The sequence below is a fragment of the Hypanus sabinus genome, chromosome 9 (assembly GCF_030144855.1).
Source record: "Hypanus sabinus isolate sHypSab1 chromosome 9, sHypSab1.hap1, whole genome shotgun sequence".
In the NCBI taxonomy this organism is placed as follows: Eukaryota; Metazoa; Chordata; class Chondrichthyes; order Myliobatiformes; family Dasyatidae; genus Hypanus; species Hypanus sabinus.
This window is the reverse complement of record NC_082714.1, coordinates 76,127,004-76,232,319: the sequence shown is the minus strand read 5'-3', so window position 1 is coordinate 76,232,319 and position 105,316 is coordinate 76,127,004. Positions and strand designations below refer to the sequence as shown.

General features: G+C 49.9%; 2 protein-coding genes and 1 long non-coding RNA gene across 4 annotated transcripts; 1 reads left to right on the top strand and 2 right to left on the bottom strand.

The window, feature by feature from the left end:
* Window positions 1-5,245: 5,245 nt before the first annotated feature.
* Window positions 5,246-23,838, bottom strand: lamtor2 (late endosomal/lysosomal adaptor, MAPK and MTOR activator 2). 2 transcript variants are annotated; one of them, XM_059979920.1, is made up of 5 exons: window positions 23,486-23,838; window positions 18,912-19,116; window positions 12,450-12,612; window positions 8,715-8,804; window positions 5,246-5,481 (listed from the first exon to the last, which is right to left on the bottom strand). In XM_059979920.1, the coding sequence occupies exons 2-5, from the start codon at window positions 19,097-19,099 to the stop codon at window positions 5,425-5,427; spliced, it is 498 nt and encodes a 165-aa protein (XP_059835903.1). In that variant the 5' UTR covers window positions 19,100-19,116; window positions 23,486-23,838; the 3' UTR covers window positions 5,246-5,424. The 2 variants fall into 2 exon arrangements, with proteins under 2 accessions (XP_059835903.1, XP_059835905.1); XM_059979922.1 differs by lacking the exons at window positions 18,912-19,116; window positions 23,486-23,838 and adding an exon at window positions 18,624-18,751.
* Window positions 23,839-28,473: 4,635 nt separating this feature from the next.
* On the top strand, window positions 28,474-90,617 carry LOC132399493 (RNA-binding protein MEX3B-like). Its single transcript, XM_059979919.1, has 2 exons — window positions 28,474-29,661; window positions 82,080-90,617. The coding sequence occupies exons 1-2, from the start codon at window positions 29,256-29,258 to the stop codon at window positions 83,237-83,239; spliced, it is 1,566 nt and encodes a 521-aa protein (XP_059835902.1). The 5' UTR covers window positions 28,474-29,255; the 3' UTR covers window positions 83,240-90,617.
* LOC132399494 (uncharacterized) lies at window positions 69,971-75,937 on the bottom strand. Its single transcript, XR_009514007.1, has 3 exons — window positions 74,128-75,937; window positions 70,137-74,014; window positions 69,971-70,022 (listed from the first exon to the last, which is right to left on the bottom strand). It is a non-coding gene; the product is annotated as an uncharacterized LOC132399494 (long non-coding RNA).
* Window positions 90,618-105,316: the final 14,699 nt, after the last annotated feature.

Sequence of the window (105,316 nt, the reverse complement as noted above, 5' to 3'; positions counted from 1 at the left end):
TTTCCCAGTACCAGATTAAGTATAGCCTCTCCTCCGGTTGGCTTATCTACATATTGCATCAGGAAACCTTCCTGAACACACCTAACAAACTCCACCCCACCTTAACCCTTGCTCCTAGGAGATGCCAGTCAATACTAGGGAAGTTAAAATCATCCCTCACAACAGCCCTATTATTATTGCACCATTGAAGAATTTGCCTCCCTATCTGCTCCTCAATGTCTCTGTTACTTTGGGGGGGGGGTATATAAAGAACACTCAGTCAAGTTATTGCCCCCTTCTTGTTTCTGACTTCCACCCACAATGACTCAGTAGACAATCCCTCCATGACTTCCTCCTCTTCTGAAGCCGTGATACTACCCCTGAATAGCAGTGCCACTCCCCCACCCCCTTTGCCTCCCTCTCTGTCCTTTTTGAAACATCTAAAGCCTGGCACACTCAGCAGCCATTCCTGCCCGAGTCATCCAAGTCTTTGTAATGACCACAACATCATAGTTCCATGCTCTAAGTTCATCCGTCTTGCTGATGATACTGCTTGCGTTAAATATATCTCAAACCACCAGGCTGAGGGCATCTTTGCTCTATCATCTGCCTGTCCTTCCTCACAAACTCCCTACAAGCTGTCACTACTTGTACGCCAACCACGCCATCCTCTGCCTCTTCACTTGGGTTCTCACCGCCTGCCCGCCCTCCCCCCACAAATCAAATTTAAATCCTCCCCAATAGCAATAGCAAACCTCCCTCCCAGGATATTGGTTTCCCTCCAGTTCAGGTGCAACCCATCCCACTTGTACAAGTCACCTCTTCCCCAGAAAAGGTTCCAATGATAATGGCAAATTATAGGGAAGGGAGAGAGTGGGAATGATGTTAGAAGATGGAATAGGTGGAAGAGGCAAAGGGTTGAAGAAGATGGAATCTGATTCGAGAGGTCAGTGGACTGTGGAGTAAAGGAGGTTGGGAAAGAGAGAGGAAGATAATGGGTGATGGGGCCAGAGAGAAAAGAAAAGAAACAAAAGGGAATGGGGGAGAGACAGGATGGAGTGGTTACCAGAAATCAATGTTGATTGTCAGATTGGAGACTACTAGGGGAGAATGTGAGATTTGCCAATCTGCATCTGGCCTTGATGTGGCTGTGAACAGACATGGGAATGCGAGGCGGAATTCCGATGTATGATCCCTGAGATCCCCAGCCCCAGCATGCACTCTCCCCACACCACCCTACTGCCCACTCAGCTCCTTCTGGTTACACCTCCCCCACACAGATAAATTGTAGTTACCTCCTCTATGAGGTGGAACCAGTGGCATGAGTCAGAGAGCAGCCTTGTTCCCCGCCCATGATCCTTTTCTCACTTTCCCATGCCTGGTGAAAAGTCGTCAACCTGGGAAGTTTCTCACGCCGTTGCTCTGATTGTCACCAGCACATCCTCATTGTTTCAGATCAGTCATGCTCACCTCTCAGGTATGTGACACAACTTGACCCGGCTATATATCACTCACCTGTACACCATTCTCCATTGTTCCTACCTACACACAGCTCAGTGAAACCACTCCCACCTTGCAAAAACGGTTCCCATTCAGGACAAAGCTTGGAGAAACCCTGCTCCAGCTTTCCACTAGGACACTGCTCTCAACATCTATTGGGTCTACCCTCCACTTCTGCTGCTCTTGGGAAAACAACCCAATTTTGTCCAGCCTCTTGTTACAGCTCATGCCTTCTGATCCAGGCAGGATCCTGGTGAACCTCTTTTGCACTCTCTCTACAGTCTTCCTGATGGGCAAACAGAAATGCACATAACAGCCAGAGGATGGTGAATCTGTGCAATTCTTTGCTACAGACTGCTGTGGAGGCCAAATCACTGGGTATATTTAAAGAGCAATGGGTTAGATTTTTTATATAATAAAATTATTATTTTTCAATGTTACAAACTAATTGACTTGTACGAATATAGGGTGAGGAGTCTTTATATGTGATTTAGTTTAATGCTTTGATGTATATATTTTTTTTCCTGCACTCTGTATTTTTTATATATATTAATTAAAATATTGGAAAGAAAAGAGCAGGTTGAGAGGCTCTTAATTAGTAGGGGTGTCATAGGTTAGGGTGATGGGGTGGCTTAGCAACCACTGACACCAGGCAGTCAATCTCTGAAGACTGGGGTCACCCATCTTGTAAAAACACTGCAGAAAAAAAGGGAGTGGCAAACCACTTCTGTAGAAAAGTTTGTCAAGACCATGATCATACAACATGGCACATAGTGATGATGATGATCAAGGGTTAGGGGAGAATGAGTTTGAGGGGGATAATGTCAGCCATGGTGGAGAGGGCTTGGTGGATCGATTCTGCTCCTATGTCTTATGGTCTAATACCCCAAGTTGTCTGACTTGGGTTTCATACTCATGCAGCACGACTTCCTGACGCTTGTACTGAACACACTGACCAATAAAGGCAAATGTTTTCTTTACCACCTTACCCACTTACTTTCAGAGAACTGATGGTTTGGAGCCCTGATGCTCCAGTGACTCACAGCCCAGCTGTTTGTACAAACCCCATGCTTCAGCAGAACCATGAGAGTGGAATACTTTGGATACAGGGAAACTGTTCCAAAATATTCTGAGACATTGGCAGAAATGAGACTGCTGCCAGACCATCAATGAAACGTGGCTGAAGGATGGTTGTAGTTGGGAGCTGAATGTCCAAGGTTACATATTATAGGGATAGGAAGGTAGGCAGAGGGGCTGGTGTAACTCTACTGGTAAGGAATGACATCAAATCAGTAGAAACATGTGACATAACATTGGAGGTGGACCACAGGGTTACAATGGGAAATAGTAAAGGCGAGTCAAAAGGGCAATGTTGTGGTAGTCATGGGAGGCCTTAACATGCAGGTCAACTGTGAAAATCAGGTTGGTAATGGATCTCAAGAGAGTGAATTTATTGAAAGCCTAAGAGATGGCTTTTCAGAGCAGTTTGTCATTGAGCCTACTAGGGGATCAGCTATACTGGATTGGGTGTTATGTAATGAACCAGAGGTAATTAGGCAGCTTAAGGTAAAAGAACCCTCGGGAACCAGTGATCACAATATAATTGTGTTCAACTTGAAATATGACAGGGAGAAAGTCTAATGTAGCAGCATTACAGTGAAGTAAGGGAAATTACAATGGTATGAGAGAGGAGTTGGCTAAAGTAAATTGAAAGGAGATGCTGGCAGAGATGACAGCAGAGCAGCAACGGTATATGTTTTTGGGGGAAATGAGGAAGGTGCAGGACACGTGTACTCCAAAAATGAAGAAATACTCAAATGGTGGCTGACGAGAGAAGTCAAAGCTATTGTAAAAGCAAAAGAAAGGGCATACAACAAAGCAAAAATTAGTGGGAAGACAGAGGATTGGGAAGTTTTTAAAACATTTTAAATGTAACTAAAAAAAAATCATGAGAAGGGAAAAGATGAAATATGAAAGCAAGCTAGCAATTAATATCAAAGTGGATAGTAAAAGCTTTTCAAGTATGCTAAAAATAGGAGAAATTAAAGTGGATATAGGACTGCTAGAAAATGAGGCAGGAGAAATAATAACGGGGGACAAGGAGATGTCAGATTAACTAACTGTGTATTTTCAAGGAAGAGAAGTGGGTGTAATTAATATTACAAGAGAGAAGGTACTTAAAAAGCTGAAAGACTTAAAGGTACATAAATCAACCAGACTAGATGAACTGCATCATAGGGTTCTTAAACAGGTACCATTAGAGATTGTGGTGGCATTAGAAATGATCTTTCAAAAATCACTGAACTCTGGCATTTTGTAAATTTGAAAATTGCAAATGTCACTCCACTCTTTAAGAAAGGAGGAAGGCAGCAGAAAGGACCAGTTAGCCTGACTTCAGTGGTTGCGAGAATGTTGGAGTCAATTGTTAAGGATGAGGTGATGGAGTACTTGATAACACAGGACAAGATAGTACAAAGTCAGCATGGTTTCCTTAAGGGAAAATCCTGACAAACCTGTTGGAATTCTTTGAGATTACAAGTAGGGTAGATAAAGGGGATGCAGTGGATGTTGTATATTTTGACTTTCAGAAGGCCTTTTACAAAGTTCCACACATGAAGCTGCTTACTGAGTTAAGAGCCCAAGGTATTACAGGACTGAGACAGATTAGGAGAATGGGCAAGAAAGTGGCAAATGAAATACAATGTTGGAAAATGCATGGTCATGCACTTTGGTGGTAGAAATAAATGTGTGGACTATTTTCCAAAGGGGGAGAAATTCCAAAAATCTGACATGCAAAGGGAGCTGGGAATCCTTGTGCAGAACACCATAAAGGTTAACTTGCAGGTTGAGTCAGTGTTGAGGAAGGCAAATGCCTTGTTAGCATTCATTTCAAGAGGACTAGAACACAAGAGCAAGGACTTGATGCTGAGGCTTTGCAAGGCACTGGTGTGGCCTCACCTTGAATACTGTGATCAGTTTTGGGCTTCTCATCTTAGAAAAGATGTGCTGGCATTAGAGATGATCCAGAGGAGATTCACAAGGATGATTTCAGGAATGAAAGAGTTATCATACGAGGAATGTTTGATGGCTCTGGGTCTGTACTCACTGGAATTCAGAAGGATGAGGAGGGATCTCATTGAAACCTTTTTAACATTGAAAGGCCTAGACAGAGTAGATGTGGAAAGGATGTTTCCCATGGTGAGAGAGTCTGGGACAAGAGGGCACAGCCTCAGGACAGAGAGGAACACTTTCAAAGCAGAGATGCAGAGAAAGTTCTTTAGGCAAAGGGTGGTGAATTTGTGGAATGTGTTACCACATGCAGTTGTGGCCAGGTCATTAGTGTATTTAAGGCAGAGGTTCTTGATTGGACACAGCATCAAAGGTTATGGAGAAAAGGCCGGGAACTGGGGTTGAGGAGGAGAAAAAGAGGATCAGCCATGACTGAATGGTGAAGCAGACCCAATGGGGCTGATGGCCCAATTCCCCTCCTATGTCTTATGGTCTTAATGTCCTGCAGCTCAGCTGAGACCGAGAGGAGGGAGAATGAGAAGCCCACCTTGGCTGAGAACTCAAAATGCTTCTCCAATCCCATACAGAACACTCTTAGCCTAGCACAGTGCGGGTCACACCAACCAAGAGGTGCAATCAAGATGATACTTTTGATCTGTTCTGCTCCGTCTCATCAGCAGGCCCTGTTCACCTTCACTCTCAACACAAAGCTGCAGCCACTCTGCCCAGCTTCCCACAGAAAAGCCTAATCCCTGTCCCGCTTTCTCCACATATTTATTGTTCTACAAACAGCAAGCTCGAACAAATTTCCAGCAGTTTTCACAAAGTGCAGTGGGTCTTGTCTCAAACCCTTCTCAAAGGCATTTTTTAAATTAAATCCCCCACCCCAAGGCCTTGATTCCCTCCCTCCCTGGAGTGTCACTTCAAAGCTTTCTCCTATGATGCTGCCACCTGGGTCAGAGGCTCCTCCAGGTACTGGACAAGGGCTTCGGCCTGCACAGAGACAGAGAGAGGGAAAAATATCAGGTGCACCATACACAAAACGAAAGGCTATTCAGCCCATGAAATCCCAGCAGACTCTTGAGTAGAGAAACCCCAGTCAGTCTTTCTCCCTGGACCCTACACGTTCCTTGCTCTCATGACCTGTCCAGTTCCTGGCTGCTCCAGCTGGTCCAGTGTCCAGCGACAGAGTGTCCAATTGTTAATATTCCAAACCACGTGGGATTCTCCTCATCTCTTGCTTGTAGCCTCTGCTGAAACCGTCTCTCCCCTTTCGTAAGACACAGGAACGGGTTTAACCCATTTGGCCCTTTGGGTCTGCGACTTCATTTGATTTATTTTCCTGCCTTCTCCCTGTAATCTTTGACACCCTTCTGCTTTAAATGAGTTGGTGTCCACAACTGGAGCCTCTAGTTCTAGTCTTTCTGCAGCTCAGTGGAAAAACCCTGCTTGTATTTACCCTATGTCAAATCTCCCCTCATTCTCCTACACTCCAAGGAATAAAGTCCTAACCTATTCAACCTTCCCTATAAACTTAGTATCCAGTAATATTTGTAAACTTTCTCTGCACTCTTTTCAATATTATTGCTAACCTTTCTATATTTCTTTAGGGTGGAATGGTAGTGTTGACACAAGGTTTTACAGTACAGACGTCCCAGGTTCAAGTCCCACCACTGTCTGTAAGGAGTTCCTACGTTCTCCCCGTGACTGCATGGGTTTCCTCTGGGTGCTCCAGTTTCCTCCCACAGTCCAAAGACCTATCGATTGGTAGGTTAATTGTCATTATAAATTGTCTTGTGATTAGGCGAGTATTAAATAGGGGGATTGCTATTGGTTCGAAAGGCCAGAAGGGCCTGTTCAGTCCTGTATCTCAATGAACAAAAATAATAAATGTAGCTGACAAGAACTGCACACAATACCCGAAATTTGAGAGTGATGCTGAAAGGCTGAGATCTGGGCAGGACAAGTGATAGTCAGATGGATCAATTTTATTTGCCAAATACAGTTGCATTTATTAGGAAATTACTGTGACGTGTTGGTGCAACATGCAAGAATGACAAGATTCAACAAATATAGAATTATATAAAAATAAAATTAGAAGTGCAGATAAAGTGTGCATAAATACCATAATGTATTTACTATGTAACAGCATTATAAAAAGTGGTTTAAAGTGACACACACAATAAATGCTGGAGCAACACTGCAGGTCAAGCAGCATCAAAGAAAATGAATAAACAGTTAACACTTCAGGCCAAGACACTTTGTCAGGATTGGAAAGTAATGGGGAAAACACCACAATAAAAAGGTCGGGGGGGGGGAGGAGGACAAACTAGGTGACAGGTGAAACTAGGTAGGTGGGGAAGGTAAAGAGCTAAAGAAGGAATCTCAGAGAAGAGAGTGGACCACAGGAGAAAGGGAAGAAGCAGCACCAGGATGAGGTGATAGGAGGTGAAGAGAAGGGGTGAGAGGCCAGATTGGGGAATAGAAGAGGCAAGGGAAGGGGGAAAACAAAAGGAAGAAAAAAATTACTGGAAGGAGAAATCGATGTTCATGCCATCAGGTTGGAGGTTACCTAGACAGAATATGAGATGTTGCTCTTCCAACCTGGGAGTGTCAAGGAGACCGTGGACAGGCATGTCGGAACACAAATGGATAGGGATAAATGGTTGGCCATCAGAATTCTGCTTTTGGTGGATGGAGAGGAGGTGCTTGACAAAGCAGTCCTCCAATTTATATCGGGTCACACCAATGTAGAGGAAGCCGCTTTGGGAGCACCGGATACGATAAAGGCCCCAGCAGATTGACAGGTGAAGTGTTGCCTCACCTGGAAGGCCTGTTTGGGGCCTTGAATGGAGGTGAGGGAAGACATACGTGGCCAGGTGTAACATTCCTCTCACTTGCAGGAACATGTGCATGAAGATTAGTGGGGAGGGCAAATGGACATGGAAATCACAAAGGAGCAATCCCTGTGAAAAGCAGAGAGAGGTGGGGGAGGAGTTTGGTGGTAGGATCCCTTTGAAGATGGTGGAATTTGGAGAGATTGAGGTGTTGAATGTAGAGGCTCATGGGGTGGTAGGTGAGGACAAAAGGAACTCAATCCTCAATCACTTAAGGAATGGGAAGATGGGGTGAGTGTAGATGTCCAGGAAATGGAGGAGATGTGGGCAAGGTCAGCACCAATAGTGGTTTAGTGTTTATAATGCAGTAACTAAGGAAATAGACAGAGGGGAGTGGGAGTTAACTAGAATGGTTGATCAGATTAACTGCCTGAGGAAAGAAACACAAACCAGTGAGGTTGTACTCAATGGAAGAACAGTGTACGTTTTGGGTATTTTATTTCCATAACAAGGGACTGGAAAGTGTTTTACGTTTAAAGGGAACTGGGAGTTATTGTGGAGGTTTGGTCAATAGTTGGGAAGGAAGGGTCACACTGGCCTGAATAGTGAGCAGACTGGAGATGTCTTGCTGCAAATGTGTTGGGCTTTGATAGAACCACACCTGAATAGTGTACACAGGTCTGGTCTTCCCACCACCAAAGGAGATACCTGTGGCAGAGGGAGTGTAGTAAATATTATGCAGAGGGAAGCCTGGGACGCGGGTCAGGGCAGGCAGCGTCTGCAGAGGAACTGCAAAGGCTATAACGTTTCACATTGAGGCCCTTTCGATTTCAGAGTTCTGACAGCTGCATGAGTTTGCTTTCTTACATTATGCTGCTGTACAGTCTGTATTGTCTGCCAGTTTCAGGAACGGCCATGGAAAAGGGAAAGCTGTCCTGGATTCCTCATGGCCTTGGGAGTGTCAGCAAGCAGAGCCCATCACAATTCCTCCCCACCCCTCCTCCCATCCTAGCCTCGCCATCCTCCCATCTGTCACCAATCACTATACCTCTCATCCTATCACTTAACCCTTCCCCATCAGGAACCAGCACCCCTCCTCCCATTCTAGCCCTCATGCCACCCGTCACCAACCACCACCCTTCCCCTACCACCTCTCCTCCTCCCACTCATCACCAACCACTGCCCCTCCCATTACTGGTCTCTAGCCTGAACCCCTCCCTATCACCAACACCCTCAAGCCCCTCTCCCACCTGTCACCGACCACTACCCCCTCCTGACACTGACGACCTCTCCTTCAGCTGCCACAAACCAACACCCCCCCCCCCCCCCCCAGACACCACACCCCTCCCTTCCCTGACGTCCGCTCTGTCGTCGTGGCTGACGTGTTACCTTGGCCTGGAGCATGCCAAAGCCCACCGTCTCCTTGGCGTACATACACAGCAGAAGGTTGGCCACCCGGGTTATGGCCACCCTGCCTTCCTGCAAGAGAGGAGATGCCATCAACACATGGTCTGTACCACACTTGCACAGTCCCCCAGCACGGCCCATCCCAGAGACCATAGAATGGAAAATTCCAGGCTCTGTGCTCCCAGACTCGGATCGTCCTTCCCTGCCCTACCATTCCCCCCCCCACCTCCTGTCCTCGGATCATCCTTCCCTGCCCTACCATTCCCCCCCCACCTAATGTCCTCGGATCATCCTTCCCTGCCCTACCATTCCCCCCCCACCTCCTGTCCTCGGATCATCCTTCCCTGCCCTACCATTCCCCCCCCACCTCCTGTCCTCGGATCATCCTTCCCTGCCCTACCATTCCCCCCCCACCTCCTGTCCTCGGATCATCCTTCCCTGCCCTACCATTCCCCCCCCACCTCCTGTCCTCGGATCGTCCTTCCCTGCCCTACCATTCCCCCCACCTCCTGTCCTCGGATCATCCTTCCCTGCCCTACCATTCCCCCCCCCACCTCCTGTCCTCGGATCATCCTTCCCTACCCTACCATATGCCCCCCCCCCACCTCCTGTCCTCGGATCGTCCTTCTCTACCCTACCATATGCCCCCCCCCCACCTCCTGTCCTCGGATCGTACTTCCCTGCCCTACCATATGCCCACCCCCAGCTCCTGTCCTCGGATCGTCCTTCCCTACCCTACCATTCCCCCCCCCCCACCTCCTGTCCTCGGATCGTACTTCCCTGCCCTACCATTTCCTCCCCCCCACCTCCTGTCCTCGGATCGTCCTTCCCTGCCCTACCATTCCCCCCCCACCTCCTGTCCTCGGATCGTCCTTCCCTGCCCTACCATATGCCCACCCCCAGCTCCTGTCCTCGGATCGTCCTTCCCTGCCCTACCATTTCCCCCCCCCCCACCTCCTGTCCTCGGATCGTCCTTCCCTGCCCTACCATTCCCCCCAGCTCCTGTCCTCGGATCGTCCTTCCCTGCCCTACCATATGCCCACCCCCAGCTCCTGTCCTCGGATCGTCCTTCCCTGCCCTACCATTTCCCCCCCCCCACCTCCTGTCCTCGGATCGTCCTTCCCTGCCCTACCATTCCCCCCACCTCCTGTCCTCGGATCGTCCTTCCCTGCCCTACCATTCCCCCCAGCTCCTGTCCTCGGATCGTCCTTCCCTGCCCTACCATTTCCTCCCCCCCACCTCCTGTCCTCGGATCGTCCTTCCCTGCCCTACCTTTCCCCCCCCACCTCCTGTCCTCGGATCGTCCTTCCCTGCCCTACCATATGCCCACCCCCAGCTCCTGTCCTCGGATTGTCCTTCCCTGCCCTACCATTTCCCCCCCCCCCACCTCCTGTCCTCGGATCGTCCTTCCCTGCCCTACCATTCCCCCCAGCTCCTGTCCTCGGATCGTCCTTCCCTGCCCTACCATTCCCCCCACCTCCTGTCCTCGGATCGTACTTCCCTGCCCTACCATTTCCTCCCACCCACCTCCTGTCCTCGGATCGTCCTTCCCTGCCCTACCATTCCCCCCAGCTCCTGTCCTCGGATCGTCCTTCCCTGCCCTACCATTCCCCCCACCTCCTGTCCTCGGATCGTCCTTCCCTGCCCTACCATTCCCCCCAGCTCCTGTCCTCGGATTGTCATCCTCCCCACACACCCTACAAACTAGCGCTCAGCACATGGGCTCCTTCCACAGCCTCTGCCAAAAAGCAAGGCAGGGCTCACTATTCAACTGCTGGAGGAATCGCATCCGTGGCCTGTCATAGGGACTTGCTGTAATAGAGAACATTGCTAACTACCCACACCCCCCCCCCCCCCCACTACCGCAGCACACTGTGACCCCAACCCATTCGCAGGGCAGAGAGTGTACGAGGGGGAATGCTCTTGAGGGTGACATTACGTCCCAGCCCGTGTCGCCCCAAGGGCCCCTCAACCCGCCCTGACATTCAACACGATGGCCTCAAATCCTCTGAACCAGGTCCCGGAACTCTAATTTCACAATCTTTCAAAAAGGCAAATGCAATGTTAGCATTCCTTTCCAGAGGACTAGAATACAAAAGCAAGGATGTAATGCTGAGGCGTTACAGGAACTTGTTCAACTGCATTTGGAATATTGAGAGCACTTTTGGGCCCCTTATCTAAGAAAGGATGTGCTGGTATTGGAGAGGGTCCAGAGGAGACTTACAGGAATGGTCATGGGAATGCAAGGGTTAATGTGAGGAGAGTTTGATGGGTCTGAGCCAGTACTCGCTGGGGTTTGTAAGAATCGGGGGAAGGGAAATCTCGCGAAACATACCAAACACTGAAAAGCCTAGACAGAGTGGACGTGGAGAAGACTTTTCCAACAGTCAGGGAATCCAAAGACCAGATGGGACAGCCTCTGAATAGAGATGGAGGAATTTCATAAGCCAGATGATGGAGGCCAAGTCATAAGCTCCTGGCATCATCATCTCTGAGGATCTACCCTGGGCCCATCGTATTGAGGCAATCACATTGAAGGCACGCCAGCGGCTCTACGTCTGACGTACTGGAGAGTAACAGGACTGGTCGCACCATCATCCAGTATGGAGGCAACAACGCACAAGGTTGTCAACTCCATCGTGGCCTTAACCCTCCCCACTACCCAGGACATTTTCAAATGGCGATGGCATCTATTATTAAGGACCCGCTTCTTATTACAACCATCGGGGAGGAGATATAGAAATCGGAAGACCCACACTCAAAACTTCTTCCCTTCTATTGCCAGTTTTCCGAACAGTCCATGAGCAGATAAAAGCTCCCTCACTCTTCCTCTTTTTAATTTTTTAATTATTGTTTTCAATTAATCATAATTTTACGGTGATTGGAGGGAGGTATGGGGGGAGGGATGTCGGAGATAGGTTCCTTCTCCCCCCACAGTGAGTGTAGGTGCGTGGAATGTACTGCTGGGGGGGGGGGTGAAAGATACAGATGCATTAGGGGCATTTAAGAAGATAGGCAGATAGATGAAAGAGAAATGGAGGGCTGTGCGGGTGGGAAGTGTTCGATTAATCTCGGAATACGGTGGCACAACTTCGACCCAGCAAGGTCTGTTCTGTGCTGGAGCATTGTATGTTCTGTTGTGTCTTACGGTAACTTGTTACGTCTGCACTGTACTGCTTCTGCAAAACAACAAATTTCACAACTTACGTCAGTGACAGTAAAAACAACACACACAAAATGCTGGTGGAACACAGCAGGCCAGGCAGCATCTATAGAGAGAAGCACTATCGATTTTTCAGGCCGAGACCCTTCGTCAGGACTAACGTCGACAGTGCTTCTCCTTATAGATGCTGCCTGGCCTGCTGCGTTCCACCAGCATTTTGTGTGCGTTGTTTCAATTTCCAGCATCTGCAGATTTCCTCGAGGTTGCTCAGTGACAGTAAGTTTGGTTCTGATTCGAAGTGCTGCTAAGCTGCTGATTTCCTCCAGCTTTTTGTACGTGTTCCCCTTAGGATCTTGTGTCTTTGATTGCAGCCAGGGATACAGACCTAAACTTTCCAACCTTCGCTTATAGGACAGCCCCGTGGAAATCTCCTCTAGCACACTGTGCTTTCTTGGGGAACAGAGTCAGGGATGTGCATGTGTTCTCTGGGAGCAGGAGCCTCATCACTCCCCTGTAAACGAAAACAGAACATGTCCACCCCCCACAGCCCTCACCATGCAGTCCATCAGGATGAACTTCAGCTTGTCCTCATTGAAAGCCTGGTGTCCGTTCTTAGCGTATGCCGCCCAGATGTTGCTGGCGATGGCAGCGGTGACCCGTGCATCTGTGTCCCCGTAACCGGAGTAGGCGAGGAGGGAGCCCTCATTGTTTAGCAGCCTGAGGCAGGAGGGGGAAGATGGTCAGAGGTTACACTGGGCAGGTACAAGCTGACAGAGGGACCAGATTCACAACACACACCCCACCCCCCCTCGAGCTGAACATTCTCAAATCCATGTCAGCCCAGCTGGACAACTGTGGCCAAAAGGAGTAAATTGTCCAGGATGGAAACAGGCCCTTCAAGCTATCGAGTCTGTGCTGACCATTAATCATCCACCTATGCTGATCCCATTCTATTCTGCCCACATACTCCCCTCAGATTCTACGCAACACACCAGGGAATGCAATTTACAGCAGCCGATTAACCCACGTTGTTGATGAACTTGAGGGGATCTGACATGGTCACAGGGATAACCTGGAAACTACACACACAGTGCTGGAAATCATGGTCTCTGGAACCAGGAGATAACAGCTCACCCTCACCCCACCGTGCCAAGGGGTCACCCTAATGCTGAAGTGCAAACTTCTCTGAGTAGGACTGCTGCCTTGGGGAGGCTTCTCCGAATGGGATCAGGAATGAACTCTGACCAGACATGTTCACAGACTCTTTGCCCACAGCTAAGGTCTAATCAACTGAGTTTTAAAAAAAATTTCTGTTTTTATCCCAGACATTATTCCTCAGAGTAACTGAAATTATTCTCCCTGGAGAAGACAAGATTAGGGCTGTCAAATGAGTGGTTTTGACAAGAAGGATGGGTGCGAGTGGTGGGAGGGGCAGTGGCTTGCAGATGTGGGTGGCAGGTTTCCAAAAAATAACAGCAGGACACGTGGTAGAAAGTTGCCTAACAGGACAACTTTGGTACAGTGATATAAACTTTCAAAAAGGAATTGGAAACAAGTGAAGGAGAATGTCTAAGTCCAATCAGAGAGCTAGTTCACAAAACTAGTACCGACAGTGGGTGGAATGGCCTGCTGTGATTTCCAATTCTAGAGTCTGAGTTAGCAGCAGCCCAATCAAGATTCCACTTCTAGTCCTATTTACCCATATTTGGCCCAAACCTTCCCTGTCCACATCCCTTTCAACCTCCACACCGTCCTTACGCATCTGGAGAAGAGGGATGCGTACGTGAGAATGCTGTTCTTGGACTACAGTTCAGCATTCAACACCGTAACTCCCTCCAAGCTCAACAAGAAGCTCAGAGACCCTGGCCTTCACCCTGCCTTGTGCAGCTGGATCCTGGACTCCCTGTCAGATCGCCAGCATGAGGCAACAGTGGGGTCCCTCACCTCTGCCTCTCTGACCCTCCACACAGGTGCCTCTCAGGGCTGTGAACTAAACCCCCTCCTTTACTCTCTGTATACCCATGACTGTGTTGCCACCCACAGCTCTAATCTACTAATTAAATTTGCTGATGACACTACACTGATTGGCCTAATCTCAGATAATAACGAGGCAGCCTACAGAGAGGAAGTCACCACCCTGACACAGTGGTGACAAGAGAACAACCTCTCCCTCAACATCGCAAAAACAAAGGAGCTGGTTGTGGATTACAGGAGGAATGGATAACTCCTATTGACATCAATGCATCTGGTAGAGGGTAAACAGATCTTGAGAGGGTACACAGCTTCCTCGGCATCCACATCACCGAAGACCTCACGTGGTCTGTACACACCAGCTGTGTGGTGAAAATGGCACACAGCACCTCTTTCACCTCAGACGGTTGAAGAAGTTTGGTATGGGCCCCCAAATCCTAAAAACTTTCTACAGGGGCACAATTGAGAGCATCCTGACCGGCTGCATCACTGCCTGGTATGGGAATTGTACCTCCCTCAATCGCAGGACTCTGCAGAGAGTGGTCGCACAGCCCAGCGCATCTGGAGATGTGAACTTCTCATGATTCAGGACATTTACAAGGACAGGTGTGTAAAAAGGGCCTGTAGGATCATTGGTAACCCGAGAAAGTAAAGAGGCATGGCATCCATTGTTCTGTGGATCCAGAACTGGCTTGCCCACTGAAGGCAAAGAGTGGTTGTAGACGGGTCATATTCTGTATGGAAGGTGGCCAGTGGTGTGCCTCAGGGACCTGTTCTAGGACCCCTATTTGTGACTTTTATTAATGACCTGGTTGAGGAAGTGGAGGGATAGGTTAATAAATTTGCTGATGGCACAAAGGTTGGAGATGTTGTGTATCATGTGGAAGGCTGGGAGAGGTTACAGTGGGACATTGTTAGGATGCAAGACTGGGCTGAGAAGTGGCAGATGGAGTTCAACCCAGATAAGTATGACATGGTTCACTTTGGTAGGTCAAATACGATGGCAGAATACAGTATTAATGGTAAGACTCTTGGATCAGAGGGATCTTGGGGTCCCAGTCCATAGGACGGTGCACTGGCCTTCATCAATCATGGGATTGAGTTTAGGAGCCAAGAGGTAATGTTGCAGCTATATAGGGCTCTGATCAGACCCCTCTTGGAGTACTGTGCTCAGTTCTGGTCACCTCACTCCAGGTAAGATGTGGAAACTATAGAAATGGTGCAGAGGAGATTTACAAGGATGTTGCCTGGATTGGGGTGCATGCCTTATGAGAATAGGTTGAGTGAACTTGGCCTTGGTATTGATCGTGTGGATAGTCAGAGGCTTTTTCCCAGGGCTGAAATTGCTAGCATGAGAGGGCACAGTCTTAAGGTGCTTAGAAGTAGGTACAGAGGGGATGTCAGGGGTAAGTTTTTTTTATGTAGAGAGAGTGGTGAGTGCATGGAATGGGCTACCGGCGACGATGGTAGAGGGAGATACAATAGGGTCTTTTAAGAGACTCCTGCATAGGTACGTGGAGCTTAGAAAAATAGAGAGCTATAGGTAACCCTAGGTAATTTCTAAAGTAAGGACATGTTTGGCAAAGCTTTGTCGGCCAAAGGACCTGTACCGGGAAACGGTGCTGCAGCATAAGAGCCAGGACCAATGGGCTCCAGGACAGCTTCTTCCACCAGGCCATCAGACTGATTAATTCATGCAGATACAATTGTAGTTCTATATTATATTGTCTGTCCTGTTGTACATACTATTTATTACAAATTACTATCAATTGCACATTTAGACAGAGACGTAACTTAAAGATTCTTACTATTCACGTATAGGAAGGATGTAAGAAATAACATCAATTCAATACCTGTCCATATCCCTCTAAACCTTTCCTATCCATGTATCTGTCCATATCCCTCTAAACCTTTCCTATCCATGTATCTGTCCATATCCCTCTAAACCTTTCCTATCCATGTATCTGTCCATATCCCTCTAAACCTTTCCTATCCGTGTATCTGTCCATATCCCTCTAAACCTTTCCTATCCGTGTACCTGTCCATATCCCTCTAAACCTTTCCTATCTATGTACCTGTCCATATCCCTCTAAACCTTTCCTATCCATGTACCTGTCCATATCCCTCTAAACCTTTCCTATCCATGTATCTGTCCATATCCCTCTAAACCTTTCCTATCCATGTATCTGTCCATATCCCTCTAAACCTTTCCTATCCATGTATCTGTCCATATCCCTCTAAACCTTTCCTATCCGTGTACCTGTCCATATCCCTCTAAACCTTTCCTATCCGTGTACCTGTTCATATCCCTCTAAACCTTTCCCATCTGTGTACCTGTCCGAATCCCTCTAAACCTTTCCTATCCGTGTACCTGTCCGTATCCCTCTAAACCTTTCCTATCCGTGTACCTGTCCGTATCCCTCTAAACCTTTCCTATCTGTGTACCTGTCCGTATCCCTCCAAACCTTTCCTATTCGTGTCCCTGTCCGTATCCCTCTAAACATTTCCTATCCATGTACCTGTCCATGTGCTTTTTAAATGTTTTTTAATGTTCCTGCCTGAACTACACCCACTGGCAGCTCATTTCAGTTATGGAACTGTGGTCCATATATGGTTGTCGCTGAAGTTCCCTTAAAACCTCACCCCACTTATCCTAAAACCAGTACCTTTAAAACAAAGACAGTACAGTACACCACAGGCTTTTTGGCTCAAAATGTTACTCTGGAATTTTAATCACTCCCTCCCAGACAGCTCTTATTTTTCTTTCATACACGTCTCGTAAGTGCTCCCAATGTATCAGCCTCTGCTACTGGTGTGTTCCAGGCACACACTGCTGTGTAAAACCTCTACCTCTGAGATACGGACCTAGTTTCTGATTTCCTTGCCATGGGGGGGGGGGGGGGGGGGGATCTTCTCTCCTGCCCCTCCCTTCGCCTCACTCCACCCCCTCCCCTCTCACAGGGTACTCTCTCCCCTCCCTGTATTACCCCTCACTCACAGGGTACTCAGCCCCCTCCCTGTATTACCCCTCACTTACAGGGTAATCTACCCCCCCATATTACCCCTCACTCACAGGGTACTCTGCCCCCTCCCTGTATTACCCCTCACTTACAGGGTAATCTACCCCCCCATATTACCCCTCACTCACAGGGTACTCTGCCCCCTCCCTGTATTACCCCTCACTTACAGGGTAATCTACCCCCCCATATTACCCCTCATTCACAGGGTACTCTGCCCCCTCCCTGTATTGCCCCTCACTTACAGGGTAATCTACCCCCCTGTATTACCCCTCTCTTACAGGGTAATCTACCCCCCCGTATTACCCCTCACTCACAGGGTAATCTACCCCCCCCGTATTACCCCTCACTCACAGGGTAATCTACCCCCCCGTATTACCCTTCACTCACAGGGTAATCTACCCCCCCGTATTACCCCTCACAGGGTAATCTACCCCCCCCCGTATTACCCCTCACTCACAGGGTAATGTACCCCCCTGTATTACCCCTCACTCACAGGGTAATCTACCCCCCCGTATTACCCCTCACTCACAGGGTAATCTACCCCCCCCCCCGTATTACCCCTCACTCACAGGGTAATCTACCCCCCCCCGTGTTACCCCTCACTCACAGGGTAATGTACCCCCCTGTATTACCCCTCACTTACAGGGTAATGTACCCCCCTGTATTACCCCTCACTTACAGGGTAATGTATCCCCCTGTATTACCCCTCACTTACAGGGTAATGTACCCCCCTGTATTACCCCTCACTCACAGGGTAATCTACCCTCCCTGTATTACCCCTCACTCACAGGGTAATCTACCCCCTCGTATTACCCCTCACTCACAGGGTAATCTACCCCCCCGTGTTACCCCTCACTCACAGGGTAATCTACCCCCCCGTGTTACCCCTCACTCACAGGGTAATCTACCCCACCCCGTATTACCCCTCACTCACAGGGTAATCTACCCCCCCCGTATTACCCCTCACTCACAGGGTAATTTACCCCCCCGTGTTACCCCTCACTCACAGGGTAATCTACCCCCCCCCCGTGTTACCCCTCACTCACAGGGTAATCTACCCCCCCGTGTTACCCCTCACTCACAGGGTAATCTACCCCCCCCGTGTTACCCCTCACTCACAGGGTAATCTACCCCCCCCCCGTATTACCCCTCACTCACAGGGTAATCTACCCCCCCGTGTTACCCCTCACTCACAGGGTAATCTACCCCCCCGTATTACCCCTCACTCACAGGGTAATCTACCCTCCCCCGTATTACCCCTCACTCACAGGGTAATCTACCCCCCGTATTACCCCTCACTCACAGGGTAATCTACCCCCCCGTATTACCCCTCACTCACAGGGTAATCTACCCCCCGTGTTACCCCTCACTCACAGGGTAATCTACCCCCCCGTTTTACCCCTCACTCACAGGGTAATCTACCCCCCCGTGTTACCCCTCACTCACAGGGTAATCTACCCCCCCGTGTTACCCCTCACTCACAGGGTAATCTACCCCCCCCGTGTTACCCCTCACTCACAGGGTAATCTACCCCCCCGTGTTACCCCTCACTCACAGGGTAATGTACCCCCCTGTATTACCCCTCACTCACAGGGTAATCTACCCCCCCCCGTGTTACCCCTCACTCACAGGGTAATCTACCCCCCCGTGTTACCCCTCACTCACAGGGTAATCTACCCCCCCGTGTTACCCCTCACTCACAGGGTAATCTACCCCCCCGTGTTACCCCTCACTCACAGGGTACTCTGCACACCAGCCGTGTTGGCCTGACTCAGAACCTGGGTCAGAGCTTTCGGCCTCAGCATCCTGCAAGCGTCACCCGGAAGTGTGACCGGAAGCGCCACCCACTGAACTCTGGGAGATGTAGTCCTAGATATATTCCTTCCGTTCAACTGATTCGGGCTATACCCCAATAAAATGACCGTTGCTTGTGGTTTGCATTCTCCGTAGCTCTGTGTACGTTTAATTCATCCCAAAACAATTTACATAATTTTACACAGCCCACCACAGTGAGAAAAGGTTGACCTTTGCCTGCCGCAGGTTGTCCGCCATCTTGTTAAGGATAGAGTGGTTTGACCCTCCGTCATGTTGGTAAGGGAGGTTCCTTCACCCAATGCAGTCCGGCTGGAGGGAAAGGGAGCGGTCTGTTTATTATTCTCACATGTATCAAGCCGCAGTGAAAACTTTGTTCTGCACACAGATCGCTCCATCATATCCGTGCATTGAGGTACTGAAAGGGAGAACAGTGATAGAGCAGGTCAGACAGCAGCGATGTGTCGGGCGGATGGGAACTTTGATAATGCTGGCTGTTTTACTAGGGTAGCGAGAAGTGTAGAGGCCGTGGACGGGAGGCTGTTTTTTTCTAATATGCTGAGCTGTGTCTGCTAAGTTCAATTACAGCTGTTTTTCTGTTGGCCTCGTCGTGAAACGCTCCTTATTCGTAACCCTTTCATTGCAGGATCATTCTCATAAACTTCCGGATCTTCTCCAACACCAACACATCCTTTCTTAGTTGTGAGGCCCAAAACTGCTCACAATACTCCAAATGCGGCTTGACTGATACCTGAGAAAGCCTCAGCCTCATACTAACATTACACTTACTTTTCTTGCCACTGACACAACTTGCAAGCTAACTATTAAGGTATCCAGCACCTCCAATTCTTGAATTCACTCTCTCTTTTAGAACATAGCCAATGTCTCTGCTCCTTCTACCAAAGTGCATACCATAGCCTTCCCTACCACTTCTTTGCCCATTCTCCTAACCTATCCAAGTACTTCAGTAGAGGCTCTGCTTCCTCAACATTACCTGCCCTGCACCTATCTTTGTATCATCCACAAACTTGGTTCATGCTAACTTAAATTAGAGTTAAGATTGGCTAGGCTATAGATGACAGGAAGAAACTGGTGGAGTGGTGTTATTCTGACCAGAGGTTTGCGACCAGTGGTATTTCACTGGAACCTCCAGAATTTGTGAATATATTTAGATGAAGATGCAGGTCAGCTGCTGAGGAAGTTTGCAGAAGACAGCAAAATTAGCAGAGCCGAGGATAGTGAAGATTTTTCAAAGGATATAGACCAACTGGAAATGTGGGCAGAGAAATGACAAGTGGGGGTTCATCTGAATGTGTGACGTGTGGCACTGTGAGAGAAAGTAAGAAGAAAGTATACAGAGAATAGCAAGATGCCGAGGAGCATGATGTACAGAAGGACATTGGGGTGAAAGTGGCTCACAGGTAGATCGTGTTGTACAGGGTGTATGGCATGCTTGCCTACATTAATTGGGGCATCGTGTGTAAAGTCAGGGATGTGAGTAACTTCTGGAATATTTAGTGCAGTTCTGGTCACCCCACTACAGGAACGATTTTAAGGCTTTGGAGAGGGTGCACAAGAGATTCACCGGGACTCTGCCAGGATTAGAAGGCTTGAGCTGTAAGGAGAGGTTGGACAAACGTCGGTGGTTTTCTCTGTAGCGGTGGAGACCAAGGGGAGACCTCAAAGATCAAAGATAAATTTATTATAAAAGTATGTCACCATATACAACCCTGACATTCATTTTCTTGCAGACAGTTACAAGAAAAGAAAAGAAATAATAGAATTATATATTTAAAAAAACAAAGACTGACAAACACCAATCTGCAAAAGAAGACAAAGTTGGCAAATAAAAATAATACTGAGAACATAAGTTGTAAAGAGTCTTTAAAAGTGAGTCTGTAGATTGTAGAATCGGTTCAGAGTAGTGGTGAATAAAGACATGTGCAGAGTTCAGGAGTCTGATGCTGAAGGGTAATGACTCTTCCTGAACCCGGTGGTGTGGGACCTGAGGCTCTGTACCTCCTGCAAGAAGCAGTAGCAAGAAGAGGGCATGGTCTGGAAGGTGGGCATCTTTGATGATGGTTGCTACTTCCTCTGGCTGCTCTCCATGTAAATGTGCTCAGTGATGGTGTGGGGGGGGGGGGCTTTTCCTGTGATGGACTGGGCTGTGTCCACCACTTTCTGTAGCCTTTTCTATTCCTGGACTTTGGTGCTTCCGTATCAGTCTGGGATGCAACCAGTCAGGATACTCTTCACAGTATACCTTCAGAAGTTTGTCGAAGTCTTTGGTGACATGCTGGATCTATGCAAACTACTAAAAAGCAGAGATGCTGTTACGCCTTCTCTGTGTCGACACCTAAGCACTGGACAGATCCCCTGATGTGTTGCACCAAGGAATTTAAAGTTACTGTCGATCTTCACCTCGAGGACTGGCCCATGAACCTCCTGTAGTCGATAATCAGTTCTTTGGTGTTGCTGATGTTGAGAAGTTGTTGCTGTGGCTCCACACTTTCCCTTCTATATCTCATTCATCACCAATTTTGATTTGGCCAATAGTGGCATCATCTGCAAGCTTAAATATGGCTTAAATATGACCTGATAGAAGTTCATAAAAATATGAGAAGCATAGATATGGTGGGCAGTCAGAATCTCGCACCCACAGTAAAGATGTCTGATACTAAAGGGCACTTTAAGTTGAGAAGGGCGGAGGTTTAAAAGAGATGTGGAGGAACAGGTTATTTTACACAGACAGTGGTGGTGCCCGGAATGCACTGTCGGTGCTGGTGGAAGCAGATGCAACAATGAGTGTAAAAGACATTTAGATGGGTACATGAACATACCGGGAATGGAGGGATATGGATCAGGAGCAGACAGAACACCACAGCACAGAAACAGGTCTTTCGGCCCGTCTAGTCCATACCATTAATCTGCCTCGTCACCTCCACCTGCACCCAGAACTTAGCCCTCTGGATCCTTCTCATCCCTGTACCTGTCCAAATTTCTCTTAAATGCTGACATTGAACCCGCATCCACCACGCAATGGCACTCGTTCCACATTCTCTTATGTTCAGATAAACATTTCACCTTTCACCCCTAATCTGTGACCTCTAGTAGTCTCACCAACAGAGGAAAAAGCCTGCTGGCATTTACCCTTTCTATACCCTTCATAATTTTGTTTACCTCTATCAAATCTCCCCTCAATCTTCTATATGTTGGGAATAAAGTCCTAACCCATTCAGCCTTCCCCTCCAACTCAGGCCCTCTAGTCCCGGCAACATCCTTGTAAATTTATAATGTTTAATGTTCAATCTGTAAGTCATTGGCTTTTGTGATTGTTCCTTTCGAGTGTGAGAATCAAAGGCATCGTCAGCATGAGGAGTGAAGTGGCAGTGAACCACCTCCCATTGGTCCCTCAATAAGGACGGAGTGAGGGGGAGAGGGAGAGGAGAGTGGAGAGGGTGGATGAGAGGGGGAGAGGGAGCAGGAAGGTGTGGGGGCAAAGGACGAATTGCCCAGAGTGACCTGCCACAGGAGAGGTTGCTGTCTCATGCTGGGCATCTGTCGATGAGGGCTGCCTCTGTAGAACCTTGCTCCGCTCCCAGCTTGTGCCTACTTGTCCCTGAGGAAACCATGGGGTTGTAGGGGAGTTAATCCCACTGAGGGACCAGAGGAGACCCCCTCCCCAAACCACACACCTAGGACCAGTGCATATGACAGGACAGCCAGTGGATTTCCAGCTCTTTACAGCAGGAGATCAGGCCATTCAGCCCGACGATTCTCCCTGCCGTTCCGTCGTGGCTGACTTTTTTATCCCTCTGAACTCCAATTATCCCCGTAACCTTTGACTTTACAAATCAAGAACCTATTAACCTCCACTTTAAATGTACCCAATGACTTGTCCTCTATAGCCATCTGTGGCACTGAATTCCACAGATTCACCAGCCTCTGGCTAAAGACATCCCTCCTCACCTCTGTTTTTCAATTCTGAGGCCATGCCCTCTGGTCCTAGACTCCCCCACCATGGGAAACATTCCCTTCGCCCCACACTGGAATCAGGTTGGCACAGACCATTGGGAATGAACGGAATTGGTTTTACCATATAACAATCACAGCACGGAAACAGGCCATCTCGGCCCTTCTAGTCCATGCTGAACGCTTACTCTCACCTAGTCCCACCGACCTTCACTTCAGCCCATAACCCTCCATTCCTTTCCTGACCATGTACCTATTCAATTTTACTTTAAATGACAATACCGAACCTGCCTCTACCACTTCTACTGGAAGCTCGTTCCACACAGCTACCAATCTCTGAGTAAAGAAATTCCCCCTCGTGTTACCCTTAAACTTTTGCCCCCTAACTCTCAACTCGTCCTCTTGTTTGAATCAACCCCACTCTCAATGGAGAAAGCCTATCCACGTCAACTCTATCTATCCCCCTCATAATTTTAACTACCTCCATCAAGTCCTCCCTCAACCTTCTGCGCGCCAAAGAATAAAGACCTAACTTGTTCAATCTTTCCCTGTAACTTAGGTGCTGAAACCCAGGTAACATTCTAGTAAATCTCCTCTGTACTCTCTCTATTTTGTTGACATCTTTCCTATAATTCGGTGACCAGAACTGTCTCTTGTCACACAGTGAGAAGCGACTCCTGCACCCTGTTCATACAGTCGTTCCGGACCCGAGGGATTGCACACACCGGCAGCAAACGCGATGCAACCCTCCCTCTCTCCCACAGTCAGACACGCAGCCGATGTACAACAGTGTCCCGCGACCCTGTCCCACCTACCCCGAGAGTTGATTGCCTTCTTCCCCTCCTCCAGGAGAGTACGGACGTTTCAGATAGTGGGGGGGGGGCACAATTTCAGGCTCAGTAGACGTTTGTACCCCCACTTTGGGACGGGACAGTGACCATCTCGCTCAATCTTCTCCCGGTTCTGCTTGGCCCGGAGGGCGGGCAGTTGGAAGTTTGGTGCACGCCAGCTGATCGGACCGGGCCGGGGAAACCTCGGGGTAGAGGGTGAACTTCCTGCTGCGGGAGTACAGACTCCCGTAACCTGCTCGCCAGGGAGAGAGCCGGGCCGTGAAGGCCGGACGGAGCTCGGCTTGGAAGGTCACCCCACGGCTGCTGACTGCCTTTACCGCCGAGAAGCCGGTGAGTCCCCTCGGGACGATGACCCGCGGTGACTCTCCGCTGCGGGACGTGGGCACCGGAGATGTCTTGTCCCCAGGGAGCCTGTGAACTGTTTATTAGAACCCAGGACCGGTATCAGAATTAGGGTGAGGTGTAGTATCACTGAAGTAGGTGGTGGTGTGCTGTTTTCAGGCCGCAGTAGAGGGAGAGCCATAAAAATACTGTTGAGAGACCTTAGTGATGGTGCTGCCTTCTTGAGTTTAGGAGATTTGGTAAATCACCCGACACTTGCAACTTTCTGCACGTTGGTTAATCTTTCATTGGTCCTGTTATAGTTACTTTTCTACAGATTTACCGAGTACTCTGGCAGGAAATGAATTTCATGTTGTCTGTGGTAACATGCTGTGTGGACTTTGACAGTAACATCCACTTTGAACAAAGATGTACCATGGACAGCATTCTGACTGGCTGACTCCCTCTATACCGTCCCATCACACACTACCGGGGTCAGACACAGAGTGAAACTCCCTCCACACCGTCCCATCACACACTCCCAGGGTCAGACACAGAGTGAAACTCCCTCTACACTGTCCCATCACAGACTCCTGGGGTCAGACACAGAGTGAAACTCCCTCCACATCGTCCCATCACACACTCCCGGGGTCAGACACAGAGTGAAACTCCCTCCACACCATCCCGGGGTCAGACACAGAGTGAAACTCCCTCCACACTGTCCCATCACACACTCCCAGGGTCAGACACAGAGTGAAACTCCCTCCACACCGTCCCAGGGTCAGACACAGAGTGAAACTCCCTCTACACTGTCCCATCACACACTCCCAGGGTCAGACACAGAGTGAAACTCCCTCCACACTGTCCCATCACACACTCCCGGGACCAGACACAGAGTGAAACTCCCTCCACACCGTCCTGGGGTCAGAAACAGTGAGACTCCCTCCACACCGTCCCATCACACACTCCCGGGGTCAGACACAGAGTGAAACTCCCTCCACACTGTCCCATCACACACTCCCAGGGTCAGACACAGAGTGAAACTCTCTCCACACCGTCCCATCACACACTCCCGGGGTCAGACACAGAGTGAAACTCCCTCCACACCGTCCCATCACACACTCCCGGGGTCAGACACAGAGTGAAACTCCCTCCACACCGTCCCATCACACACTCCCGGGGTCAGACACAGAGTGAAACTCCCTCCACACTGTCCCATCACACACTCCCGGGGTCAGACACAGAGTGAAACTCCCTCCACACCGTCCCATCACACACTCCCGGGGTCAGACACAGAGTGAAACTCCCTCCACACCGTCCCATCACACACTCCCGGGGTCAGACACAGAGTGAAACTCCCTCCACACTGTCCCATCACACACTCCCGGGGTCAGACACAGAGTGAAACTCCCTCCACACCGTCCCATCACACACTCCCGGGGTCAGACACAGAGTGAAACTCCCTCCACACCGTCCCATCACACACTCCTGGGGTCAGACACAGAGTGAAACTTACACTACACCTTCCCATCAAACACTTCCAGGGTCAAACACAGGATGAGGCTCTCTCTAAAAGTCTTGTCACATGCATCCGAAAGCAGCTGGTTTGGAGAGGGCAACAAAGCAAAAGGAGGCTGACCCCCTCAATGAGAACTGATGAGTGATCACCGCTTATGGAGTCTGCATTCAGTCCTTTGACCTTGACATCTCTGAGTGCGAATCCAATTCACCAGTCTAGCTCCGCATGATGCCTCATCACCATCGGAGATTCTGCCAAATGTTTGGCACCTTTGGTCTTTGAGAAGGAACTTAACCATCCTGGACCATAAGGCCATGAGACATAGCAGTACAATCAGGCCATTGAGCCCATTGAGTCTCATGGCTGATTTCTTTTCCCTCTCATTGTCCTGCCTTCTCTCCGTAGCATAAGAACGTAAGAAATAGGAGCAGGAGTCGGCCATCTGGCCCGTCGAGCCTGCTCTGCCATTCAGTAAGATCATGGCTGATCTGGCCATGGACTCATCTCCACCTACTTGCCTTTTCCCCACAACCCTTAATTCCCCTACAATGCAACCTTGTCTTAAATATATTTACTGAGGTACCCTTCACTGCCTTGGATCCTTAGCAGTCAAGAACCAATCAATTTCTACTTTAAATATACTGAAGATTTGGCTTCCCCAGCTGTCTGTGATAATGAATTCCACAGATTCACCACCCTCTGGCTAAAGAAATTCCTCTTTATCTCTGTTTTAAAGAGATGTTTTGGTGATTTAGGAACAGCTTCTTCTTCTCTGAACAGGCCTCGTTAACCCTCCTTTGCACAATTTTTATCATAAGTATCATTTATGTACTGCACGGTACTGCTTGCCACAAAACACCAAGGTTCAAATGTCGGTGTGATTGACACAATTTGATTCTTGCTCTCAACTCCTGCTTGATGAACCTTTAAGAAAGCTTTGAAGAGGTAATCGAAAAGTTTCACATGAGGGTATGGAGTGGATATTGTCTGTCCGAACTTTTGCAAGGCCTTCAACAAGGTCTGGAAGTTTAGTTCCCGCAGGATACAAAGAGAGCGGTTGGTTCAGAGGTACTGTTGGTTCAGAGGTAGGAAGCAGAGGGGCAACTGAAGGGTGTTTCTTGGAATGGAGGCTGGGATTGATGTTGGGTCTCTTGTTCCTTTTTATTTCTATAAATGACTTGGAAGCCCCTCTCTGACCAACAGCAGAAGACTTGAAGATAACTCTGCGACTTTTGCATTCACTTGAGGCCATGTCAATGTCTGGAGTGTTCTAATCAGAAAGTGTGCCTGTTACTGAAATAAAAGTTTTTCCCCTCAGCCATCGGATTTACAACGGTCCATGAACACAACCTCACTCTTTGTCTTCGTACTGTTAATTTATTTCTGTAACTTTTAAACTCTTATGCACAGCGCTGTACCACTACCAAAGAAAAACAGATTTCACAATGTACATTCGTGATAATAAACCTGGTTCTGATTCTCCCCAGTGTTTGGGAACTTCATCAGTGGCTGACAATGAAAAGGATATCTCAGCAAGGTCCTCTGCCATTCCTCCTCAAACCTCACACAAATGTAGAAGGTCAGGTGGAGGGAGTGTCAGTGGGGGAGCATTTTGGAGACTGATTATTACTCTGTATTTCAGCATCATTCTGGGAAAGGTTAATTTGATTACAATAAAGATGGGGCTTGTCTGGGTGCATGTGGGATCTACGTCAGCATGGTGGAAAGAGACAGACTGAGTGTTCATTGCTGGTGTTTTCCTGGTTGGAAGCCTGGGGTAACAAGTGCAGGGAACTCGGGTGGCCGAGGGATATCAAGGGTTGGAATAGAGGGAAGCATGTTCGGAGAATGACTGATGGGGGAGGCCTGTCAGATGGACAAGTGGAGTGAGGTGGTTAAAAAGGAAATAATCAAACCAACGGGGACATTACAGAGGGGAAGAGTTGGGCCCATTAGGGACATCGAGAGCAACCTGTGTACGTGACTACCTTCCATTGGTATTAGCAAAAGAACCGGACATTGTAGCTACAGCATTCAGCAAAGAGGAAGATGCAGGTCTCCATAAATAAAGAGGAGGAACTTGTTGGCCCTTCGGACGTAAAGGTGGGTAAATCCCACAGTCAGGTGAGATCCATCCCAGGCTGTTCTGGGAGACAAGAGAAGAGATCATTTATTTCAAGAGCAGATTTTATTCACGAAAAAATAAAGTATACACGGCAAAAATGGTGTAATGAAACCTTTATATCTTTGGTGGGTATGTTTAGTAGTGTAAACTTCGAAGAAAAACCATAAATACATCAGCATGACCCATTGGATTTTTCCATAAAAAACTCTGGGCAATGCACAAGGTTTGACAGGTGAGGCGGATGAACTCTGGGAATGGATAGCTCTGTGGGACTGGGATACTATATAGCCTTCAGGAAGAAAAAGGGTTCAGGAGAGAAGGGCTGGTGAGGAGCAAAAGAGTGAATAAAAGGTGAGAGATGTAGGGGTGGACACAAAATGAAGAAGGCATTAAGGAGAGAAAGGGTGAAGAAAGGTGAAAGAGAAAGGGTGAAGCGAAAAGGGGTAGAGAGGGAGAAGTGAAGGAGGTGAATGAGGTTGAAAGAGAAAGAAAGGCTGAAAGAAAACAGTGAACAGGAAGTGGTGAAGAAAAGGAGTGAAGGAGAAAGGAGAGAAGGGGAAAGAATGGGAGGAGGGATTGGATAAATACAGAATTAACGATAAAAGAATAAAGGAAAAGGAGGGGGTCTGGAGGAAGAAAAGAGAGGAGATGTGAGGTGAAATGAGGAAACAGAGTGAACCCCAGGGGAGGGAAGAGAAGAAAGTGGGAAAGAAGAAAGACCTCATTGCTAGCCAAGAGGAACAAAGGAGTGCTGCGGCGCGGGGCTCGCCGGGACGTGTAGTCCTTATACCACCCTCCGCCTCAGCCTGCGCCTACAACTCCCGCCATGCCCCGCTGCCGGCTTCCGGCCGGGCAGGACGGCCGGCTAGCACGCCCGTCCCCCTCCCGTGCGCGGGGCAGGGCGGGACGTATTGTAGTCCCGTGTGGCGTGAGCAACTGGGCGCTTGCGCAACTCTGAACTACAAGTCCCGGCGGGCAGTGCGCGGCCGCCCACCGTCAGCTGTGCGGCAGGCGAGGAGAGGGGGTTTAAAACAAAAGAGTTGCCGAGCTCTCCAGGTGTGGCTGCTCGCCGCTTTCTGCCGTGGGGTCGGCGAGCCGTGAACCAGTGCAGCCCCGTCCCGCCCGAGCCCCAGACACCCGGGCTGCCCTCCTCTAGCTTGCCGCCGCTGCTACTCTTCATTTAATCCTTGATCTTCTCCGCTCTTCCTTTGTCTGCGGCTGCCTAGGCTGTTGGGTCTCTCCCCTCCCTCCACCCCTCTCCCTCCTCCCTCGGCTGGACTCGTCCCTCTCCCTCTTCCTTCCTCCCGCTTCCTCTTTCCCGTCTCACCTCATCCTTGCATTTTCTATTCCCCTTTCTCATCTCCTTCCCCCTACTCCTTTCTCCTCTCTTTCCTCCTCTTTCTTCTCTTCTCACCCTTGCTTCTTTCTCTCCTCCCCTTTCTCTTCTCCCCTTCTCTTTTCTTATCTTTTCCCTAATCCCTTTCATCCCCTCTCTTCTCCCCACCATCTCTTCCCCCTTTCTCTAACTCTCTATTTTCCCTGCTTGTGGGACTTTGGAGCAAGGGAAAGGGGGTGTTTCCTCCGCACCCCTCCTTTCTACATCCTCCTCCTCCATCTCCTTCTGGGGGGAGGAGGAGGAGGTGGGGGTGGAAGCCTGGAGAGAGAGAAGGGTGGAGGGGACAACTCTTTTGCCCCCTCCCCTTCCCCCCACCCGAACAACAGCCCACCAGCCGGGGACGGGGACGCGGGTGGGGTTGGGGGTCTGAGCCATGCCTAGCTCCGAGCTACTGATGGAGAGGAACGGGAACGGGAGTGTAGAACTGGGCAGGAGTGCCCCACTGGAGCTGGACGTGGAGATGGAGATGGAGATGGGGCTGGGCATGGGCCGGATGCTGGAGGAGGAGCAGAGGGCGCTGCAGATCGCCCTTGACCAGCTCTCCATGCTGGGGCTGGGAGAGGAGCAGGAGGGGCCCGAGCTGCTGGAGGAGGAGGACGATGACGAGGAGAACCTCAACAACAACAACAACAATGGGGGCGCTGGCCCGCAGCACCACCGGGACACCTACCTGGCTGCCCTGTATGAGGGCAGCGAAGGCAAGAAGAAGAGCAGCAACACCACGGAGTGCGTGCCCGTGCCCAGCTCCGAGCACGTGGCCGAGATTGTGGGCCGGCAAGGTGAGCAGCACTCCTGGCCACCAGCTTTTCCTGCGTGGCGCAGCCCATCGCGGTCCCTCCAGCTGTGGGGGTGGCGGCTGGGTCCCTGGTTGTGGGCACAAACTTGTGTGGTGGAGTTGGAGATGGGTGACCACCCCCCCCCCCCCATGACGCGATGGGATGGGGGTGGGCATACTTCTCAAGTGGTCATTACAAATGTGGTAGGAGGGTGTTTTCTCCCCACGTGCTTTTAACTGAGTGAAATGTTCCCAGGTGATCTATGACAACAATGTTGGGAAATGGACTGCCGTCCAACAGCAAAAAGTTCTGGCAGGAGTCCTGGGGCTTTGATGCTTTTAAACTGTGTCCTGAGCGTTACAAGTTCTCGGAGGGTGGCTCCAGAATAGGGCTCCCTTGCCTTGCTTGTGGAGAGCTTCTTTGGATGTTGGACTCTTCCCCAGGGTGGGGGAACCAAGAAACAGAGGGCATAGATTTGAGAGGATATATATTAAGTTGCCTGAGGGGCAACTCACACAGTGTATGGAACAAGCTGCAAGAGGAAGTGATTGAGTCAGAAAAAATTTAAAGGCACTTCGACAGGTAAATGGATGGGAAAGGTTTACAGGGATGAGCCAAATGTGGAAATGAGTACTGTCTTGGGTGGATCAGCATGGACGGGAGCTGTTGTGTGCCTGGTCTGAAGACTGAGATGAAACTTTGAAAGATCAGTTGGCAGCCTATGTATCAGCAAGCTCTGGAGGTGGCCGTTCGGATGGGCTCCAGTTAGGGCTGCAAAGTTTCAGAAGAGGGGGTGATGTTGGCTGCACAGCGAGCTAAGGCTGAGGGTTTCTACTGGTCTGAGGATGGGTTTTGGGGGGGCTGAAGAGGGATATTACATGCTGAGTCCCCCGCACCCTCCCTGATTCGGTTTTGGATGGTGGCTTTGTAGAGGAACAGAGCGTAGGATGCAGGATCAAACATGATCACTTGCTTCTGTTTCACTGTTTAAATAAAGGGGTTTTCCTTTAAGTCTGTGGCTGTGCATTTAGAGAGTGGTGAGCCGGGGGTGGGTGTGATTGGTCAATCAGTTGCTGGTGTCTTTCAGTCCCAATGAGAAGATTAGTTTTCCATTCCTCACCTCTGTTGTAACGCTTGCAAAGTGTAAAGGCATTAATTCAATTCATGAAGGAATAAGACATTTTTCTAAGCTTTGGGCATGGGGCAGCACGTACTCGTGGCATGCGCCTGGAGTCCGACTGAGGGTCAAATCTCACAAAGGCGCCATGGAGCACGATACAGTTCAAAAACAGACCCTTCAGCCCATCTAGTCTGTGCTGAACTGTTATTTTGCCAAATGCCATCAACCAGCCCCGTAGCTCTCCATACCCCTCCCGTCCTTACTTCTCTTAAGTGTTGCAATCAAACCCTCATCCGCCACTTCCATTAGAAGCTCATTACACACTCACGTGAGCTATAATTGTACAATTCTTCAAGGAAGACACCAAATCTGGGGTCAAAGGGAAGGGAGGACCTTTTGAAGAAAAAAGTCCATCCAAGCCATTGGGACAAAAGCACCTTGCATTTTGGTCTGCTTGCTACTGTAGCAATAGTTGGGACATCGTATTGTACAGAATTTTAGTTAGATCGTGTTTGGAGTATGGTGTCACCACACTACAAGAAGAATTGAGAGAGTGGAAGGAAAGGAGTGTTTATAAGGAGAGGTTTGGCCTCACTGGGGTGCAGAAGGCTGAGAGGTGACCTTGTTGAGGTTTATAAAATTGTGGAGCATAGACAAGTCTCTTTTCCCCAGGGCAGGGGAGTCCAGAACCAGAGTGCATGAGTTTACAATGTTGGGGGGGTGGGGGGGAGTTATTTATTAACGTATTAAGTGTAATGTCATGGTAACAGGCCCTTCTTGCCTATGCTGCCCAATTAAACTCAAATGACCAATCTAGCACTTGTGTGTTTGGACTGTGGGAGGAAACCAGAGCACCCAGAGGAAACCCACGTGGTCCTTGCAGAGGTAGAATTAAACCAGGGTCCCTGGGGCTAAAATAGCATTACGCTAACCTCTATGCTAATAAGCTAGCCTATTTAGGAGTTCTTAAAGGGTGGATTTTTCACATAGGTAGATACTACATTGATCCCAAAGGAGGTTACGGTCTCAGTAGCTTTACAAGTGCACAGATATAAGTATTAGAAGTAGACAGAATAAAAAGTTTCCACAAACCTACAGGATGGTTGTTATCTTGAATGAGTTGCAAGAGGAAGTGGAGAATTGCAATTGTTTAAAAGTCAGATACTTGGATTGGAAAAATGTAGATGGAGATGGACCCAATGTGAGTACATGGAACTAGAGTCGACAGGCATCAAGGTGGGCTGTAGTGCCTGTTTCTGTGTTGTACCGAACGGGCTGACGGATCTCGCAGACCCAATGGCCTGTTTCCCGGAGAGTTGATAGAAGTGTGGATGGGTGATATTCCAAACTGCTCCAAGTTCTGGCAAGGCCCTTGATTAGAGAAAGCTCTGAATGTAATTCCTCTGGGAGGGAGAGAATCAGGGAGCCGAACATTGAGAAATGCCAGAATCTATCACAGCAAGCACTCAGAGTATATCAGATGCAGTTGACAGGGATTTATAAAAGAGAAATAAATGTTTGCCAGGTTAATCTGAGCTCTGAGGAAGTGGTGAGCGGCCTGGATGAAGTGGAACCAATAGATGTAGTGTATCTAGGTTTCTGGAAGGTGCCATGTGAAAGGGAGAGGAGAAACTCACTGCATCATTGGAGTTGGCAGCAAATGGAAACGTGCATGAGCAGAACGGCTCAACTTCAGATTCCAGTGAGGGTGCCGACCAATTATAACCCACACTATAGAATCAGTGATACAAGACAGAAACAGCCCCTTTGGCCTATCAAGGTCATTAATCACCCATTTATACTACTTAATCAATCCCTTTTTTGTTCTCACATCCCCCCTCAACTCTCCCCAGATTTTGTCCCTCATCCACACACTGGGGGCAATTTAGAATGGTCACTTAACCCACGGACCTTGCATGTTCTCCTGATTAGTTGTACAGATGTTGGTGAGGTCACACCTGGAACACAGTGCACCACTTCGTGCTTCCTCTGTTTAAGAAAGGGTATTCTGACAGTGGAGGCAATGCCAAAGAGAATCGGAGGTCAGAGTCACTCAGGACTGGATTGACTTTTGGGCTAAACTCTTCCAAACCGACGAATGTACCCATCCAAGCTAATCTTGGTTGCCAGCTGTTGGCAGTGATCTTCTAAACCTTTCCTATCCATGTCTCTGTCCAACTTTCTTTTAAAAGTTGTTGTACCACCCTCAGCCACTTTGTCCAGCAAATCTCAACTCTTTCTCCTCCCACCTTAAACCTGTGTTCCCTGTTTCTTGATCCCCAACTCGGGAACAAACCTCTATCTCTACTCGTGGTTTTATACATCTCTAGCGGATTACCTTAATGTTGTCTTTCTATAGCTCAGTCCAAGTACAGGCAAATGTGCGTGTAATCTCAACTCTCTCCAACTTTTATAACACTTTTTCTGTAGCAGGGTCACGAAAACTGAACACAATTCTCCAGCTGCAGTGTCACCAACATCTTGTACATCCACATATTGGCCTCCCAACCTCCTAATCTCAGTGCCCTGACTGACGAAGGCCAGTGACTCCATTCTCAGGGGATCTTGTATATGAGCTCTCTCTGTTCTTTAACCCTCCCTAGGGCCCTGCTGTTCATAGTGATAGTTTGACCTGGATTTGAGTTTCCGAAGTGCAACACCACAAACTCTGTTTGCAATTCTCGGTTAATTCCCAGAATGAAAGGCTGAGCAGGTCAATCCTGCACCCCTTGGAAGACTGCACAGGATCGGTCTGAAGAGAAATATTTACATGAAGGAGGAAGTAGAAAATCCAGGTTGAGAGTAGGCCATCCACCCCCACACCTGTTCTGCTATTTAATAAGATCCTGGCTGGTGAGACAGATCTCATCCTGCGGGTGACTAATCTCTGGAATTCTACAGAGACCATGCCATCAATATATTCATGACCACGTTAACATTGGTTTGTTGTTCATACAGATCAGTGCGCTGAGGTAGAACCAGGTAAACCGATAATGCAGAATGGCCACAGAGGAAGTGCAGTGCAGACAGACGATAAGGTCATAATGAGGCACACCGTGAGGGAAGAGTCCATCTTGCTGTTCAGGAGTCTGATAACCAAGGGATAGAAGCCGTTTTCGAGTCTGCTGGTACCTGCTTCCAGGCTTTTCTATCTTGCCTGATGGGAGAGGGAAGAGTGAGGTTGTTCAGGGTAGATGGGCTGGCTGCTTTTCTGAGGCACCAGGAAGTGTAGGTGGAGCTCATAGAGGGGAAGTTGGTTGCTATGTGCTGGGCTGTGTACGAGATGGAGCTGAAGGTTTCAGGGAATGGGGAAAAGGGAAGGTGAAGTTCAGATGAGCCACAATATCAATGTGTAGAGGTCTACTGGTAAATGGGATTTGGGTAGATAGATACTTGTGGGACAGGATGGACATAGTGGGCTGAATGGTCTGTCTGAAGGCTCAAGGGGCTGAATCATTGACCCCTGGTCTTAATCACGCTGAGTGCAGAAGCTGGACCTGCAGTTCAGGGAGCTGCTCTCCTTTGAGATGGGAGGCCTTGGACATCCCACTGAGTAATGTATTGTCAGAGGTTGGGGCTGAGGTGGCATCTGTCTTCTACAGTGATGTCAGACACCCCCACCGTGATGTCTGGCAGGAAAACTGGAACTGCCATCCTCCCCGAAAATCTCAGATGCCACATCAGGCAGCCTCAGTCTCTGTCATAATGCTGCTGATGGGAGTTTGGCTGGGGGTGGAGGTTGAAGTGACTTTGTTGAGGCAGAAATGCAGAGTGTTCTCTTTTAGCTCTCACCCCCCCTCCCCACCGGCCCACCCCCCAGGACCTAGGTAGAGCAGAGGTAGCCCAGTCACTGTCTCCTGACACCAGGACTGTGTAACGTGTCTGAAGATGAACTGGGACTGGGCTGTGTCCAACCCCATGTTTCGATACACAACGTTAGTCAGCATCTCCCAGAGTGGGGCGTTGCACCATGCAGGGAACATCTTGGCTGATCTACCCTGGATGCCCCTCTGCTCCCCCAGTGTGTGGTCTTCAGTCCAGTCATGTCCTGCATGCATTTGTGGTGACCAGCCATGGGCAGGCAGTTGATTTCAGGCTGACTTTCCCCATCCCCACTCAGTGGTCCAGCTCTTGCTTTAGGACTGTGCCTTCTTTGTTCTGGTCTTCAGGAAATCCACGTCTGTCTCTGTCTCTCTCTGTTCCTCCAGCTCAATTCCTCACTTGTCCTGGAGCTCTCCATCATCTAGCTTGAGAATCTGACTGTTTGAACTCCAGGGAATGGGAATCTTTCTGTGCTCTGTGCGGACACATTGGAGACTCCATTTTGTTGTTCCATGTCAGAATACATCCCTGGAGGGGGGTTGGGGGGAAGAGTTTCTACCTCCTGGGTGATGGAGGGAACAGGACTACCTGTCTACCGACAGAGAGATTTCTTAGTGAAGGGTAAATATCGAAGCCAGACACTGATTCTGGAGATGGGGGGAGAGTGGTGATGGCCAGGAATGAGGTTGGTTTGGGGTTGAGGGGAAGGTGTGTCCAGACTGACTGTGGATGGTGGAGGTGCAGTGGGAGGACCTGTTCTTGGTGAATCTCTCAGCTTTGGGGATGAGGAATGACAATGTCCCTCCCCTCCCAGCTGGAGCTCTGCTGAAGCCTCACTCTGAGCTTTTTAATAACAGTACGTTGTGTAAGGTGTTGTCCCTTCCAAATGATGCGGATTACATTGTCCCATCACACACTCCCGGGGTCAGACAGAGTGAAACTCCCTCTACACCGTCCCATCACACACTCCTGGGGTCAGACACAGAGTGAAACTCCCTCTACACCGTCCCATCACACACTCCCAGGGTCAGACACAGAGTGAAACTCCCTCTACACCGTCCCATCACACACTCCTGGGGTCAGACACAGAGTGAAACTCCCTCTACACCGTCCCATCACACACTCCTGGGGTCAGACACAGAGTGAAGCTCCCTCTACACCGTCCCATCACACACTCCCGGGGTCAGACACAGAGTGAAGCTTCCTCCACACCGTCCCATCACACACTCCCGGGGTCAGACACAGAGTGAAGCTCCCTCTACACTGTCCCATCACACACTCCCGGGGACAGACACAGAGTGAAACTCCTTCCACACCGTCCCATCACACACTCCCGGGGTCAGACACAGAACGAAGCTTACAGAGTTACTGAATACTGCGGTGTGAGACCATTTGGCCCATCTAGCCTGTGCCCAACCATTAATATGCCTTGCCTCGTTGAGCTGTACCATTGCCTGCATACAGCTCCCCTCCATGTACCTGTCCAAATGTTGAAATTAATCCGCATCCACCACTTGGGCTGGCACCTCGTTCCACACTCTGAGTTAAGCTTCCTCCTCGCATTTCCCTTAAACCTGTAAACCTCATGTCTTCTTTTAGCTCTTTGATTTCCCTCCTGAGTGTTCCCTCACGTTTCTTGTATTCAGTCAGCACCTCATTTGCTCCTACCCGCCATACACCTCTTTTTATCTTTATCAGGGCCTCAATGTCCCTCAAAAACTAAGGTTTCCCTAAACCTACTATCCTTTCCTTTCATTCTGACAGACACATACAAACTCTGTACTCTCAAAATGTCACTTTTGTAGGCGAAGTACTCCTTTGCCAGAAAGCAGTCTGCCCCAAAGCACACTTGTCAGATCCTTTCCAATACCATCAAAGCACACTGTCAGATCCTTTCCAATACCATCAAAGCACACCGTCAGATCCTTTCCAATACCATCAAAGCACACCGTCAGATCCTTTCCAATACCATCAAAGCACACCGTCAGATCCTTTCCAATACCATCAAAGCACACCGTCAGATCCTTTCCAATACCATCAAAGCACACCGTCAGGTCCTTTCCAATACCATCAAAGCACACCGTCAGATCCTTTCCAATACCATCAAAGCACACTTGTCAGATCCTTTCCAATACCATCAAAGCACACAGTCAGATCCTTTCCAATACCATCAAAGCACACCATCAGATCCTTTCCATTACCATCAAAGCACACCGTCAGAACCTTTCCAATACCATCAAAGCACACTTGTCAGATCCTTTCCAAAGCACACTTGTCAGCACACCGTCAGAACCTTTCCAATACCATCAAAGCACACTTGTCAGATCCTTTCCAAAGCACACTTGTCAGCACACCGTCAGATCCTTTCCAATACCATCAAAGCGCACCGTCAGATCCTTTCCAATACCATCAAAGCACACCGTCAGATCCTTTCCAATACCATCAAAGCACACCGTCAGATCCTTTCCAATACCATCAAAGCACACCGTCAGATCCTTTCCAATACCATCAAAGCACACCGTCAGATCCTTTCCAATACCATCAAAGTTGGCCTCTCTGCAGTGTAGAATCTCAACCCAAAGACCGAACCTATCCTTTTCCATAGTTATCCTGAAACTAATTATCACTAGTTGCAAAGTGTTCTCCTACACAGATGTCTGACACCTGCTCTGTCTTATTCCCTAATCAGAGATCTAGTATCACACTCTCTCTTATTGGGATTTATTTGTACTGATTAAGAAAACTTTCCTGAACACATTTAACAATCTCTTTCCTTTTCAGCCATTTAACAGCATGGGAGTCCTAGTCAATATGTGGAAGATTAAAATCACCTACTATCAAAGCTATAGGTGTTTTTCCACCAGTCTCCTCCAAATCCCATAGACTGTTGGGTGGTCTGCATAATCCCATTAACCATCATACTTTCCTTACTCCTCATTTCTACCCATAAAGCCTGACCGGGCGAGTTCTCCAATCTGTCCTGACTGGACATTGCCTTGATAATTTCCCTGACTGGTAATTCCACCACTGACCCTTTACTCCCTCCCACTCTATCATGTCTAAAATAACAGAACCCCAGAACACTGAGCTGACAGTCCTTTCCCTCCTGCATCCCAGTCTCACTAATGGCTACAACGTCATAATTCCAGGCGCTGATCCATGCCCTGAGCCCATCTGCCTCTCCTACAATGTTCCTTGCATTGAATTATACACAGCTCAGAGTATTAGGGCCCACCATGCTGGACCTTCAGTTCCTGACTTTGTAAACATCTTTCTCCGCAGCCACTCCATTATCTGTACTGGTGTCCTGCTTCCTGTCCCCCTGTAACTCTTGTTTAAACCCACTCGTACAGCACTAGCAAACCTTCCTGCTATGATATTACCCCCACCCCCACCCCTCCAGTTTCAGTGCAAATCATCCCTCTGCACAGGTCCCACCTTCTGTGGAAGAGAGCCCAATGATGCTAAAACCTGAAGTCCCCTCTCCCGCAGCATCTCCTTTACTCTGTATTAAAATATATAATCTTCCCATTCTGACCTCACTGACGGGTTGCAGTACTGAGATCATAGCACTGCGTGTCCTGTCCTTTAGCACCCAACTCCCTGAGCTCACTTTGTAGGACTTCATCACCCCTCCTACTCAGGTCACTGATACTGACTCGGACCATGACCTCAGGCTGCTCACTGTCCCGCTTCAGAATACTGTGGACATGATCTGAGATGTCCCCGACCCTTGCATCCGGGAAGCAACAAACCATTTGGGATTCTTGTTCTTGTCCACAGAACCGCCTCCTGTTCCTCTAACCAATAAATCCCCTATCACTGCAGCTCACCTCTTCTCCCCACTACTCTTCTAAGCCACAGGGCCAAACTTGGTGCCAGATACCTGACTGCTGTGGCTTCCCTTGGTTAGGTCACCCCCACTTCCCCAAAGCGATATACCTGTTGAGGGGGACAGCCACAGGAGTCTTGGCACAGGCTGCCTATCCCCTTCACCCTCCTGACAGTCACCCAGTTACCTGTGTCCTGCACCTTGGTTGTAAATATCTCCCTGTATGCCCTGTCTATCAACCCCTCAGTCCAGCAAATGAGCAAGTTCGCCCGTTTGCAGCTCCGGTTCCTAGTCTGTTGCATCTGGACGCACTTCTTGTAGGTGTAGTTGTCAGGGACACTGGAGTCGTTCTGCCTCCCCATATTCTGTAAGAGGAGCATTCCACTATCCCTTCTGGCAACCCACTGCTCTAACCATGCAATAAGAAATATAGAATAAATAACAGAAAAAAATTATTTACAGTGTAGCCTCTCCTCACTAAAGCCTCGATGAACCAAAGCCTCATCTCCCCACTCCAACACTGGCTGACTCTGTTTAAGCTTAACCTTTCACGGAGCCTTGCCAAGTGCGTGCAATCCAGTGTCTCCTTGGGGCTATGCCAATTGCCCTGCTTGCTGCTTTTAAACATTTTCCCTCCAAGTAGTATAGTGTCTCTCAGCACTGGGATGCAGAATGTGCCAACTGCCCCTGCTCACTCCTTTTAAACATCTGTCCTTCCAAGCAATCCGATATCTCTTCAGAATTGTGCAGCAGAAAAAAAAGTCCCTCAATAACAAAACATTGATGAAGGTAGAGCAGTGGATGTAGTGTACATGGATTTCAGTAAGGCATTGATAAGGTTCCCTGTGCGGGGCTCATTCAGAAAGTAATGAGGCATGGGATCCAAGGGGACCTTGCTTTGTGGATCCAGAATTGGCTTGCCCACAGAAGGTTGTGGATGGTTTGTGTTCTGCATGGAGACTGGTGACCCGTGGTGTTCCGCAGGGACACCTCCTCTTTGTGATTTTTATAAATGACCTGGATGAGGAAGTAGAAGGCTGGGTTAATAAGTCTGCTGATGACACAAAGGTTGGGGGTGTTGTGGATAGTCTGCAAGGGTGTCAGAGGTCACAGCAGGTCATTGATGAGAGGTAAAACTGGGCTGAGAAGTGGCAGATGGAGCTCAACCCAGGTAAGTGTGAAGTGGCTCATTTCAGAATGTAATATTGACTCTTGGCAGAGTGGGCAATCTGCGAGATCTTGAGGTCCATGTCAATAGGACACTCAAAGCTGCAGCACAGGTTGACAGTGTGGTTAAAAAGGCATATGGTGTGTTTGCCTTCATCATTTGTAGGGTTGAGTTCAAGATCCGAGAGGTAATGTTACAGCTGTATGAGACTATGGTCAGACCCCATTTGGAGTACTGTGTTCAGTTTTGGTCACCTCACTACAGGAAGGATGTGGATACTATAGAGAGAGTGCAGAGGAGATTTACAAGGATGTTGCCTGGATTGGGGAGCATGCCTTATGAGAATAGGTCGAGTGTACTCAGCCTTTTCTCCTTGCAGAAACAGAGGATGAGAGGTGACCTGATAGAGGTGTCTCAGATGATGAGAGGCATTGGTCATGTGGATAGCCAGAGGCTTTTTCCCAAGACTGGAATGGGTAACACGAGGGGGCATAGTTTTAACTTGCTTGGAAGGGGGTACAAGGAGGATGTCAGAGGTAAGTTCTTTACACAGTGCGTGGAATGCACTGCCAGCTAAGGTGGTAGAGGTAGAGGGTCTTTTAATAGACTCTTAGATAGGTACATGGAGCTTAGAAAAATAAGAGGGCTATGCGATAAGGAAATTCTAGGCAGCTTCTAAAGTAGGTTATGTGGTTAGCACAGCATTGTGGGCCGAAGGGCCTGTAATGTGCTGTAGATTTCTATGTTCTACACCGTCCCATCACACACACACTCCCGGAGTCAGACACAGAGTGAAACTCCCTCCATACTGTCCCATCACACACTCCTGGGGTCACACACAGAATGAAACTCCCTCTACGCTGTCCCATCACACACTCCCGGGGTCAGACACAGAGTGAAACTCCCTCTATACTGTCCCATCACACATTCCCAGGGTCAGACACCGAGTGAAGCTCCCTCTACACTGTCCCATCACACACTCCCGGGGTCAGACACAGAGTGAAGCTCCCTCTGCACCATCCCATCACACACTCCCGGGGTCAGACACAGAGTGAAACTCCCTCTATACTGTCCCATCACACATTCTCAGGGTCAGACACCGAGTGAAGCTCCCTCTGCACCATCCCATCACACACTCCCGGAGTCAGGCACAGAGTGAAGCTCCCTCTACACCATCCTATCAGACACTTCTGGTGGGTAATGTCACTCTGACTATCCATGATTGACTGTGGGTGGTGTTGGTCCAGACTTGCACAGTCTGCAGGACATTGTGGGCTGCAGGGATGTTGTGAAGTATTGGTGCATTTTAATAGTGGCTGGAAATTAAATACTGCAAGATATCACCAAGGTGGCTTGAGCTTACCCCTTATGAGGTTAGGGTAAGGGGGAAAAGGGATCTGAGTGACGATTCCTTCCCTCACATCCCCGTTAGGGTGGGTTACAGTCTTCCTGAGGGGGTGCTGTGAGGAGAGCCATTTACATTTCACACTTCCCTTCTAAGACGTGAGGGAGTCATCCCGCACAGAAAAAGACCCTTTGGCCCACTTTATCTATGCTGACCCTCAGATGACCATATCTACTTATCCAGTGTCCTGGCTCTCACCCTGAAGCTTTCAGTTGCCTGGGTGCTTGCGTGCCAGTTTAGATTTTCCCAAGGTCAACTGTGGTCTGTTTGAATGGTGGGCGCAGTGGTTGAATGTCCTCCTGTTTGTTCCTTGTGTTAACAGTGGTGCTGGACCATCTCTGCGCAATGTTTGTGGGTTAGGGCAGGGGATTCCTTAAGGTTGTCATAGCCAGTTGTTTGGGATAGTGGGGATAAGCTCTCACTGTGTGTTAAATGTTAAAATTGCCTCTTGACAGTTGTCCAGCTGTGGCCTTCAGGTGTGGCTTAGCTACTAAGCCCAGTGATCTGTTTCTACCAACAGGAGAAGGGACAAAGATGTGTTACAGTGCTTCAAAACCAGTCACTTTGGGTAGAAGGGACTCATCAGGTGTGTTTAGCAGCTCAGTTTAGGAGAAGTAAAAATCTAATCTCAAACTTCCACTGCCTTGCGGCTGTACACACTCATGAGGAAGGCATTGGGAGTAAACCCCGAGGGAAAGTTCCGGAACTGGAGTCCCTATGGCAGTCCTACTCTATTCAATACCGTCTGGCAACTCCTGCGGCACTACTGGTGCTAAAATGTACTGGTCAGCTGCATGGAGCTGGCAAACAGCTTGCTTTCCGTTTGTTACACCAAATGGAAAGCTTTGCCTATCACATAGACAGCTGGGTGCCACATCTCTGCTCACCCTGACCAACAGTGGGCCTCAAGGGTGGGCTGGTGGGGTGAGATGGAGGTGAATGGATGTTCTAGTTAGGTGCCAGGTCAATTCTTTGTGATCGAAGCCGATGATTCTTCTGAGCAACATACAAAATGCTGGAGAAACTCAGCAGGTCGGGCAGCGTCTATGGAGGGGAATAAGCAATCAGTGCTTCAAGTTCTCCTTTGAGAGAAACCTTTTCCTTTGAAAAGTTGGAGATTCTCAGTCCCCTTCCCAGACAATGAGATGCCCAGGTTTTAGATCCTGTGGCAATTGGGCTGGGGCAGGGAACTGGAGCTGGTGTTGAGGACCTGGTAGGACTGTGCTGCACGCCTGAGGGATTCCGTGACCTATTTCACGAGCTGCTCTGCCACCCCGGCCATAAATAATCCTTGGTTAATCAAGGACAGAGATGAGGAATTTCTTCAGCCAGAGGGGGTGAGTCTGTGGAACTCATTGCCACACATGACTGTGGAGGCCAGGTCATTGTGTATATTTAAAGCAGAGGTTGAGAGGTACTTCATAAGCAAGAGTGTTGGAAGAATTCAGAGAGAAATCAAAGGACTAGGTTTGAAGGTAAAATAGAGCAGCCATGATCAAATGGTGGAGCCAGCTTGAGAGTCCGAATATCCAAGTCTGCTCTGTTTTATAATCTTGTGGTCAAAGCTGGTAAGATTATAGGAAACCAGGATGCACTGGTGAAACTGCGGAGCACTTTACCTCCCAACAACCCGCTGGCTCCCCCGGATTATGCCCCAACCTACGGATGCGTTGGATGGCTGATGGACAAACCGGAATAGCAATCTTCCCATTCTTTTTGGTTTAGCACGCTGAGCAGAAATCTTCTACGCCCCCCCCGTCCTTCACCTATCCACTCCCCAAGCATTCCCATCCAGCTGGGGCTCAACACCAAGGATCTAACTTGGAGATGTATCCAGGAGTTACCCTGCAGTTCACGTTAAGGGCTGTTTCAGAATCACTGACGTACTGTATGTAATGAAACTTGTAGTTCTGCAGCTGCTGTTACGATAAAAATAAAATAATTAATGCAAAAGAGCAATAATGGGTTTAGAAATTCAGAAATCTGATGGTGGAGGGGAAGAAGCTATTTCTAAATCATTGACTGTGTATTCAGGCTCTTGTACCCCTTCCCTAATGATAGTAATGAGAAGAGAGTATGTCCTGGATGCTGGGGGTCCATTGTGATAAATGCTGCCGCCTTGAGGCACTGACTTTTGGAAAAAATCCTCAGATGGGGACGATTGTGCCCATTAAGTCTGCAAGCCTTTGAAGCCACTTACAATACTGTGCATTGGCGTCTCCATACGAAGGAGTGCTCTCTGCAGAATGATAAATCTGTGGAAATTTGCTAGAGCCTTTGGTGACGTACCAAATCTCCTGCAACTTCTAATGAGGTAGTTTTACTGGTATAACGTTTTCATGATTGCATCAATGTGTTGGGCCCAGGATAGATTCTCTGAGATGTTGACACCCAGGAACTTGAACCTGCTTACCCTTTCCACCAGAGACCCCTCAATCAGGACAGTTGTATGTTCTCCCGACTTCCCCTCACTGACGTCCACAATCACACTGATGTTCAGTGCATGTTGTGATACTACTCAACCATCTAGTCTATCTCACTCCAATATGCCTCTTCAACACAATCTGTTTTTCTGTTCTGCTAACAGCAGTGGTGTCATTGGTGAATATATAGATGGTATTTGGACTGTGCCTGGCCACAATGTCATGAGGGTTTGAAGTATGAGACATTCTGGTGAACTGGTAAAGCAGATGGGAATGCGGAAGTGTTCCTGTTGGTTGGTATCTCTGACAGTTCTTTTTGGGAAGGGTGGGAATTTGGGACATGATTCCAGTCAGAGTATTAAGTAATGGACAAAGCTGGTAACTTGGCCTTTGAGCAGGGTTGAAGATTGAATGGACCTACAATTAGGAAGAAGACAAGCTGTGCTTCATTAGCAGTTTAAGGACATTTAGTATGTCACCAAAGGGCTTAGCAAATTTCTACTGATATACCATAGAGAGCATTCTAACTGTATCACTGTCTGATATGGAGGGTCCACTGTACAGCATTGGAGAAAAGCTGCAGGTAATTGTAGCTTCAGCCAGCTCCATTATGGGTACAACCCATCAAGGTCATCTTCAAAAAGCGATGCCATAAAAAGGTGACATCCATCACCAAGGACCCTCACCATCTAAGGCTTGCCCCCATTTCAGGAGGTGTAGAAGCCTGAAGACACCCACTGAATGATTCAGAAACAGCTTCTAACCCCTCTGCATAAGACTTAGAATCAGGTTTATCATCACCAGCATCTGTCGTGAAATTTGTTAACTTAGCAGCAGCAGTTCAATGCAATACATATCATAGAAGAAAGAAAATAATAAATAGGTAAGTAAATTACAATATATGTATATTGAATAGATTAAAAATAGTGCAAAAAAAAATAAAAAGTAAAAATAAGTGAGGTAGTGTCCTAAACTTCAATGTCCATTTAGGAATCGGATGGCAGAGGGGAAGAAGCTGTTCCTGAATCACTGAGTGTGTGCCTTCAGGCTTCTGTATCTCCTACCCGATGGTGCAGTGAAAAAAGAGCATGCCCTGGCTGCTGGAGGTCCTTAATAATGGATGCTGCCTTTCTGAGACTTTTGGATGGTCCATGAACATTACCTCATTATTTTTCTTTATTTATTCACCATATTTTTTATATTCCATGTTATAGTTTATAGTATATTTTATGTATTGTACTGTACTGCTTCCACAGAATACCAAACTTCACGTCAGGGATAATATATCTAATTCTGATTTGTCGTTTACTCTGAGCTATCTCCCAGCCAAAGTCACACTGCCCTCAAAACCTCTCCTTTTCTCAACCCTTTCACGTCCTATGCTCCAAATTCCCAGCTACAAAGTTTGAAATATCTTCGGGATAGGGTTGTGTTGATTGTTGGATCCTGATATTGTGATCCAAAGGTTCTTTGGATGTTGAAAATGAGCCAGAAAAGCTGTTGTTTATGGCTGCTTATTCAGTGTTACAAGAGTGGAAAATGGACAAGAGAAGAGCATAAAGCAACGACAAAGGAAAAAGCAGTTGTGGTCATCTTGTACAAAATACTGGAGGAACTCAGCAGGCCAGGCAGCATCTCTTTTACAGAGGTGCTGAGCTCCTCCAGCAGTTTTGTGTGTGTTGCTTGGATTTCCAGCATCTGCAGATTTTCTCTTGTGTGGCCACCTCTTATTCAGACTGGGATAAACAAAACTAGTGATAACAATTAACCGATGAAGTAGTCAGACTCAAATGGTGTGACACCTGCTACAGAAAACAAAGAGGCTTTCAGAAAAACTGTCATAATTACTGGGAAAATGCAGGCAAGCACAGGAAAGTTAAACTACAAGGAAAATAATTCTACACTCCAAACCAACAAGATGGATGGTCAGATGTGTGCCCGTGGCTACCGCTCTGCCCCGTTGACTCCATCACGCCAACCTTCATGCCACGCTGCCTTGTGTGTCATCCTGTGGAGGGAACTGTCTGCTGTTGGTTTTGAGGCTGGCATTTTCCAACATCCACCTGTGCCCAGGGACTCACTGGGTGTCAGCCTCAGTGAAGTAGAGACAGCATTTATATCCCTTCTGTCCGAATGGCTGATGAGGTGTGAAATGGCCGAGAACGGCAAGGACGTACGTGTGTGTGTGTGTGTGTGTGTGTGTGTGTGTCAAACGCTGAGCGCAGTAGGGTTTCTGGTGCTGTGATCTTGTGATTTGCAGGACTAGGGTTGATGCCATGCTGAAACATCCCAAGGCACAAGCACCCACTTGTGTTACAGAGGGGTAGTGTTCTCAGAAAATGCATCCCTATGGTCTTTCTCCTTTTATGTCATGTGATATGAGATACAGACAGAGTAAGCAGTTCGGTACTTTTTGCCCTGGGCTGAAAGGCGTACTCCCTAACACTGGAGGACGTGCACTTGAGGTGAGAGGTGACAAGTTTTAAAGGAGATGTAGTCGTTTAAATAGTTTAGCACAACATTGTAGCTGAATGGCCTGTTCCTGTACTGTTGTGTCCTCTGTAATGTGGACCCTTGTCAAAACTGACATCATGTTAAACAAGATTAAGTCTGCAGACACTCCAACATACAAAATGCTGGAGGAACTCAGCAGGTCAAGCAGCATCTATGGAAATGACATTTCAGGCCGAGACCCTTCATCTGGACTGGAAAAGGAGAAGATTGCCAGAGTACAAAGGAGGACAAGCTGGAAGGTGATGGGTGAAGCCTGGTGGCTGGGAAAGATAATGGGTTGGAGAGGAAGGAATCTATTAAGAGAGAAGAGGGAAAAAGGAAGGTGGAGGGGACCCAGGGGAGGTGATAGGCAGGTGAGAAGAGGCAATAGACCAAAGTGGAAAATAGAAGAGGTGGGGGAGAGGGGAAGTTTTGTTACTGGAAGGAGAAATCAAAATTCATGCTGTCAGGCTACCCAGATGGAATATAAGGAGTTGCCCCTCCACTGAGAGTGGCCTCATCTTGGCACAACAGAAGGTCATGGACCGACAGGAATGGGAAATAAAATAGAATGTCTGGCCAATGGGAGGTTCCACTTTTGGCAGATGGGTGGAGCAGAGGTGCTTAATGAAGTGGTGTCCCAATTTAAGTTGATGAGGATTTAAGTTGATTGGGAGCACCAGATACAACAGACAGCCCCAGCTGTAGTGTTGCCTCACCTGGAAGACTTTTTGGGTCTCTGGATGGAGGTGAATGGGTCAGGTGTAGCACTTTGACTGCTTACAGGGATAAGTGCCGGGAGGGATGAATGCACAAGGGGAGAGGGAGCGATCCATGAAGAAAGCAGTGGGTGGGATGGGGGTAAAGTTGTGTTTAGCAGTCGGATCCCTGTAGGGATAGCGGAAGATGATATATTGAATGCGGAGACTCATGGGGTGGTAGATAAGGACAAGAGGAACCCTATCACTGTTAAGGCCTCGGGGAGATGGAGTGACTGCGGATATTCAGCAAAATGGAGGAGCTGTGGGTCAGTAGTGGAGGGAGGACACCTCAAATGTCTTGGAAAGGAATGCTGCATCCCAGGAACAGATGTGGCAAAATTGAAAGAACTGGAAAAAGGGAATGGCATTTTTACAGGAGATAGGGTGGGAAGACGTATCGTCAAGGTCACTGTGGGAATTGGTTGATTTATAAAATATGTCAATTGACAGCTTTTCTCCAGAGATGAAGACTGAGAGATCGAGAAAGAGGAAGGAGGGGTCAGAAATAGATCAAATGAACTTAAGGGCTGGGTGGAAGTCAGACGCAAAGTTGATTAGATTGACGAGCTCATCAGGGTTCGTATACAAACTTGTCTCATTAGCTAACTCTGCAAACAGCTATGTGACTCTGGTGAGAAGGCAGCGATGTACGTCGAGGGTCGGTACGATTTGGGGTTCAACCAAACAGAAACGTGGTGTTCTGATTAAAGAAACCTTGATTTGAGTGAATGCTGTGTAAATACTGACCGTGCACAATTATCAGTCGCCAAGAAATAACAGACCGTACACTGGCATTAAAGAAAGTATATTTACTGATTTTGGCTTTATCAGTTAACAGGAAAAAGAAAAGGGCCCATGACAATTAAACCGGTTTAAATGTGGACATAAATGTTGGAGCTTGTGTCTGTAGTGGCTGGATGTACTGCTTTACTCATGGCGCTAAATTTTCATCACCAATCACAGGCAGAACTTTCCTTCTTGGACTCCTTCATCTCGCGAAGCGCTCCTTGCATTAGGGTCTCCTCCTTTGGATTGGAACATCCAGGCATCTTCCCTGGTCCTCTCCTCTCCCCATCTCCCACCATAAGATAACGAACCTGACTACTGACATTTGAGAAATCTCTCTCCACCCAGCTCTCTCTAGAACCATCTCACCATCCTGATTGGCTGACACAACATTCCTAAGTTGAACAACATGGCTCTTTATCTTTAGCCAAAATCAACAGAGCAGTAGCAATCTTAACCAGGGTATTGCCAGTGCATGAAGCAGCACCAATGCATTTGTCAGTGTCGCAGAGGCAGAGTTTAGGGAGTATTACCGGGGAAGGCTTGGAACATAGACTGCTCTACATAGCCCAGGAAGGGGCAAGTGTAGCTGGAGCCCATGTGGGTGCCCATGGCTACCCCTCGATTCTGGAGAAAGTGGGAAGAACCAAAGGAAAGCTTGCTGAGGACAAGGGCCAGTTCTGTCAGACGGAGGAGGGTGGTGGTGGAGGCAAACTGGTTGGGTCTTTCATTGAGATAGCTTTGAAGCTTTCTTGATGGGGGATAGGGACTGGATATCCATGGTGAAAATGAGATGGGCAGGGCCAGGGAATATGAAGCTTCTGAGGAGATGGAGAGCATGAGAAATGTCACAGATGTAGTTGGGAAGGGACTGAACTAAGGGAGGGATAGAATGCAGTCGAGGTATGAGAACATGAGTTCATGGGGCGGGGTGGGGGCAGGGGCAGGCGAAGACAATGGGTCTACCCAGTCAGGCAGGTTTGTGCATCTTGGGTTGGAGGTAGAAGGAAGCAGTGTGGCGTGAGGGAACTGAGTTTTGTGTCACTGGATGGAAGTTTATCAGAGTTGATGAGATCAGTGACAGAGTTTTCTGGTGGTCCGGAGTGGGATCCCTTTGCTATGAGGTGGCGTCTGAGAGTTGCCGCCTAGCCTCAGCAATATTTGCTTTTGCATTTTTTAAAGTTTTATTATATAAATTCTGTAAGAGACATTTTATTCTGAATCTCAGTTGTCTCTGTAATGAGCTCCTGTCAGTACCTCAGTGAGCTCTGGGGAGAGTGGTTAACAGCGGTAGGAATTGTGATGAACAGATTGTACGGTGCGGTGTTGTAAATAAAAACACGGGTGTGTGAACAGGCACCCAGTGCCCAGAGTGGTGAAGGAAACATTGTACCATTGCACTTGGCAGTACCACTGGGGTAGTATACTGTTGGGACTGCTGTGACTTGTGTCTGTACAGAACTGCTGTGTGATTTTGGTGGGGACTGTAATGTGTGTACGGTGCAACCCGTGATGTTCAGGCCAAGTGCCAGGAGGGGGGATGCTGCATCCTGGTTTGGTGTGGTTGCCGGCCATATTCCAGAACAGTTTTAAACCCCTTGGCCTGCTTTGCCTCTGAAAGCCACCATCTCTGTTCTGGGACTGAGTTCCTTCACCCCCTTTGCTTGCTATCAAACCTCCTTGCTGGAGGCTGGGTCACACCACTTCATTCGAGCGAGCAGGTGGGGAACGAGCCCCAATCCTTCCACCTCCCTGCGACACCCACACTGTCAGTGGGCAAGTGGATAACCGGGGAACGTGCGTGGCCGATATCCCTTCCCTGTTTCACGAGCGGTCACAGCTGGTGATAATAGCATTGCAAAGGACAAGCTGTTGGGTGCATTTGGTTGGTTATTGGAATAATTCTGGGGATCAGTGCGGAAAGACGCGGATTGACTTGCGTGACCAACTTGTTGGAATTTTTCTAACGAAAGTACTTCAAGGGCTGTGCAGCTGATGTGGTCAATGTGGACTTGTACTCAGTGTTGGTTTATTATTGGCTCACATACTGAGATGCAGTGAAAAGCTGGTTTTGCATACAGACCAGAACACTGTGCTAAAACATGAGAATGCAGAATAAAGTGCAGCGCAGGTAAACGATAGGTGCAACATCACAACAAGGTATATTTTCAGGTCAAGAGCGTATTGTATTGTTGATCTTCAGTAAATCTTTGGATGAGCTCCTGTGTGGGAGTGTGGTCCAGATGGTTAGGAAGTCCCAGTTTTGCTTTTGTAATGGGAGGCGGTGAGTGACGGTGAAGGGTCTGTTCTGTGGGGCGTGAGCTGTACTACAGGGATCAGTGCTGGGTCTCTGTTATGCACATTGCCACACAGCACAGGCCCTGAGGACCACATTGTGCCTAAATTTGAATTGTGTGTCTCTCAGTAGTGGGGAGGATGGTTCTAGCTACAGGACAAAATGGGCCAGCTGGTTGAGGGGACAGAATGGCAGTGGGTGGAGGTTAATCGTGAGAAACGAGTTGATGCACTCAGAAGGCCTGTAAAGAGAGGGCACACAGAATGAATAATCAAGTCCTCAGGAGTACTGAGGGACAGAGGGTCCTCGGTGTACAAGGGGAGGACACACACTGTGATGGTAGGGAGTAATGAGGGACAGAGGGGCCTCGGTGTACAAGGGAAGGACACACACTGTGTACAGTAGGGAGTACTGAGGGACAGAGGGACCTTGGTGTACAAGGGTAGATACACCCTGTGTACAGTAGGGAGTATTGAGGGACAGAGGGAACTCGGTGTACAAGGGTAGGACACACACAATGAACAGTACGGAGGACTGAGGGACAGAGGGACCTTGGTGTACGAGAGTAGGACACACAGTGACGGTAGGGAGGACTGAGGGACAGAGGGACCTCAGTGAACGAGGGTAGGACACAAACTGACGGTTGGGAGTACTGAGTGACAGAGGGACCTCAGTGTACGAGGAGAGGACACACACTGTGTACAATAGGGAGTAGTGAGGGACAAAGAGACCTCGGTGTACAAGGGTAGGATACACACTGTGAACGGTAGGGAGTACTGAGGGACAGAGGGACCTTGGTGGACAAGGGTAGGACACACACTGTGACGGTAGGGAGTACTGAGGGACAGAGGGACCTTGGTGGACAAGGGTAGGACACACACTGTGACGGTAGGGAGTACTGAGGCACAGAGGGAACTCGGTGTACAAGGGTAGGACACACACTGTGACGGTAGGGAGTACTGAGGCACAGAGGGAACTCAGTGTACAAGGGTACGACACACACAATGAACAGTACGGAGGACTGAGGGACAGAGGGACCTTGGTGTACGAGAGTAGGACACACAGTGACGGTACGGAGTACTGAGGGACAGAGTGACCTTGATGTACAAGGGATGGACACATACTGTGAACGGTAGTGAGCACTGAGGGACAGAGGGACCTCGGTGTACAAGGGTAGGACACACACTGTGAGTGGTAGGTAGTATTGAGCGACTGAGGGACCTCAGTGTAGAACAGTTCGACACACTGGGAATGTTAGGGAGTACTGAGGGATAGAGGGACCTCAGTTTACGAGGGTGGGACACATAATGTGAACGGTATCGAGTACTGACGGACAGGGGACCTCGGTGTATGAGGGTAGGACACACTGTGAATCTGAGGGAGTATTGAGGGACAGAGGGACCTCAGTGTACGAGGGTAGCACACATACTATGAACGGTAGGGAGGACTGAGGGACAGAGGGACCTCGGTGTACAAGGGTAGGACACACACTGTCAACGGTAGGGAGGACTGAGGGACAGAGGGTCCTCGGTGTACAAGGGTAGGACACACACCGTCAATGGTAGGGAGTACTGAGGGACAGAGGGACCTCAGTGTACAAGGGTACGACACACACAATGAACAGTACGGAGGACTGAGGGACAGAGGGACCTTGGTGTACGAGAGTAGGACACACAGTGACGGTACGGAGTACTGAGGGACAGAGTGACCTTGATGTACAAGGGATGGACACATACTGTGAACGGTAGTGAGCACTGAGGGACAGAGGGACCTCGGTGTACAAGGGTAGGACACACACTGTGAGTGGTAGGTAGTATTGAGCGACTGAGGGACCTCAGTGTAGAACAGTTCGACACACTGGGAATGTTAGGGAGTACTGAGGGATAGAGGGACCTCAGTTTACGAGGGTGGGACACATAATGTGAACGGTATCGAGTACTGACGGACAGGGGACCTCGGTGTATGAGGGTAGGACACACTGTGAATCTGAGGGAGTATTGAGGGACAGAGGGACCTCAGTGTACGAGGGTAGCACACATACTATGAACGGTAGGGAGGACTGAGGGACAGAGGGACCTCGGTGTACAAGGGTAGGACACACACTGTCAACGGTAGGGAGGACTGAGGGACAGAGGGTCCTCGGTGTACAAGGGTAGGACACACACCGTCAATGGTAGGGAGTACTGAGGGACAGAGGGACCTCGGTGTACAAGGGTAGGACACATACTGTGAATCGTAGGGAGCATTGAGGGACAGAGGGATCTCAGTGTACAAGGGTAGGACACATACTGTGAACGGTAGGGAGTACTGAGGGACAGAGCATAATCGGTGTACAAGGGTAGGACACACACTGTCAATGGTAGGGAGTACTGAGGGACAGAGGGACCTCAGTGTACAAGGGTAGGACACACACTGTGATGGTAGGGAGTACTGAGGGACAGAGGGACCTCGGTGTACAAGGGTAGGACACATACTGTGAACGGTAGTGAGCACTGAGGGACAGAGGCAACTCCATGTACAATGGTAGGTCACGTACTGTGAACGGTAGGGAGTACTGAGGGACAGAGGGACCTCGGAGTACAAGGGTAGGACACATTATGACGGTAGGGAGTACTGAGAAACAGAGGGATCTCAGTGTATGAGGGTAGGACACACACTGTGACGTTAGGGAGTACTGAGGGACAGAGGGACCTCGGTGTACAAGGATAGGACACACACTGTGAACGGTAGGGAGTACTGAGGGACAGAGGGACCTCGGTGTACAAGAGTAGGACACACACTGTCAACGGTAGGGATGACTGAGGGACAGAGGGACCTCGGTGTACAAGGGTAGGACACACACTGTGAACGGTAGGGAGTACTGAGGGACAGAGGGACATTGATGTACAATGGTAGGACACATTATGACAGTAGGGAATCCTGAGGGACAGAGGGATCTCCGTGTATGAGGGTACGGCATACACTGTGACGTTAGGGAGTACTGAGGGACAGAGGGACCTCGGTGTACAAGGGTAGGACACACACTGTGAACGGTAGCGAGTACTGAGGGACAGAGGGACCTCGGTGTACAAGGGTAGGACACACACTGTGAACGGTAGGGAGTACTGAGGGACAGAGGGACCTCGGTGTACAAGGGTAGGACACACACTGTCAATGGTAGGGAGGACTGAGGGAAAGAGGGTACTAGGTGTACAAGGGTAGGACACATACTGTGAACGGTAGTGAGCACTGAGGGACAGAGGGACCTCGGTGTACAAGGGTAGGACACACTGTGAACGGTAGTGAGTACTGAGGGACAGAGGTAACTCCGTGTACAATGGTAGGTCACGTACTGTGAACGGTAGGAAGTACTGAGGACAGAGGGATCTCCGTGTATGAGGGTACGACATACACTGTGACGGTAGGGAGTACTGAGGGACAGAGGGACCTCGGTGTACAAGGGTAGGACACACACTGTGAACGGTAGCGAGTACTGAGGGACAGAGGGACCTCGGTGTACAAGGGTAGGACACACACTGTGAACGGTAGGGAGTACTGAGGGACAGAGGGACCTCGGTGTACAAGGGTAGGACACACACTGTCAACGGTAGGGAGGACTGAGGGACAGAGGATCCTCGGTGTACAAGGGTAGGACACACACTGTGAATGGTACAGAGTACTGTGGGACAGTGGGACCTCAGTGTACAAGGGTAGGACACACACTGAACGGTAGGGAGTACTGAGGGACAGCGGGACAACAGTATACGACGGTAGGACGCACACTGATGGTACAGAGTACTGAGGGACAGTGTGACCTTGATGTAGAAGGGATGGACACACACTGTGACGGTAGGGAGTACTGAGGGACGGGGACCTCGGTGTACAAGGGTAGGACACACACTGTTAACGATAGTGAGTACTGAGGGACACAGGGACCTCAGTGTACAGGGGTTCGACACACTGGGAATGTTAGGGAGTACTGATGGACAGAGGGACCTCAGTTTACGAGGGTGGGACACATAATGTGAATGGTATCGAGTACTGACGGACAAGGGACCTCGGTGTACGAGGGTAGGACACACACTGAGAATTGTAGGGAGTATTGAGGGACAGAGGGGCCTCAGTGTACGAGGGTAGGACACATACTGTGAACGGTAGGTAGAACTGAGGGACGGGGACCTCGGTGTACGAGGGTAGGACACACACTGAGAATCGTAGGGAGTATTGAGGGACAGAGGGACCTCAGTGTACAAGGGTAGGACACACACTGTGAATCGTATGGAGTATTGAGGGACAGAGGGACCTTAGCGTACAAGGGTAGGACACACACTGTGAACGGTAGGGGGTACTGAGGTACAGAGGGACATCGGTGCACAAGGGTAGGACATACACTGTGAACGGTAGGGAGTACTGAGGGACAGTGGGAACTCGGTGTACAAGGGTAGGACACACACTGTCAACAGTAGGGAGGACTGAGGGACAGAGGGTCCTCGGTGTACAAGGGTAAGTCACACACGGTCAATGGTAGGGAGTACTGAGGGACAGAGGGACCTCGGTGTACAAGGATAGGACACACACTGTGAACGGTAGCGAGTACTGAGGGACAGAGGGACCTCGGTGTACAAGGGTAGGACACACACTGTGAACGGTAGGGAGTACTGAGGGACAGAGGGACCTCGGTGTACAAGGGTAGGATGCACACTGTCAACGGTAGGGATGACTGAGGGACAGAGGGACCTCGGTGTACAAGGGTAGCACACACACTGTCAACGGTAGGGATGACTGAGGGACAGAGGGACCTCGGTGTACAAGGGTAGGACACACACTGTGAACGGTAGTGAGTACTGAGGGACAGAGGGACCTTGGTGTACAAGGGTAGGACACACACTGTGAACGGTAGCGAGTACTGAGGGACAGAGGGACCTCGGTGTACAAGGGTAGGACACACACTGTGAACGGTAGGGAGTACTGAGGGACAGAGGGACATTGATGTACAATGGTAGGACACATTATGACGGTAGGGAATCCTGAGGGACAGAGGGATCTCCGTGTATGAGGGTACGGCATACACTGTGAACGGTAGGGAGTACTGAGGGACAGAGGGACCTCGGTGTACAAGGGTAGGACACACACTGTGAACGGTAGCGAGTACTGAGGGACAGAGGGACCTCGGTGTACAAGTGTAGGACACACACTGTGAACGGTAGGGAGTACTGAGGGACAGAGGGACCTCGGTGTACAAGGGTAGGACACACACTGTCAACGGTAGGAAGGACTGAGGGACAGAGGATCCTCGGTGTACAAGGGTAGGACACACACTGTGAATGGTACAGAGTACTGTGGGACAGTGGGACCTCGGTGTACGAAGGTAGGACACACACTGAACGGTAGGGAGTACTGAGGGACAGAGTGACCTTGATGTAGAAGGGATGGACACACACTGTGAACGGTAGCGAGTACTGAGGGACAGAGGGACCTCGGTGTACAAGGGTAGGACACACACTGTGAACGGTAGGGAGTACTGAGGGACAGAGGGACCTCGGTGTACAAGGGTAGGACACACACTGTCAACAGTAGGGAGGACTGAGGGACAGAGGATCCTCGGTGTACAAGGGTAGGACACACACTGTGAATGGTACAGAGTACTGTGGGACAGTGGGACCTCGGTGTACGAAGGTAGGACACACACTGAACGGTAGGGAGTACTGAGGGACAGCGGGACAACAGTATACGACGGTAGGACGCACACTGACGGTACAGAGTACTGAGGGACAGTGTGACCTTGATGTAGAAGGGATGGACACACACTGTGAACGGTAGCGAGTACTGAGGGACAGAGGGACCTCGGTGTACAAGGGTAGGACACACACTGTCAACGGTAGGGATGACTGAGGGACAGAGGGACCTCGGTGTACAAGGGTAGGACACACACTGTCAACGGTAGGGATGACTGAGGGACAGAGGGACCTCGGTGTACAAGGGTAGGACACACACTGTGAACGGTAGTGAGTACTGAGGGACAGAGGGACCTTGGTGTACAAGGGTAGGACACACACTGTGAACGGTAGCGAGTACTGAGGGACAGAGGGACCTCGGTGTACAAGGGTAGGACACACACTGTGAACGGTAGGGAGTACTGAGGGACAGAGGGACATTGATGTACAATGGTAGGACACATTATGACGGTAGGGAATCCTGAGGGACAGAGGGATCTCCGTGTATGAGGGTACGGCATACACTGTGACGTTAGGGAGTACTGAGGGACAGAGGGACCTCGGTGTACAAGGGTAGGACACACACTGTGAACGGTAGCGAGTACTGAGGGACAGAGGGACCTCGGTGTACAAGGGTAGGACACACTGTGAACGGTAGTGAGTACTGAGGGACAGAGGCAACTCCGTGTACAATGGTAGGTCACGTACTGTGAACGGTAGGAAGTACTGAGGGACAGAGGGACCTCGGTGTACAAGGGTAGGACACACACTGTGAACGGTAGGGAGGACTGAGGGACAGAGGATCCTCGGTGTAGAAGGGTAGGACACACACTGTGAACGGTAGGGAGTACTGTGGGACAGTGGGACCTCGGTGTACAAGGGTAGGACACACACTGTGAGTGGTAGGGAGTACTGAGGGACAGAGGGACCTCAGTGTACAAGGGTAGGACACACACTGTGAGTGGTAGGGAGTACTGAGGGACAGAGGGTCCTCAGTGTACAAGGGTAGGACACACACTGTGAACGGTACGGAGTACTGAGCGACAGAGGGACCTCAGTGTACAGGGGTTCGACACACTGGGAATGTTAGGGAGTACTGAGGGACAGAGGGACCTCAGTTTACAAGGGTGAGACACATAATGTGAATGGTATCGAGTACTGACGGTCAGGGGACCTCGGTGTACGAGGGTAGGACACACTGTGAATCGTAGGGAGTATTGAGGGACAGAGGGACCTCAGTGTACGAGGGTAGGACACATACTGTGAACGGTAGGTAGAACTGAGGGACAGGGACCTCGGTGTACGAGGGTAGGACACACACTGTGAACGGTAGGGGGTACTGAGGTACAGAGGGACCTCGGTGTACAAGGGTAGGACACACACTGAACGGTAGGCTGTACTGAGGGACAGAGGAACCTCGGTGTACAAGGGTAGAACACACACTGTGAACGGTTGGGAGTACTGAGGGACAGTGGGAACTCGGTGTACAAGGGTAGGACACACACTGTCAACAGTAGGGAGGACTGAGGGACAGAGGGTCCTCGGTGTACAAGGGTAAGTCACACACTGTCAATGGTAGGGAGTACTGAGGGACAGGGGGACCTCGGTGTTCAGAGGTAGGAGACACACTGTGAACGGTAGTGAGCACTGAGGGACAGAGGCAACTCCGTGTACAATGGTAGGTCACGTACTGTGAACGGTAGGAAGTACTGAGGACAGAGGGACATTGATGTACAATGGTAGGACACATTATGACGGTAGGGAGTCCTGAGGGGCAGAGGGATCTCCGTGTATGAGGGTACGACATACACTGTGACGGTAGGGAGTACTGAGGGACAGAGGGACCTCGGTGTACAAGGGTAGGACACACACTGTGAACGGTAGGGAGTCCTGAGGGACAGAGAGACCTCGGTGTACAAGGGTAGGACACACACTGTGAACGGTAGGGAGTCCTGAGGGACAGAGAGACCTCGGAGTACAAGGGTAGGACACATTATGACGGTAGGGAGTACTGAGAAACAGAGGGATCTCAGTGCATGAGGGTAGGACGTACACTGTGAACGGTAGGGAGTACTGAGGGACAGAGGGACCTTGGTGTACAAGGGTAGGACACACACTGTGAACGGTAGGGAGTACCGAGGGACAGAGGGACCTCGGTGTACAAGGGTAGGACGCACACTGTGAACGGTAGGGAGTACTGAGGGACAGAGGGACCTCAGTGTACAAGGGTAGGACACACACTGTGAACGGTAGGGAGTACTGAGGGACAGAGGGACCTCGGTGTACAAGGGTAGGACACACACTGTGAACGGTCGGGAGTACTGAGGGACAGAGGGACCTCGGTGTACAAGGGTAGGACACACACTGTGAACGATAGGGAGTACTGAGGGACAGAGGGACCTCGGTGTACAAGGGTGGGACACACACTGTCAATGGTAGGGAGTACTGAGTGACAGAGGGACCTCGGTGTACAAGGGTAGGACACACACTGTGAATGGTAGGGAGTACTGAGTGACAGAGGGACCTCGGTGTAGAAGGGTAGGACACACACTGAACGGTAGGGAGTACTGAGGGACAGAGGGACCTCGGTGTACAAGGGTGGGACACACACTGTCAATGGTAGGGAGTACTGAGTGACAGAGGGACCTCGGTGTACAAGGGTAGGACACACACTGTGAACGATAGTGAGTACTGAGGGACAGAGGGACCTCGGTGTACAAGGGTAGGAGACATACTGTGAACGGTAGTGAGTACTGAGGGACAGAGGGACATTGATGTACAATGGTAGGACACATTATGATGGTAGGGAGTCCTGAGGGACAGAGGGATCTCCGTGTATGAGGGTAGGACATACACTATGATGGTAGGGAGTACTGAGGGACAGAGGGACCTCGGTGTACAAGGGTAGGACACTCACTGTGAATGGTACGGAGTACTATGGGACAATGGGACCTCGGTGTACGAAGGTAGGACACACACTGAACGGTAGGGAGTACTGAGGGTCAGAGGGACAACAGTATACGACGGTAGGATGCACATTGACGGTAGGGAGTACTGAGGGACAGAGTGACCTTGATGTAGAAGGGATGGACACACACTGTGACGGTAGGGAGTACTGAGGGACAGAGGGACCTTAGTTTATGACGGTGGGGACATATAATGTGAACTGTAGGGAGTACTGAGTGACAGAGGGACCTCGGTGTACAAGGGTAGGACACACTGTGAACTGTAGGGAGTACTGATGGACAGAGGGACCTCGGAGTACAAGGGTAGGACACATATGGTAGGGAGTCCTGAGGGGCAGAGGGATCTCCGTGTATGAGGGTACGACATACACTGTGTCGGTAGGGAGTACTGAGGGACAGAGGGACCTCGGTGTACAAGGGTAGGACACACACTGTGAACAGTAAGGAGGACTGAGGGACAGAGGGTCCTCGGTGTACAAGGGTAGGACACACACTGTGAACGGTAGGGAGTACTGAGGGACAGAGGGACATTGTTGTACAATGGTAGGACACATTATGATGATAGGGAGTCCTGAGGGACAGAGGGATCTCAGTGTATGAGGGTAGGACATACACTGTGATGGTAGGGAGTACTGAGGGACAGAGGGACCTCGGTGTACAAGGGTAGGACACTCACTGTGAATGGTACTGAGTACTATGGGACAGTGGGACCTCGGTGTACGAAGGTAGGACACACACTGAACGGTAGGGAGTACTGAGGGACAGAGGGACCTTGATGTAGAAGGGATGGACACACACTGTGACGGTAGGGAGTACTGAGGGACAGAGGGACCTTAGTTTACGACGGTGGGACACATAATGTGAACTGTAGGGAGTACTGACGGACAGGGGACCTCGGTGTACGAGGGTAGGACACACACTGAGAATCGTAGGGAGTATTGAGGGACAGAGGGACCTCAGTGTGCAAGGGTAGGATACACACTGTGAACGGTAGGGAGTACTGAGGGACAGAGGGACCTCGGTTTAGAAGGGTAGGACACACACTGTGAATGGTCGGGTGTACTGAGGGACACAAGGACTTCAGTGTATGAGGGTAGGACACATACTGTGAACGGTAGTGAGCACTGAGGGACAGAGGCAACTCCGTGTACAATGGTAGGTCACGTACTGTGAACGGTAGGGTGCACTGAGGGACAGAGGGACATTGATGTACAATGGTAGGACTCATTATGATGGTAGGGAGTCCTGAGGGACAGAGGGATCTCCGTGTATGAGGGTAGGACGTACACTGTGAACGGTAGGGAGTACTGAGGGACAGAGGGACCTCGGTGTACAAGGGTAGGTCACGTACTGTGAACGGGAGGGAGTTCTGAGGGACAGAGGGGACATTGATGTACAATGGTAGGACTCATTATGATGTTAGGGAGTCCTGAGGGACAGAGGGATCTCCGTGTATGAGGGTAGGACGTACACTGTGAACGGTAGGGAGTACTGAGGGACAGAGGGACCTCGGTGTACAAGGGTAGGACACACACTGTGAACGGTAGGGAGTACTGAGGGACAGAGGGACCTCGGTGTACAAGGGTAGGACACACACTGTGAACGGTAGGGAGTACCGAGGGACAGAGGGACCTCGGTGTACAAGGGTAGGACGCACACTGTGAATGCTAGGGAGTACTGAGGGACAGAGGGACCTCGGTGTACAAGGGTAGGACACACACTGTGAACGGTAGGGAGTACTGAGGGATAGAAGGTCCTCGGTGTAGAAGGGTAGGACACACACTGTGAACGGTAGGGAGTACTGAGGGACAGAGGGACCTCAGAGTACGAGGGTAGGACACATACTGTGAACGGTAGGGAGTACTGAGTGACAGAGGGACCTCGGTGTACAAGGGTAGAACACATACTGTGAACGGTAGGGAGTACTGAGGGACGGGGACCTCGGTGTACAAGGGTAGGACACACACTGAGAATCGTAGGGAGTACTGAGGGACAGAGGGACCTCGGTGTACAAGGGTAGGACACATACTGTGAACGGTAGGGAGTACTGAGGGACAGAGGGACCTCGGTGTACAAGGGTAGGACACATACTGTGAACGGTAGTGAGCACTGAGGGACAGAGGCAACTCCGTGTACAATGGTAGGTCACGTACTGTGAATGGTAGGGAGTACTGAGGGACAGAGGGACATTGATGTACAATGGTAGGACACATTATGAAGGTAGGGAGTCCTGAGGGACAGAGGGATCTCCGGGTATGAGGGTACGACATACACTGTGACGTTAGGGAGTACTGAGCGACAGAGGGACCTCGGTGTACAAGGGTAGGACACACACTGTGAATGGTAGCGAGTACTCAGGGACAGAGGGACCTCAGTGTACGAGGGTAGGACACACACTGTGAATGGTAGGGAGTACTGAGAGACAGAGGGACCTCGGTGTACAAGTGTAGGACACACAATGTGAACGATAAGGAGTACTGAGGGACAGAGGGACCTCGGAGTACAAGGGTAGGACACACACTGTGAACGATAAGGAGTACTGAGGGACAGAGGGACCTCGGTGTACAAGTGTAGGACACACACTGAGAATCGTAGGGAGTACTGAGGGACAGAGGGACCTCGGTGTACAAGGGTAGGACACATACTGTGAACGGTAGGGAGTACTGAGGGACAGAGGGACCTCGGTGTACAAGGGTAGGACACATACTGTGAACGGTAGTGAGCACTGAGGGACAGAGGCAACTCCGTGTACAATGGTAGGTCACGTACTGTGAATGGTAGGGAGTACTGAGGGACAGAGGGACATTGATGTACAATGGTAGGACACATTATGAAGGTAGGGAGTCCTGAGGGACAGAGGGATCTCCGGGTATGAGGGTACGACATACACTGTGACGTTAGGGAGTACTGAGCGACAGAGGGACCTCGGTGTACAAGGGTAGGACACACACTGTGAATGGTAGCGAGTACTCAGGGACAGAGGGACCTCAGTGTACGAGGGTAGGACACACACTGTGAATGGTAGGGAGTACTGAGAGACAGAGGGACCTCGGTGTACAAGTGTAGGACACACAATGTGAACGATAAGGAGTACTGAGGGACAGAGGGACCTCGGAGTACAAGGGTAGGACACATTATGACGGTAGGGAGTCCTGAGGGACAGAGGGATCTCCGTGTATGAGGGTAGGACGTACACTGTGAACGGTAGGGAGTACTGAGGGACAGAGGGACCTCGGTGTACAAGGGTAGGACACACACTGTGACGGTAGGGAGTACTGAGGGACAGAGGGACCTCGGTGTACAAGGGTAGGACACACACTGTGAACGGTAGGGAGTACTGAGGGATAGAAGGTCCTCGGTGTAGAAGGGTAGGACACACACTGTGAACGGTAGGGAGTACTGAGGGACAGAGGGACCTCAGAGTACGAGGGTAGGACACATACTGTGAACGGTAGGGAGTACTGAGTGACAGAGGGACCTCGGTGTACAAGGGTAGAACACATACTGTGAACAGTAGGGAGTACTGAGGGACGGGGACCTCGGTGTACAAGGGTAGGACACACACTGAGAATCGTAGGGAGTACTGAGGGACAGAGGGACCTCGGTGTACAAGGGTAGGACACATACTGTGAACGGTAGGGAGTACTGAGGGACAGAGGGACCTCGGTGTACAAGGGTAGGACACATACTGTGAACGGTAGTGAGCACTGAGGGACAGAGGCAACTCCGTGTACAATGGTAGGTCACGTACTGTGAATGGTAGGGAGTACTGAGGGACAGAGGGACATTGATGTACAATGGTAGGACACATTATGAAGGTAGGGAGTCCTGAGGGACAGAGGGATCTCCGGGTATGAGGGTACGACATACACTGTGAACGGTAGGGAGTACTGAGCGACAGAGGGACCTCGGTGTACAAGGGTAGGACACACACTGTGAATGGTAGCGAGTACTCAGGGACAGAGGGACCTCAGTGTACGAGGGTAGGACACACACTGTGAATGGTAGCGAGTACTCAGGGACAGAGGGACCTCAGTGTACGAGGGTAGGACACACACTGTGAACGGTAGGGAGTACTGAGAGACAGAGGGACCTCGGTGTACAAGTGTAGGACACACAATGTGAACGATAAGGAGTACTGAGGGACAGAGGGACCTCGGTGTACAAGGGTAGGACACTCACTGTGAATGGTACGGAGTACTGAGGGACAGAGGAACCTCGGAGTACAAGGGTAGGACACATTATGACGGTAGGGAGTACTGAGAAACAGAGGGATCTCAGTGTATGAGGGTAGGACATACACTGTGATGGTAGGGAGTACTGAGGGACAGAGGGACCTCGGTGTACAAGGGTAGGACACACACTGTCAATGGTAGGGAGTACTGAGGGACAGAGGGACCTCGGTGTACAAGGGTAGGACACACACTGTGAACAGTAGTGAGTACTGAGGGACACAGGGACCTCAGTGTACGAGGGTAGGACACACACTGTGAACGGTAGTGAGCACTGAGGGACAGAGGCAACTCCGTGTACAATGGTAGGTCACGTACTGTGAACGGTAGGGAGTACTGAGGGACAGAGGGACATTGATGTACAATGGTAGGACACATTATGACGGTAGGGAGTCCTGAGGGATCTCCGTGTCTGAGGGTACGACATACACTGTGATGGTAGGGAGTACTGAGTGACAGAGGGACCACGGTGTACAAGGGTAGGACACACACTGTGAATGGTAGGGAGTACTGAGGGAGAGAGGGACCTCAGTGTAGAAGTGTAGGACACATAGTGAATGGTAGGGAGTAAAGAGGGACAGAGGGAACTTGCTGTAGAATGGTAGGGGACACACTGTGATGGTAGGGAGCCCAGAGGGACCATAGTGTTCAAGGCTAGGACTGATCGTGAATGGTAGGGAGTACTGAGGGACAGAGGGACCTCGGTGTACAAGGGTAGGACACACACTGTCAACGGTAGGGAGTACTGATGGACAGAGGGACCTTGGAGTACAAGGGTAGGACACATTATGACGGTAGGGAGTACTGAGAAACGGAGGGATCTCAGTGTATGAGGGTAGGACATACACTGTGATGGTAGGGAGTACTGAGGGACAGAGGGACCTCAGTGTACGAGTGTAGGACACATACTGTGAAATGAAGGGATCACTGAGGGACAGAGGGAGCTCGGTGTACAAGTGTAGGACACATACTGTGAACGGTAGGGAGTATTCAGGGATTGAGAGACCTGGCTGTACGTGGGTAGGACACATACTGTGAACGGTAGGGAGTACTGAGGGACAGAGGGACCTCAGTGTACGAGGGTAGGACACATACTGTGAACGGTAGGGAGTTCTGAGGGACAGAGGTACCTCAGTGTATAAGGGTAGGACACATAGTGAATGGTAGGGAGTAATGAGGGACAGAGGGAACTTGCTATAGAATGATAGGGGACACACTATGATGGTAGGGAGCACAGAGGGACCATAGTGTTCAAGGCTAGGACTGATCGTGAATGGTACGGAGTACTGAGGGACAGAGGGACCTCGGTATACAAGGGTAGGAACCAGTGTGAATGGTAGGGAGTATTGAGGGACAGAGGGAAGTCGCTGTACAACGGTTGGACACACACTTTAACGGTAGGGTGTACTGAGGGATAGAGGGACCTTGGTGTACGAATGTAGGATAAACACTGTGACGGTAGGGAGTACTGAAGGACAGTGGGACCTCGGTGTTCGAGGTTAGGACACACACTGTGAACAGTAGGGTGTTCTGAGGGACAGAGGGATCTCGGTGTACGAGGGTAGGACACACACAGTGAATCGTAGGGAGTATTGAGCTACATAGAGACCTCAGGGTATGAGGATAGGACACATACTGTGAATGGTAGGGACTACTGAGGGACAGAGGGACCTGGCTGTAGAATGGTAGGGGACACTCTGTGACAGTAGGGAGCACAGAGGGACCTCAGTGTTCAAGGCTAGGACAGATAGTGAATGGTAGTGAGTACTGAGGGACAGAGGGACCTCGGTGTTCACGGGTAGGACACACACTGTGAACAGTAGGGAGTACTGAGGGGCGGAGGGTCCTCAGTGTACAAGGGTAGGAACCAGTGTGAATGGTAGGGAGTATTGAGGGACAGAGGGAAGTCGCTGTACAACGGTTGGACACACACTTTAACGGTAGGGAGTACTGAGGGATAGAGGGACCTTGGTGTACAAATGTAGGATAAACACTGTGACGGTAGGGAGTACTGAAGGACAGAGGGACCTCTGTGTAAAAGGGTAGGACACATTATGACGGTAGTGAGTCCTGAGGGACAGAGGAATCTCCGTTTATGTGGGTAGGACACATACTGTGAACGGTAGGGAGTACTGAGTGACAGAGGGACCTCGGTGTACAAGGGTAGAACACATACTGTGAACGGTAGGGAGTACTGAGGGACGGGGACCTCGGTGTACAAGGGTAGGACACACACTGAGAATCGTAGGGAGTACTGAGGGACAGAGGGACCTCGGTGTACAAGGGTAGGACACATACTGTGAACGGTAGGGAGTACTGAGGGACAGAGGGACCTCGGTGTACAAGGGTAGGACACATACTGTGAACGGTAGTGAGCACTGAGGGACAGAGGCAACTCCGTGTACAATGGTAGGTCACGTACTGTGAATGGTAGGGAGTACTGAGGGACAGAGGGACATTGATGTACAATGGTAGGACACATTATGAAGGTAGGGAGTCCTGAGGGACAGAGGGATCTCCGGGTATGAGGGTACGACATACACTGTGACGGTAGGGAGTACTGAGCGACAGAGGGACCTCGGTGTACAAGGGTAGGACACACACTGTGAATGGTAGCGAGTACTCAGGGACAGAGGGACCTCAGTGTACGAGGGTAGGACACACACTGTGAACGGTAGGGAGTACTGAGAGACAGAGGGACCTCGGTGTACAAGTGTAGGACACACAATGTGAACGATAAGGAGTACTGAGGGACAGAGGGACCTCGGTGTACAAGGGTAGGACACTCACTGTGAATGGTACGGAGTACTGAGGGACAGAGGAACCTCGGAGTACAAGGGTAGGACACATTATGACGGTAGGGAGTACTGAGAAACAGAGGGATCTCAGTGTATGAGGGTAGGACATACACTGTGATGGTAGGGAGTACTGAGGGACAGAGGGACCTCGGTGTACAAGGGTAGGACACACACTGTCAATGGTAGGGAGTACTGAGGGACAGAGGGACCTCGGTGTACAAGGGTAGGACACACACTGTGAACAGTAGTGAGTACTGAGGGACACAGGGACCTCAGTGTACGAGGGTAGGACACACACTGTGAACGGTAGTGAGCACTGAGGGACAGAGGCAACTCCGTGTACAATGGTAGGTCACGTACTGTGAACGGTAGGGAGTACTGAGGGACAGAGGGACATTGATGTACAATGGTAGGACACATTATGACGGTAGGGAGTCCTGAGGGATCTCCGTGTCTGAGGGTACGACATATACTGTGACGGTAGGGAGTACTGAGCGACAGAGGGACCTCGGTGTACAAGGGTAGGACACACACTGTGAATGGTAGCGAGTACTCAGGGACAGAGGGACCTCAGTGTACGAGGGTAGGACACACACTGTGAACGGTAGGGAGTACTGAGAGACAGAGGGACCTCGGTGTACAAGTGTAGGACACACAATGTGAACGATAAGGAGTACTGAGGGACAGAGGGACCTCGGTGTACAAGGGTAGGACACTCACTGTGAATGGTACGGAGTACTGAGGGACAGAGGAACCTCGGAGTACAAGGGTAGGACACATTATGACGGTAGGGAGTACTGAGAAACAGAGGGATCTCAGTGTATGAGGGTAGGACATACACTGTGATGGTAGGGAGTACTGAGGGACAGAGGGACCTCGGTGTACAAGGGTAGGACACACACTGTCAATGGTAGGGAGTACTGAGGGACAGAGGGACCTCGGTGTACAAGGGTAGGACACACACTGTGAACAGTAGTGAGTACTGAGGGACACAGGGACCTCAGTGTACGAGGGTAGGACACACACTGTGAACGGTAGTGAGCACTGAGGGACAGAGGCAACTCCGTGTACAATGGTAGGTCACGTACTGTGAACGGTAGGGAGTACTGAGGGACAGAGGGACATTGATGTACAATGGTAGGACACATTATGACGGTAGGGAGTCCTGAGGGATCTCCGTGTCTGAGGGTACGACATATACTGTGATGGTAGGGAGTACTGAGTGACAGAGGGACCACGGTGTATGAGGGTAGGACATACACTGTGATGGTAGGGAGTACTGAGGGTCAGAGGGACCTCAGTGTACGAGTGTAGGACACATAGTGAATGGTAGGGAGTAAAGAGGGACAGAGGGAACTTGCTGTAGAATGGTAGGGGACACACTGTGATAGTAGGGAGCCCAGAGGGACCATAGTGTTCAAGGCTAGGACTGATCGTGAATGGTAGGGAGTACTGAGGGACAGAGGGACCTCGGTGTACAAGGGTAGGACACATACTGTGAACGGTAGGGAGTTCTGAGGGACAGAGGTACCTCAGTGTATAAGGGTAGGACACATAGTGAATGGTAGGGAGTAATGAGGGACAGAGGGAACTTGCTATAGAATGATAGGGGACACACTATGATGGTAGGGAGCACAGAGGGACCATAGTGTTCAAGGCTAGGACTGATCGTGAATGGTACGGAGTACTGAGGGACAGAGGGACCTCGGTATACAAGGGTAGGAACCAGTGTGAATGGTAGGGAGTATTGAGGGACAGAGGGAAGTCGCTGTACAACGGTTGGACACACACTTTAACGGTAGGGTGTACTGAGGGATAGAGGGACCTTGGTGTACGAATGTAGGATAAACACTGTGACGGTAGGGAGTACTGAAGGACAGTGGGACCTCGGTGTTCGAGGTTAGGACACACACTGTGAACAGTAGGGTGTTCTGAGGGACAGAGGGATCTCGGTGTACGAGGGTAGGACACACACAGTGAATCGTAGGGAGTATTGAGCTACATAGAGACCTCAGGGTATGAGGATAGGACACATACTGTGAATGGTAGGGACTACTGAGGGACAGAGGGATCTGGCTGTAGAATGGTAGGGGACACTCTGTGACAGTAGGGAGCACAGAGGGACCTCAGTGTTCAAGGCTAGGACAGATAGTGAATGGTAGTGAGTACTGAGGGACAGAGGGACCTCGGTGTTCACGGGTAGGACACACACTGTGAACAGTAGTGAGTCCTGAGGGACAGAGGAATCTCCGTTTATGTGGGTAGGACACATACTGTGAACGATAGGGAGTACTGAGGGACGGGGACCTCAGTGTACGAGGGTAGGACGCACACTGAGAATCGTAGGGAGCATTGAGGGATTGAGGGACCTCAGTGTACAAGGGTAGGTCACATACTGTGAACGGTAGGGAGTAATGAGGGACAGGGACCTCAGTGTACAAGGATAGGACACACACTGTGAACGGTAGGGAGGACTGAGGGACAGAGGGACCTCGGTGTACAAGGGTAGGACACACACTGTGAACGGTTGGGAGTACTGAGGGACAGAGGGACCTCGGTGTACAAGGGTAGGACACACACTGTGAACGGTTGGGAGTACTGAGGGACAGAGGGACCTCGGTGTACAAGGGTAGGACACACACTGTGAACGGTTGGGAGTACTGAGGGACAGAGGGACCTCAGAGTACGAGGGTAGGACACACACTGTGAACGGTAGTGAGTACTGAGGGACAGAGGGACCTCGGTGTACAATGATAGGTCACGTACTGTGAACGGTAGGGAGTACTGAGGGACAGAGGGACCTCGGTGTACAAGGGTAGGACACACACTGTCAACAGTAGTGAGTACTGAGGGACAGAGGGACCTCGGTGTACAAGGCTCGGACACACACTGTCAATGGTAGTTAGGGAGTACTGAGGGGCAGAGGGACCTCGGTGTACGAGGGTAGGACACACACTGTGACGGTGGGTGTACTGAGGGACAGAGGGACCTCAGTGTACAAGGGTAGGACACACACTCTGACGGTAGGGAGTACTGAGTGACAGGTGGACCTCAGTGTAGACGGGTAGGACACATTCTGAAAGGTAGGGAGTATTGAGGGACATGGGGATCTCGCTGTACAAGGGTAGGACATACACTGTGATGGTAGGGAGTACTGAGGGACAGAGGGACCTCGGTGTACCAGGGTAGGACACATTATGACGTTAGGGAGTACTGAGAGACAGAGGGATATCAGTGTATGGGGGTAGGAAATACACTGTGATGGTAGGGAGTAATGAGGGACAGAGGGACCTCGGTGTAGAATGGTAGGGGACACACTGTGACGGTAGGGAGCACAGAGGGACCTCAGTGTTCAAGGCTAGGACAGATAGTGAATGGTAGTGAGTACTGAGGGACGGAGGGATGTCAGTGTACGAGGGCAGGACACACACTGTGATGGTAGGGAGTACTGAGGGACAGAGGGACCTCGGTGCACAAGGGTAGGACATACTGTGAATGGTAGGGAGTACTGAGGGACAGAGGGACCTCAGTGTACAAGGGTAGGACAAATAATCTGAATAGTCAGGTGTACTGTGGGACAGAGAGACCTCGGTGTACAAGGGTAGGACACACACTGTGATGGTAGGGAGTACTGAGGGACAGAGGGAACTCTGTGTGCGAGGGTAGGACACATAATCTGAATAGTCAGGTGTACTGTGGGACAGAGAGACCTCGGTGTACAAGGGTAGGACACACACTGTGATGGTAGGGAGTACTGAGGGACAGAGGGAACTCACTTTACAATGGTAGGACACACACTGTGAAGGTAGGGGGTACTGAGGGACAGTGGGACCTCAGTGTACGAGTGTAGGGCATATACTGTGAACGGTAGGGAGTACTGAGGGACAGAGGGACCTCAGTGTACAAAGCTAGGACAGATAGTGAATGGTAGGGAGTAATGAGGGACAGAGGAACCTCGGTGTGCAATGGTTGGACACACCCTGTGACTGTAGGGAGGACTGAGGGACAGAGGGATCTCAGTGTATGAGGGTAGGACATACACTGTGATGGTAGTGACTCCTGAGGGAAAGCGGGACCTCAGTGTACGAGTGTAGGACACATACTGTGAAATGTAGAGAGCACCGAGGGACAGAGGGAGCTCGGTGTACAAGGGTAGGATACACACTGTGAACGGTAGGGAGTTCTAAGGGACAGGGGGACCTCGGTGTACAAGGGTAGGACACACACTGTGAATGGTACGGAGTACTGAGGGACAGAGGGACCTCGGTGTACAGGGGTAGGATACACAATGTGAACGGTAGGGAGTACTGAGGGACAGAGAGAGCTCGGTGTACAAGGGTAGGACACACACTGTGAACGGTAGGGAGTACTGAGGGACAGAGGGACCTCAGTGTATAAAGCTAGGACAGATAGTGAATGGTAGGGAGTAATGAGGGACAGAGGGACCTCGGTGTGTGAGGGTAGGACACACACTGTGAACGGGGGGGAGTAGAGAGGGATAGAGGGACCTCAGTGTAGGGGGTAGAACACATAATCTGAATAGTAGGGAGTACTGAGGGAAATTGGGACCTCGGTGTACAAGGGTAGGACACATACTGTGAACGGGAGGGATTACTGAGGGACAGAGGGACCTCGGTGTACAAGGGTAGGAAACACTGTGAATGGTAGGGAGTACTGAGGGACCTTGGTGTACAAGGGATGGACTCACATTGTGACGGTAGGGAGTACTGAGGGACAGAGGGACCTCAGTGTGCGCGGGTAGGACAGATAATGAGTGGTACGGAGTAATGAGGGACAGAGGGAACTTGCTTTACAATGGCAGGACACACACTGTGAAGGTAGTGAGTACTGAGGGACAGGGGGACCTCGGTGTACAAGGCTAGGAAACGCACAGTGAACGGTACGGAGTACTGAGGGACAGATGGACCTCCGTGTTCGAGGGTAGGACACATCCTGTGAACGGTAGGGAGTAATGAGGGACAGAGGGACTTTGGTGTACAAGGGTAGTACACACACAGTGAACGGTAGGGAATACTGAGGGACCGAGGGACCTCGGTGTTCAAGCGTAGGACACATTGTGACGATAGTGTGTACTGAGCGACAGAGGGACCTCAGTGTATAAAGCGAGAACAGATAGTGAATGGTAGGGAGTACTGAGGGACAGAGGGACCTCATTTCTGCAATAATTGGACACACCCTGTGAGTGTAGGGAGGACTGAGGGACAGAGGGGTCTCAGTGTATGAGGGTCAGACATACACTGTGATGGTAGGGAGTCCTGAGGGACTGCGGGACCTCAGTGTACGAGGGTAGGACACATACTGTGAAATGTAGTGAGCACTGAGGGACAGAGGGACCTCGGTGTTCAAGGGTCGGACACACGGTGAACGGTAGAGAGAACTGAGGGACAGAGGGACCTCGGTGTACTAGGCTAAGTGACATAGTGAATGGTAGGGAGTGTTGAGGGACAGAGGGACCTTGGTGTACTAGGCTAAGTGACATAGTGAATGGTAGGGAGTGTTGAGGGACAGGGGGACCTCAGTGTACGAGGGTAGGACACACACTGTGACGGTAGCGAATACTGAGGGACAGAGGGACGGTGTACGAGGGTAGGACAGATACTGAATGGTAGGGAGTAATGAGGGACAGAGGGACGGTGTACGAGGGTAGGACAGATACTGAATGGTAGGGAGTAATGAGGGACAGAGGGACCTCGGTGTAGAAGTGTAGGTCACACACTGTGAACGCTAGGGAGTAATGAGGGACAGTGGGATCTCAGTGTATGAGGGTAGGCCACACTGTCAACGGTAGGGAGTACTGAGGGACAGAGGGCTTTGGTATACAAGGGTGGAACACACACTGTGAACGGTAGGGAGTACGAAAGGACAGAGGGACCTCTGTGTACAAGGGTAGGACACACACTGTGAGGGGAGAAAGTACTGAGGGACAGGGGGACCTCATTGTACAAGGGTAGGACACATAGTAAATGGTAGGGAGTAATGAGGGACTGAGGGAACTCGCTGTACAATGGTAGGACACACGCTGTGACGGTAGGGAGTACTGAGGGACAGAGGGACCAGTGTTCTAGGGTAGGACACATCCTGTGAACGGTAGGGAGTCATGAGGGACAGAGGGACTTTGGTGTAGAAGGGTAGGACACACCCTGTGATGGTAGGGAGTACTGAGGGACAGAGGGACCTCGGTGTACGAGTGTCGGACAGATCGTGAATGGTTGGGAGTAATGAGGGACAGAGGGAACTCACTTTACAATGGTAGGACACACTGTGAAGGTAGGGGGTACTGAGGGACAGTGGGACCTCTGTGTACGAGTGTAGGGCATATACTGTGAACGGTAGGGAGTACTGAGGGACAGAGGGACCTCAGTGTACAAAGCTAGGACAGATAGTGAATGGTAGGGAGTAATGAGGGACAGAGGAACCTCGGTGTGCAATGGTTGGACACACTCTGTGACTGTAGGGAGGACTGAGGGACAGAGGGATCTCAGTGTATGAGGGTAGGACATACACTGTGATGGTAGTGACTCCTGAGGGAAAGCGGGACCTCAGTGTACGAGTGTAGGACACATACTGTGAAATGTAGAGAGCACCGAGGGACAGAGGGAGCTCGGTGTACAAGGGTAGGATACACACTGTGAACGGTAGGGAGTACTGAGGGACAGGGGGACCTCGGTGTACAGGGGTAGGACACACAATGTGAACGGTAGGGAGTACTGAGGGACAGAGAGAGCTCGGTGTACAAGGGTAGGACACACACTGTGAACGGCAGGGAGTACTGAGGGACAGAAGGACCTCAGTGTATAAAGCTAGGACAGATAGTGAATGGTAGGGAGTAATATGGGACAGAGGGACCTCGGTGTGTGAGGGTAGGACACACACTGTGAACGGGAGGGAGTAGAGAGGGATAGAGGGACCTCAGTGTAGGGGGTAGAACACATAATCTGAATAGTAGGGAGTACTGAGGGAAATTGGGACCTCGGTGTACAAGGGTAGGACACATACTGTGAACGGGAGGGATTACTGAGGGACAGAGGGACCTCGGTGTACAAGGGTAGGAAACACTGTGAATGGTAGGGCGTACTGAGGGACCTTGGTGTACAAGGGATGGACTCACATTGTGACGGTAGGGAGCACTGAGGGACAGAGGGACCTCAGTGTGCACGGGTAGGACAGATAATGAGTGGTACGGAGTAATGAGGGACAGAGGGAACTTGCTTTACAATGGCAGGACTCACACTGTGAAGGTAGTGAGTACTGAGGGACAGGTGGACCTCGGTGTACAAGGCTAGGAAACGCACAGTGAACGGTACTGAGTATTGAGGGACAGATGGACCTCCGTGTTCGAGGGTAGGACACATCCTGTGAACGGTAGGGAGTAATGAGGGACAGAGGGACTTTGGTGTACAAGGGTAGTACACACACAGTGAACGGTAGGGAATACTGAGGGACCGAGGGACCTCGGTGTTCAAGCGTAGGACACATTGTGACGATAGTGCGTACTGAGCGACAGAGGGACCTCAGTGTATAAAGCTAGAACAGATAGTGAATGGTAGGGAGTGTTGAGGGACAGAGGGACCTCAGTGTACGAGGGTAGGACACACGCTGTGACGGTAGCGAATACTGAGGGACAGAGGGACGGTGTACGAGGGTAGGACAGATACTGAATGGTAGGGAGTAATGAGGGACAGAGGGACCTCGGTGTAGAAGTGTAGGTCACACACTGTGAACGCTAGGGAGTAATGAGGGACAGTGGGATCTCAGTGTATGAGGGTAGGCCACACTGTCAACGGTAGGGAGTACTGAGGGACAGAGGGCTTTGGTATAAAAGGGTGGAACACACACTGTGAACGGTAGGGAATACTGAGGTACAGAGGGACCTCTGTGTACAAGGGTAGGACACACACTGTGAGGGGAGAAAGTACTGAGGGACAGGGGGACCTCATTGTACAAGGGTAGGACACATAGTAAATGGTAGGGAGTAATGAGGGACTGAGGGAACTCGCTGTACAATGGTAGGACACACGCTGTGATGGTAGGGAGTACTGAGGGACAGAGGGACCTCAGTGTTCTAGGGTAGGACACATCCTGTGAACGGTAGGGAGTCATGAGGGACAGAGGGACTTTGGTGTAGAAGGGTAGGACACACCCTGTGATGGTAGGGAGTACTGAGGGACCGAGGGACCTCGGTGTTCAAGGGTAGGACACATTGTGATGATAGTGCGTACTGAGGGACAGAGGGACCTCAGTGTATAAAGCTAGGACAGATAGTGAATGGTAGGGAGTACTGAGGGACAGAGGGACCTCGGTGTGCAATAATTGGACACACCCTGTGACTGTAGGGAGGACTGAGGGACAGAGGGGTCTCAGTGTATGAGGGTCAGACATACACTGTGATGGTAGGGAGTCCTGAGGGACAGCGGGACCTCAGTGTACGGGGGTTGAACACATAATCTGAATAGTAGGGAGTACTGAGGGAAATTGGGACCTCGGTGTACAAGGGATGGACTCACATTGTGACGGTAGGGAGTACTGAGGGACAGAGGGACCTCGGTGCACAAGGGTAGGAAACACTGTGAATGGTAGGGAGTACTGAGGGACCTTGGTGTACAAGGGATGGACTCACATTGTGACGGTAGGGAGTACTGAGGGACAGAGGGACCTCAGTGTGCGCGGGTAGGACAGATAATGAGTGGTTGGGAGTAATGAGGGACAGAGGGACCTTGCTCTACAATGGCAGGACACACACTGTGAAGGTAGGGAGTACTGAGGGACAGGGGGACCTCGGTGTACAATGCTAGGAAATGCACTGTGAACGGTATGGAGTATTGAGGGACAGATGGACCTCAGTGTTCGAGGGTAGGACACATCCTGTGAACGGTAGGGAGTAATGAGGGACACAGTGACTTTGGTGTACAAGGGTAGGACACAAACTGTGATGGTAGGGAGTACTGAGGGACAGAGGGACCTCGGTGTGCAATGGTTGGACACACCCTGTGACTGTAGGGAGGACTGAGGGACAGAGGGATCTCAGTGTATGAGGGTAGGACACACACTGTGAACGGTAGGGAGTCCTGAGGGACAGCGGGACCTCAGTGTACGAGGGTAGGACACATACTGTGAAATGTAGTGAGCACTGAGGGACAGAGGGACCTCAGTGTTCAAGGGTCGGACACACGGTGAACGGTAGAGAGAACTGAGGGACCTTGGTGTACTAGGCTAGGCGACATAGTGAATGGTCAGGAGTGTTGAGGGACAGAGTGACCTCAGTGTACGAGGGTAGGACACACACTGTGAACGGTAGGGAGTAGTGAGGGACAGAGGGAACTCGCTTTACAATGGTAGGACACACTCTGTGAAGGTAGGGCGTACTGAGGGACAGAGGGACCTCAGTGTTCTAGGGTAGGACACATCCTGAGAACGGTAGGGAGTAATGAGGGACAGAGGGACTTTGGTGTACAAGGGTAGGACACACACTGTGATGTTAGGGAGTACTGAGGGACAGAGGGACCTCAGTGTACGAGTGTAGGACACACACTGTGAAATGAAGGGATCATTGAGGGATAGAGGGAGCTCAGTGTACGAGGATAGGACACATACTGTGAAATGAAGGGATCATTGAGGGATAGAGGGAGCTCAGTGTACGAGGGTAGGACATACACTGTGAACGGTAGGGAGTACTGAGGGACAGTAGGACCTGAGTGTACGAGTGTAGGGCACATACTGAGAACGGTAGGGAGTACTGAGGGACAGTGGTACCTCAGTGTACGAGTGCAGGACACATACTGTGAAATGAAGGGATCACTGAGGGATAGAGGGAGCTCAGTGTACGAGGATAGGACACATACTGTGAACGGTAGGGAGTACTGAGGGACAGAGGGTCCTCTGTGTACAAGGATAGGACACATACTGTGAACTGTAGGGAGTAGAGAGTGACAGAGAGACCTTGATGTACTAGGCTAGGAGACATAGTGAATGGTAGGGAGTAATGAGTGACAGAGGGAACTGGCTGTACAATGGTAGGACACACACTGTGAACTGTAGGGAGTACTGAGGGACAGTGGGAGCTCGGTGTACAAGGGAAGGATACACTGTAACTGTAGGGATTACTGAGGGACAGAGGGAGCTCGGTGTACAAGGGTAGGACACGTGACGATAGGGCGTACTGAGGGAAAGAGGGTCCTCGGTGTACAAGGGTATGGCACACACTGTGAACGGTAGGGAGTACTGAGGGACAGAGGGATCTCAGTGTCTGAGGGTAGGACAGACACTGTGATGGTAGGGAGTAATGAGGGACAGCGGGACCTCAGTGTACGAGTGTAGGACACATACTGTGAAATGAAGGGATCACTGAGGGACAGAGGGAGCTCGGTGTACGAGGGTAGGACACACACTGTGACGGTAGCGAGTACTGAGTGACACAGGGACCTCGGTGTATGAGGGTAGGACACATAGTTAATGGTAGGGACTACTGAGGGACAGAGGCTCCTCGGTGCACAAGGGTAGGACACACACTGTGAACGGTAGGGAGTAATGAGGGACAGTGGGATCTCAGTGTATGAGGGTAGGACACAGTCAACGGTAGGGAGTATTGAGGGACAGAGGGCTTTGGTATACAAGGGTGGAACGCACACTGTGAACGGTAGGGAGTACTAAAGGACAGAGGGACCTTAGTGTACGACGGTAGGACACATACTGTGAACGGTAGGGTCTACTGAGGGACAGAGGGACCTCAGCGTACGAGGGTAGGACACATGCTGTGACGGTAGGGAGTACTGAGGGACAGAGGGACCTTGGTGTACAAAGGTAGGACACATAGTGAATGGTAGGGAGTAATCAGTGACAGAGGGAACTTGCTGTGCAATGGTAGGGGACACACTGTGACGGTAGGGAGCACTGAGGGACCATAGTGTTCAAGGCTAGGACAGATCGTGAATGATAGGGAGTACTGAGGGACTGAGGGACCTCAGTGTACAATGGTAGGTCACACACTGTGAACGGTAGGGAGTACTGAGGGTCAGAGGGATATCAGTGTATGAGGGTAGGACACATAATCTGAATAGTAGGGAGTACTGGGGGACAGAGGGCTTTGGTGTAGAAGGGTAGGACACACACTGTGATGGTAGGGAGTAATGAGGGACAGAGTGACCTTGGTGTACAAGGGTAGGACACACACTGTGAACGGTATGGAGTACTAAAGGACAGAGGGACCTTGGTGTACGACGGTAGGACACTTACTGTGAACGGTAGGGAATACTGAGGGACAGAGGGACCTCAGTGTACGAGGGTAGGACACACACTGTGAGGGTAGAGAGTACTGAGGGACAGGGGGACCTCATTGTACAAGGGTAGGACACATAGTTAATGGTAAAGAGTAATGAGAGACCGAGGGAACTCACTGTACAATAGTAGGAAACACGCAGTGACGGTAGGGAGTACTGAGGCACAGAGGGACCTCGGTGTACAAGGGTAGGGTACACACTCTGAACGGTAGGGAGTACTGAGGGACATAGGGACCTCAGTGTATAAGGGTAGGACACACACTGTGAACGGTAGAGAGTACTGAGGGACAGAGGGACCTCAGCGTACAAGGGTAGGACACGTGCCGGTAGGGAGGACTGAGGGACAGAGGGATCTTGGTGTACGAGGTTAGGACACACACTGTGAACTGTAGGGAGTACTGAGGGACAGAGGGATCTCGGTGTACAAGGGTAGGACACACAGTGAACAATAGGCAGTACTGAGGGACTGAGGGACCTCGATGTACAAGTTAAAGGATCCCAGAAGGTGGCAGCACAGATCAGGGGGAGAAGAAGTTGTTCAGGAAACTTGTCTCCATTAGCCTGGCCACAAAATACAAGAGCAGGGGAGTTATGTTCCAACTTTATGGTCCAGCTGGAGGACCGTGTGGTGTTCCGGTCACAGACTGTCAGAAGGAGATGACTGCAGAGGAGATTCCCCGGGACGTTGCTGGGAGGAAGATGCTCCAATGTGAGGAGAGATCGGGTTGACTGCACTTGCAAAGTACTTCATTGGTTGCGACAGGCTTTGGAATGTCTGCCATGGTGACATTCGGGTGATGCCCAAGGACCACATGGCAACACTGATGGTACATTGGACACAAAGGTGTCTGGTGCCACACCCCTAGTAATCAGTTTGCAGCAGATGGGACGATTCCTGGCACAGCTCGGGCTTGAGTTGGTTCAGTCTACAATTTGTGTAGTGGAAGGCAGTGCCCTCGGCCAGTAACCCAGGCCTGTTAGGCAGTCCCACAGTCGATGGGTGGTGCCCAGTCATTATCACCCATAACTCTGGCGAGGCAGATTCCCTGTGGTTTGCTCCACGCCTATTTCTCTGATCTCCTCGCGAGCCTCTGCACACCGCTGTTCCGTACTGGAACAGGTTTGTTACTTTAGCATATTCCACAGTAAAGTGAAACGCCATTCTTGATTATTGTTCAGGCGGATCACATTACACTGAGGTAAAATGATAACAACACTGAATCAAGTGTAACAGCTGCAGAGTAAGTGTAGTAAAGGGAGTGTGATAAGGAACAAGAGGTAGGTTGTGAGGTCAGGAATTGATCTTATTGTACGAGGGAATCATCCATTGATATTTTTACAGCATCCTTGAGCTTCGTGGTACGAGCTTTCAGGCTTTTGTATGGTCTGCCCAATGACGGGCAGAAAGGAGAATGTCAGGGGGTGGGGGTAAAGCAGCTGCTTTACTGAGTCCGTAGAGGGAGCTCTCGAACACAGGGAACATGGAGAGGGGCACGAGAGGTTTGCTGAGGCTTCCTACGCTCGAGCGCCTAAGGTTTCGGCAGAAGTTGGCCATACTTGATCTTTCTTCCTTGGAGAGTAGAATGAAAGATGATGTCATAGGATATAACGCTGTTCAGGGTATGGTCAAACACGAGGAAATCTGCAGATGCTGGAAATTCAAACAACACACAGAAAATGCTGGTGGAACACAGCAGGCCAGGCAGCGTTTGGGGAGTCCAATACAAGAGAAGGGGAGAAGCTGAGGAAAGAGGAGTGGTAGTTTCTGTACACAGTGTAATGAATACCTGGAATGGGCTGCCAGAGGAGAAGGGACTAATGCGCCACGTTTAGGAGGAGGAAGGGCTTGGAAGGTTCTGGAGTGAATGTGGGCAATGGGGAATGGCAGGGAGAATGCTGTGGTCGGCAGGATACCGGTGGGGTTGAAGGGCTTGTTCCCATGCTGACTATCACTTCTACTCCAACCCAAAGCCCTGCTCGCCTGCCCCTCTGTCCTCCAGGACTCTTCCTCAGTGACTGAATGAGGAGAAGGCCTACACCTTCTTGCACGTCGCCCCGCTGAGGCATGCAGGAAATGTGCTATTCAATGCAGGTGCAGCAAGATCCCACAGCCACACTGCTGGTGAACAGCACTGGCCTCCACTGAAATCACAGAGGAACTCCCTGCCTCAGGAGCTTTTCCCTCCACCTGTTTCACCACTGATCTGCTGAGAGGTTGTACTGTTTGATCTGATTCTTCATTGGGATTTTGTCAGGGAGACAGACAGCACAGGAACAGGCCCTTCGGCCCTTCGTCTATGTACTAACCACTCGATTTTACACTAATCCTACCTTCTGAGTGCATTTCATTCTCTCCACAGTACCACCAAGTCACCCACACACCAAAGATAAAAATAAAATTATATATGGCATCCTATACGACCCTGTGATTTGCTTTTCTTGTGGGCATACATGGTAAATCCAAGAAATGCAATAGATTCTGTGAAAGACCACACCCAACAGGATGGACAAACAACTGTTGTGTAAAAGACAACAACACGAAAGAGAATAAATAAATGAGCAATAAATGTGGAAGATGAGATGAGTGCTTGAAAGTGACTCCACATGTCATGGGAACAATTCATTTCTGGTGTGAGTGAAGTTATCCCGCTGTTTCAAGAGCCTAATGGTTGAGGGGTGATAACTGATCCTGAACCCGGAGGTGTGGGTCGTGAGGCTCCTGTACCCCTTTCCTGATGGCAGCAGTGAGAAGAGAGCATAGCCTGGGAGGTGGGGGTTGGTGGGGGGGGGGCATTTACAGTGCAGATTAACCCACCAACCTGGGCATTGTTGGGATGTGGAAGAGACCCAGTGCGCAGGGAATACTCACACGGTCACTAAGAATGTGAATTCGAGTCTCTGGATCCCCACAAGTTGATAAGGTGGTTAAAATGTGTTATGGTCTGCTGGCTTCATTTGAGGGAGGTGCAGTGGAAAAACTTGCCCTGCATACTGTCCATATGTCTCATACACAGTGCATTGAGCTGGAGCATGGTAAAACAGAGAAAGTACGTCGCAGGTGAAGTCAAAACAAGCTAGATTGTGCGGTCAATGGTCAGTCTATCTTGTACTAGGGAACCATTCAAGAGTCTTGTAATGGGCATAGAAGCTGTCCCTGAGCCTGGTGGTATGAGCTTTCAGGCTTTGGTACCTTCTGCCTGATGGGCGGGGGCAGAAGAGAGAATGTCTGAAGTGGGTCAGGAGGGGAGGGTAGTTTCCTTGATCTGCTCAGCTACTGTATGTCCACAGCTCTCCACAGTGTCTTGCAGTCTCAGGCAGAGCAGTTGCCATACCAGTGAGGTGCTCAAAAAATCTCAAATACTAGGGGAGCATAGTTTTAAGGTATGCATGTGGGGGAGTGGTGTGGAGGGATGTTTAAAGAAGATATGCAGGGCAAGAATTTTTTAGAAACAGAATGGTGAGTGCTCGGAGCGGGTTGGTGGAGGTAGTTCTATTGAAGAGGTTATCCTGTGGTCACATGCGTATGCCAGGACATGGACCTCGTGGGGGTGGAAGGGATTTAGTTTAACTTGGTAATGGTTCTAAGGGGTAGGCTCTCCCTCATCACTAGTTCTGCACCCTTCGCTGCCAAACTGTCTTTTAAAAGTTGTTATGGTACCTGCCTCAGCCACTTCCTCTGGCAGCTCGTTCCACATGCATACCTTCTGTGTATGTGTAAAAGAAAGTTATCCTCAGGTTTATATCAATTATTTTCCCCTCTCATCTTAAACCCTGTAGTTTTTAGATTTACCCAACCCTGGGAAAAGTCTACATTCACCCACCCTATCAATGTCCCTCATGATTTTGTATGCCTATAAGATCACCAGTCTCCTGCATTTCAAAGAAAAAAAAGTGTTTGCTTCAGAATTGGAATCAGGTTTAATATCACTGGCACATGTCGTGCAATTTGTTGTTTTGCGGCAATTAAAAACTATAAATTACAATACAAAGAATATATTAAAACGTTAATTGAATAATTATTGCAAAAAGAAAAGGGAAAATACTGAGGAAGTGTTCATGGGTTCACTGTCCATTCAGAAATCTGATGGCAGAGGGGAAGGAGCTGTTCCTGAAACATTGAGTGTGTGTCTTCAGGCTCCTGTACCTCCTGTCTAACTTCTCCCTATAACTCAGTGCTGGCAACATCCTTTTAAAGATCATCTGCACTCCTTCCGGCTTAATAAAATACTTCCTGTGGCAGGGTGACTGAGACTGAGCACAACACTCCAGGTTTGGCCTCACCACTGTCCTCTACAACTGCACCATGACCTCCTAACATTTTTACTCAGAACCTTGACTGATGAAGATTGTGTGTCAAAAACTTTTCCACTGACCTGTCCACCTGTGATGCATCCTAATAGTATGCATCAATTAAAAATCTCAAATACAAGAGACCAAGGCCATTCAGCCCATTGAGTCTGTTCCACCATTCTATCATGGCTGATATTGTCCCTCTCAATTGCTTCTCCTGACTTATCCCTGTAACCTTTGTTATCCTTACTAATTAAGAACCTATCTACCTCCACTTTAAATATACCCAATGACTTAGCTCCCACAGTCAACTCTGGCAAAGAGTTCCACTGATTCACCACTGGCTAAAGAATTTCCTACTCATCTCTGTTCTAAAGGACAGCCTCCTGGTCCTAGACTCAAACTGTGGGAAATGTCCTGTCCACATCCGTTCTAGGCCTTTCAGCATTTAGCAGGTTTCAATGAGATCACACCCCCCTCATTCTAAGCTCCAGCAAGTACAGTCTGAGAGTTATTAGGCGCTTCTCGTTTATTAACCCTTTTGTTACTGGGATCATTCTTGTAAAACCTTCTCTGGACCCTCTACAGTGCCAGCACGTCCTTGCAACACACACACAAAATGCTGCAGGAACTCAACAGGCCAGGCAGCATCTAGAAGAGTACAGTCGACATTTTGGGCTGAGACCCTTCGGCAGGACACTATACATCCTTTCTTGGATAAAGGGCCCAATGCTGCTCATTGTATTCTAAATACGGTCTGATCAATGCTTTTATATTGAAACGAATGCCAACATTGCATTTCTTTAAGGTGAGAGGGGGCAAGTTAAAAGGAGAGATGGAAGGCAAGTTTTTCTATACACAAAGGAGGATGTATGGAACAGGCTGCTAGGGGAGGCAGTGTAGGTGATTAAGAAGTAGTTTGCTGGCCCCGTGAATGGGTAGGCAGAAGGGATTTAGTCTGTCTTGGCATTGTTGGGTCGAAACTCCATGCTCTCCTGTGCCTTACTCTTCGTTCTACTCTCTGTCTCTGTCTCCCTCGCAGGCTGCAAGATCAAAGCACTGCGGGCGAAGACCAACACTTACATCAAGACACCAGTGCGGGGCGAGGAGCCGGTCTTCGTAGTGACGGGCCGACGGGAGGACGTGGCAATGGCACGGCGAGAGATCATATCAGCAGCTGAGCACTTCTCGCTGATCCGCGCCTCCCGCAACAAGGACGGGGCACCAAATGGCGCGGCACCACTACCGCCAAACCTGCCAGGCCAGACCACCATCCAGGTGCGGGTCCCCTACAGGGTAGTGGGGCTGGTGGTAGGGCCCAAGGGCGCCACCATCAAGAGGATCCAGCAGCAGACGCACACCTACATTGTGACGCCCAGCCGCGACAAGGAACCCGTCTTCGAGGTCACCGGAATGCCGGCCAATGTAGACCGGGCCCGCGAGGAGATCGAGGCGCATATTGCCACCCGCACCGGTGGTTTAGTGGACCTGGGCGACGACAGCGATTTCCACGGTGACGGCCTAGAGCCGGGCCTAGCAGCCTCACGCCCTCACCGGGTCTGGAGCAAATCAGCGCTAGGCCCGGGCCGCAAGCCCCTCCCCGGTTACCGCGGGGGTGGCCCAGCTCCCACGGACTACTACTACGGTGGCGCCAAACTGGCCGAGCCCCCCCATCCCCACCACGCTCAGCACCACCCTCCCTCCTTTGCCAACGGAGTGGTCTTCGGCGAGGCCTTCCCGTCCTCTCCCTTTGGTGCTGAGGCCCGGGAGCTGGAACCTGCAGCCGGTCCCCTCTGGACTCCTCGCCCTGAGCTGGTGGGCCCATCATCAGAGACCCGGCGGGGCAGTGCCGGAGGGGGCGGAGGGCTGTCCCACCTCTCACCCACCCTCCCCGAGTCTGGCCTGATTGCTGGTGGCCACTCTCTGGCCCGTCGTGCCCACAGCGACCCGCTTCAGGGCAATCTGCGGCCGGCGGGGCCCTCTGGCCGGCCCCCCTCGCCAGGGGGAGGGGGAGGGGGCAGCCGCCACCCCAGCACCCGCGAGTGCCAGGTCTGCTTCGAGAGTGAGGTCACGGCCGCCCTGGTACCCTGTGGTCACAACCTCTTCTGCATGGAGTGCGCCAACCGCATCTGCCAGCGCAGTAACCCGCACTGCCCCGCCTGTCTCAGCACCGTCACCCAGGCGATCCGGATTTTCTCCTGATTCGCCACCCTGCCCCCACTTCAGTCTCCATTTCCTTTTTTAAAATCCGTTTTCCTTTGGTTGTAGGCATTTGGATTGGGTCAGGACGCATGAGCGAAGTTGGCTGGGGTGCCCGTGATGTGCCCACGCTCCCTATCCCCCTCTTTCACTTTCCTCCTCCCTCTTAACCCCTTCCTGCCCAAACAGTGACCAGCGGGCTCGTCCCTGCCCCTCGTGGGGGGTAGTTGGGGAATAACACTACAAAACCCTGAGGGATGGAGGTGGTTTCCTGACCAGATTCACGGAGCGAGGACCCTTCTGCGGGACACGAAGACCATTTGGAGGGATGGGGGTCCTGGGGTTGTCTGGCACAAAGGCTGGAGAAACTCCCTCCCTCCCCCTTCCCCCCAGCCCTGATCCACCACTTCCACACCCTTTGGCCTGAGCGAACCTCGGGTTGCCGAGGCTCGGCTCCTGGGCAGCTGTGGTGCTGCCTTGGAATGGCTCTGCTTGGAAATCGGGGATTTTCCTGCACGTCGGAGAGAGAGTTGGGTCAGCTCAGCAGCCAGTGAACAAACCACCGGAGATCTGTTACCCTTGTTGTAGGTGGACAATGGGACATCAGAGAGCAGTGACCAGAGAATTTTCTTGAAATCCTGACCATTTTTTTTGTAATCATTAATTGATGTCACCTTAGAACGGGTGACAAGGTGTGGTGTTGTAAGTCCAATTGATGAGAGTAACAAGTATGTTTCTAGATTCCTGTTATTGTATGGTTATGCCAATGCTGCTGGGCCCGCAGTGTTTTCAGTCAAACTGTTCTTTCTCTCCCTCTGCCTCCCACTCCCTCTCCTTCTCTCACTCTTTCCTCTGTCTCCCTATCTCACTCCTCTTCACTCTCTACCTCTCACCCTTTCCTCCCTCTCCCTCTCTTTCCTCTTTCTCTCTCACTTTCTCCTCCCTCTCTCCCTCTTGCTTCTCTCTTGCTTTTTTCCTCCCCCCCTTCCCTCCCTCCCTTTCTTGCTCTCACTTTAACTTCCTCGCTTTCTTCCCTCTCTCTTGCTTGCCTTTCCCGTCATTGTTTCACTTTGCCAGGGTTTTTGGCAATTAAGCCACAAAAATTGTGTGGAGTTGTGTGTGACCTGTAACACCGATGTCCTTGCAAGTGGACAGATTTGCCTTTTGAACTTAAGACAAATAAGCGCTGAGCAGAGGGAACTGAAGCAAAACTGATATTGGGAAATGAATCCTTTTTGTAGCAAGTGTCAGAATTCAGCAACACCCTGGTTTTCTTTCCCCAAGCCTCCATGATTTGACCTGTTTGAGTTGTGTCTTGTCCCACCCTCTGTAACAACTCTTGGGATATATGGATGTGGATGCACTGAGCTTTAGAGAACTGGCTCCCACTGTGGCTCTTCCCACAGTAAACCCATCGGAGCCATTTGTTGGAAATGTTAGTGGCTGAGAACTGTGTGCTTGTCCAGAGATAGAGGAGGAGGGAGAGGATGTCTCTGTTGGTGGAAGTAGGGCGGTTCTCATCTGGGTTCATGCTTCGGATCAGAGACACGGGTGCTGTGTGAGGAAGGTCGAATGAGAACTGGTTTTAGTTTGTGGTATTCATAGTTCATAGATATTTTGTTTTTCTCCCCCCCCCCCCCCAAACATTTGGATGAATTTTACTCTTTCAAGTTTGGGTTCATGGAACACCTGAGTGGTAATACATAGTTTAAGGTAGGAAAGACCAAGTCTGATGTGTTTATGGAAGGATGTTGCATTAATTGAGATGCATAATTCCCATCTCCATCTCCCTCTTGCTCAGCTAACTGCCTGTTGTGGCTACGGCATCCCCTACTCTGTGCACCTGGTGAGGCCCCTGTTTATTCCGCCAGTGCGGTCCACCATCAGCACTGCTCAAACAATGACAGCCCTGAACAAGACCATAAGACAAAGGAACAGAATTAGGCCACTTGGCTTATCAGGTCTACTTACTCCACCATTTCTTCATTGCTGATTTATCACCCCATTCTTTTATCTTCTCCCGTAACCATTAATACCCTGAACATGTTTTACATATACTGAACGACTTGTCTTTCACTGACATCTGCGGCAATTAATTCCAGAAACTCACCACCCTCTGGCTTAAGAAATTCCTTCTTATCTCTGTTCTGAGGCTCTGCGCTCTGGTCCTAGACTCACCACTACAAGGATACATCTTCTCTACATCCACTCTATCTAGGCCTTTCATTATTTGATAGATTTTAATGAGATCCACCCTCATTCTTTTAAACTCCAGCAAGTACAGGCCCAGAGCCACCAAATGTTCATGTGTTAACATTTTCATTCCCAAAATCATTCTCATGGACCTCCTCTGGACCCTGTCCAATGCCAGCACATCCATCCTTAGATAAGGGACTCAAAACTACTCACAGTACTCTTCAGTGTGCTCGGACCAATGCCATTTAAAGCCTTAGCATCACATCCTTGCTCTTATATTCTCGTCTTCTTGAAATTAATGTTGGCATTGTATTTGCTTCCTTACCACTGACTCAACCTGCAAATTAACCTTTAGAGGATTTTGCACAAGGACTTTCAAGTCCCTTTGCATCTCTGATTTTTGAACTTTTGTCTGTTTAGATCCTTGCCTTTATTCCTTCTACCGAAGTGCATGACCATGACCATGCACTTCCCTGCACTGTGTTCTGTCTGTCACTTCCTTGCCTCTTTACCCAATCTGTCCCAGTCCTTCTGCAGACTCCCTGCTTCCTCGACACTACTGGCTACTCCACCTATCTTTGTATCATCTGCTACCATGGCAACAAAGCCATTAATTACATCATCCAAATGATGGACATATAATGTAAAAAGAAGCGGTCCCACCACTGCAGAACACCACTTGTCACCGGCAGCCAACCTTTATTTCAACTCTGCCTCCTCCCAGTCACATAACCATGTTAGTATTTTTCATGTAATACCATGGGTTCATCTTGTTAAGCAGCCTCGTATGGGACCTTGTCAAAGGCCTTCTGAAAATCCAAGTAAACAACATCCACTGACTCTCCTCTCTCTATCCTGCCTGTTATTTCCTCAAAAGAATTCCAACGGATTTGTCTGGCAAGATACTCCCTCATGGAAACCATGCTGACATTGGCCCAGTTTATCATGCACCTCCAAGTACCCAGAAACCTCGTCCTTAATAATGGACTCCAACACCTCCCCAACCACTGAAGTCAGGGTAACTGGCCTATCATTTCCTTTCTTCTGCCTCCCTCCCTTAGAGAGTTGAGTGACATTTGAAATTTTCCAGTCCTTTGGAACCATAGCAGAATCTAGTGATTCTTGAAAGATCTTTACTAATGCCTCCTCAATCTCTTCAGCTACCTCTTTCAGAACCCTGGGGTGTAGTCCATCTGGTGCAGGTGACTTATCCACCTTCAGACCTTTCTGCTTCCCAAGCACCTTCTTAGTAATAGCAACTACACTCATTTTTGACCCTGACACTGGAATTTCTGGCATTCTGCTAGTGTCTTTCACAGTGAAGACTGAGGCAAAATATTTATTTTTTTGTCCACCATTTCTTTGTCTTGCATAGCGGCCTATTACTTTAAGAGTGCAGCGTTGGGACAGTATTGAGGAAGCTTCCATCTGCCTGTCAAGGCTCACTTGCCTTCGATCACTTTTGCTGAGCAGTGCAGAAGGTGATTGAGGTTGCTGGGGAAGTTGGCATGCATCCGTAGCTGTCCCCAGCTCCATCATCTCACAGTGGTTGGGTGATGCAATGCTGGTCAAATCCACGTTGGTCCATTGGACTGTGCTGGGGGCGACATCTGGTCTTTGCAAAATCCAGAGATGGTTGTTCTGGACTTTGGAGAAACTTATGAAGGACAGCAAGGAGTTTGAGCGATGTCGTCCCAGGAAGTGAAGGTGGGATTTCTCTCCATTAGGTAACGGGAGGAACATTATTGCTCTTAATCTTCCCCACAACTTCCCACCTCCTGCCGATTCCTGTTCCACTCCCCACAACAGTCTCAACCAGGCTACCAAGGTCTGAGTTTAGGATCTTGTGTTGTTCTCCCCTCTGAGATGGCCCCCACTCCTACATCCTACAGTGCCTGAGTGCTTTGTTGGCAGATGCCTAATGATACTCCATTTTGCACTTAGATGGCGCATTTAATTTGGAAAGTTCTTGTCCTCATCTGCTTGGTTGAGTGTGTTTTTCAGAGCTGAAGATTTCAGTCTTTCCATCTTGTATTCTCCGTCTCTCCACACTCCGTGTTCTCTCCCCCTCTCTCTGCGCTCCCCCCCCCCTGTGTTCTCTCTCCTCCCCATGGCCCTTGCGTTCTCCCCCACATTCTGCCCCCCCCGTTGCATTCTCACCACCCCCATTGCATTCTCTCCCCACCCTGTACTTTCCCCCTCCTCTCTGCATTCTTGATCCCTCTGAATTCTACCTCCGCACCCCCGTGTTCTCTTTTCTCTCTCTCTCTCTCTCTCTCCATTCTCTCCGCCCCCACATTCTCTTGTTCTCTCTCCCCTCCCCACCCTCTCCACACCCCCTCTTTCTCTATGTTCTCTCCCCCATGTGTCTGCATTGGAAGGAGGCAGTGGGATTTTCAAGTGACCTCTTTCACCAAGGGAGTGGAACAGTATCAGCAGTATTGGACCTGGAAAGGGCCTTATTAATGTATGTTTCCCATTATATTTTATATTCAGAATTGTAGGTCATTTTATATTCCTTGTAAACAAAGAGAAATTAAAGGGGTCTACTCAACGAAATTTAACTGCTGACAGGAAAATTTCTAACAAACCGGTAATTATGTTGACAAAAATTTTAGTTCTAGTTTAGTAAATATTTTAATACCATATGTTAAATGTATTTGTAGGTGAATTATTTCATTAAAATACTTTATGAGCAAAGTTTAACAGAAAAACGCAAAAAGTATATTTTATTTTTTACCGATCAATGTCAAAAGTTCAAATACTGATATTTGCAAAAAACAAAATTTTAAAAATTGAGAGTTTTATTTTTGTGACTGTTTAAAACGTTTTACGTACCAAATTGTGTGATTCAGTTCTGATGCTTTGCTCTGTGACAATGTGACATTTTCCCTCCTGTTTTCTCTGAGATGTTTACACATACATACTTGGGTCATTGTTTCAAAAACTAAGACGGGAGGGTTGAGGGTGGAGGTGGGGTTGGGGGGGAAGGGAGGGGGTGATTAAGTGTGTAAAAAAAATATATTAAGAGCTCTGGTGTGCAAGTACAGGCAGGCAGATTCTCTCGCTTGACCCTCTCCTATCCTTTATTGCATTTGTAGATTTAATTGCTTCTTCTGTCCTGTAGAAGGTTGGAGCCTTTCTGAAGTATTGCTCCATTCCTCGGGGGGAGGAAGCCTCCCAGTGGATGGTGATGTGGGAGGGGGACGATGTGCGAGTAGGCACAAGGATCAGGGTTGTCTGGGACTTGGCTGTTGGTGTGTGGGGTGGGGGTGGTGAGGAAGAGTACCAATGATGTCCGGGATCAGTGTTCGCCTTTGTGAGCGTGGTATTTATTTAAAGCTACTGCTGGGCTGCTGGAGCTCTGACTAGCGGCGGACAGGAAAAGGGCAGCAAGGAGAGCTGGAGTGTGTGTTTGTCAGGGTTGGGTTGTGTGGGGTAATGGAAGGTGCTTCAGGAATGTGTGCCCTTCTCGGGGGCCAAAGCCTTTATCGCTGGTTCAGGATAGACACGTTCTGACTTGGACACAGAGCTCCTTGACAAATTTCCCATACGTTCAGGTGTGCACTGACCCTTTCCCTGCCATTTGCCACTCCGTGATGTCAGCTGACTGGTGTACAGCCGTGAGGGCAGCAGTCCACCCAATGTGGGGGGCCATCGTGGGGTCCTCCTGGGCTCATGGGCTGTCACCTGCCTGGCATGCTCCGGTACCCTGCCATCCATCGCTCGTGCCATCGCCTAAACCTGACCATGCCCACTGTCGCCTGTCAGATTTGAGATGGATCCCAACCACGTGACCCATCCTACCTGCTGAGGGTGGCACTCCCACTCTTCACTCGGGCCCTGTGTCCTGGTTGCTCTGTAATCGCCTCTCCCTGTGGTAATCACCTCATTCCCATCCCAGACTGCCTCCCTCCACTCCCCTGTCCCCTTCACTCCTTTATCCTCCCTCCCTCCAGGTTCAAATTTAATCAGAAAACAGAGAGTGAAATGAATCGTTTGTGTTAACACATGCCAGATTGTGCTGGGGACAGCCAGCAAGTGTAGCCACACATTCCGGCACTAATCCCTTCCATCACTCCCCATCTCCACCCTCCCCCTTCTCTCCCACTTTCACTCTCCAATCACCCTCATCCCACTTTGCTCCCCCTTTATCCCCCCAACCCCCACAGTCTGGTCAGGGGTCGCAGCCAGTGCTGGCAAAGAAGATGTGGGATGGGGTTGCTGGGGTCACTGGGCTGGCCTGGCTGAGTTCAGTTTGCTCGGGGATGACGACCTTCCAGCCCTACTCACCTCGGCCATTTCCAGCTCTGCCCAAGGGGCTTCTCACACACACCCCATCCCAGCGACTCCCCCTCCCACACTCACGGTGCTCCCAGCTCAGTTTCTTATCATGCCTGGTCCCGATCCTGAAAGAGGAATTTTGAGCACTGATCAAGTGCAAGCCTTTTTGTACGGTAGAGGAGGAAGCAAGTCCACCGAGCCGGGAGCTGTGGAGTACTCCTGCTCCACCACAGCAGGCCGTGCCAGCATGTCCCTCATCACTGCATCTGCGATCAAGCTGGGTCCTGGTGTCAGGGAGCCATACTGTACGCTGAGGGAATCGCACACTGCGCAGTGATCTTACTGCCCTCAGCCTGGGATGTCCAACGGAAGCAGATTCACTCAAAGCAAGCTGCAGAGACCCAGACCAGACACTGTTTGCCCGAGGTTCCTCAGCTCTGACGCTCCCTGAGCATAGGTCCCCCTCTCGCGAGCTTTCTGAACAAAACCCACCTTTCCTGCCGAGAGGATCAATTTCAAAGTGACAGCCCCCCTCTTCTGAGACTTGCAAAGGTGGCTAACGAGTTGCCAGATCTGGGAGCCATTCCTGCCTTGTGCACAATTAATCTTGTCCTTTGGACGATTCCTGCAACTCCATTCTAACTAAAGTATCTGTAGCATTTAGTGTTTTGAGTAGACAGGGTCCCATTAGAGGTAGGGCTGCTGGTGTCAACCTTGTGTTGTGACTGTTTAAAATCTATAATAAAGTGGTAAAAGACTGTCTGAAGGAGAGGGTAGATTTATTAAAATGATAATGTGATTGTGATTTTTATATTACTGAATGTAAAAAAAAAACACAAAAAAAGTTTATAACAACCAAATAAGCATTTATGATAAAAATATTTTAACAATATTGCATGTACATTTTGGTACCCTGTGCTTCTGTTCCGAGTCTCTGTTTTCTGTGTGACGGGGGGCGGGAGGTGAGGGGATGGGGATGACCCCTTTCGAGCTATTTCAAACTGAAGGTGCCTTTCTCCTGCAGCTCCCAGGGCTTCGCCTTCTGTCCCAGCCATCCACAATGGCCAGGGGTTCTACGACTTCAGACGGGAAGAAGGAAAGGATTTGTGTTGTCAGCTATATACTCTGGGGCTGAGTAATTGAGAGGAGCTGCTTTCAGAGATGTGGCAACAAAGAGATGATGTTCAAAACACTCCTGGAATATCCTAGCTTCTTGAGTGGGAAATCACCATCTCCACACTCCTCAATCCTTGCCGCCTGTTGCCACCTTGCTCCCGTGTTCACTGACCTTGATATTCTCCTGTGGGATTTGGAGTGGCAGAGGACAGCAACAGCCCTTTGACCCAATTGGTCCATGCTGACTAAGGTTCCAATCTAATCCCGTCTATTTGCCCATGTCCATGTACCTGTCCACCTGTCTTTTAAATGTTGTTAATGTATCTGTCTCAACCACTTCCTCTGGCAGTTTGTTCCATTTACTGACCACCCTCTGGGTGATTAGATGATTTTAACCACCCGCAGGGTGAAGAAGTTGCCTTTTAAATTTCTCTCCTCTCAGCTTAAATTCTTGATTCCCCAGCACTGGGATCAGACTGGGTTATGAGAGCCTATTGACATCTGTGAGTTAGTTTCCAACGCATCCTGGTAATCAGTCATTGAATGCCTGGAGATGAGATTGTTGTGACGCTGGCCTCCTTTCACTCATCTCTCACTCACTAAGCAGGGTGCTACAGAAATGATGCTCAAAACTCCCACCGCCAAACTGGGGTAGAACTCGAGCTCCATCAGGAAGATGCTGTTCACCAAGCCAGGGCTGAACTCCAGAGCTTAGCAAACTGGTTATCAGACTTCCTCATAGACTGTAGACTGGGAGCATTGAGGCTGCCTCTCAGGCAGTTTCTGCATTTTAAATTGTGTTTTATTTTGGAGTTAAGATTAAATTAATATCTACTTTTTCATTCTCATTTATCTAGTTCTTCCAAGGCCAATGCAGTCAGGAATCGGCTGTGGTGGGGGTCATCTTCTGTCTCATGATGCCAAGGTCAGAGCCGTGGTGAGGATTCTCCATCCGTGTCTAGGTGTGTTTAGATTCAGGAGTAGTTCTGCTTATCATTGCGACATTCACTGAACTGCATCATTTGCATTTACAACCAGCACAACACCATTAAGGAGCCCACCACCCAGGCCCTGCCCTCCTCACACTGTTACCTTCGGGAAGGAGGTACAGAAGCTTGAAAGCTCACGCTCAGCGATTCAGGAACAGCTTCTTGCTTCTTTCTGAATGGCCATTGGACCCATGTACACTAACTTGTCACTTTTTATTTCTGTTATTTTACACTACTTATTTTAACTTATTTAAAATATATATGTGCTGGTGATATGAAATGTGATTCTGAATGTAGAGGTGTGCCGCGGGCGCCTGCGGGTATCATCACTCATCCAGCACCAACAGAGCATCCAGAGACTGCAACACGACGTCTTGTGTCACCCTTCCACACAGCTCGACTTTGAATGTGGAACATGGAGCAGAGACCTGACCTGACCTCTAACTCCCCCATATGACTGACCCTAAACCTAACGTGACCCCTAACTCCCCTCTCTTGTCTCCTGAACGATCCCTGCAATCTTAAAAAAAAGACTAGGTCTGAGCCACAATCTTGATGGAAACCGCAGCTCAGCACCATCTTAACCACGTGTGCATCTTGGGACAACCCTCCAGTGAACAAAAGATGTGGGGGCTGTAGCCCAGGGAGCAAAGAGCAGGGGTGGTGGGAGAGGTGTGGGCAGGGAGTAAATGATTGGCTGGAGCTGCAGACAAGGGAGAAATGTTAAACACAAGAGATTCTACAGTTTCTGGAAATTCAAAGGAACACACATACAAAATGCTGGAAATCCAGAGGACCGCCTATACAAAATACTGGAAATCCAGAGGAACATGCATACAAAATTCTGGAACACGCACACAAAATTGCTGGAAATCCAGAGGAACACACATACAAAATGCTGGAAATCCAGAGGATCTCACACACACACACAAAATGCTGGAAATCCAGAGGAACACACATACAAAATGCTGGAAATCCAGAGGATCTCACACACACACACAAAATGCTGGAAATCCAGAGGAACACACATACAAAATGCTGGAAATCCAGAGGATCTCACACACACACAAAATGCTGGAAATCCAGAGGATCTCACACACACACAAAATGCTGGAAATCCAGAGGATCTCACATACAAAATGCTGGAAATCCAGAGGAACACGCATACAAACTGCTGGAAATCCAGAGGATCTCTCTCTCTCACACACACACACACACACACACACACACACACAATGCTGGAAATCCAGAGGATCTCACACACACACAAAATGCTGGAGGAACTCAGCAGGTTGTGCATCATCTATGAAGAGGTTTTGAGCTGAGACCCTTCATCAGGTGAAAGAGGTAAAGGGCTGAAGGAGAAGGAATCTCTCGGGAGAGGCTAGTGGACCATGGGAGAAAGGGAAGGAAGGAGGTGATAGGCAGGTGAGAAGGGGTAAGAGGGGAGCCAGAATGGAAAATGTTACAGTGACACAGAGGTTCTGCAGATGCTGGAAATCTTGAGTAAAATGCTAGAGGAACTCAGCTGGTCAGGCAGCATTTACAAAGGGGATAAAACGGTAAATATATCAGGCTGAAACCCCCTAATCTAAGTTTCTATCCGGAGAAGTGCCTGCTTACTGTTCCACAGACAAACAGGAGCTCAGCAAGCCGGGCAGGATCTATGGAGGGGAATAAACAGTCTGAGACTGAGCCCCTTCATCAGGAAGTTTATGATATATAGAGTTCCTCTAACATTTTGAAAATGTTCCAGTAACGTTGGAGTTAATATTGGTGGTTGGTTTGAAGGGGGTTGGCCCCCGGAGAGAATGGAGAAAGGGAAGACTGAGCGAGGGGGATGGGAGTGTTAACGTGGGCCAGCCAGGCGGAGTGTATGAATTCTGAAGCTCTCCCCGGAATTGGCTGTCAGCCAGAAGGCACTTAAGTTCTGTTAATAAGGACGTGATTACCTCACCGGCCAGTAATAGCAGCTGATGTAATGGTTGTCACAGAGAGGGGAGGAGCTGGAGAAGCGGGTTCACCGGGCCTCACCCAGAATGAGTCCCTGTGCCACATAGATACTTGTCATTACTGAAATATTTTGAAATAACAGCCTCACCCCTTCCCAAGGCTAGAACACAGGCTGAAAAGGCTAAGATTTTGAACACACACAGGTTCCTGCCTGCCCCATTGTCTGTGATCCTCTCAGCACCAGAGGCCACTCTCCAGCAGCACTTAGTGTGATGGCCGTGGTTTGGAATGTGTCAGGAAATCTCGCCTCATCTGGAGCCATTTCAAATGGGAGACCCCTCTCTGCTGCCAGCCATTTTGCACATAATGCACAAAAGACAAAAGGTCAAGATCAGGGGCAAGGTTCGAGCAGCTGAAGGAATGATCCATTGAAGTCAGTGTGTGTGACGATGCAATTGCCAAGGACCAGAGCGAGGATGTGCCCAAAGGAATTTGCAGGCCTTAGGCACGGAAGTGGGGACCCTCACCTAGAGCAGGTGAATGCCTGACAATTACAGGCCGTCACTGGGAGAACAGCACGGCATTTAGCCAGGCCAAGAGCCTGCAGATCTGACCAGGATCCAGTTTCAACTTGGGCCCCATCTCACTGGGTGGTCACTTCCAACGTGAGGTGGAGGGCAAGTCATTTAACAGAAAGACTGCTTCAAGGTGCCACGGGTACTGACCAGCTGGAGATATGATCCTCCCCCATCTCTCCATTCACCTTCTAATCACACCTTCACTGCCCCCGATCCATCCCCACACTGCCCTCCCTGCTGGCCCTTCACTGGCATCTGCTTAGTCCTACAGTTAGAGAAACAGACAACCTACAGCACAATACAGGCTCTTCAGTCCACAAAGCTGTGTCGAATATATCCCTACCTTAGAACTATCTAGGCTTTACCCATAGCCCTCTATTTTTCTAAGCTCCATATAGCCATCCAGGAGCCTCTTAAAAGAACCTATAGTTTCCACCTCCACCACCATCACTGGTAGCCCATTCCACACACTCACCACTCTCTGCGTAAAAAAACTTACCCCTGACATCCCCTCTGTACCTACTTCAAAGCACCCTAAAGCTATACCCTCTCATGCTAGACATTTCAGCCCTGGGGAAAAGCCTCTGACTATCCACACGATCAATGCCTCTCATTATCTTGAACACCTCTATCAGGTCACCTCTCATCCTCTGTTGCTCCAAGGAGAAAAGGCGGAGTTCACTCAACCTATTCTCATACGGCATGCTCCCCAATCCAGGCAACATCATTGTAAATCTCCTCTGCACCCTTTCTATGGTTTCCACATCCTTCCTGTAGTGAGGCGACCAGAACTGAGCACAGTACTCCAAGTGGGGTCTGACCAGGGTCCTATATAGCTGCAACGTTATCTCTCGGCTCTTAAACTCAGTCCCACGATTGGTGAAGACCAATGCACTGTATGCCTTCTTAACCACAGAGTCAGCCTGAGTAGCAGCCTTGTGTGTCCTATAGAGCCAGACTCCAGGATCCCTCTGATCCTCCACACAGCCAAGAGTCTTACCATTAACGCTATATTCTGCCATCACATTTGACCTACCAAAATGAATCACTTCACACTTATCTGGGTTAAACTCCATCTGCCACTTCTCAGCCCAGTTTTGCAACCTATCAATGTCCCGTTGTAACCTCTGACAGCCCTCCACATTATCCACAACACCCCGAACCTTTGTGTCATCAGCAAATTTACTAACCCATCCCTCCACTTCCTCATCCAGGTCATTTATAAAAATCACAAAGAGTAGGGGTCCCAGAACAGATCCCTGAGGCACACCACTGGCCACCTTCCATGCAGAATATGACCCGTCTACAACCACTTTTTGCCTTCTGTGGGCAAGCCAGTTCTGGATCCACAAAGCAATGTCCCATTGGATCCCATGCCTCCTTACTTTCTCAATAAGCCTCGCATGGGGTACCTTATCAAATGCCTTGCTAAAATCCGTATCCACTACATCTACGGCTGTACCTCCATCAATGTGTTTAGTCACATCATCAAAAAAATTCAATCAGGCTCGTAAAGGACGATCTGCCTTTGACAAAGCTATTCCTAATCATGCCTCTCCAAATGTTCATAAATCTTGCCTCTCAGGATCTTCTCCATCAACTTACCAACCACTGAAGTAGGACTCACTGGTCCATAAACTCCTGGGCTATCACTACTCCCCATCTTGAATAAGGGAACAAAATCCCAACCCTCCAATCCTCGGGAACCTCTCCCATCCTCATTGATGTTGATTGCCAGCAATCTCTTCCCTCGCTTCCCACAGTAGCCTGGGGTACATCCTGTCCAGTCCCAGTGACTTATCCAACGTGACGCTTTCCAAAAGCTCCAGCGCATCCTCTTCCTTAATATCTACATGCTCAAGCTTTTCAGTCCACTGCAAGTCATCTCTGCAATCGTCACGATCCTTTTCCATAGTGAATAAAGCATTCATTAAGTACCTCCGCTATTTCCTCCAGTTTCATACACACTTTTCCACTGTCACACTTGATTGGTCCTATTTCCTCACATCTTATCGTCTTGCTCTTCACATACTTGCAGAATGCCTTACAGTTTTCCTAAATCCTGTCCACCAAGGCCTTCCTGGCCCCTGGCCCCTTCTGGCTCCCCTAATTTCATTCTTAAGCTCCTTCCTGCTAGCCTTATAATCTTCTAGATTCCTATCATTACCTACTTTTTTGAACCTTTCATAACAGACATACTTTATTGATCCCGAGGGAAATTGGGTTTCGTTATAGCCACACCAACCAAGAACAGTGAAAAATATAGCAATATAAAACCATAAATAATAATAAGTTAATCATGCCAAGTGGAAATAAGTCCAGGACCAGCCTATTGGCTCAGGGTGTCTGACATTCTGAGGGATGAGTTGTAAAGTTTGATGGCCACAGGCAGGAATGACTTCCTATGACGCTCAGTGTTGCATCTCGGTGGAATGAGTCTCTGGCTGAATGTACTCCTGTGTCTAACCAGTACATTATGGAGTGGATGGGAGACAATGTCCAAGATGGCATGCAACTTGGACAGCATCCTCTTTTCAGACACCATCGTCAGAGAGTCCAGTTCCACCCCCACAACATCACTGGCCTTAAGAATGAGTTTGTTGATTCTGTTGGTGTCTGCTACCCTCAGCCTGCTGCCCCAGTACACAACAGCAAACCTGATAGCACCGGCCACCACAGACTCGTAGAACATCCTCAGCATCGTCCGGCAGATGTTAAAGGACCTCAGTCTCCTCAGGAAATAGAGACGGCTCTGACCCTTCTTGTGGGCAGCCTCAGTGTTCTTTGACCAGTCCAGTTTATTGTCCATTCATATCCCCAGGTAATTGTAAACCTCCACCATGTCCATACTGACCCCTTGGATGGAAACAGGGGTCACCAGTGCTTTAGCCCTCCTCAGGTCCACCACCAGCTCCTTAGTCTTTTTCACATTAAGCTGCAGATGATTCTGCTCGCACCATGTGACAAAGTTTCCCACTGTGGCCCTGTACTCCGCCTCATCTCCCTTGCTGATGCATCCAACTATGGCAGATTCATCAGAAAACTTCTGAAGATGGCAAGACTCTGTGTTGTAGTTGAAGTCCGAGGTGTAGATGGTGAAGAGAAAGGGAGACAGGACAGTCCCCTGTGGAGCCCTTGTGCTGCTGACCACTCTGTCTGACACACAGTGTTGCAAGCACACGTACTGTGGTCTGCCAGTCAGGTGATCAATAATCCACGACACCAAGGAAGCATCCACCTGCATCACTGTCAGCTTCACACCCAGCAGAGCAGGGCGGATGGTATTGAACGCAATGGAGAAGTCAAAAAACATGACCTTCACGGTGCTCGCTGGCTTGTCCAGGTGGGTGTAGACACGATTCAGCAGGTAGGCGATGGCATCCTCAACTCCTAGTCGGGGCTGATAGGCGAACTGGAGGGGGTCTAAGTGTGGCCTTCTACTTGACTAGATTTGCAACAGCCTTTGTACACCACGGATCTTGTACCCTACCATCCTTTCCATGTCTCATTGGAATGTACCTACTCAGAACCGCACACAAATATCCCCTGAACATTTGCCACATTTCTTCTGTACGTTTCCCTGAGAACATCTGTTTCCAATTTATGCTTCTAAGTTCCTGCCTGATAGCCTCATATTTCCCCTTACTCCAATTAAATGTTTTCCTAACTTATCTGTTCCTATCCCTTTCCAATGCTATGGTGAAGGAGATAGAATTGTTATGGAATCAGAGAATACTACAATGTAGAAACAGGCCCTTCAGCCCATCTAGTCCATGCTGACCTACTTTCCTACCTAGTTCCATCTACCACACCCAGACCATAGCATTCCATACCCCTCCCATATACTTACCAAACTTCTTAGAAGTTGCAATTCAGCCTGCATCCTCTCCCGCTGGCAACTCATTCCATGCGTACATCACCCACCAACTGAAGAAGATCCCCTTCAGGTTCCCCTGAAATATTTCACATTTCACTCTTAAACTACGACCTCCAGTTCTAGACTCACCCTGAGAGGAAAAGACTTGCAAGCATACCCCTCATTATTTTGTATGCCTGCATCAGGTCTTCTCCTGACCTCTAAGGAATAAAGCTGAAACTTTCCCTCTAACTCTAGTCCTCAAGTCCAGTCAACATCTGTGCAAATTTTCTCTGCACCTTTCAAGCTTATTGATAGGTTTCCTATATGTAGCTGACCAGGACTACATACAATTCTCCAAATCCCTCGTCACCAATGACTACACAACTTCATCATAACGTCCAGCTTATGCCAACAGCTATCTTTATGACCGTGCCTACCAGTGATGCCACTTTCAAACCATTTGTATTCCCAGGTGTCTTCTTTCTACTGCAGCTGGGAAGTTTTGACTCACAAACCCAGTGCCCTCAAGGCAGTAACCTGTAAATTTTTAGACATTATAGAGAGGGGTAGGGGAGAGGGAGGGAGGTGGTTCTGTGGTGAGAGAGAAGTGCAGTGACTGGACATGGTGGCAAAGACAATATGGCTTCATACCTGCCTCACCTTTGTGTCCTACACGTCCTACCTTGTAGTAAGCCATCACTCAGGCTTTAAAGGCGGGCAGTGAGGGGTTTGGGGCTGTTCATCTCTGTTGCTGGCTGAGAGACACAAAGTGCATTGGCATTAGGGAAGGGACTGAGGGGCAGCAGAAACTGCAGATGCTGGAACCCAGGATAGGAACCCGGTGTTCGAATCAGAATTAGGTTTATTATCATGGACATACAGTGTGTGTGACATTTGTTATTTTGCCAGAGCAAGACATAAAACATCTCTAAAAGCTACAGAAAGAAAAACATAAACAGTGCAAAAAGAGAGCAAGATAGTGAGGTAGTGTTTATTAACATTAGAACATCTGCAGATGCTGGAAATCCAAGCAACACACATGCACGAACTCTGAATGATAGTGAGGTAGTGTTTATTAACATTAGAACATCTGCAGATGCTGGAAATCCAAGCAACACATATGCATGAACTCTGAATGATAATGAGGGAGGAGGTGCAGGAGTAGGTATGGCACTTGTTCTGCTTGCAAGAAGTTCCAGGTGTGAGACCAGTGGGAGGGATGAATGGACAAGGGAACGATCTTGCACAAAGACAGAAGTACGGGGTTGGCATGGGTAAGGAAAGATGTGCTTGGTGGTGGGATCCCATTGGATATGGCAGAAGTTATGGAGAATTATGTGCTGGATGCGGAGGCTCATGGGGTGGTAGGTGAGTAGGCAGTGTTCATGGTCTGTTCAGAAATCTGATGGTGGAAGGGAAGAAGCTGTTCCTAAAATGTTGAGTGTGTGTCTTCAGGTTCCTGTAATAAGAAGAGGGTGAAGGGCCTTAACGTTGGGTGCTGTCCTTTGGAGGCACCCTCAGTTGACTGTGCTCGTGATGAAGCTGCTGAGTCTCTGACCCTCCTGACAATCCCGAGCATTGAAGCCTCCATATCAGCCTGTGATGCAACCATTCAGAATGTTCTCCATGGTACATCTGTAGAAATTTACTGGAGTCTTTGGTGACGTACCCGATCTCCTCAAACTCCCAATGAAGTGACAAACAAGAGAAAGTCTGCAGTGCTGGAAATCTGAACAACTCACATAACATGCTGGAGGAAGTCAGCAGGCCAGGCAGCATCTATGGGAAAAAGTACGTTGCCTATACTTTTGCTGCCTGGCCTGCTGAGTTCCTCCAGCATGTTGTGAGCGTTGCTCCCAATGAAGTGAGCTGCTGGGAGAACTGCAGTTCAGTCAGCTCACATAGAGAGAAAGGGATAACCCTCCATCTGAGCTGAAAGAGCTGGTACGAAGTGGAATCTCTCTGTGGATGGGACCTCTACATATTGATTAAGGAAACTTTCCTGAACACATTTGACATGCTCTACCCCATCAGATCTTTTACAGCATGGGAGTCCCAATCAATATGTGGAAAGTTAAAGTCATCTGCTATCACAAACTTACTTTTCTTGCTACTGTCTGCTATCTCATGACCAGTTTCACCAAGCACCTACATTCCTCTGCCAGAAAAAAATGGGATCTTCCAGTGGTCATTTTACTGTTTTAATTCCACTTCCCATTCCCACTCCGATATGTCTATCCATGGCCTTCTCCACTGTCGTGATGAGGCCACACTCAGATTGGAGGAGTAACGCCTTATATTCCATCTGGGTAGCCTTCAACCTGATGGCATGAACATCAATTTCTCGGACCAACCCCCAGCCCCTTTTCCTTCTCTTACTTTATCTCCTTGCCTGCCGTCACCTCCCTATGGAGCTCCTCCCCCTTTTCTTTCTTCCATGGCCTCCTGTCCCCTTCTATCAGACTCCCTCTTCTCCAGCTCTGTATCTCTTTCACCAATCAGCTTCCGGCTCTTTACTTCATCCCCTCCCCTTCAGGTTTCATCTATCACCTTGTGTTTCTCCCTCCCCCCCGCCTCACACTTAAATCTACTCCAGTCCTGCTGAAGGGTTTTGGCCCGAAACTTCGACTGTACTTGTTTCCATAGGTGTTGCCTGGCCTGCTGAGTTCCTCCACCATTTTGTATGTGTTGTTCTGGATTGCCAGCATCTGCAGATTTTCTCTTGTTTATTTCAGACTATGGTTTCTTGACTACAATTCTACCTTCAACAAGCAAACTCATCACCACGTTCCAGACGCTGGGAGTCAACACCTCTATCTGCAAATGGATCCTTGATGTTCCGACCAAAAGACCGGAATCAGTAGAGCTAGGCAGCAACATGTCCGCCACGATTATTCTGAAGACTGGTACTCCACAGTGTTGTGTCCTCAGCCCACCACTCTACATCCCGTACACTCATGGCTGTTCGGCCGGTTCTGCCTTGACCCCATACACAAGTTTGCAGATGATACCAATGTAGCAGGCCATATTGAAAATAATGATGAGGTACAGTACTGGAAGAAGATAGAGAGAGCAGTAAGACAGTTTCGTGGCAACACCCTCTCCCCCAACATCAGCAAAGGAGTTGGTCATCTTCGGAAAGGGGAGGAGGTGGGGGGTCACTCGCTCCTGTCCAGATCAACACTACTAAGGTTGAGAGAGTTGAGAGGGGCAAGTTCGAGAAGTGACCGTCACCAGTAGCCTGTCCTGGTCCAAGTATGTTGATGCCATGGCCAAGAAATTCCACCAAGGTCTCGAATTCCTCAGTCAAAGAAATTTGGCAATGTTTATAGAAGGTTTTCTGTCTGATGTATCACGGTTTGGTACATCAACTGCTCTGCCCGTGACAAGAAGATGTTGCAGAGTTGTGGATGCAGCCCAGCACAGCATGGAACCCGTGTTCCTTACATGAACTCTGGTAAAACAGATAGCATCATCGAGTCCTCCCACACCAGACATTCTCGCTTCTCCCCTTCCCATAGGGACGAAGATACAAAAGCCTAACGTATGTACACCAGGCTCAAGCACAGCTTCTATTTGCTTCTGTAAGGCTATTCAACAGTCCCTGTCAACTTGACCTTGCTATCTACCTCATTATGATCTTGCATCTTATTGTTTACCTGCACTGCACTTTCTCTGTAACTGGAACACTTTATTCTGCATTCTGTTACTGTTTCACCCTGTTCTGCCTCAGTGTGATGATTTGATCTGTAGGGACAGTATACAAGACAAGCATTCCACTGTAACTTAGGAGATGTGACAATAATAAACCAGTTCCAATTTCAACCCACTGTAATACTGGATCCACTCACACAGCCCTATCCATCTCTCTTTGTTCCCTGCACCCTGTGACGCCCCAAGGGACCTGTCTCACTCTGCACCGGCAATCTCACTGACTGACACATCCCAGTAGTTAATCTACCTGACCTGAACCCTCTCGAGTGATCCACCCGCCCCACTCACTGTCATGCCCTCACCCTCACCTAGCAGTATTTATGATACCCCCACCCCCACCCCCTCTGTTCCCACCACCCGGCTCTCTCCACCCTGATCACCACCCGATAGTGTTACACCTGCCCCCCCACCCCCCAACCCCTCACATTCTTCCTGCTCTGCAGTTCTCTCACCCAGCTGTGCTGGAGGCTGGATTGTCTGAAAAATTGAAGGGAAGGGAGGGAAAGAAGTAAAGAGGGAAGGAGGGTCAGAAGAAGAAAGAGGGAGGGATGGAGTCGGAGCATGAGAGAGAGGAGGGAAGGAGAGTGTAATGTGGAAGGGATGTATCTCTCAGGGAGAGGAGAAACGTCACGGATCAGGATAACCGTGGGCTAGATTAACACCCAAGGGGCCTGCTCCTGCTCCCAATTCCAGTGTTCATATCCCCGCCAGTCTTATCCAGCTCTCCCCTTGCCTGTCCCTTACATCAGGCCACACCCCACTCCCCTTACTTTCTGCCCCCACCCTCTGCCCAACAACCTCCTCCAGCCACTTCCTCGGGTGGAGGATGAACGCAGCCTGGGCTCCCTGACGAGGATACTTGGGTACCACCACCCGACAGCAGCACCTAGCTGTTCACTGTGAATGCCCCAATCCAGCACCCACCTGTTCACTGTGAATCTCCCTGTCCCAGCACCCACCCGTTCACTGTGAATCTCCCTGTCCCAGCACCTAGCTGTTCACTGTGAATGCCCCAATCCAGCACCCACCTGTTCACTGTGAATCTCCCTGTCCCAGCACCCACCTGTTCACTGTGAATGCCCCTGTCCCAGCACCCACCTGTTCACTGTAAATCTCCCTGTCCCAGCACCCACCTGTTCACTGTGAATCTCCCTGTCCCAGCACCCACCTGTTCACTGTGAATCTCCCTGTCCCAGCACCCACCCGTTCACTGTGAATCTCCCTGTCCCAGCACCCACCTGTTCACTGTGAATCTCCCTGTCCCAGCACCCACCTGTTCACTGTGAATCTCCCTGTCCCAGCACCCACCTGTTCACTGTGAATCTCCCTGTCCCAGCACCCACCTGTTCACTGTGAATCTCCCTGTCCCAGCACCCACCTGTTCACTGTGAATCTCCCTGTCCCAGCACCCACCTGTTCACTGTGAATCTCACTGTCCCAGCACCCACCTGTTCACTGTGAATGCCACTGTCCCAGCACCCACCTGTTCACTGTGAATCTCCCTGTCCCAGCACCCACCTGTTCACTGTGAATCTCCCTGTCCCAGCACCCACCTGTTCACTGTGAATCTCCCTGTCCCAGCACCCACCTGTTCACTGTGAATCTCACTGTCCCAGCACCCACCTGTTCACTGTGAATGCCCCTGTCCCAGCACCCACCCGTTCACTGTGAATCTCCCTGTCCCAGCACCCACCTGTTCACTGTGAATCTCCCTGTCCCAGCACCCACCTGTTCACTGTGAATCTCCCTGTCCCAGCACCCACCTGTTCACTGTGAATCTCCCTGTCCCAGCACCCACCCGTTCACAGTGAATGCCCCTGTCCCAGCACCCACCTGTTCACTGTTAATGCCCCAATACAGCACCCACCTGTTCACTGTGAATCTCACTGTCCCAGCACCCACCTGTTCACTGTGAATGCCCCTGTCCCAGCACCCACCCGTTCACTGTGAATCTCCCTGTCCCAGCACCCACCTGTTCACTGTGAATCTCCCTGTCCCAGCACCCACCTGTTCACTGTGAATCTCCCTGTCCCAGCACCCACCTGTTCACTGTGAATCTCCCTGTCCCAGCACCCACCCGTTCACAGTGAATGCCCCTGTCCCAGCACCCACCTGTTCACTGTTAATGCCCCAATACAGCACCCACCTGTTCACTGTGAATCTCCCTGTCCCAGCACCCACCTGTTCACTGTGAATCTCCCTGTCCCAGCACCCACCTGTTCACTGTGAATCTCCCTGTCCCAGCATCCACCTGTTCACTGTGAATCTCCCTGTCCCAGCACCCACCTGTTCACTGTGAATCTCACTGTCCCAGCACCCACCTGTTCACTCTGAATCTCCCTGTCCCAGCACCCACCTGTTCACTGTGAATGCCCCAATCCAGCACCCACCTGTTCACTGTGAATCTCCCTGTCCCAGCACCCACCTGTTCACTGTGAATCTCCCTGTCCCAGCACCCACCTGTTCACTGTGAATCTCCCTGTCCCAGCACCCACCTGTTCACTGTGAATCTCACTGTCCCAGCACCCACCTGTTCACTGTGAATGCCCCTGTCCCAGCACCCACCTGTTCACTGTGAATCTCCCTGTCCCAGCACCCACCTGTTCACTGTGAATCTCCCTGTCCCAGCACCCACCTGTTCACTCTGAATCTCCCTGTCCCAGCACCCACCTGTTCACTGTGAATGCCCCAATCCAGCACCCACCTGTTCACTGTGAATGCCCCAATCCAGCACCCACCTGTTCACTGTGAATCTCCCTGTCCCAGCACCCACCTGTTCACTCTGTTTTCTCCCTGTCCCAGCACCCACCTGTTCACTGTGAATCTCCCTGTCCCAGCACCCACCTGTTCACTCTGTTTTCTCCCTGTCCCAGCACCCACCTGTTCACTCTGTTTTCTCCCTGTCCCAGCACCCACCTGTTCACTGTGAATCTCCCTGTCCCAGCACCCACCTGTTCACTCTGTTTTCTCCCTGTCCCAGCACCCACCTGTTCACTGTGAATCTCCCTGTCCCAGCACCCACCTGTTCACTCTGTTTTCTCCCTGTCCCAGCACACACCTGTTCACTGTGAATGCCCCTGTCCCAGCACCCATCCGTTCACTGTGAATCTCCCTGTCCCAGCACCCACCCGTTCACTGTGAATCTCCCTGTCCCAGCACCCACCTGTTCACTGTGAATCTCCCTGTCCCAGCACACACCTGTTCACTGTGAATCTCCCTGTCCCAGCACCCACCTGTTCACTGTGAATCTCCCTGTCCCAGCACCCACCCGTTCACTGTGAATGCCCCTGTCCCAGCACCCACCCGTTCACTGTGAATCTCCCTGTCCCAGCACCCACCCGTTCACTGTGAATCACCCTGTCCCAGCACCCACCTGTTCACTGTGAATGCC

Bases quoted from the DNA above. Each gene is read 5' to 3' on its own strand.
- lamtor2 (XM_059979920.1), bottom strand. From the start codon at position 19,099: ATGATGGAGCGATCTGTGTGCAGAACAAAGTTTTCACTGCGGCTTGAT. The intron at 12,613-18,911 runs GTCAACCTTTTC...CTCCTGCCTCAG, and splicing joins ACAACCTGCGGCAGGCAAAG to GCTGCTAAACAATGAGGGCT. The intron at 5,482-8,714 runs GTAACACGTCAG...GTCTCTGTGCAG, and splicing joins TTGGCATGCTCCAGGCCAAG to GCCGAAGCCCTTGTCCAGTA.
- LOC132399493 (XM_059979919.1), top strand. From the start codon at position 29,256: ATGCCTAGCTCCGAGCTACTGATGGAGAGGAACGGGAACGGGAGTGTA. The intron at 29,662-82,079 runs GTGAGCAGCACT...TCTCCCTCGCAG, and splicing joins CGAGATTGTGGGCCGGCAAG to GCTGCAAGATCAAAGCACTG.